General features: G+C 46.5%; 3 protein-coding genes across 10 annotated transcripts; 1 reads left to right on the top strand and 2 right to left on the bottom strand.

Annotated features, from left to right (window-relative positions):
* Positions 1 to 35,123: 35,123 nt before the first annotated feature.
* Positions 35,124 to 62,742, bottom strand: HEMK1 (HemK methyltransferase family member 1). Of its 2 annotated transcripts, none has more exons than XM_066195306.1 (11): positions 62,661 to 62,742; positions 59,841 to 60,259; positions 58,973 to 59,064; positions 57,916 to 58,009; positions 46,334 to 46,483; positions 44,218 to 44,282; positions 41,607 to 41,656; positions 40,317 to 40,422; positions 39,212 to 39,307; positions 37,369 to 37,482; positions 35,124 to 37,097 (listed from the first exon to the last, which is right to left on the bottom strand). In XM_066195306.1, the coding sequence occupies exons 2-11, from the start codon at positions 60,099 to 60,101 to the stop codon at positions 37,061 to 37,063; spliced, it is 1,065 nt and encodes a 354-aa protein (XP_066051403.1). In that variant the 5' UTR covers positions 60,102 to 60,259; positions 62,661 to 62,742; the 3' UTR covers positions 35,124 to 37,060. The 2 variants fall into 2 exon arrangements, with proteins under 2 accessions (XP_066051403.1, XP_066051404.1); XM_066195307.1 differs by having other exon boundaries at positions 59,841 to 60,256; positions 62,661 to 62,739.
* Positions 62,743 to 62,977: 235 nt separating this feature from the next.
* On the top strand, positions 62,978 to 73,534 carry CUNH3orf18 (chromosome unknown C3orf18 homolog). 3 transcript variants are annotated; one of them, XM_066195414.1, is made up of 7 exons: positions 63,013 to 63,045; positions 63,924 to 64,074; positions 65,347 to 65,466; positions 66,231 to 66,716; positions 68,031 to 68,056; positions 69,545 to 69,674; positions 70,974 to 73,534. In XM_066195414.1, the coding sequence occupies exons 4-7, from the start codon at positions 66,483 to 66,485 to the stop codon at positions 71,052 to 71,054; spliced, it is 471 nt and encodes a 156-aa protein (XP_066051511.1). In that variant the 5' UTR covers positions 63,013 to 63,045; positions 63,924 to 64,074; positions 65,347 to 65,466; positions 66,231 to 66,482; the 3' UTR covers positions 71,055 to 73,534. The 3 variants fall into 3 exon arrangements, with proteins under 3 accessions (XP_066051508.1, XP_066051511.1, XP_066051509.1); XM_066195412.1 differs by lacking the exon at positions 63,924 to 64,074 and having other exon boundaries at positions 63,032 to 63,045; positions 66,321 to 66,716; XM_066195411.1 differs by lacking the exons at positions 63,924 to 64,074; positions 65,347 to 65,466 and having other exon boundaries at positions 62,978 to 63,045; positions 66,321 to 66,716.
* An 857-nt stretch (positions 73,535 to 74,391) lies between these two features.
* Positions 74,392 to 139,125, bottom strand: LOC136296449 (high mobility group protein HMG-I/HMG-Y-like). 5 transcript variants are annotated; one of them, XM_066195567.1, is made up of 6 exons: positions 139,047 to 139,125; positions 84,028 to 84,238; positions 83,362 to 83,478; positions 82,875 to 82,922; positions 80,167 to 80,257; positions 74,392 to 77,196 (listed from the first exon to the last, which is right to left on the bottom strand). In XM_066195567.1, the coding sequence occupies exons 2-6, from the start codon at positions 84,115 to 84,117 to the stop codon at positions 77,111 to 77,113; spliced, it is 432 nt and encodes a 143-aa protein (XP_066051664.1). In that variant the 5' UTR covers positions 84,118 to 84,238; positions 139,047 to 139,125; the 3' UTR covers positions 74,392 to 77,110. The 5 variants fall into 5 exon arrangements, with proteins under 5 accessions (XP_066051664.1, XP_066051662.1, XP_066051661.1 ...); XM_066195565.1 differs by lacking the exon at positions 139,047 to 139,125 and adding an exon at positions 128,763 to 128,806; XM_066195564.1 differs by lacking the exon at positions 139,047 to 139,125 and adding an exon at positions 93,446 to 93,688.
* Between the last annotated feature and the right edge of the window lie 4,288 nt (positions 139,126 to 143,413).

Genomic DNA, 143,413 nt, shown 5'->3' with positions numbered 1-143,413 from the left:
GAATAGCTACTCCAGCGTCACAATCCTGTGAATGCTTTAAGGTCTTTTACATGAAGAGTGAGAACAGCTGCCTCCCCCACAAACATGAGCGTACGCTTCTTCCCAAACCCAGGACATACATGAGCTGAAAAGACTTTGTTGGCTCTCATTTTATGGAAGTGTCTCCACAGTGGAAAAATACAGAGGAAATAACAAAGAATGAGGAAAGACTCAAAAGCAGTATCAGAAAGTCTCATCAAAGATTAGAGGCAGAACCACAATAAATTAATGGGGAGAAAGATGTTTGGGGGCTGACTGGTACCTGAGAAAGGCATTAAATGTGAAAGTAAAGAAATAATCGGCACTAAAGTCTAGGGGAAGCTGATGGCATTAAACAAACAGCCCCAGAGAACAATACATCTGCTGGCTGGAGCACAATGTGACAGAGCTGTGGCTGTCAGCCCAAGTCAAAAAAAGAGCAGCAAAATTCAGGGTCAGAGTTGGTACAGAGTTCACAGGTCTTCGAAGAGTAGGACAGGACTGGAAATAGTATGCAAAATTATAACATTCCAATGAAATTCATAGCACTGATGAAATCAAGGCCTAGGGGACTCTTCTGGTCTGGCCAGAAAATGTAAGTCCTTCCCTCCCTTGGAGCAATTCGTGGTAGGTTGGCCCACCTCACCAGGAAGGAGACCCCTCCACATGTGCCCACCCAAAAACTGAGAAGGCAGGCACTGTCTGCAGCATTGCTACAGTAACTGAGAAAAGTGCCTTGGAAGCCAATATCCAATTTACACACTTCCTCAATTCTGTGCTAATTTGAAGTCAACCCAAAGCAACTCAGTAAACTCCATGTAAAACATGCGTTTAAAGCCAAGTGCTGTGAGAAATTCACTCCTCTCAGGCTGCCAGCAGCATGCAAAATAATTTTAACTTCTAAGTGGGCAGTAAGAATAACATTAATTTGTCAGTGTCATGCTGAGTATTTTCCTTAGAAGCTCTGCAGGGCTTGGGAAAAAAGTTCCCATCATGTCCTGCTTTGGAAGGAGGGAACATGCAGCAGAGGCCTGAACCTGGGACAGGCCAAGGACTGATGAGTCGTGGCTGGGAAACACAAAGTGTGGGACAGCAGCACCAGGCAGTGGTACTCAATCTGTCTGGCTTCATTTATTCTTGGTCATGTGGTGCTGGGAGGTTTCAGGGTCCCCAAATCTGTCGGAGCTCCTGGCACCCTCTCAGACTCCTACCATGGAGATGATGACTGATGGCGGGAAATTTTGACCTTTTAACTCCATATCCCTTTTCTAAATTCCTGTGGTCACTACTGCTGTCTCTTACGTAGCAAATTCCTTCTCTCGATCCTTCAAGAAGCCAAACAACATTCTGTAGTAAAGAGCTGAGTAGGGCATTAATCTCCAGCCCCTCCAGTGTCTGGTAATCTTCCCAGTCCCGTGGCCTGACTCCAAACTTTTGCCCCCGGCCACGGGGGAGCCTCAGGTCACTGGAGGAGCTCTTTTGCCATGCTTGGAATGGCAGCGAGAATTCCCTGAAGCGTCCCGCAGGGCAGCGCTTCTCGGAACTGCCGGCTGCTGACTCGGGCCGAGCTGTTCCTAGAACCGCCGGGGCTGCGCTCCCCCCGGCAACGCGGGCCAGGCCACGGCAGCGGGGGAAGGACGGCAGCAAAGAGGCCACCCCGCACACAGCCCTCGGCTCTCCAGACATTCCCTTCTCCTTCTTCACGTCAGTCCCAGAAGGATTGTTCTGACCTTCTTTTCTCGGCGCTGGAGGAGCCCAGGGCTGCCTGTCTGCACCGGCAGCCCGCAGCAGCTCCCAGCTCTGCCGCAGCTCCCCTGCCCGGCGCTGCCATCCCTGCTCCGGCCATAACCCAGCTTTGCTTTCAGTAATTTCAGCCCCTGCAAATGGAAACGGCTCTGCCGAAGGCAGCAGCCACACCTGGGCATCACACCGAACATCCTTTCTAGTGTTAGCACACGTTACGCCAGGAAACATCAGCGATAATAAATATCTCCGAGATGGAAATCCGTCATACAACAGCAGGAGCTTAACTAGGCTGGACCACGGGCAATCCAGGCTGGGCATAATCTCCAGTACCTTTATGGCAGTTGTGCACAGGGACCACACTCCAGGGCAGTCCTGGGCCCCCATCTTCTGTTTTCTACCCCAGGCTTTTTCAGGAGCCACCTTGCCTCTTAACTCTGCTCCAATCAGCTGTGTGCACAGCCAAGCACACACCTAGCTATAAAATTTATTTCTAGATAAATAGATGGCTACTGCATGAGCCAAGACCAAGTTCTTAGCTAATCCCATGCAATTTCTCTGGTTCAAGAAAACTGTGCCAAGCCAATTGAGGAGGAACCTGGCCACAGGCTGGGTTCCCCCAGCACAGCATTTAGCTGCAGACAGATTTAGGGTTTACAGAAGGAAGCTTGCTGAGCACCTGGCTGACAAGTAACAGCCAGAAAAACCCAGACCGTGGTGGATGAAAATCAGGAGTTGAAGGAAGTAAATAAACTAAATGGATTTCCCTGCTGTTGACAGCACATACTTTTCCTTCAATCATCTGCACTGCCATGAAAAGTGATGATATTGCTCCATTTACTGCATTTTTCCTGGCCTGTCCCCAAGGCCACAATACTGTGTGTTTATTTGGTTTTTCATAATGTCAAAGAAGCGTATTTGGGTAAAACAGAAAGTTTACTACGGACTTTCACCTTTGGGATCTTAAACCAAATATGACAATCGCAATGAAAAATATTTTCAGCTGTCTACACATATTGGGGGAGGGCTTTTGGAAGAAAGAGGGCTTTCAATCCCACATCCTTCTCAACAGCTTCCTTAAATATTATTTATTACACACAAGAGGAAAAAGTAGAAAATGTCAAGATTCAGACTGTACAATGATGCCAGAACACACTACTGATCCTTTCAAGCTATGAATCACAGATGAGTGAGGCACTGGTCTGTGTGGAAGAATTCCAGCAGTAAGCACTGCTGTCAGAGAGCAGGTACCTGGGGCCTCTGTGCTCACACGCCGGTTTAAAGGGGCGGGCAGAGACTGCAATAAGCAAGTGATGTGCAATACTGCCTTTTCCATGGCATCCAAAGAAACATTGGCTTGGCTTATCAGCTTTCCTTGGAAACCTCAACAGGCTGGAACCGCCCATACCTGCACACCTCAAGATGTGGTTTGTAAAATCAGGCCAGTGAGCAGGCACAGTGCCCAAAAGGCACTCTGGCCTGCTCTTCACAGCCCCATGGTCTGTCTGGCGGACAGTTCTTTTCCTGGCTGTAATGGCCAAGGAAACAGCCAGAAATCAAGAGGACTATGAGCCTGACACTGGTCCACAGCTTGGTCTCACTTTTCCAGAAGGAACAGCTGCAAAGGAAACCATTCCTTGCTACACAAGTGGAGAACAAACAGCAAAAATCCACATTCCTTGAGAGGTGAGAACATGCCAAATGGGGAAGGCCAGGAGCTCTTGCTGAAAACCCTCCCAGACTCTGCACAAACCTGCACTGGCTTTGACCCAGCAGCACAATGTCTACAGTGACCCCATGAGATTATAGAGCCTGACTTCCCCGAGATCCAAGCCTCTTTCTGACACAGAAACAAAAGACATTATAAAACACACACCTTTCAAGCTGCAGCCCTTAGGACAGGGGGATTTCTATGGATTCCTGCTGCGATCCACAAAGGATAACTAACTAGAGGATGCCTACTGTCAGGAAGACTTTCTGATGGCAAGTCTTGAGTTACTCACATCGAATGTGCTCACAACCAGGCCCCTAGTGATGAGTAGCAAACAGGTTCCCTGAGCCTTTGAATGCCTTGGGTGGGAGCTGACCGGTGATGCTCCTCTTCCTCCACCCATACACTGAGTTATATTCACTCCTTAATTTAGCTCCCTCACTTAAATTCCAAGCAGCTTCCATGAGTAGTCATCTCTAAAACTGAGGCTAAAACACAGCAGGTCCAGGAATGTGAAATAGGTTACAAATTCATCCCAGATATGTGAAAAGGTTACCCATGTTCATAACCAACATCATGGAAAGCAGAACACCCTTTCCGAGTGGCAGAATGGCAGCATCAGATGATGTGGGCAACAGCTTTAAGGAAAATTCTCTGCAGGTGGGAGCTGGGCCTCATCAGCTCTACTATGAGGATCCTAGGAGAAACCTACCTAATAGGTATTAATGTATGGTATGTGGGGATAAACGTGTAATAGACTGTTACATAGAAAATGGCTTCAATCGAAGCTACAGCTGCTGTAACTCAAACTGCTGTTAAGTTACAGACAATGAAGACAATACTCTAACTCAGGCAGAGCGCATGAGGTGATTTTACTGATGTGGCAGGAGAAAGATGCAGGAAGCACTCCAAAAAATAAAACCACCATCCTTTTTTCTTTCTGTTTACAAACCCAGCCATTATTTTTCCTTACTCTTCACTCCAATTCTGCTAGCCAAAACAGTGAAATTTTGAATCCCAGAAAAACAATCCCTTATGCAATTCCACACTTTAGGCAACATAAAACTGCACAAATTGAGTACATAACCCTGCCTTTACATATTAACTTCTCAATACAGTGTGTACCATGACTGCTGCCAATTTGCACACACAGTGTACTCAAGCCTGATAAATCATTGTCCTTAGTTCTTTCTCCACAACTTGGTGGTGCTGCTTTTTCTTGCCTTTGACAGGACCTCAGAGCTTCCACCTTTTCTCAGAAAACAACTGAATCAGCTGAACAAGATATTCCTCCTTCTTCATTCTGGATGTACTCTTTCTGAAGGCATCAAAGCACAACTAGAAATAATAATAATAAAAAAAATAATAAATAATATTTACTCCTCAAATGGTGATTAAAGTTGCTGATCACTGCTATAGCATCAGACATCTGCCTTGTACCCTGTGTTCCATGGGATGGGAGTACAAGAAAGGAAATATCTAGGAGAGAAGAGCTGTTCTCCACATCCCTCTTTAGTCCTTTTGGGTTCTCAGAGTTTAAGCACAACACCAACTCTAAGTCTGTCCAAACAGCCATGCCCATTTCTGAGAGAAATCCTTCGGCCAGCACTCAGATAACTGCTGAATTTTTCCAGCAAACCACTGGTGTGCCAGGCTCGCCTCACAGGATTCTAATTCTACACATCCCCATCAGTTCTTTCTGCCCAGACAGCAAAAAATGTAGAGTCATTCTCCACAGAGCTGGTTTCCAAACAGCCTTTGGATCGCCAGGATTTGACTTTATCGATACTCAGACATTCTCCACTTTTCATGCCCCTGCTACACCTATCACAACTGGGCAGCCATGAGATTTCTCACCCCTCTCCTGTGATGAACTGTAGTTCCCTGCTGGGGTTGCTGGAACTTGGGCAAAAAACCTTGAAAGCCTGATCCAAGCAAATTGCATCAATGCTCAGTGATGGCAGTGGGCCAGTGCTAAATACTTCACTGCCAATTAGTTTATCAGGAGCACCCAGCCAGTGTGCTCATCTTTCCAGCCCTCTCCTCTGTCTCCAAGTGCTCCACCTTTCCTTCTTCCCCTGCTGAAACATCTGGGTGCCACCCAGAGAAACACCTTCTCTTCTCACAGGGCAGTTTATAGAGACAACAAGGGGTCTAAGGAACAGACTCTAATTAAATGCAGTGGAAAACAGAATCTGAAACCATGGCATAAGTGTTAAGATGCTTTAGGTCCAGACTGGAGCATCTTCTCTGTTGCTCATCATAGAAACATGGAGCTAGTGCCTATATGGAAAGGGTAGGAAGCAGCTGGAACAGTGCAGTGTGGGAGAGATGCATTCATTCTCCTCCCTTTCCTAGGAAAGCTGGGGAAATTAAATCAGGTCCAAGAACTCTTTCTTCTCCATGAACACTCATCCATCACCACCTTTTTTGCAGCCCCTCCCATCCTCCTTGCTGCGGTCACTTCAGCCAGCAGCCAGGCTCTTCCAGGAAATCAGGGAAGAGCAGAATCCCTCATCTGCCAACCAACCCAATCAGTGGGGCAAGAGATTGTAAGAGGAAACACTGTTTAAAAAAGAAACTTATTCCTGTTTCTTGGGATCTGGCTTCTGTGTAGAATGACACACAAAGAAACTTACAACACACACAGTGAGGAATTCAGATTAGGGAAGTACAGAGAGAAGCGGAGACAGCTCTGACCCAAGCTTGAAAACTTGCAGATCCTTAACAGGCTTGTGCTAGGAACTAGAAGGAAAAACCAACCTCTGTTAAATGTTCCTACTTGAGGAGCTGCTGAAAACTTTGTTTAAACAGTTGGGGTTTTTTTGACACAGACAATCTCCATGCCTGAATTTGAGGTAGGAGGAGGAAGTAAGCGGCCGCCAACATAGCAAAACAAGTCAGATCTCACCAGGGACAATCCTGATCCTGAACGGAAAAAATGAACTCATGTCTTCTAAAGGGGTGTTTAATTTTAAAAAATCTCAAAACCAGTCAGAGCTCTAAACTCTTACGCCATTCATATCTCATAGGCTTATTTTCAATACTTCTCATCCATATGGTACGTGCACATAAAAAGAGGGGTAATGCACTTGTGTGAACTTAAATCTTGGAAGGATTAAACAAGAGCTGGTGAAAAAGTCTCTAATTCAAAAGTCTGGGTAGCAGTCCTGCCTTGTGCAGCAGAGGAAATGCTTATTTCCAGGTTGCTCCCTGCAGCCAACCTAAAGAACAAGTGATCAGGGATTACAGCTCAGGACTCTGGCAAACTTGATTCGATTTATTGAGCAAAGCTTTCCAAAGCTGGTCATAAAATTGTCTTTCACCTCTCCCTGGATCATATGCAGCCAAATACAGCTACACCTGAGAGTGACTTTGCCATCCTGTGCAGAGGTTAGGATTCAGCTCCTAAACTTCCAAAGGCACAGTGTCCCCAAGGGCACAGGGGGCAAACACACACTGACCTGAGCTGCAGGGGAAGATGAATAAAACAGAAAATATGGAACAGTTTACTATAGGTTTAATTTATGACTCAACAGTTTGTACAGTCTGCCCAGAAAAGGCGGGCAACCTGAAAGGGATGTAAAAATAGAGTGTTTTCAAATCATTCCAGAACCAATCAAACCCCTGTAACAAATCCACTGATCTTCAGGTTGTCACCACGTTATGTTGCGACATTTTGGAACTTCCCAGAACAAAGCTTCTGTCCCCAGGACAGAGCCACTTGCGCAAAGCAGAAACACCCACTGCTGTCACACAGTGAATCCTGCACACACACACACACACACACACGCACACACACACACACACAGAGTCACTGCTGTCACACGGTGAATCCTGCACACACACAGTCACTGCTGTCACACGGTGAATCCTGCACACACACACACAGTCACTGCTGTCACACGGTGAATCCTGCACACACACAGTCACTGCTGTCACACGGTGAATCCTGCACACACACACAGAGTCACTGCTGTCATACGGTGAATCCTGCACACACACACAGAGTCACTGCTGTCACACGGTGAATCCTGCACACACACAGTCACTGCTGTCACACGGTGAATCCTGCACACACACACAGAGTCACTGCTGTCACACGGTGAATCCTGCACACACACACACAGTCACTGCTGTCACACGGTGAATCCTGCATACACACACACAGTCACTGCTGTCACACGGTGAATCCTGCACACACACACACAGTCACTGCTGTCACACGGTGAATCCTGCACACACACACACAGTCACTGCTGTCACACGGTGAATCCTGCACACACACAGTCACTGCTGTCACACGGTGAATCCTGCACACACACACACAGTCACTGCTGTCACACGGTGAATCCTGCACATACACACACAGTCACTGCTGTCACACGGTGAATCCTGCACACACACACAGAGTCACTGCTGTCACACGGTGAATCCTGCACACACACACACACACAGAGTCACTGCTGTCACACGCACACAGACACAGCCACCACTGCTCCTCAGCATGCAGGAAAGGTGCTTGCTCGAGCACCTGCACATGGGTGCAGCCACACACAGCAAATTTCATGTGCAGGTGTTTATTGAATTGTACTAGCAAAAGCTTCAGTAAGATGTATTTGCAGTCATGAACTCAGCAAAGCAAAAAAAAAAAAAAGATAAATATGCACTATTGACATATGCCTCTTCAGGTAGAGGGTTTGGAGAACAGGGAGTCTGCAGATTCAATTTTTCCTGGGCTCTGATGACTTTGTGGTAGAGACAGGTGAAGTGAAACCTGAGTAGGGTAACTCTAACCAGAGAGTGAGATAGAAATAAACAATATTATTCCTGGAAAGAAGGGATAGTAGCTGTCCCTCTGCCAAAGTGCACTCCAGTCCAGAGCCTATTAGCTGCAGATTCTTTTCTGGGCTCCACCTCCCAGTGTCAGGGCAACAGTCCCAGGTCTTGACGTCAAAGCTGCCTTTTGTTTGCTGCACAGATTTTCCCCTTGTGCAGGTTTAGCAGACCGAGGCACCAGGGCAGATGGGCAGAGAGCTCCACTCTGATCAGATCTGCAAACTCAACATAAACCTTCAAGGAAAGTCCTCTCCCCACATTACTAATATCAACCATTCCAGTGGTGAGGGAGGGAAGTTCAGTATGTCTAATTTGTTTTACGTCTGAGCCGCCCTTTTGCTAACCTTTCGTTCGATTTGCGCCCTGGGTTTTATCAGCTGTGGTTTTATCTTGCATTGTTTAGACTGCAAGTGCTGCCAAGCAAGGAGTCTTATCCTAAGTATAAGACAAGGCTGTAAAACTACCTCCTTAGCTATCAGATGTATTAGGAGACAATCCTTACAGACATGAGGGATAAACTCCCAGTGTTCCAGAGAGTGCTCAGGGACGTCAGAGGGGGAATAAAGAATGAGACCAGGTTCTATCCCAAAATCCTTCCACCCCTCCAAACTGAGGACAGCTAGAGCTGAACTGATTGTTTTCCAAAGTTAGAAGAACAGCCTCTCCTCCACTCTCCTGCAGGGTGACCTGGACACATACAAACTATTCCTTGTCCTTTCCATCCATCTGACTCCCTGCCCCCAAACAAAAGCTACCCACTGGGAGCTAAGGGAGGAGTGACCTTGCTGTCAGGTCAGGCTCTCCCTGCTAGAAGCACTTTAGGATGCACCTATAGCAGTCACTGTAGGGTAACATCATTCCTAATATAAATTTGATACTCTGTTAGAACCTATAGCTTTTAAAAAAATTATCAGTAAACAGGAGATTAAAAAAAAAAAGAAAAAAAAGAAAAAAAAAGGAGCAATCACATAAAGCACACAGAAATGAGCATAGTAAACACCTGCTACAGATTTCCAAGAGGACATGTCAGTCACCTCACATGCTCATGGCTAAGATCTGACCATGTCTGTAATCCCTCCTTTCGTCAGCAGTGAACCTGACATTGGCTGGGACATTCCACAACACAACTTTTCTATTCCCCTGCCACTGAGCATCTCCAGACCATCTCTCTCCACCTATAGCAGAGGCCAAAGCTCTTACTCCTGTTCTCCAAACACAGGTGTGCTAGGAGGCTCTCCCTGTTCTCCCTTCTGAAAGCCAGGAAACCTTTGGTATCTCTCAGTCTGTAAGACACTCCAGCTGGTACTTTGCGATTCTTGCAGGAGTGCTGTTGCTGGCTTTGTACACCTGTAATTGAATGAAAAACATGACTATTATCTCTGGCTCAGGCACAGGGCCAGCACTGCTGGGATGCAGCATTCCAGGGCTATTACTAGCTAACAAGATGAGCAGCATTTGCTCCTGCTAATGAACAGAAAAACAAAACAAAACCCAAACAAACCAACAAAAAAAGAACAAAACAATCTTCCTATGATCCTTGCTGTCAGAACAACAGAAAATTCTATGTTCAACCCAGGCCAAAGCGTTTCATCCCTTTTAGAGTGTTCTTTTGGGAGGCAGAATGCAAGTTCCTGGTGTTTCAACAGAGCCTGGTTGTACATGTTCTCCTTCTGAACTGCACAGAAAGCCAAACCTCCTAAAGAACTAAGCCCCATCCAGTTCCCTGGGACAAGCTCTTCACTGACTAGTGTGAGTAACTCTTCATTCAACAAGACACATCCTGGGTAGGAGGAGGGAGTCCTCACACAGTCACACTTCCCTCCCCTGCCAAGCTACAAGCACACAAATAAACACAGGAACTCAGCGTCACATTTATTCTCTTTTCGGCTCCTTGCAGTGTTTTCAGAGAAGGCATCCGACACAGAATGGAAAGGCCTGCTCATTTCCACCTGCCCTCTCCCAGCAGGGAGACACAAGCTGGAGGTCAGGAGGGTGATTTCCTACTACTGACACACAGGTGGTATTGGGGGCAGATGTCAGAAGCAGCAGCTACAGCCTGATCCAGAGCTCCGCAGGGCAGTGCTACACCAAACCAGGCCCTGACTTTGTATCAACGTGTCCTGGAAACCCACACTGCCAGGCAGGCCACACAGTGGAGATAAGCAGGACTTCTTAGAGCTCAGATGGGTCCTTTCTCTTATCACAAAGGCTTGACAAAATTGAGCCCTGGGGATGACTGGCAACCTGAACTTACTCATGTCACAAAGTGCACTCTAGAACTAGGCTGTGATGCAGAGAGAGAATATTTCCAGGTACTGAAGAGGCAGATATTTCAGTAACTCAGCAATCCCCTCCCACTCCACTGAAGTAGGTGAGCAAGTGCACAAGGCTCATTCCAAGTGCTCTCAATGCAGTCAGCTCTCAAGAGCACAATAGAACAAATGCTCACAGTTGGGGTGTCAGGGTGGAACAGCTGCATGGGACTGGTTGTTGGCCTTCAGGCTGCTCCTCCCTCACAGAGTCATATTTTTCAAGCTCTCCCTGTCACTACAAGGGCTGACAATATGCTCAAAAATAATAATAAAAAATGAAATCATATCCTAGACTATCTCATGACAAGAGAGACTTATAAATCCAGAGGCCTGAAGAAAAACAGCAGCTATGCAGAGAGAATCCCCTGATGCTGGAGACTCAGAGCTGGCACCAGCCTAAACTAAGAGCCAGCAGCAAGGCAAGCCTACCATCAGTGCTCAGAATATCTGGTTTTAGTAGTCAGCAGGTTCCTGGGCAGGATGTGTGCCACAGCAGCTCTGCCCACTCCCAGCTCCTACCTCTTCCCTCCATTCCAGACTTAGATGATGCAAGAACAAACTGCCACTCACGGGAGGATGATCAGTGGTGAATTTAATTTCTAGATATATGATGGGGTGTTCCCAAGTAAAATAATAGAAACCAGCCATGTAACTGAAAGTGCTCAGCTACATCCCAGCTGTCTCAGGGAGCTAAACAAAATCCTGAGCAGTGAGTGGCTCTCCATACACTGCCTGCTGAGCAGAACTGCCTTCCCACCCCAATTTAGAACAGACAACGAGCACGGGGCAGGCACTCCCATGGCTCACAGGCCATGGCTGCCTTGATTTCCCTTTCTCTATCACTTTTCATTTTCTTTTTCTTGTGATGTTGGTGAAAAGACCTAGTGAAACAGAAGTCCTGGGAGGAAATGAGTCAGGAAACCTGTACCACGTTTCAGGGGAACAGGGGAAGTGTGACTCAGAGTGCTCAGAGCTCGCTCGCCTCTCCCTGGTGCCCTGGAGGAGGTGATAAGATTGTGTAATCCCCAAGATAACTTGCTGCACATCCTAATTCTGCTGATCCTCCCAGGGGAGGGGTGCTTCTGCCGAGTACTGTACATTAGCTGATTTCTTAGAATAAACTGAGACAGCTCCCTGTGAGCTCATCGCGTGGGAGGGGGTGCTGGGCTCTCTGCCTGCGCTCTCGGAAGAACCAGGAGCAATAGAAACACCAAATTTATCAAGAGCACAGCAAAGACCTGGCAAAGCTTGACTGGTCCCTTTGTTCTTCTTCAACACATGGTGAGGGGACAAGAGTACTTGAGAGCCACAGAGGAACCAGCTCTAAAGTGCAGGGAAGGAAAAGAAAGAGAATTTAAGAAAGGACAGAAGTGGACACAAGAAGGGAGGAGGCAGTCTGTGCTGCTCAGGACTGGGGAGACAGTCAGGAGCACAAGATACTGGAGGACAGAAGCCAAGAGTGCAGGCCAAGCAAAGGAGAAGAGAAGGACAGGGAGGACGGAGATAAGATCGCAGGGGGAGTCCCTCAGGAGTGATGAGAAAAGTGCATCGATAACAAAATACCCCTGGGGTGGAGAGAGCAAAGAAACCTCACACTGAGGGAAAGAGGCCTCTGTCCCTTCCGAGTTCTCAAGTGGACACCAGAGCCAGAGCTCACATTTCTGGGTCTCTGCTCACCTCTAAGTGCCATTCCTGAAATACAACTAAAGCCTTAAAGCCAGGGGATGCAGCAAGATACAAACCATTGCCCTTCTCCAGCCATAGAGGATTCTCTCTTTCCTCCTGGCACCCCCAAGCTGTGCCAGCACCCCTAAGCTGAGCCACTACAGCACCTGGTGCAAAGGTTTAGGACACCAGAAGGCTTCTGGAAATTTCTGGAGTACAAGTAAAGCTCGCAGGCATATTTGGGAGCTTGATGGCAGCTGAACTCTCAAACTCCAACCCTCTGCTTTCTGGAGACCCTATAAAATTGTTTGGCAAACAAGCTACTGAATATGAATGAAGAGAGAAGGAAGAAGGAGCCAACAGTGATCCAACCATCCACTTCAGAGACTTTTACCCTCAGGTGAGGGGCAGCAAAGCTGCTGGCTGAGGCTCACAAGACCTAGAGCTTATTTCCCTTTCTGCCCAGACCTGTCAGCTATCCTGAGACAAACAACTGGTGCACCCTGGGCTTCCAGGCCCCTTTTCCCCTTTTATTTGCCTCACTGGTATCAAATACAAGCTTCCTGGGAGATGTCTTCCTGTAACATTAGATGCATCCCAGACTGCAAACTGCCAAATGGGTCTGTAATGGAAATGATAATGAGCACTTTAGGTTCCAAGCCTCGTATTTCTAGGACAATCGTCACAGCTCATATGACCAAACATCCCAGGGCTACCAAGCCTGGGAAGAACTGTGGATAGGGCCTGTGTGCAGGGAAGCAACTGACCCTGCAACTTCTGGTTGCAAAAGAGGAACATTTTAATCATAAAATGTAAATCAAAGAAAATTCTCATTCTTCACCCATGAAAATTCCAGGCTGCTGGAAAACAAATTTGCTGGAAATTTGTGTTATCATGGGCTCATTCCTTATTTCACTGCGATCAGCCTGTTGCTCAGAAATAGGACGACTGTATTTTATTGTTTTGGGTGTTAGCTGCAAGGCCACAGTGCAAGGTCCAAGCCCATCAAGATGACGCCTTGTAAGTGTGTGTTAGTTATTCTGCACCCTGCAAACACTCACCCACCTTGTGAGCACAGCACAGGGATGGAGCTGTGTCCAGACAAGCAGATACAGACAGATTTCTGTTTAAATTATGTTTTGTGGGCCCGACTCAGCTGCTGACACCTCCTCACCACACAGGATGCCTGCAGTCTTTTGCAGCAGCTCTTGTTTTTCCCCTTGAATCTGTGCTAAAAGGAAAATATCAGGTGGAAGCTATTTTTCTAGTTAATGTTTTTCAAGATGCTGCCTGGCCTAGATCAATTCCAAGAACTGAGGCAGTCAAACAAAGAAACCCTTACAGGCTGATCACCAGCATGAGCATTGCTGCTCTGGCAATTTCCCACACTGTAAGAAGAATGAGCACAAACCAAAATAAGACCACACGCAACAGAAGAGCTGAGCTCTGCACTCAGGGAACTGCCAGTGACAGCACCTCCAGCCCCTCTGCACCCCCACAGCTCCAGCACTGTGCCCCTGCCCCCCTGGAATGCAAACTCCAGGAGAGAGCTCCTGGTCCAGGCAGCTGCCCAAAGCACAGCAGGTATGGGAGCAGGCTGCAGATGGGCACTCGGCTCCTTCCCCTCGCCAGGGATCCCACCCCACAGCCTCTCCCCTGCCTCACAGGACTGTGGGATGCTGGCTCTGAAGCCTGAAATTCAACTGAACAGCAGTGACATCCCTTTAGGGGACAGGAGGGGGCAAAGCAGTCTCTTGTAGGATCCAAGTGCTTCAGCCCTTCTTCCTTTACCCTCCATGACAGAAAAAAACCCCAAACCCAGTCACTTCCATGAACTCTGCACAGGCACAAAAATCACCTCAAGAAGTTGTCTCATTGCATGCAGCTACCAGTGCCAGCTACCGGAGTTTTGCCACCCCAACACCTTCTGTCCTTTGGGTGCCCTGTGCCAGATGCCATGCTGGCACTCATGACCAGTTTGTTTTCTTTCCCAGGTTACTGCAAAGAGGAGCTGAAATCAGGGGCCAGCTTTCATCAGAGCTCCACTGAGAAAGTAAAGTATTAGTGATGATGCGTGTCAGTTGAGAAGTCTAAGCCGATTTTAAGCACAGAGAAAGAAATGGATTTTTTTTTACCCTTGAATAAAGAAAGACAAAAACATTGAAAGAGCAAAACCTTTGGACTACTTCTATTAATTGCATCCATGGAAATATCACCAGACATGCCTACATCTGCCTGTTCTGCTCACTTTAAGCTGTTTCCTGATCTCATCAGACTCAGCTATATTTGGCACTGGGGGTATGGCTGTGACATTCACAGCTAGGGAATAACAAGCTTTGAATCAGTCTAAGTAAGGAAGCAAATGAACCAGTGCATTTCCAGTGGTCTGGTAAGAGATTGTGTTTCTGGAGAATCTCTGCCTGGGGAGCCCACAGGAACTAATAAACTCTCAGGATGCCCAGCTGAACCACAGGATCAGTATATCCTAAACTACTCAGGGAAACTGAGGCACTGGAGAACCCATCATGCAACAAGAAACAGAATCCAAATTACAGGATCATAAACTGTAAACTCCTCCTCTCTAACTGCAACCCTCGTAGAAGCAATTTCATTTAACTGAGTGGAATTTACCCAATGGCACGGTTGTTATATGGTTCTAAAAGCACAAAATCAATCATTCTGTGCATCAGTACACAGCACCAAGCTGGAATTGCCCTCTCAAGGTTTTTCTTAACTAGGGCAGTTCTGGGGAAGTCTGTGGCTGAGCTCTCTGCTCTGCAAAAGGCACTTCCCTCACTGAGCACAGAGGAGGGCACGGCCACTGGTACAGCCTGGCTGTGAACAAATGCTCTGCTTCAACTCTGATGGGCAAAGAAGCCCAATAAAAGGGGTCCCAGCATAAACCTGGACAGTCTAGTTGTATCAGGGATGCATTTGCTGCAGGTGTGACACTGCATTTCAGAGCGGCTTCCAGCCACGCAGCGCCTTTCTGAAAGGGTGTATTTTGTATTGGTGCAGTGGGGGTTAATCCTGGCTAGTGAACAAGCAGGATCAAGATCAGCTCATCTTTTCCACTGAAGCAGAGAGAGGCTTCAGAAAATGCTGTTTTCTCGATGCTCCTTGTCTCAGTGACTTCCAGGAACAGTGAGCTAAACTCAGCTGCTCTTCCCAGCACCGGCTGAGGGGGCGGCAGGGGATGGAACACAGCCTGTTCTTGGAAGGCAGGAAAAAATAAGGCTCTGGCAGAGCCGAGCAAACTCTCCTCTCTCCCCCCTCCTCTCCCCAAAAGATTCTTTTCAGCATCTCTTAATGCCTCACAGTACAGCTGGGTTGGTTTTCCTTTTATCATCAAGCAAACATAAGAGCAATGCAAGAAGGCAATTGTCAAGCAGAGAGAGGTAAAGTCCATCAAATAAATAACCAATAAGCTCATCTCCATGAGCTTCCACATGCCCCATGATCTTGCTCAGTTTAGAGACTGACCTACTGTACTTCTTAACATTTTCCTGTCAGATAAACACAGAAAGTTATAGGGCCATCCAGCTCACAGAAACTATTTTTGTCTGCTTTATCTTCAAGCCTTATGAATTCCAAGGGATGATTGGATATTTGGACTTCTCCCAGCCTAGCTGACTGTGAAGAGAGCAGACAGTAACCTCACTGCTATTCTTCTGTGGAAACAAACCTCTTTTAGAGATGACAAGTATCTGGCTTGTAGGTACAGCACTGAATGACACTCAGGGAAATGGGGCAGTCACCAGCTGTGAGGCATGTGAGAATAGCCTTGAGGCACAGAGAAAAGGAAAACAGGAACCAGTTTGTTTCAGGGATCCCCACAAGCTGCCCTAGAAATAGAAGGCAGCAGCACAGAGTTATGAACAGAGGGAGAAATCCTGCTGCAAAGTTAGAAATCAGTGGTGCAGCTGGGTGAGAATTCACACAGCTTTTAAAAAATTCAAGCCTGGCCTTGCCGGAAAAGACAAGAAACCCTGTGTCAGCCGTGCTGGGAGGTGTGACACCCGTGCGCCTGTGTGTGCGTGCCTCAGCTGGGCACTCAGCAGCCCCATGCCCTGAGCCAGCCCCTCGCAGGTGGCTCCCAGTGGCGCTGCCATCCCGGGACAGGCCTGGCCCGATGCCACCAGGGGCTGCTACCCGAGATACGGGAGCTCTCAGCTCACAGAGAAGGCTCTGCCTGCACTGCAATCAGTCTCTCACCTACAGCAAGAGCTCCATGCTCTGGTTTTGTGTCTGTTGGGTGTTTCCTTCAGCTGCCGGACAGAAGGGAAGTTCCAATCTGCCCGGTTACACGGGATGCTGGAGGTCCCTGCCATGCCAAGGCCACACACCCAGGTCTGGGAGACAAGCAGGCTTCATTGCTATCTTACATGGATCTTAGGGATATTAAAAACCCACCCAGGGAATAGCACAGAAAGCAATGCAGAGTGGGCAGCAAATCACTAGACCAGGTTACAGGCTCTTGAACATTTTCCTCTCTCTGATTTTCAGGTTCTCAAGTACCAGCTTGGAGATTGAAGCACCCTGCTGTCCCTCCAGGACTTCTGAACTCCACAGCATGACACACCATTTATCTCTGCTCCCTTCAATTAGGGGCAGGAAGCAGAGAGTTGGGCACTGGGCTCATTTTTAGCTGTGCCAAACTGATGACCCAACTCCTTGCCCATAAATCAATGTAGATGTGCTCATTTATGCTCTGTGAGAAATTGGTTCATTAGCTAGAATTAAACAGAGGCCCAAACCGTGCCATTTAAACTTGAACAGTGCTCTTGAACACCCTGTTCTGCCCTGGATCTGGGATTTGCTTGGTGCTTTCCTATATTTAGCATACAGTAATGCAATGTAAAGCAATAAAATTAGACCCACAAATAGACTGGTTTCTCAGTACTTAATCAAGGACCTTTTCCTAGAACTGCAGAGGGCTGAAATTAAAAGAAAGGAATGTGTGGTAATCAGCCCCACAGAGGCAGGAGGAAACCACCATGAGTTTAAACTCCAAACACACACTCTGGCCAGCTGAATGTACCCTTGTTTAAATTAAATGTGGCTTTACAGTGACCCAGGCCAGGGTTACAGTGCATGAACCACTTGAGAATGCACAGCCCACGTACAGGGAATTAGTGAGCAGATAGAAATCATGGTCTGCCAGTCACTGAACAATAAGAATGTCCTTGGAGCCCCCATCTATAATGGATGAAGGAAACAACAGCTCTGCAATAACAGGTACCTCTGCAGCAATGCTAACCTGTCAGTCCTGTCAGTTTGTGAACAGCAACAGGTAAGGAAGTGACTGAAAGACAAAGTCAGCGTGCAAACTGCAAAATGTATAAACAAGGCAGCAGTCACACTGCAGCTGGAAAAATGGCAGGAGCCTGCAGCACAGCACTCATTCAGATTCACTAATAACAGGTCTTAGAAAATAAACTGGAAGGCTTAATTTTCTGGCCTTTTCTTCTGAATAATACAGTTTTTACTGGGGGAGTGCTAAATAGGAGAATTACATTTAAAAAGAATTATTTTCTATTACCAGTTTTCATGTGATTATTATGAAAAATATCCTCTTCACATTCTAACCTAACAACTAAAAGAAAAAGACAAAGAAAATATTCTGTAAGCAGAAACACAGTCAGACATTTAAGAAGTGCTGAAATGCTTCAGAAACAGCAAAGCTTGTGGCTGACATCTGGAGCTTCATTTTTATGGATTTCTGCAATATCGGCACCCCAAGCCTCACAGTGCCAGTTAGGACATGATGCAGAGTTAACACCTAAGGAGGTATTTTAAAAGGTAATTTTGAGCTCTATTTTCCAGCTTTGGCAATACCCTTGAAGAGGTCAGTTGTACCTCCCCATCTCTTCGGCTCCCAGCCTGCAACTGCTCTGCAAACAGATGGAACAGCCTGTCAGGCTCCCAGCATGCCCCTAAAAACATCCTCCAGGCAGCTTTTGCCAAAGAAGTTTCAGGACTGAGGTTACTTCCCAGATGTAGAAGATACTGATTCCTGGAAAATGTTTTCTGCATAACATGGGATCTCTGCTAGATCAGACAGATAATGTAGAGAGATTAAGAGTTTCCCTGAACTGGTTTCATTTACTGCATTCCCACCCCCAGAAGATAAGGGCAAGCAGGGCCCCCAAGCTCACTCTCCTCCCTCACTCTGCACAGAAAAAGCAGCACTGGGCTCTAAAACTGCATCTAAAAATCACCTACTGAAAGCTCCAGATACTGAGAATTGATTATGTAAAGCTGCACCAGGAAAAGCATGTGGTGCAGATCTTTCCAATGCAGGTCTACAAAACATTACAGTGTAATTAAGTTTCCATAAATACTAATAATTCCATTTGTAATTCAATTTCTAGTTCCTACTATTCATCCAATAATTAATACTGCTTTTACATCAGCATTACAGATACCAGCCTGATAATAGGAACAAAAGATTAGGCTGAGAAGCTCATTTGCAATGAATAGAGATGAATAATACCAGGTGCAAAGTGCAAGAGTACAGAAACTGAATTCCCCTATCTCAGAGCTAACTGAACACACAAAGGCCTCTCTCTCTGATATTCACAGGTACTGGCATTTCCTAGAAAACTGAGAAGAAATAATTTACCCTTAAATTATGAAACACTCACGGGAGATGCCAGTACATCTGAAAAATACATGCTAGATAACAATTCAGGAAAAAGCTCTCCAGCATTTTAAGAAAAAACAAATTACCTTCCTAGCAAGGCAGCATCAAGGACATAAAGCAGAATTACCACCTCTGCCATTGTGGTGAACCCATCCAAGCAGAGGCACAGGGGAAGCTGCAAGACAAAGCTGATGGGGAGGTGGGGGATTGTGCATGTATTTATATATTAAAAATACAATAAATATCTTTTGTCATACAATTGAAAGCAGAATGAGCATGTGAGCAGTGTAACGTTTCACCCTTAGCCTTGCCTTCTTGGCAAGAGAGAAAAACAGGCAAAGGCTGCTCCCTTTGATGAGGTTTCCCCCTCCTGCTCCACCCTTTTGCAGTGAGGAGCTCAATGGCCTCAAAGCAGCATCCAGACACATCTGTCCTGGATCTTTGAAGCTTCCTTGGGCAGCAGTTCACCCTTTTATGCTCCAGTTTGTTATGCAGGAGCAGTCTGGGCTGCCAGATCTCATCCAGGCCTCCAGCCCATAGCAGGGAAGCCCCTGGCAGTGCCCCAGTGGAGACACAGCCAGCACACAGAACCTTCCTGGAGTTCATCTTGGAAATCCTATCCTGGAGCAGGCACAAAGGTGGGAAAACTCCCTTATTTCACAGGCTGCTCCACAGAGCATCCAAGCCCTGCAGCTGGACAGTCCATGGCAACCCCAAAAGCTCACCTGCAAGCAGAGCTTTCCTTCAGAAAGAGGCTCCAAGCTGTACAGACTCTGTGCCCCCCTTCCTCACCCATCAGATGAGGAATTACTGATTTCAGCATCAGCATCATCATTCAGAACATTTCCACAGGAAATGAATTCCTATGTAAGCAGGAGCTTAACTCACTGGTAGACAGAATATCCAGGAATAAACAGCATGGGACCACCCCCACTACCAGTGAATCCAAAATCCACATTGCTTTGGGGAATGGTGGTCTGCAACCTTAGCCAGCCCACCTCTCTCCCAAGTCAGCAGCACTCTGGGGGTTTTCTTGGTCCAGAGCCTTTTTAAAATTTATTTATTTGATTCCATGACTCCAAGCAACCTGTTCCTAAAGAAGCTGACTTGTCATTCTGCCCTGTAAGAGTCACGACAGGCTGTAAATCCAGCAACTATACAAAGGGATCATCTCCCTGCCACATGCACACCACCTATCCTCTCAACACCTCGGCTAGGGCTCTTCCCTGCACGTTATCTGAACATGTACTTGCTAAAATGCTTATTACCAGTTAGTATTTTAGAATACTTTTCTTTTCCTGGTGCCTAATAATTGAGAAATTAATTCATTGTCCTCCTGTGAGTCTAGTGTATTATTCTGCTGTCATCCAAACACAGATCAGAAATACTTACTAAATGCTTCTACTTATTTTCATCACCATTAATAATTGCAGCATTTCCATTTCAAAGAGACCTTATACAATTCCTTTTTCTGTTTCAAACAGAATGTTTAAATTCTTTAGCACCCTTGAAGATAGCAGTCAAGGATAATTTAACATTTTCATTTCTAGTTTTCTGCACTTTGTTTCTAATTTATATTAACTGTGCTCAGCTCACCCTCCCCTTCCACATTGCTTTCACTTTTTTTTCCCTAATGCTGTCTTCACCACTGAACAATGATCAGCTTCTATGAAGATAATTCTTTCCTGAGGGCAAATCATACTTTTTTGCACTGTTTTTAAGGAATACCTAATTCTAATACTGTTTTCTTACGCAACACTTGCCAAGTTTAACTCAAGAAGTCTTAACTTTGCTTAAGTTACATGTCAAGGTATTAGCCGGGAGAGTCTTCTTTTTACTTAGGTTTACCTTTAACAAGGTCACAGACATGCAGCCACGACCAGCTTCCAATCCAGCTCTGAAATCCTTTGCTCCCAGATGTGCTGGCTCTGTTAAAACACTATTTAATGGTTTCTTGGAAGCCCACACAGCACATCAATCCTTCCACTCTGAGAAGCTGCCCCTGCTGATCTGTGTAACCAGCCACCAGAGGTTTATCTTCCCAGGATGCACATTCCTGGGCTCCCGTTGTCACTGAGCCAATGTGGCACAAGGGACTAGCACACTTCACCCTCAGCACCAGGAGAGGACATTGCTGCTCTCCTTGGCATGCAGAGCATCCTCCCACTGTTCTCACTGCTGCTGGACTTAGACCTTGGAAGTGTGCTCCAAAAACGGGGGTGAAGGAAGGGAATTAAAATATTACGGCTGGAAAACTGCAGAGAGGGGCAAAGTAAGAACCTGAGTTCTGCAGTGCTGATCCTGAAGCAGGCTGACTGCTGGGGATTGAGACCCCACTGTCTCAGGGGGACTGAGGCAAGGACAAAAGGAAAGGCAAGGGAAGAGATCATCAGTGAAAGGAGTAGAAATACCTTCTTGGGTCTCTTTTGGCACAAAACCCTTCTAGGTGGAGGGAAGAGGAAAAAACGAGAATGGAAAAGGACCACGTGAACAACAGCATTTCCAGAAAAGCCTTCAGCTCCTAGGACCACGGGTATCTTATGCCACCCAACAAGAAATTATTGCTGTCAGTCTCTGATGAAGTGTTTGGTCAAACTGTTCCCTCCTGGCACCTTCACTGAATCATCCTGTGCAAAGACAAAGACAAAACCAACTGCACAAGAGTGCATTCAAGGATTAGAAAAGCACACAACGGGAGGAAGCACATGACACTAAAGGCACAGCTTCCTAGAGGTATGAAACAGCCCCTTTGCAGCTGTGCCCTTAACTCCAGGACTGATGACACGTGACACCAATACCTGTGGTGGCTGTTCCTGCTGCCTGTGCACTAGAGCAGCACAAATCTAGGAACTCCTGTCACAGTTTCAACCACCGGCAGAATTCCTCTTTGCTACCACTTAAGGCAGGAGAACTTCTGAGAAACTGCTGCCACATGAGTTGCTCCATGACTCAGTGCTTAACCAGCAGCTCTTACTCAGTGCTGGCTTCATTTTCAGAGTGATTGTGGTGCAGGGCCCCACAACCAATGCCTTGCAGAGGAAAGACCAGAGCTGGGCAACTGTGGCAATACTCATGTCTATGAAGACTTATAAATGTTCTTCTGGCTACAAATGAACAGGAGCAGTGGTACTCAGGGACGCTTCTGTTCTTTGGGTCTCACTTAGCCCTTCTTGTTGGACAAGAGTCTGTCCCAAAGCCTTCAAAAACAGCCCCCCTCATCTCTGAGACTGATAACAGCCTGGCTTTAGCAAGCAGCCACCACCAAGGTCAGTTTGGCTGTCTGACACCTCACCCATGCCGTGTCCTTACAGTGCTGTCACTCTGTCAGGGGTGAAGGGCCACTTTCACCACAAACCCACAGGCACCTTCCCTTCCCCTCACTGGCCATGCCTGGTGGTGGAGGTCACAGAGGTGTCCTGTGCTGATGGCCAGAGTAAAAAGGTGTCTTTGCGGGTAAGTTTTTCCAGATCAGCACCCTGACCCTCCATCCAGGAGAAAGGCACTGAAATTCCATGCCCTGTAAGGCTCCCTTCCATGCAGAGTAAACTTAGAGGAGGAGTGAGAACGCCTGGCATAATGGGAAACACCTTTGAGGAAACCAAGGAGCTTCTGTCCCACTTCCTTGTTCTCTTCTGACCAACCCTTATGTTTCATGCACACAGGAAGGGCTGGATTTGTTTCCTTTCACTACACATGGAACTGAGAGACAAAACAGTAACAACCCTGTTCTGATACAGTTATCTTGTCAAAGCTTTCACCCATGCTTAGGTTATAATGGGGGAAGGAGCACTAGGAGAGGGGATATATTCACTTTTCAGAGAATGCTACAATTAACTCCAACACTGAAAATTAATATTAAGCACAGTTCTCCACTTCTTCTTTCCCTGCTCACACAGAAACAAAGAGCGCTATTGAGGAATAAATATTTGGAATGAATCAACACAAAGTCAAGACAGCACCATTTTGCTGCAAACTGCTGCAGCCTCATCCCCAGTCTGTGCTGAGCAGAGCTGTGTCTCTCTACCACTCTGTTAGGGAGGAAAGGTCAAGCAGATGAAAAATTAATCAGTGCCTGCTTTGAGACATCTTTATCCTACCTGAGAGATATGAAGGAGCACTTTTGCAGACCAGACTTTGTGCCCAAGCTGTGCCAAGCACCCTCTGCAGGAGACCAACTCCTGATTTAGGGCCAGCACCTGAGTGACACCTGCACCACGGGCAAGCATTTAACAGCCCTCACCAGCCAGGAAAAGGCCACTGCTCACAGGTGTCCCCACTCAACACATCAGTCATTAAATACTTCACGCAGAGGTCAACCATCCCCAGCATGGGCCAAGCTCAGCGCAGAACATTGACAGAACCCAAAAACAAACAAACCAAAACCCAAATAATCTGGTCATTGTTTCTGGTGTCACTTAAAAAGAGAATGAAGAAAACCCACCAAACTCTTTGATGCTCCATAACCTATGACACCGTGTGTTACATCATAAATGCAGCTCTTGGATCTCTCTCATTCGGGTAAAGTCACTGAAAAGCCCAGGAGCTTGATGTGAGCTGTCAGCTTCAAGTGAGATGCCTGCCAGCAGAGCCAGGGGTGTGGAGACAACACCCACATGAGCTGCTATGATCAGAGCAAGGGATCCTCCAAACCGTTTGCAGAGATTTTATCAGAGCTGGGCAGGCACCAGGCAGAGCCTGAGTCACTTGGCAGGAGCCACCCACCATGAACCCCTGCCAGCAGTACCGGTGTCAAGGTGGAAAATTACAGGTGTGTTGCAGATCAAGGCTGTGTAACAGGTCATTCTGAGGGGTTGTGCTGCAGCTGCTTCACCAGGTGCCAAAGTGAACTGTGAAGGCATAAAGCCCTCAGAAAATGGGTAAAACAAGAAGCACTACACCTTCCTAGTAACAGGCTAGAAGCATCCCACACAAATATCACTGTCATCTTCCACGACATTTGCAGCTGAACTTAACCTTTACCAGATGATGGCCTGTCTCTGTGTGATATCCCTTACTCTGAGCCAGTGAAATGAAAGGCAAATGCCTGCAGGGACTGCACTGCTTCTCCTGGTCAGCAACAGCACAGAGGAGTCAGAAGAAAAGGCACAACACTGAGGCTGAGGTAATTCCTGATCTGTACAGTTCTTTTCAGGGTATTACATCACATTAGTTCACTTCCTCAAGAGGATTTCCTCTCCAAAGTCTGGCACCACTGCCTTGAATACAGATGGCAGCATCATACAAACATCCCTTCCTTCCTGTCCTTCCTGATTGTTCAGCTACATTAAAATCCCACCTCTGCACCTTGCTGACTGCTGCCCGGACTCCCTTGCAGCCAGGTGTACAAAGGAAGTGTCAGCATCTGTCTTATGCTGCAATGCAAAATGTAACCAGAAGTATGTATTCTATTCCCATCTGTTAAAACCAGGTGAGGCAGTTGTTCTTTATCTCTTCCACAACCCATCCCTCCCTCTGAGGGAGATGTCTTCTGTTAATGGGTCATTAAGGCTCACTGCATGACTGATAAAATTACAACATCCCATTGTGAGATGCTCCACCCAGTGGGAGAAGCCAAGCATTCCTACCTGGATAAAACCTGAGATTCAGAACAGCAGGACAGCCTGTTTGCACTGGATTTGCAAAAAAAATGGATCCATCTACACCACCACTGGACTTACAGAGCAAAACTACACCCTTCTACAGGATCATTGCTTCAACAGAACTGCATCTGTCACTCCAAGAAGACTGCAGCCACCATTTAATTAGACACAAGGTGTCAGGTTGTATTCTGACTCTGTCAGTGTTTGGTTTTTGCTTTGGTTTTTTTGTACTACTGCATTTTTATTTTAATTTTCCCAGTAAAAAACTGTTATTCCTATTCCCATATCTTTGCCTGAGAGCCCCTAAACTTCAAAATTATAATAATTCAGAGGGAGGGGGTTTACATTCTCCATTCCAAGGGAGGCTCCTGCCTTCCCTAGCAGACACCTGTCTTTCCAAACCAAGACAGATTTTGGCGCTGAATGTGGGCCCTAGGGCATCAAGAGAAAAAGGGTGAAAAAGGAGGAACAGTTCTTTAGTGACCTATTTTTTTGTGTGCTGGATATAGAAACCTTGCTAGGTGGCACCATGTGGGCTAGCTTACCCTGGTTCGGGTGGCACGTGGTCATGGGATAGATACTATCCCATTTGCAGGCCCTTATCTCAACATGAGTCATGGAACTAAGGCTACTGTGGCTGTTATCCAGTTTGATTTATGGGCATGAAACCAGTACAACACAAGCACCTTCCCTGGTTTCATTTAAGATGTGAGGGAAAGAAGAGAAAGAATGGAGCGGCAGAGGAGAAAAACATGGAAAGAAATACAGAAATTTGTGTTGACTATCCCCTATACAGACTATTCTCTATGTTAAACTGACAGAAAGTACAAAGAATTTAGGGGAAGTATCAGAAGGAGATAGATTCATCTTAATTATGATTTCTCAAGGCTTTCAACTTCTTAGTGAGGAGCATTTGTTGTATTCCCCTTTTCTATTTGCCAAGAGAGAAGACTGTATGTAGGCAGTTTCTCCAAATGCCTCTGTGTTGCTAAGGCAAACATCCTACAACAGCTTAGAATAAAGATATTCTTGTCATAGCTGAACATGCATTGTTTGGACAACTGAGGAGAAAACTTTTGTCTCTATAGAATAATAAGTCTCTAACTCCATTTTTCAATTACTGTAGAAAAAGAAAAGTGAAAGAAAATCCCTTCTCCCTGCAGACTACAGATGTAGGACTCTTAGAATCCAACCACTAGATACAGTCAAAACTGGATGTCTGCAGAGATCTCTGAAACTCTCCTGCAGCTGATTTGTACCTTGGCTATTGATTCCTAATTACAGCTGCTTCACCTGCTCCTGCAACTCACCCTCCTGTCTGGACTGCTGGGTCAGGCTGTCTAAGACATCTGCAGGCATGAAATGAAATGAGACTGTGTCAGAGAGAAAACTTGTTACTGCAGGCTCCTCAGGCTCCTTTGGTTTCCATTTCTCCCTTTGAGACACTGCTCCAGAATCTCACTATGGTGGTTGAAAATCTAATTTCCAGGCTAAGTTTATTAATAGCAAATTTGTACCACTTTGTCCTTGTGCCAGCACTGATCTTTATTACAAAGGACTTTTCTTCCCCGCTAGTATTTACTTGGCAATGAAGTGTTTACAGAGAAATGTCCCATTCTTTCCCAGGCTTTGTTCTGTAGGCAAAACAAATTCCTCTCTTTTGGTTTTCTCTCATCTGCCAGGCTTTCTGTCCCTCATTCCTCCCCCCAGCCCTGTCCTGCACTGGCCCATTTTTGGGACTGAACCCCACGCAGAGTCCTTGGCACACTCCTGCAGCTCTGTTTGAACTCCCTGTTTGCAGCAGGGCTGTCTCCCCGAAACCATCCTACAGCCATGTGAGCCCCAACTCCTCCAGCACACATTCATTTGAAATCTGGAGCTTCTCTGGCTCAGGCAGTGGTGACAGAAGGACAGAGTGTCCATTAGACCCTCAAATCTCAGACCTGTCCTACTGAGAAGTTCACAGCCTTACCTGGACTCTGCAAGTTCTAAAAGGCAGCTGAACACATATATCCACTGACCCGTCTGTGCTGCCATGAACAATGGGAACATCCTTCTCCTAACAGGGCTGTTTCCCTTAGGCTTCCCTGCTAATGAAACATCTGTTCCCTACTCATGGGCAAACTCCCTGCTGCCTGCATTTCACTGCAGTTTCCCTGCAGATTTTAATATTACAAAGCTGTGCTCTCTCCTAGATCCCAGCCTTTGTCCTGCCTTTCCAGGATCCACTTTCAGTATAAACGCAGGCTGGGAACAGTAGCATATGAAACACCAGTTAAGAACAAGCACAGGCATTCTCATATATGCTTAAAGAATCAATTTGGACATAGCTAGACCCAGATCTTAGCCTAGGAAACAAATTCTTCCATAGCCCAGATCCGCTCCTCCACTGTGGATGCTACTCCCAAACTGAACATATTTGTTTATAACAAACAAGCTGTTTCTGCAGTACCAGTTCATTTTCGTTTACCTATACAGTATAATAACTGCATGAATTGAATTTAAGACTGATACACCCTTCACCTCTGCAGGGATCCACACTGGAATTTGGTTCCCCAAACCATGGGTTCCCAGCAGCGTCTGTAGTGACAAAGGCTGCAAGATAACCACAGGAGCACTTTCCTTCAGAAGAGCAGCCAAGGCCCACCCACCAGACATCCCATTTCAATGTAAAGCTGGACAGGAAAGGAAGCTCTGGCTCCATTAATTTTGTGGCCTCCCACTCATGCAAGCCATCTCCCCTGCTCAGGACATCCTGGGGTTTTTAGGAACTTACCTGTGCTGAATGTTTGGGCAGCACTTTGGAGAAGCAAACAGGCACGGTGCCATTTGGCATTTCCTGCAGGTGGAGGAGGCTCCATGAAGAACTCCAGCAGGGAGAGCAGGCTGTCCAGTGCCCTGTGAGGGGCAGGAGGAGCAGCTGCTGAGCAGCACATTCCTGCCACGGGAGAAGGAGGATTACCTGAATTCCTTCACACCTGACATGATGGGCCACAAGCAGTGCAGAGCCAGGGAAGGGCAGCTGGTGCAGTGAGGGGATTTTCAGGACTTTCACAATGGAGTCTTGTGTTTAAGTGAGAACATCCAAGACTTCCCTACTGACAGCGCTCAGGAGTGCAACGAAGAGGCCTTTGCTGGGACAGGACAGCAGAAAAACCTCAGCAAAACAACTTCTTAGGAAGAACTTACTATAAGAAAAAACTTTTTTTTTCTCTTTTTTTTTCTTTTTTTAAAGAACATTGATAAAAGTTCCTGCCAAAGCCCCTTGGAACAGCCTTGCTTCTGGCAGCTCAGAATCTCCATTCCATAATTTCCAAATTTTATCTTAAGAGGTCTTTATCCCACATGCATCATTATTACCTTGTCCTAACATGATAAAAACAGTGAAGTATTTTATTACTTTTCAGCTCATTAAGATGAATTGCTCTCTACTCCATAATAAAATGTTACCCAGTGTTCTAGATTAAGCCATTGCTGGGTGTCGTAACGGCAGTGCCAGATTCTCATTACATGGCAAACAAGGCAGTTCTTGTTCTAGGAAATGAGATATTTCAATCATATTAAGCAGCTGCTGTTCTTATTGATTTTTTTAAAAAGTAACTAACTACCATTTTTTTTAGTATAATACACGTACTCTGACCTGCTACTAGGCTTTACTGAACAAATCACCAGGAAGCATAAGTAGTACAACAACTTAAAATGGATATAACTCAAAACAAGATTTCAGAAATTCCAGAGCACAACACTCCTAAAACTCAAAATCTGGGACACAGTGTCCTCATAGGAAATTTTAAACATTATTTCATTCAGATTACAAGGAAATGAAAAAAAAAAAAAAAGGCAAACAATCTTTATGGCATCAGAACTTCCCAGGAAACAGCAACTCTGAGACAGACTAATGTGCCTTAATTCCAAGAAGCCTGAGCAGGATATTCTGCTGGGAACAAAGTCCAAGAGGATCTGGATGGAGGGAATTCTGCAGGGATCCACAGCACAAACAGGGAGGTTATGGCAGGGCAGGCACAGCTGGCCCCAAGCAGAGCAGAGCCTTGCTGGAGCAGTGAGGCACTGCCAGACTGGAGAAGGAAGGAGGATGGGGGCTCCCTTCACCCTCTGCCCAGCAGCTAGAGAGAGCAGCAGGTCAGACCTGGACAGGGAGAAGTGTTGTGCTCCGTGCGGGATGTGCAATCCTATCCATGAGGGAATGCTCATGGCTCTACTGGTAAGTGCCCACGACTTCCAGAGGGGCTCAGGAAAAGGCCCAGCATCAGAGAGGGATGGGGCCTCTCCTCCTGCCTTTCCAGACTCTGTAGAGGAAGGTGCCAGCAAGCACCAACCCCAGCAAAGATGGGATTCCAAGCAGTTGTTTTGTGATCAAGACTCCAACAGGCTACAGGACATTCATCTGGATACCTTCATCTTTTAATTTTTGTGCTCATGACTACCCTGACCTCAACCCTGTCACTCCCTAGCAACAAAACTACATAATTACTAAATTAAATACTTAATTTAATCCTTAACTAATGCTATTAAATTATCCAGCTTGCACAAGTTACCAAGACCGCCTCTCTAAAGACAAAATTTTCACTCTCAAAGTACTTATGGCCTTTTTCTTCCCCACATAGGCAACAGCAGATGGAAAAGCCAAAATAAATGAATAAGTAACTACGTCCATACTGTTGGCTTTATTGCTGGTCAATAGGGCACACAATCAAGCCCTGAAGTGGAACAGACAATGTATTTGCTGGGGTTTATTGCACAACTCAGGACCTGCATCACGTGCGTGTGTGTTGCTGAGGTGGAAAAAGTTGTGCTGTTGAACAAAGGGCTACTGTCTGCTAACACAAACAGGACAAAAAAACCATTGACCTGGAAGTTCAAGTACAAAATCTACTTTCAGCCTGACTGCCTGCTCCCATCCACATTAAATGAAGAAGCCTGGTTTGAGTGGAGAATGAGCTTAATCTGCTCTTCTCAAGCAGAGAGCACAAGCCAGCACCAGGACTCCACCCAGCAAACCTCACCAGCTGCCAAATCACTGAAGGGCAGTGCAAGACTCAACTGCATTTTAGAGGGGGATTTTTCTGTCACAAGGCTACTCTAAATTATCCAGCATCAAGAAACTTATCTATGCAAGCCAACAACGTTGGCTGGGGGAGAGTTACACAACAAGATACTGGCGGAGGAGTAGGGAAGGGAAAACTTACAGAGAAATGGAGCAACCTGTGAGCAGTTTCTAAGCACTGTGGCAATACAAACACACCACAAACTGCAAAGGCTCAGAGAAGGATTCCAGAGAGGCAGCAAGCTCAAAGGCAAAAGGTGTGGTGAGAAGGTCACTGCTGGTTAAGTGGCACAGCGATCAATACAGGAGAGGAAAAAAGATCAACAGTTTAACAGCCTCCAGTCCCTGGAAAGACTTAAATCAATGCCTGGATGCTGGTTTCACAGAATACAAATACCACACAGCACCAGGTGTGCCAACTGGAATGACTGGGATGACTCCACTGAGGTCAACACAGTTGTAACAGCTTGCTCTGGGTTTACATCTAGAACATCAAAGTACTACGCTAACCTAAGTAATTAATCATCAGCCAAATACCAGGCCAGGAATTTTATAATTCAAGCCTTTTTCAACAACCCAAGCAACTGTGTTCACATTCCAGACAGTCTCCCATGAGTATTCCAGTAAGAACAGAGATGATGGCTGAAGCCACTCTCCCACCAGCACTGCTGGGTACTGCAGCTCCTGCAGCAGCTCAGGCTGCCAAGGTAAGGACTTCATGGCCACAGGCACTGTGCTCCCAAGCTGATGGACATGTCCCACTGTGCGCGTGCTGCTGGGTGTGTACAAAACACGGGAGACAAGCTGACCACCAAGAAAGGAAGAAGCAGCAGCTGAGGAGCTAGAAATACAGGGAGCAGCTGGCATAAAGTGGGAATCTAAAATCTCCCACTGCAGAGGACATGCCTCGAGAAGCAGAGTTCTGTCTCCTCTATACTCGCACCCAGCCTGGCAACCTCCATGGAAACTGTGTTTGTAGAAACTCAGGCCAGTGGCATCTTTGTGACACACTGAGAGTGCTCTGCTCTTGATGAACAAGAGTGCTGTGCTCTGTCCACTGCTGCTTGCTCCTGTGGTCCACCAGGAATCCGTCCACACTGCAGAAGGGGCCCCACTCACTTGCTGAAGTGCAGGCATTGAGCAGAAACGCTCAGTTTGCCTCCTATATACAACTTGCACCTTACAGAGACTCAGTCCCACACTTCTACTTACGATTTCAGAGTGGCAAAGCAGGAATGTGGTAGCACAGGCCTTCCCTCCTAAAACTTCAGCTTCATTTTAACACACCCTTTCCCAAGAATCTTGTCTTCCCTAGATGAGCTTCATGTCATGGTTTCTTCACCTCTCCCATCCTCCATACAATCTGCAATGTGTGTGCCTCTGGCCATTTAGCAATGGCTGTGCCAGTTACACACTGTGAGAGTTACCTTCCTGTCACATCTCAACACCATGGCCCTCAAAATCCAACATTTCTCTGGAAACAATCACTGCTTTCTGCTCTCAAGGCACCATCATCCTTCCAAGGAACAGCTGGGATGGACACTATTCAAAATACCAGTAAAGGGAGGAACAAGTACAGCTACAGCTGGGTTTGCAGGAACTGCCACTAAAAGCATTTGAGCTCTTGCTGTGATTCTGCCATGGCTCTTCTTTTGCTGTGCCTCAGTTTCTCACCACCCCTGTTGCCACTGGATCTTTGGATGGCAACCCCTTCTTCGCCATGTCACAAATTTCAGCCCAGGACCTGATCCCTGCCATGGACACGATGATCTCAGAACATCCCAGCTGTCACAAAAGAAAGGATGAAGAGTGAAACTACTCATGTAGACCTTTGAAGCAAGCTGAACCCAGGGCAAACATTGAATGGGGCCAAGGCCCCTTCCTCCCCAGGCAGCAGTTTGTTCACATGCAGTGGTTCTAAGGCCTTCCACCCTGGAGTAACCTTGCTGATGGTTATCTCTGTAATGCTGACAGGGCGGCCGCCACGGAAATCACATCAGTGCCCACTCTGCCCAAAATGCTGAGATGAGCACACAAAACACTGAAGGTTGACCATTCAGGTGTGCTGGTGAAGGGAGCAGATGAAGCAGATCTCTAGAGCTATTGGTTCCTGCTTAAACAAAACTACAGTTCTGACATAACCACACTAAGGAGACAAACCAGAGAGACCACAGTATGTGGCAGCACTTCTCTGCACCTGTCAGCAGCACAGCACATTTGACCCCCGTGCCCTGTCAGAGCAGCATTAGCTTCTGAGCACAGGATGCACCTTCCCAGCCCTCTGCAGCAGCCCCTGCCATGCTCTCATCATGCTCAGAGAGCCACTTGCTGCAGAGAGGTGACTGCTGGTGCTCTGCTCACTCCCACATCCTCTGGGTTTGCACTAGAAAACAGCAAAGCCAATCTGGTTCATCACACTGCAGCAGGGTGCTGAATCCTGTCACCAAGCAGCAGATGAGATGAGTTTCATAAAGGTGCCCTCTGTGCTCACCAGAGACTGCATGGACCAACTGAGATTTGCCAGCAGCTGCCAAGGAAAACAACATGTGACATGATCTTCCACAGAACAACATCTGAAACTTCTGACACTGAACTCAAAGCATCTCACAACATTTATGGAAGAGGAAATAGCCTGGAAACTGGATTAAGTCTCTCTTGGTACCTCCTTATCTTCTTGAGTGTGAGAAAGAAGCCTTTTTATTTGTTCCTCAGGATTGTAGCTTATTAAAGCTTAAATACAGTTTCAGGTAAAATACAGTTTCCCAGACAAGAACAAAATAAAACAAAAAACCAAACCCCAAACAAAAACCCCAACAACAACAACAAAAACCACCCACACAAAAAAACCCCAAAACTCACAAACAAAAAACCCCACTCAAACAAAAAAAAACAGTTAACGCAAGTTTTGGCTTGGTCTTCACTTGGGAAATGACTGCTCTATAAGACGGTGAGCTCAAGCAGCTTTACTATCCCACTCACCAGAGGCACAAGGATCACCCCTAACAAGTCTGAAGAACACTGTAAGGTCCTCCGTACAATTCAAAAGCAGGGAGGGAAGGATGTGCAAGCAGCCTACAGAAAGAAGTGCTGGAGTTCTTTGCCCCAGAAATGAAGACTTTGAGGAAATATGGGAACAGACTACCACGTGGAAGGTGCTCCAAGGAGAGAGACAGCCGTTCTCCACCTCAGAACACCTCAGAAGTGCTCAGTTTTAGTCACAGCAGAGCCACGACAAAAGAAAACTTTCTAGCAGATAGAACCACAAAGCACCAGGACAGATTGCATGCTGAAGTCCTTAGCAGCAATGGGAGCCTCTGGGTCAGGCTGGGCAAACATTTGTCAGGAATGATGTAAGGCAAGTTGATGCTTACTTGGATGGAGAAATAGGGCTAGATGACTGTCAAGCTCCCTTCCAAGCCATTTTGATCTATGGCCTTACATTGAGGAACTGAGTGCTGGGCAGTAATCCACGCACCCAGAGTCATGTGGGACCCCAGAGATGCCCTGTGCCACCCTAATGCAGTCCCTCAGTGTCTGTGAGTTCCTCCCATGGAAAGCAGCCTCAGCCCTACAAGAGCACAGGCTCAGCAGAGAATACTGTGGGGATAAATGTTTGTCTCTCTAAGGTCCCTGCACTCCGTATCTCAGGTGGAGACTGAAGGCACGGTCAGCGCTTGCACTTCAGGATGCTCACACGGACATTACACCAGAACAAGAACAGGCTGTATCTCTGACCTCCAGCCCTAGGGGGGCTTTGGGTCTCCCATTCACAACAGGAGCTACCACCCCACTCAGCAGTGTCACAGCTGAGTCCCCTTCCAGCCTCCCCCCACGAGCCCAGCGTGGAATTCCTGTCTCCCCGGCACAGGATCCGAGGTTAAAGCCCCACGGGCAGCTGCAGCTATTGCCCAAGGCGGGAGGGCTGAGGCAGGAGTGTCTCCAGCACGGACGCGGCTAAACTGGGGCCGCAGCTCCACCTGCAGGGCTCTGCCACAGCGGCTGCTCCTCGGGGAAGGGCAGCGCCGCTCCGCAGCAGCGTGGCCATGGATGGCGGCTGCTGCTACCTTTCCCAAAAAGCGTCTCCTCTCAGGAAGCTGCTCGCGCGGGCACGCAGCAGTCACGCAAGTCCACACACACACACACACCCCCACGGCTAGCTCAGTGAAGAAAGATGGGAAGGGTCTCCCGCAGAGAATTCCAGCAAGGTTTATTTTGCAGATTCACGCCAAAGGGTCCAGGGACGGAAAGACCCGCAGCAAAGGAGTGCCCAGGGTTAAGTATGGGGTCAGGAACCAATGGTCTGCAAGCACAGAGGCCAGGGCAAAGGGCAATGACCCAAGGGGACACGGGGGCAGACTATCCATGACACCACAGCCAGGGGGGACACGGGGAAAGGAGAAACCTTCTCAAACTGGGGACATACATGAACGATAGAGGTGGGCAAGGCCCACGGGCCAATGGGAAAAGTGAAACTGAGGTAGATTCACCGAGTGCTGCAGAGCACCCTGGGGGGAACCTTCTTCCTCACCCTAGGCAATGTGGCAGTTCTGAAGCCTATGGCAGATTCTTCCAAGGCACTGCCCTAGAAGTTTCCCTTCGAGGCTCAAGGGCCTCCACATCACCCCATCTGATACCACACAGCCGGTAAACCCCAAAACACAGACGTGAGCACAAATACAACCACGCTCCTCAGGGTCCTGAAAGCAAAACAGCCTTCCTCTCACAGCATCACCTGAGGAATCAAATCACCATTTTGACACAGTTCCCAAGACCCAGTAAATTCAATGGGTCAGATACTGGATTATGCAGAATGCTGAGGGAAGCCTCAGCCTTCGTGGCTCCAGGGAGCAGCTCTGCCTCTGCAGGGCTCGGGTGCCCAAGGCTCTGCCAGTGTCAGCTCGTCCTTCTGCCCTCAGGGAACACAGACACAGCCCAGGGCTCCAGCCAGGCTCCTTAAAACCTCCAAAGAGCTTTGCAGTGCTCCTGTATCACAAGGAGGCCTGTGTAAAGCACTGAGGAACACGCTGTACTACACCAGCACATTCCCTCGGATGTGAGTCTGACAGGAACGACCAGCCTCCTGGGAGGAACAGCAATTTTTCCTTTTATGAAAAGGTCAGCAGCACCATGTGATTTTCCAAGATATAGAACCACTATGCAACACAAATACATAGAAATGCAAGTGTTTTAGTGATAAATATAGGAATTTAACACTTGTCCTACTGGATTAGACCAATAGTCTGTCTCGCAGGGGATCTGTCCTGCTCAGGGCTCAGACAAGGGATTGACTGATGCTTCCAAGAAAAAGCACACTGCCTTCTGCAGTCCAGCCACTGGCACTCCCAGAGGGCCACCTAACACCAGCCTGCTGCAGGGGACCAGCCCAGCCCCTAAAGAATGCAGCATGATGCTGCTTAACATTCCCATCAGCCCATGGACTATCCAGCTTTTGAGGGCTCCTGTAGAAGCAGGCTGTGTATAATGCTCTGTTTCATACACAAACACTGCCAACACCCAGAAGAAATCTGAGAACTAATTTCTTAAAATTTAATTTTTAAACAGAGTCTGACAAACTGAACTTAAAAAATATCCCTAATTGCTATTTAAAAAAAAATATCCACAACCACACAAAATACAACCCCTTTGATTGCACTTTGTACTCATGGCTCTAGGAGACCAGAAATCAGCTGTACTGAGATGGTGTTTCCAAACCTATGCTCAAGTGCATTTTAACTGACCTATTTTTGTTCTCTCCTTCCCTAGATTTCCTCTACTCTGTTTAACCAGGGCAGGTACTGCAGGCCACAGAAGACTCACAAATTCAAGTAAAGAATGTACAGGACATGGTAAACTACTGGGGTGGATAAATGTAGTGTGAGATGTACAATGGGTGAAAGGCAAGTCTGTGAACAAAGCTGTGAGAAGGGAAAGGTTCCAGCTGGAACCCAAGTGCTGGTTCATCAGAGAGACCTCAGGTGTCTGTGGGAAAGCAGGGCCAATGTCCAGCAGTTAAGGGGATGGAGGAAAGACTCAGTCGAGGAGTAAAAGTGTAGGAGAGGCAGAGGGGAAAGGGAGCAGATGTATCAGGGCTCATGTAACAACCTCTGAACCTGCTGCAGCCTTCCAAGAGACTCAGTTTGCTGCTGCATGTCCTGCCTGATGTCTGGCTGTGCAGCCCCAGGGCAGCCTGGGCACAGCAGGGCCCTGGTCTGGACACTCCCACCCCTCCTGAGCGCTCACCTCCACTGGCCCAGCAACCGCTTCCATCTGGACTGGCAGAGCAGACCCTTTCCTTCGCTTTCCTTCGCTTTCCTTCCTTCCTTCCCTGGCTAGCTATGGTCCAGAAGGGAACCTGCACCACTGGAACCAGCAGCAACAGCGAGGAGCAGCAGCTTGGATTTAACCCTGCCATGATTTACACTGACATGATGTTGACTGTCCACTTCAGGGACTCCCCTCAGTGCTGCTTCAGGCAGCCCTAGGCTGAGTCACCCTCCCAAAGAGACAGACCTCAGCTGTTCCCACGCCTGTTAACAGACTGAGTCCTACTCCAAACTCAGCTTGTCAAATTTCATGCAGGTTATTTCACCTCCTGGTTTTCAACTTCTCCCTCTGCAAAACCGGAGTAGTGACTCTGGCCTTCTCTGCAAAGTCTTGCAATTAAATGCCTCATGTGGAATTTAAGCATTTGTATTACCACCAGGGCAATGTGTGGGTGCCAGATGTTTATTGAGGCCTGCCAGCATCTCTGAATAGTTGCAGTGAAATTCTTTTAAGGACCCTGATCTGAAGCACTGTCTTTATTACAATGCTTTGACTGTTTCTGGCAGCATCCACCAAGTGTCAAAGGCTGTAAATTCAGGTGCTGTCACATGTGCACTGATACTTCAGGGACAATCACTCAGCAGGAGTGGGAAACTAAGGCTGATTTGCTATTGGAGCATCAGGATCCTGGAGCAGAACCGCATCTGAAATGTGCACAACAGTTATGTCCTGTTACACCTGCAAATCCATGTGCCAGTATAAGCCAGGGTTTGGGCTTATCATCCTATCTGGTCACATTCTATATAAATGTATCTCAAGGCCAATTTAAAAAAAAAGAATTCAATTCTTTCTAGGCCAAATGGGCGATCTGGCACGTTGAGAAGTTGTATTTTTAATCTGGAGCTGTGAACTCTTCTGTCTTGGGTCCTGAGATGATTGGGTCACTTTAGCAGAGCAGACTAAAATGTTTCATGCAGCTCCCTGAGGAAGGTGAAACACTTCCACGTGCTCAGCTGAATTTCTGCATCTCTGGATGAGGTCTGTGTCAGGAAATGAGGGATCTGTCACTGTATGGAGAGTCCAACACTCTGGGGAATGGAGATCCTTTCACAAGGCAGAAGGAGTTTTCAACAAGCTGTTCAGCTGGGCTCAAGAGCAAAAAGCATCCTGCAAGGAGAGTTATGTCTGACACAGCTGTCAGCTGCTTTGTTTCTGGATGTGCAGAAACCTAGGCCTGTGGGAAAAAGAAAGACCAGAGCTTTAAGTCTCACGAGGGACAACATGCCTCTACTTCCATCCTATAAAACCAGTAATTTTCCAACGGCAATAACCCCACCAGAGCCAGTCATCCCATCAGAAATGCTCACCTGCGTCAGAATTTCTGACCAAACACTTGCCAGGCTGTCTCAGGATATCAGAAGGCTGATACTACCAGGGAGCCCCTATTTTGTCAAAGACAAAAGGACACAAAACCTCCAAAAATGCAAAAGCAAAAAAAGACTTACTTGCCACAAAAGTCCTTGTGAACGGCACGGAGGGTGAGCAGTAAGTCTGGGTGTGCCCGTAGCCAGTGCTCCACCATGTCTGGATGCCTGGGATCGACTTCCAGAAACACGCTCCTGAAAAGACACATTTGGGAGCAGAATTGGAGAGATGCCCATTTAGGTTGCTAAACTGATAAAAATGAAGATATTTCTTTCTGTATGATTCTGACCAGTGCAGGAAGTGAAAAGGTCAGTAAACACAGTGCAAACCAACAACCCTAAACCAGACCATAGCTGTTCATGTAAGATGTAGATCCCAGCTGCCTCCTTCAGGGGAGAAAGTGTTGATCCCGGGGGGAATTCTCATGGTACACTGTGTGAGCAGTTAAAGCCTTGTATCGAGATGTAATTGGCCTTTCTGAAGCCAACCCAGAGATACCACCAGCAATGTGGTTCTGAAACCCCCAAAGATTTAAGGGCAGGAAGCAGTTTTTATGCTGCAAGAACAGTGAGCACTGGCCTGGCAGCCTGAACTCTCTGTGTATAAGCAGCGAGAGACATGAAGTACGAGTCAGAACACACATTTTTCCACAGTAAATGTCTCCACAAATCAGTTATGGAAACAACACCAGCATTCAGGCCTACACAGAACTGATCAAATAACCTCAGTTAGGGCACCAGGACCAGGCCTGGATGCTGCAGTGCTATTTCCAGGCTTTATGACACTGGCTCATTCCCCATGTCTCCTCCTGTGACAAAGCAGAACCACCCCAGTTCACAGGCACGGGGAGTGATGGGGCTGGTTATGGCCTGGGACACAGCAAGAGACACATTTAGCAGGCAAAGGACACAGGCCAAACCCCCTCAAATGCCCTCCTGAGAATTCTTAAAACATACCACACTGAATACTCCCTATAAAATCACCAGGCCAACTACAAGCTGGGTGTGGATCTCATTTCTGACCCAAAAAAACTTCCACTCCTTAATGTGGGCTCCACCTTATTACACGAGCAAAAAGAGAAGGAAAAGAAATAATTTTAACAAACAAGCCCACAGGACCAGTCTCTAAAGCTGGGAAATTTTGAGAAGCATCTTCTGCTCCTGTGGTCATGCAAAGCATGAGGAATTAATTCTGCATGCACTATGCCTCTCAATATTCCCATTCTTCCTCTCAAGACAGCAGATTTTCAACAACCTCTATGGTGGCCAAATGTCAGGAATATTCAACAGGATGTGTGAGTGCCCTGGCACAGGAACAGTACACTCAGACTTCTGGGTATCAGCACGCTGACCTTCCAAATGGATCCCACATGACAGAGAACAGGAACAATCAGTCTTGAAAATTAATCACAGGGAAATTTAACATTTAAGAAACTATCCCTGACTGATCTTCTTTCTCCTGGGATATTCAGCATTGTGTATACTGGTACAACAAAAAAGCTTCCCCTAATTAAAGGGTGGAAGGGAAGTGGAGATCTTCATCCACCCTCAAAGAGTTCTCCATTGCTTCTCCTTCCATCAGTTACTCACCTTAGAAAGCTCCCCTGCTTTCTGCACTCTCTTTCTTGGCTACTCTCTTCCATGTTCTTTTTGTTGCTGCTTTGACCATCAAAGATTCTCACTTTGCTAATGACCAGGAAGCACCACCAACAGCCAAGAAAAGGGCTCATACCACTTTATTACCCAGTTTCAAGATAATTTTGCTTGCACACATGACATTTTAAAAACTGCTATTATTAACTGGGCCAATAAGGAGACCATTTGGCAACTATTTTCCCTCTGATTTGTCATCATATAGGGAAGTACAGAATTTACAGAAGAGGATGGATGAAAGACATCAAATTCAAAAGAGGGTAGTACTTACCCAGAAGCTTTCAGAAGAGAAGGAGCCAAAGCCAGAACTGTTTTGATGACTCTCATGCCATCATCTCCCCCATCCAGGGCATCAAGGTCCTCATAGCTGGAGTGTAGGAAGAAAAAGACATTTCACAGCAATTCCTGAGGCCCTTGAGAATGCATCACCCCTGATACACCTGAAGTCCAGTGCTCCACAGCAGGTGACAGCACTCACCCCTTTTATAGGAAATACAGGGAGGGAGAAGGCAGCTACAACTGGGCTGAGAAACCCCACATTTAGCACAAGCAGAAAACATCCCCTGAAGTATTTCTGAAAATCAGGACCCAGCTGTAGCTGGGATCTCACAGTTCCAACACATAGGTCTGCTCCCTCTAAGCTGGCCAGAGAGCGAGGGTGTTGTACAGCCAGGGCTGGAATGATTCGTGCCAAACACCACTGTGGGCTTGATACTTTCTGAGCTTGAGAAGAGCTAGCTCTTCTCAAGGGAAACTTCAAAAGTTTTCTTCTTTCTAAAACAATTTTGTGTCAACAATATTCCTTTCCCATAACAACAGGTGTTGTTTGCTCTTTCTGTTACTTAGCAAATAAGAGAAGTGCCAGTCCTATGGACCAATAACGTGCCTTTTAGCATGGCATATTATAAAAGGGCTGAATAAATTGTAAATGAAGTTTCTGATTTCTACTGCCTTCTAACTAGAGTCAAGCATCGTTATTTCGTGTCTCATTGCAACACACCACCTCAGGCTGTGGCTAACCCAGCAGAGCCAGCTGGGATGCAGAAAGCTCAGCTGTCAGAACCCGCTCTGGTGCACACTGCACACAGAGGTGGGGCAGGACTTTCTTCTCACATGCATGACAATCAGTTTTGGATTAGGAACTTGCTAATTTCAAACTGTGTGCTTTTTCCATTTTAATAAATCTTTAAAACAGTTCCATGTTGCTTCATGCCTGTAGGCAAGCCTGTAATATTATATCTCAAATAAACACACCTATATTTTGCATGTGTATACTACATTTGCATATTTTGTGTGCAATTGTGTGCGGTACAAGGAAGCAGACAGAAAATCTTGCTTCAAGGAACAGGAGAGGAAAAATCTCTTTGTCTGCTTACCGGAGGATTTCTGCATCCAAGGAAGCCATGTCTTCATGGAAAACATATGGGGGGTTACTGACTATGACATCTATGGGGCCCCAGAGCAGCAGCTGTTTGGCAGAACCTAGGAAAGAAAGAATCACAGCATCTTCCCTATAAGCTCAGTGTCAAGACCCTGCCCAGGAAAGTGTCTCCAGGCACATGTAAATGTGTTTGGCCCTGCTTTGTGATAATAACATTTTATCCTATTTCTTTCTGCAATAGCGTGCCTTGCTCCCTGCTCCAGGAGGGCAAGAGTGACACAAAGGAAAGCACAGGTAAAGTATCATTTTTTCACATCAAGAGCCTACTTAACAAAACAAGTTAAAAAAGCATAGGAGCTTAATGCCCTGGTGCTCTGTGGCCACCTGGAGCTAAAGCAATAACCAGAACTCAGAGAGCCCACAAAGGCCTAAGTGGGAGCTCAGACTGGCTGTCCAGAACATCCTTCCTCTTACAGAGCTGCAGAGCCAGGGCCCCTCAGCAAAAACAACAATGGGCCGCTCTTCTGCAGACCAGGAGCAGCTCCCTACACTCCTGCCCTGAATTAGACCTCGTGGAAGCACGTGAGTGTGGCACTGTCCTCAGGCAGCCTCCTGGCACAGGGCTTTCAGCCCTAAGAGATGGCAGAGTGTCAAAAACAGATGTCAGAAAGGTGTGCTAATGCACCCACAGCACTGCAACTCCTGGCTCCACAGCTGCTAACAAACAGCCAAGCACTACGGGCCTAACTGGATAGGCCCCACCAAATGTTAGTTTGAACTGGTTTTGGCTGGCTCAGGGGGAGAAGAGCATCCTCTCCTGATTGAACTAACCTAATTTCAGGTGAATAAGGTTGGGCATTTAATCTAAGCTAAATATATGGGCTCCCTCTCCCATCAATGGAGAGACAGGCATGTACAAGTTTATCTAAAGCCTCCACGGCAGCATGGAATGATTTACACTCTTTCTATATTTGCCTCTCCCCAGTAACAGTAAAGAGCACTTGGACTCCCAGCTCAGGCACAACCTTGGGACACTTAAACCCAGGAATAATTCACTTTCTGATGTAACCAGGGACTTCTGTCAGCTGACCATCTGCCCTGGAAATCTCTGCAGGGAAAAGTTCCACTGGCTCACTTCTTACTGACCTTTTTCTCCATTAACTTCAACTCTCTTCTGCCCCCTGCACCCCAGAGTGGTCCCTTGGCTGACTTTCATGCCTCCCTCCACCCATCAAAGACACAAAGGGAAAAAGACAAAGTGGATTATAACAGTGAAAAGAGTTACTGTGTGAAACATCTCGGTGGATGATGTGAATCCTTTCTTGGAGTTGCAGCCTGTAAAATTCCACATGCAACAACAGAAAGAAGGAAGATTAGGAGGTGTATTTGTGTTCATGAACAGTACATTCTACAAACAGATCATTAAACATTGCATCTCTCATCTGACACACATATATTCACAACTGCCAAGACCTTTCCAGCATATTCTCTCCTCCCACCACAGTGGCCTTACACCCAAGTTCTACTCCCTTTGCTGAGGGCCTGTGGTCCTGCCCTATCAGGATACACAGGGATCAGGAAAGGGAGGGATTCCTGCACTGTGTGCCATGTGCTCAGATGGATCTGGCACTGGGATTGATCCAGTAAGACTCATACAAGTATGTAGAGAACACAGCTGGGGTAAGGGAGCTCTGAAAAGCAGGCAGGATCTAAGCTGGGTTCAGTCAAGCAGTAACACAGCTTATCCTGCTGGCTTCTCTCCCAAGAGCTACAGGGCACCATGCCAGGGACAAGATCACAAAGACACAATTAAAATATCCATGGGGAAATATGAAGCTCTCTGACATGGCATTTATACTCCCTCATCCACTCTTGAGCCAACAAGCAATGTTAATAAGCAAGACAATTTTCCCCAGAGGCCAAAGTTATAGTTTATCAAGGAGACAAAGATCTGGTCAGCTTTTATTATATCTATGAAAAATTGCAACAGAATTTGGTTTGACACTGACACATTAGGAGGAAACCTCTGCTCCCCATTCCCTGCAACTGGGCTAGGAGGCAAAGGGTAACAGTGAGGTGGCCAGTTTGGGAAGGGCTTGTTCCTACTCAGCCCCTCAGACTCACACACAAGCTGGGACTTGCAAGACGTGAAGAAATGCAGTCCAGTGCAGCCAGCACCAGAAGTACCCCCCCAGTGCTGGCAGCATCTTGGGAAAAGAGGGATATGTGGGCCTGTGGACAGAAATCTCAGTTAATGAGCACCTCTTGAGACTCACAGCTATACTGGACTCCATGAGAAACAGCAACAGGAATTCTCTCTGAGATGGCTCTAATTAATGCCTAGGGCCCAGCAGTTACTGAGGACACGAATGCAATCTGGAGCTCATTTGACAAAGCCTACAGAGACTCAGAAGCATACTGGGATTCCAGCTCTGGGGTTCCCTGTGGTTGTGATGGTCCAGAACAACCTGACAGAAGAACCAGCTGAGGAAGTGGAGCCACTAGGAAGGACAAGGACAACCTGACAGACATCTCTCTGACCTCAGCACAAGGTGTTTGTCTGAGCCAGCAGCTCTGAACATCCAGCCTGCCACAGCACAGGGGTCTGAACTGCACAGGATCCAGCAGCACCAATCCCACCAAACCAAGACTGCAGGGAGGATGCTGAGGCACACAGCGCAGCACCTCAGAGGAAAAGTGCTACTTGACTGTTGTCTTGGGTTTCAGTGCAAGATGTAACCAGCAGTGTGGATTCTGTTGCCATCTGTCAAAAGCGGCCGGGGAGGTGTTTTCTTTGTCTCTTCCAGGGCCCATTCCTCATAACTCTGTGGGGAGGGGGGTGTGTCTTCTGTTAATGGGCAGCTGTTAAACCAGCTGGGGCCGTGTCCTGTGACCCATCCTCCCTCCGGGGGGAATCTGCTTTTCAGGGGCCATCGAGGCTCACTGCAGGGCTGACACAATGGCATCATCCCAGTGGGAGATGCTCCACCCAGGGGGAGGAGCCCAGCATTCCTACCTGGATAAAACCTGAGATTCAGAACACCAGCACAGCCTGTCTGCACTGGATTCCCAGAGGAAGAGCAGACCCGTCTCACCACCACTGACCCCTTCTACAGGATCATCTCTGCTCCAGCAGAACCACATCTGCCACTGCAGGAGGACTGAATTGCACTGCTACCAACACCCTGACCAGCGGGGTGTCAGGCTGTATTCTGACTCTGTCAGTGTTTTCTTTTTTGTTTGCTTTTTTTGTACTGCTACATTTTTATTTTTAATATTCCTAGTAAAGAACTGTTATTCCTATTCCCATATCTTTGCCTGAAAGCCCCTTAATTTCAAAATTATAATAATTTGGAGGGAGGGGGTTTACATTCTCCATTCCAAGAGAGGCTCCAGCTTTCCCTGGCAGACACTTGTCTGTCCAAACCAAGACAACTGTGCAAGCACTTCAGGAGGAGAAAGGACAAAAACAACTGCAACAATAATGATCGAAGGAGCCAGAGAGAGAAAGGCTCAGGATACACTTGTCCTTATCCTCACAAGTGACATAAAAATTCCTACTTCAGTCCTGAGCTTCCTGAGTTCACAAACAGGGGTAAGAGTAGTTACCAAAAAACACTCTGAAACCCCCTGATGAACAGTATGTGAGTACCACTGCTTTATTTAGGCTGCTGTCTTTGCAAAGCTCATTCACAAGCCAAAGAAACACACTCTGGTAAATGTATGCATTTTTTTTTTCTGAATTGTTACTTTAGAACACTTTAGGAGTTCAACAACTAAACATTCTCTGGCCTTCAGTGGTGAAAAACATGAAGCACATGTACAAGTATGGTACAGACTCTTGGTCTGTCTCAAGCAACAATTTACCAAAAAATGAGTAATACGTGGTCTTGTACCTATGTGCGTTCTCCCTGGTGAGATCCACGGCAGCCAACTCTTTATCCATGGCTATGACTCTGCTCTGGAAGAGAAAAAAAAAACAACAAACCCTACCAAGCCGGTGTTATAACATCAAGATTCCTGAGCAGACATGCTCTGCCAAACATGCAAGATCAAAACTGACAAGAGACTGTTCACTCTTGGCTGCTGAAGAGAACAGCTCCTGAGGAATGCACGCAGGGCACAGGGATCACGAGTGATGTGTGTAAGGCACTAAGGTGACTGAAGGCTCTCTGCAGCACAGGCAGCAGCCCACCAGAACTGACAACAACAGAGCCACAGTGACTGACCTCGCCTGATCCCTTGCTGCTCCTGGCAGGGTGAGAGTCAACACTCTGGCTAGTCTGGGCTAGGCACAGACTGCAGGAAGGTCATGTGGTTGGATTTATCCTCCCCAGCACAGACAGGATCCCTCTCCACACTAACACAACCACTTGGACACGGGTTCTGGCATTTTCCATCCATTATGCAGATGACACCTTTTACCCAGTCACTCCACTGCAGTCCTTACACCAGATTCACTGCCTGTATTGACTGCATGTACTCGACTGTGTGTCAAGTATTGGAGAGTTCTCCAGCATTATGGTAAGAGACCGGGCTCCACAAAGAGAGATTTGTTTCCAAATCTCTCTTTTGTCTCCAAATCTTCAATTCCATCTTAGGAAAACCACAGGCCAAGGCCTAACTTGGTTTTGCTTTGCTCAATGTTTATTTAAGCACAGATGTTGGTAAGGATTTACAGAGGACACATGCTTGAAGCAACTGCTTTGCATTTGGAGATGATGGTGTGATTTGCCATCACTCCTAAGGGGATTAATTTCATGGTCCCAGGCCAGCACCCACACACATGAAGCTCACCCTTAAGGTGAAGGACTCAGCTGAGACCATAAATGAGAAGTTGCTGCTGCTTTCTCAGTACCTTAGTGCCAAATTCTGCCTCAAACACTAAGGAGATTACCCAGAGTGTAACTCTACTTAGCTGTCAGTGTGGCTACCACTAATTCTAATCAGTCAAGGCTCCTTATTTCCCTGGGCACAGCAGTTTGGGCTGGGAAAGGACTGTTATGAGTTACAGAGACAGACTGACACAGCTCTTTAAGCTAACAAGCAAGGTAAAGCGCATGAAGCTCTTCTCCTAGCTCAGGAAATCAGCGCAATTACACTCTGAAGTCATGAAGCTCAAATATTAACCTTCTCGGGTCACTGGGAGGAGGAACGTCCCTTCCACTAGAGGCATCAGCCTCTAATTCTTACATGGCAGGGCTTATACTCCTACAAGAGGAGGGGCTGGCCACAGCAACTCTCATTCCGGAGAAGGAACCGGCTGGTCTGCAGCTCTGAGGAGAGGGGAATACTTCTCCCTTGACCACATGCAATGAGATCATTTTCTTGACCAAGAGTATCTCCATAAACATGTTACAGGCCACAAGAATCAGGGGCAAGAAGGGCTTTGATCACTCAGATCTCAGACCCCTTCTTGCTCTTTTGATTCTGCTCAGAAGCTGTGGGTTGTTACTAGGGAACAAAAGACCACAAAATAAAAACATGGTTTGGCAGTCAAGGCAGTGAGATTTGCTTGTCTTATCGATCCCAAGTACTGACACTGCTATGGTAATCCCTTTCCTGTATCATTTAATCTTTAGTTTCCTAGAGACAAGATCTTTTGATTCACAGCAAGGTGGTTTTTAGAGATGACTGCCTCATAAATTCAACTAATAGTGTGTGTCACCATGCCTCAGTCCCTCAGGCCAGGTTAGTATCTTAAACCAACACCCACCAGTGCTACAAGGTAAGGTGATTGTTAGTGAGCTGCAGCAGCTCAAGAATGAGCACATTCACTTTTCTTCCATTCTGATTATGTCTCTGCTATTCCTGCAGAGAGATGGGGAGAGGGACCAATTCCCAAATATCCCTCCTCTACCTACTAGAGGTAGGAACTTACAGAGCCTGTCAGAGACCTGAGCTGCCAAAGTTCCATCAGAGAAGTTTGTGACATCTCAATGAAGATGAGCAGAGTGGGACTGTCCTCTAACACAGGCATCTCTCACATCAGGAGCACTGCAGGGAGCTCACCTGTGACAGTTTACAGAGCAGACTCAGAGCAATTGCTCCAGAGCCACACCCGATTTCCAGGATCACAGGATGAGGAACAGGAACTGGGAAACGGAGCGCTGAATTCTCACATTTCTGAAATTCTTCCTCCACAACTAAAGAGACAAGATCCTAAGAAAACAAACAAACAAAATTACAAAGGGAGCTGTTTTGGCTCACACCTTTGCGATCTGAGGGCTGAAGTTTAAATTTCTTGACTCTGTACCCAATAAAATGTATTTTTGTTGCTAATTTTAAAAACACAGATGGTAGTAATGGAACTGACATGCCAGAAGTCCCTTCAGCTCCATCTGCCCCACAGGATGCTTTGATTAGTAACCAAATCCTCAGGATACAATCTCCCACAGATTCTCTGAAATCTTCTAGCACTGTTGGGAAAAACAGTTAACAAGATAGCTGGAGCACATTATCTTCTGCAACACTATTAACTCCAAAATTTTGGCTTTCAGAATTTTTAAGCTTCAAAACTCAAGATTTCTACACAGTCTCAGTAGGTAGGTGACCAGGAGGCAGCTGCACAGCTCCTAATAGCATCTAAACCAGTAATCCAACCTGGAGATGAAAAGTAAAAGCAATGAGCTACTAAATGATCCAAATGAGCAGTGCCCTGCATGGATTTCAGATTGTGGACTCCTACTACATTTTGTTGCTATAAAGTCACAGGGAAAAGATTTTCATCCATGCTTCTGGATCTGTATGCAATTCTGCCATTTCTGTCTCCTCCCTCATATCACTCTTATTTTTTAAATCCCTTTGCCATGTTATATAAAATCCAACACAGCAGGAGAGGGCTCAAAGATTTAAGGTTTGTGAAAATGAGATTTCAGAGAAAGCACACATGTGCCTCCCTCTGACTGCACCATGAAGTTGTTTTGTTATTCGCCGGAGAAAACTGTAAGATGGAAACCTTATGAACACCTTGAGTGCATCAGCAGCTCAGAAGGTGCTCTCAGCTCCCTCCCATCCTCGTGCTTTCAGGGCACACACAGCCCTTCCTGCCCTAGGTGCTCACAGCATGGCTAGGATTCTCCATTTGGGAGGGCTGCTCTTGGACCTCTCCTGTAAATACAGAAAGTTTAACAAACGTTACAAAAAATAACTGGCATAAGCTGGAATATATAAAAGGAACAAGTCCTGGCAGGCAGGTCAGTTTCTCTTTTACTTTACAATGGCTTTTATCAGGAGCCTGAACTGGACAGGCTTGTGCGTAAGAGCAGAAGCCTTGGATCCCTCACCCAATCTGGAGGGCAGCATAAGAGATGCCTTGTGCAAAGCTGCAGTATTTCTGAAGAGATTCACAGCTGCTGGTCATCCTTCAGGACAGGCCACTCCACATGTGCAGCAAGTGGGAAGGGAGATGCAAACAGGTACAAAAATGAAGCATTCAGGTAGATGAGCTTTGATGAACCATCCCTGGAACAGGCAAGTTTGGGAACTGATATTGAAATATATTCAGCCAGGGATAAGGAGCCACATCACAATGTGCTGCCCTGGTCACCGTGTCATTACTGGCATTGCCCTCATACAGAAGTTTTGCTAACAGCCTCCAAAATCACCAGTTCCTCACTGCTTCTCTGAGATTCCTTTCCTAGACAGTCATGGATGAAAATAGTTTCACAAGCTCCCAGCTTGGAGGAAGCTATCACAGGACTCAGACAGCAAAAGGGAAAAATAAATACCTTATCTACCCACTTTTGTGAGAAGTGGCTTTGGCCATTCAAACAGCTCCAGATGAATCAGCCTGAAAACACTCAGGCACTGCAGACAGACAGAGATTGCAACCACAGCTGCTTTGGCGAAGCAGGTGAGGTGCTGAGGATTCCAAGACCACAGAAGAAAGGGCACACAGAAAATTCTGCTTGGCTATTCAATCACTTCTTTAAATATCAGCTATTTCTGGACACTTACAAACATTTCCTGGAAATCTCCACAGTAACTTAGAACCATCTGTTCCCAGAGCAGCACAAGTTACTGATTACAAACGTCCAAATGTGACTGCCATACACTAGAGCTGTTCTAAACCATTTATTAACTTCCTTAAGGTTTATCATTAGTAATTTCAAGCTTGATGGGTTTTAATGGAATGCCTACTTTACACATTCCACAGTGAAAGCATTTTAGTGTGCTTGCCAAAGCTCCCATTTAAACATGACTGATTTCAGGGTTTACCACATAAAATATAAATACAATGGGATGTTGGTATTACTTAGGCTTTGTATCCTGCTTTCTGACTGCCTCAATTCATTGTCTTGGTCGTTTCATTACAATTCCTACTGAGGCAAAGGCTGGTTTTCTCATAATACACATTTACCACAATAGTACAAAAGACATAAAAAATGATGGGACTACCTAAAGGAATGGCATAATTTGCCAGACATTAGTACTCCACTACCAGAAAAGGCTGAATAATTATTTTCAACCTGATTGACAAGCAAAGAAGAGGATGCATTCTAACTGGCAAACAAGCAGGAAAATCCAGCAACCGTGACACAGAGTCATCCCACTCCCATTGCCACTAGGTTTCAGGGATGATTAAATTATCAAAAATTGTTTTGAAACTGTATTCATCAGATTCGTCTGAGTATTTTTCATCTTCTAGCAAACGATCCAGCCAAAATCTGTGCTTCTCCAATCACACCATCACCTCCAAAATATCACCACTGGAAATTGATAAATTACAGCACTTTGCAGAACACAGCAGCACCCCTTTCAAATCTCTTCTTGGGAGATGAAGTATTTCTGGCTGAGTATAACAGTGTTCATACAAAGACTACAAAATACCCTGCAAGTCAGACATTTCCAGCCCTTGCACAAGAATTCAACTGGAACCACAGCTGGGGAAAAGCAACAAAGAGGCTGATGGTGCTAAAAAGAGGTGCCTGGGACTGGGAGAGTGAAACTGGGACTGACTGGGACAACGGCAACTGGCAGAAGGCTGAGGTCTTTACTGGGTAGGATACCCCGTGTCCTCTCAGACTGAACAAAGTCAGAGTACAAATGCCTGCTATTATAATGCCAAGATTACCAAAAGCCATTTTAACCATCATTTTGATCACCAGCTTTGAAGGCTGAGATATGAAATCACAAAAATTCCACTGGGAAATACAATGAAACACTTTGTGACCCAATTCCATATTTGCCCACAGCATGCCAATCACTGGGCAGAATGAACTCTCAATTGTAGAGTTATTAGCATTCAAATTATTGCTTACAGTATGAGTCATTATTGTCAGTTACAACCCAACCTATAACAACAAAAAAAATCTGCTGGTTCTGCCAGTGCTACAGGTACTGGCAGAATTACTTTCATCCTGGAGCCTGGTGTACAAACATGTGAGTACCAGCGTGATAATTGTCTCAGAAGGGGGAAATGGAACATTTTGAAGAATTTTTCTCCTCTAGTCTGAGCAAGAAGCTCCTTACTGCAGCAGAAGTCAGTTTTGGAAAGAGTGAAGGCACTGAATGGCAAACAGACAGAACCAGAAAGACTCTAAAACCCTCTGCCTCCTTTTGCCAGCAACAGCAGCAAGGTGGAAGGGAAGGAAGGTCCCCTACATGCTTTGGGCAGCCCCATAATGGAGCTGTTGACACCTGCATGCAGGGACAGACCACACATTTCACTCCATACACAGGTGAGCAGAGATGTTCAAACAGCCAGGAGGAAGAGACAGAAGTCACATGGAAAAGTGGATTCAGTAGTCCCTGCTCTTCCTTGAAGCAAATCTTATGTATGACCATAAACTAAAACACAAGAAGTTTCACCTCAACATGAGGAAAAACTTCTTTACATTGATGGTGACAGAGCACTGGAACAGCTGCCCAGGGAAGGCATGAAGTCTCCCCCTTGGACATATTCCAACCTCACCGGGACACATTCCTGTGGTGACCCGGCCTTGCCAGGGGGTTGGACTGGATGATCTGCAGAGGTGCCTTTCAACCCCAACTGTTCTGTTATTCCCTTCTGCTAGCCTGTACAGGGTTCACAAATATTTGCTTCTCATGCTACCTAATTTCCAGCACTCAAGGGGCTCTCAAGGTTTTGTCTCTTGGCCAAACCTCTCACAGGCTGTTCTCACCTTGTGATTCCAGGAAATTTAGCTTCACTGTCAGACTCACCCTAAGTTCACACTGTCATTTATTTGGGTCCCACCCTCACAATCTTCTCTTTGAGCACAACAAATACAAAACTTTGTGACCACCTCCAGCTTGCCCTGAGCCTCTGCCTCACCTTTCCACCCACAAGTGTGGTTCCCCAAGGCCCCCCAGCATCCTCTCTGTTCTCACAGGCCCTTGGTGTCACCTCTGCCCTGTGGCCAGGGCTCTGGTTCACGGCATTTCTGGGAACTGCAGCTGCACAGAGCAGTGTGAGGCCAGGGGCTGCCAGCACCCAAACCACCGAGGCTGCACAGCTGCAGCCCAGGCAGGACCAGCACGGGCTCAGCTGGGTTCCTGCCCCGAGACAGGGAGGAGGCAGCAGAGATTCCTGGGCTCAAGGGTGGCTGCAGAGCTGGGCACAGGGACAGAGCTGAGGGGATCCTCTGTGACAGCACCCACGAATGACCCGTCATTTGTTTCTGTCCTCAAAAAGGACAAACTAAACAAAACAAGAGGAAGTGAGGAACAGGAAAGGCAAGGGTGGAAGTCACAAACTCCTACTGCATTCTCTACAAGCACCCTTTTTTCCACATCCCAGGGGAAAGCGGGGAAGACAAGGTTCCAGGGGTAAGAGCCAGAGTGGCAGGAGTCTCTGAATTCCCAGGTGAGTCAACTGGAGAAGGAAAGCAAAAAACCCCAGGGAAACAGTGGAAATTTTCTCTCTGCTCTCGCACACTTCCTGGGAATGTTTCCCTTATTTGTGTGCTTTCCAGAAACTTCTGTTCTCAGAATCCAGGACTTTCCACAGAACCTGATCTGATATTAACTCAATCACTTCTCCCATCTTGTTTGTCCACTTGGCTGCCAATCAGCACATGACAAACACCAGGAAGCCAAGCTGGAAACCCAACTCCATGGCAACAGCCCTAGAAGATCCCTACCACATATCCCACTTCCAAAACCAAGCCACCAAACCAGCCCACTGCTTCATGGGCAGGCAGGGGTTTTGTCCTGGGCTCTTCTGCCTGGCACCATAGCAGGAAAGAGAAAAATCACAGAATATTCTGAGCTGGAAGGGACACACAGGGATCACTGATTCCAGCTCTTAAGTGAATGGCCCACGTGGGGATCAAACCCATGGAACTCCCACTATAAACTTCTGGGAATAGACGCACCTGAATAGCTCCGGAAGAGCCACTGATCCTGAAAAAAAGGGTGGCTCTAGGTGTTAGCAATGACAGACAAGCATGTCAAAGCACACCTAATGCTGAGGAAGGGGGTTGGCTTGGCCACACAGCAGCAGCTCCTGGTATCAGGGCACATGCCACGTGCTGCTTCATCTGCTGGAGCAGAGGCTGTGACAGCATCCAGAAATGACTTTATCAACAGGCAGCAACCCATATGTGCTCGTGCCCAAGAGGAATTACCACAGCTGCCATGTCTAAATTTAGCCATGCCCGAGGGCAAGAGTGGATCCAAGTCACCGTACACTGGCCATACCTCAGGTGTCCAGCACAGAGCTCTAGCCAGACACACCTCTCCAGAAAAAAGGTATTTTCTTTCTCTGCAGATACAGGTATTGATCACTGCCAGACAGCATCCGGACAGATGCACTAGTCTAGCTTCCTAATCTCCAGCTCTAGTAATTTGGATGTTTGAAAAGAGCTTGGGGGAGGAAATAGATTTTTTTCCTCCCTTATGTGGGAATCTCCTTGAGTCCCATCTGTCACAGCCATTTTAGAGCCTATTTTTCTCCAGTTCTAGTCTTACATCCTGGTTTCACTGCTGATGAGCTACAGGACTCAGCAAAAACGCTTGGAAACAGGAGGCTCTTTCAATCATAACAGGGAGATTAAACCCCCCAAAATACAGGCATTAACAACAGAGAGATCTGTGAGAACACATTGGAAAAGCCTATGTAAGTTAACCCGGGGGACAGGTTTGTAGATGACTTAAAAGAACAGCTGCTGCTTCCCCTGCCTTCAGCACAAATTTTAGCTTTAAATTCCCGTTTTTTAGTCTGTCCTGAAAATCACCAACTTGGATGGAATTCTCTCCACTAGTAGAGTCTTGTTTTCTTGTACAGGAAGCCAGCAGAAACTACCACCACAGTTCATCCTGGCCAGTCAGCCAGAAACAACCCTGTTTCTTCCATCATTTCCCTTTCAACAAGAAGAAATCTGTCTGGGGAAAACGTTCCGTCCTGATTTTCAAGTGGCCAGCAATAGACTCTTGCTACGCCGTTTCAGCATTTAATTACACTCCCTGTTGAGATGTGCACCTTTTCTTCTGGCCTGCATTTATAGTGCCTATTATACACTTGTCTGTGAAACCACAGAGACTTCAGTTTTCAAATTTCTGCTGTCTGTGCTAGATAATTTACCCCTAAAGCTTGTCTTTGATGAGCCAGACAGTCTTCAACAACAAGGCAGACTTTTTCAACCTATTACTCCACACACTGTTTTTTCTCCAAATCTAATTTTCCACTTCTTCCTCAAGCAGTCAGTAACATAACTGGACACAATAGTTCTGCAGCTATTCCACTACAGCAATACTCATTATTTAATGCTGCTTGTGCACGTGGCACTCCCCTGTCCCACATGCAAGGATCCCATCAGCCCACTGGGCAGGAAAAAGTGGGTGTTCCTGGTCAGCCAATATCCCTAAGATACCGGGGACCCCAAATCTTTCTCCAAGCCCTTCCGGCAGCACAAGTGCCTCAGCCACAAGGCACAGGCTGCTCTATTTGTCTCTCTCCATATGATCCTAGTAAACACTTGTGCTTAGCTCAAAGGGCAATTCCAATTGCTCTGCAGCAACAACAGGCTCCCTTTGTGATTTCTATTCACCACCCTCTGTGCCACTGCCCGCCTGCAGAAAACATTGTTCCCCTCCAACACACTGATGAAGTATTGCCTCTCATATGGGCAAAATCTCATCTGTGAGGCCACAACAGCAATGCTCCATCTTTAGCACATTTGCTCACAGCTCTATTTTGACAGAGAGCAGATAATTTTTGATTTATTGCTCTACTGCATTTACGTTTAATATGCCTTATACAAGTCTACACATATTTCAAGACAGGACTTCAATCTATGTCAAGACAGAGCACTATCAGCCTTCTCATTTCCCAAACTGGGAAGCCCATTACACAGAAAGGGGAAGCAGCCTTCCCTTGAAGCGACAACTGCTCAGAGGCAAAACTGAGAAAAAAACCCAATCTCCTGACCCTTGATTAATGGCTGTACTCACTAGACAGTGTGACCTTTAGACCTTTCCAAGAAGTATCCATGTGTGGCAAAGAAATTAGGGAAATGAAAGGACATTTCTGCACCAAAGGCTTCCTTTCAGCACTGACTGGAACAGAAAACTGCTTTGACATAAAAGACTGGAGAGAGAAAAGGCCCACCCTGCAATCTGTTTATTTGCACATACAGGTCAGGAAGGGAAAATTTCCCTTCTCTGTGTTCTGGACCTTCTTAAAAGGTTAATGATTGTGTTTATCTAGAAGTTAAATTTCATGGAAGGTTTCTCTGAGCCAATCTTTGACTTAAGTGCTTTCACAGAACATCCCACACAATGAATGCCATTCCACAGGCAGGTGCAAGTAAACAGCATTGACTTCAGGTTTCAAGCATGTTATCATGGGAAAGAAACAATCTCTTTTGGGAAACAAGCAAAAGAGCTTAAAAATCACAGGTGGAAAAAGAACAGACAGAGACATAAGTAAAAAATTACAAATGCTGTAGTGAATGATTTGTTATACAGTAAAACCCAAAGGTCAGGCAGCACTGGAAGCAAAGAAGACATTTTTCCCACGTACAATACAAGATTTGCTGTCACATGATGCCAGGGAGGTTAGACGCAGATAGACTCCAAAGAGGATTAAACAAATCAGTGGGGGCCAGATCCATTAGCAATTATGAAGCAGGATGGCCCCAAATCCAGCTTTGGCTAAGAACAGTCCTTAACTGCTGACTGTCAAGAGAAGGGACCCTTCCACACCCACCTTTTCTCTTGTCATTTTGCTGTAGGAAGCCGGATCAACAGCAGCGAGGCACAGAAGATGGCTATTTTAGTTTGCACTGAGCAATTAGTGGAATTCTCAGAAGCACCAGATATCCCGGGATAACGGGGAGAGAAGCGAACGGCCAGGAACAGGAGCGCGTGAGCCTGGAGCGCCCTCTGGGGGCGGCAGGCGGGTATCGCACAGCCCGCCCTGGGAGGGGGCCCGGCCTGGACCGAGCCACAACTGCCCCCAAGGAAGGCGCGGGGAGCATCAGAGAGCCTGCAGGCACCGCACAGAAATGGAATGACACCTTCACGGCTGGCTGAATTCTCCTCCTCTTTGTCCTGTTTCTCCCAAAGCAAGACCTTCTAAAATTTTAGAAGTTAAAAAAAAAAAATACTGGCTTCGGGAAGAAGTCTTTCTTTTCCGCTAACAGTGAGGGAGCAGTGTTGAGACAGGGATGCCTTGACATTACCATCATCACCTAACAAAGACAATTCATTGTGCGCACCCCATAACTTTGGTCCAAACAATCCCCAGTGCAGAAGCCTGGCACTGGTGCCACAGGAGGAAAGCTGGGAGGATGCCAGGTTCCAAAGGCCCTCACAAACCCTCTCCACACTCGCAGCAGCCAGTCCAAAGCTTTCCTCCCAGCGGGCCGGAGCTGGAACAGGACCTGCTCTTTCCCTGCTTTTGGCTGCCTGTCCCCTCCCCAGCCAGATTCCCATGGAACAGAAGAATGAAGCCACATGTGCTGCAAAAATATTCCCAGAGGGAGAGAACAGGAGAGGGCTCAGCTACCAGAGAGAACTGAATAGATGACATGGGGGAAAATTTCACACAAGACAGAATTAAGCACACAAGGGAGCTTCTCTCTCTGCATGTGTCTCTGTCCCCAGGCCTGAAACAATGCTCGTGGTTTGGGTCATGCTGTGTTTAATTTCACGCCATTACCAAGGCACTGGGAGCAAGAGTCATAACCCTCCTGTTGCAGCCAGAGAAAATAACGTGTGTGTCATGAACATGGCTCCCCTTCTTCTCACACTCAAATCAACACATAGGAGCACCTGCAGAAGCTACATACAGAAAATTAGCAAGAAAATTTTGAAGCTTCCTGTGTATCTGCACTAATGAGTCAGTTTAGGGAGTCACATTTTCTCAGCGAGGAACAAGACACGTGGCTTGTGTCTGCAGTCACAGATAAACTTGAACCTGGGGTAACAATTAACTACTCCCTAAAGAACAGGGATTATTTACAGAAAATATCTTCTGAAAAGTTTCAGCACTACTGGTTTTAAGAACACTGCAGGCAAATTCTAAACAAAAGGAAATCAACAGATGCAATGAACTTTAACATTTTTGAAAGTAGGTATTTCCATTGCAGTTTTCAAGTCCAGTGAAGGCTGAAAAAAATTACTTTGATGAAACAAAACATAGACAAACCCAAACACATCACACAAAGTCAGAGATTATCAACCTTTCCTTCCCGCGGAAAGAAAAGATCTGGACACCACTTTGTGCACAGCTTACACAGGACACAGCTCCTGGAAGCAGCAGCAGTCTACAGCCACGTCCTGCCAGGTGCTGCTGAACGGCTGGATTCTGCCCCTGTGGCTCTCCTGTCACAGGAACCTCCCCAGCACATCACAAGCAAACTCTCCACTGCCCACAGAGCTCCATTCCTCAATCATTATTATAAACTTCTGGTCTTCTGTAAGAAATGTGCTAAAAATGTGCCTTTGTAGTAAGTTAAGTAACACAACAAATGAATTTTTGCCAGAGACAAGGTTTGGGTTAAGTTGTTTACACTCCATCTTTGCACCAGGGTATGTTAAGTGGTTTCAAAGCACTCCAGTTTGGACCAGCAGAGATGCTTTTACCAAAATCAGGCATGTGGGCTCAATTAACAACATTCTCAAGCACTGGCCAGCCCAGCTTGTACTCCACATAACAGGCCTTTGTTCTGAGCCCGGCACTGCATGGGGACAACTAGAGCGCAGCCCCTCAGGAAGCCTCACCAGCAGATATTTTGACTTGCAGAACATACAAGTTCTCCCTGATTTTAATGCTCCCATTGCATCCATGAGCTAATTGGGATGTGAAGGTTGGAAATACCCTCTTGAATCATCCAGAGCAGAAACACTGTTGACAATAACAAAACCAACCATTGCTCGCTCTAACTGGCAAAATTATTCCTTGGAGCTCCATCTCCAAACTCAACCAGCACAGACTGACCAACCCAGACCAGGCAGAGAGCTCCCAAGTTCTCTGGACACAAGTGTCAGCACTATGACTTAGGGCCCAGCAGATTCTCCACGAGGTGCTGCTGACGCCCCACAGCAAACCAAGACTCTGGTTCTAAATATTCATCCACTCTGACTCGAGAGGATAACTGTGTTGTAGCTAAATGCTCTGGAACCCCCTCATGGATTTCAGTAGCACCCTCTTCCTCAAAGGGCACAACAGAAGCACAGGTTGTCTTTGTCCTTAAATTTTGGTTTAACTTTTGCACCTTACAACAGGCAAACAGTTGAAGAAATGACTACCAGGCTGAAACAGGTTTAAGCTTCTGGGACTTAGAAATGGATAAGAAGGTAAGAAGACCAATTCACCTCCAAAAGTTAACACAGGCTCTAAAAGAAAAATTCTCAGAAGGTTAAAAAAACCCAAACCAATCCAAAATAAAAGCAAACAAAAAAAACCACCTTGCAAATCCTAAACCCTCCTGAGGACTAGAAAAAAAAAAAAAAAAAGCTTCCTTGCTAGGATGGCCCATGTGCTGAAAGGGAAAGCTAGACTACTGTCAGGGCAAGTGTCACCATGTGTATCTTAAGCTCTTCCATAGCAGTAGGAATGCTGGGGAACATGGAGTTTTAACTTGGTCATGCGTGGCTGTCCTTTGGATTCTGATGACTGACAGTGACATTTAATTCCAGCCCAGCCAGACCTTACCTTTCAGTTTCCTGTGTTTGTCCAGAAAGCACCATGGAGCCATGAGACAGATGGTAGGTGCTACTTCCTACCAGCCAGCACATGGACACTCAGGCTCTCTGGATTCCACTGTTGTTTTCCTACTACTGCAGGGTTCTGCTGGCAGTCTCTGGACAATGTTTAGATTCCTGTATGCTGTAAGCCACTGAAATACAGCTGTAGATGTTTTGAACTTCTTAGGAGTCCTTACTATAGCAGAAATAAGGAAAGCAAGGCCACATCCTTCCATCAATGGCAATCGATTTCTGTGTAGTTAAGGGATACATCAGCTTGCAACATCCCTCCCTCCAAGGCAGGAGGCAAAGGTTACCAGCATCAGTTCCAGATCACAAGCTTCTAAAAGAAGTGATCTGATTTCCTCATCACTGCAGCCTCACCAAGATGCCTTCACAGCAATGCCCTAATTGTATTGTGGAACTCACACCCCAGGCCGGCCCCACGTTCACACCTCTGTTTCAGGCCGTGGAATAAACACCGGGGGTCTCATCTTCAGGGTCAGCTCCTGGAAGTCCCACTCTCCAAGCACGTACTGCACTGGCATCCTGCAGGCAAAGGGAGTGTGAGCTCTTTGGGACTGCCCTGGGAGAGCAGAGGGGCTGCCATGCCATGCTCACCTCACTGCTGACCACAACCCCTGCCCAGGGCCAGCAACGCATCAGCAATGTGCATGTGCGCGCTGAGGGAGCAGGGGGAGCTCCTTCCCACAGCCCAGTTTGTGAACAAGCACTGGAATTGGGAACTACGGGTCAGTCAGCCTCACCTCGATACCAGGGAAAGAGATGGAACAAAGAGTCCAAACATGCCAACTGCAGGAAGGTGATTGGGAGTAGTCAGCATAGATTTACAAAGGGGAAACCATTCCTGAGTGAGTTGATAGTCACCCAGGACACACTGACTAGTTTGGTGCATCAAAACAACGTCTTGACTTTCCCCAGGGTTCTGACACTGTCTCCCATATCCTCATACAGAAGCTGATGCAGTACAGACTGGATAAATGAGGTGGGCTGGAAACTGACTGAACTTACAGGCTCGGAAGGTTTATTTCAGCAGCACAAGGCTCAGCTGAAGGCTGATTCCTAGTGGAGTACCCTGGTATCAACATCCCATGACACCTTAATGGCCTGGGTGAAGGGACAGCGCATGGCTGCAATGACAGAGAATTAACTGGGAGGAGTAGTTAACAGACCAGATGGGTGTGCAACTTTTCAGAGGGACCTCTGGAGAAATGGGCTGACAAGAATCTCATAAAATTCAGCAAAGAACAACACAAAATCATATAAACTGGGGAGGAATAACCCCATGCACCAGTACAGGCTGGGGCCTGACCAACTGGACAGTGGTCACACAGGTGGACAAGTTGTGCCTCTCACTTGAATCACCGTAAGAGACCACCACAGCACAGTTACTCGACATCTGAGCTGTCTTCCCTCTGCTGCCATTCTCCTGGCTGCTTGTAGGCTGAAGGAAAGCCCTCCAAAGGAACAGGTACAAGAGGATGCTCCTACCTTTGCAGCCGCTTGTGGCTCAGCTGCTGGATTTGCTCCTGCTGCAGTGCTGTAAGTGGAGTGTAGAGGCTTTTGGAATCCAGGCTCTGAAACTGAAGACAAAGTCACTTTAAGATCTGCTCACCCGTGCCAGGTGTTATGTGGGGTCGTTGGTTGGAGACAGATAAACTGTGTTTTATTGGTCAGAGCTTCTTTTACAGGGGGTTTGAATTTCCTGGGCTTGGATAGCCAATTGGTTGGGATCTCTGCACTGCCCAGATCTCTGGCCAGTGATGTGTGTGCATCCAGGGTTGAATGGGGCTGGCTGAGGTCTCTCTTTCTATCCTATCATCACCTTATCTGGGGACTTGTGTACTCCTGAACTAGGCGAGCCACACTGAATTTATGTTATGGCCAGATTTATCTTGTACAGATACAGCCTGGCTGTACTGTGACAGGAGGGTCCTCTGCCACCCTGCCAAGGGCATCCTGCAGGGTGATACAGGATGCTGACAAACACAATTGCCTGGGACTGCTGGAAACCAGCTGGAAAGCAATCAGAAGAACCTATCTGCATGTTTAGAAACACATCCTTACAACTGTTCTTCTGCTACTTCTTGGGGTGCACAGGAATAATTAAAATTAAGAATCACTTTACCAGGCAAGTCAGGGTGGATGTTTATGTTACACTTCAGTGTCTGCAAAAGAGAGCATTTAAGAGACCCCCAAGTGTTCTGCTGGCAATAATAAACTACCCCTCACCTTCTCTGCCATCTAAGGGAGGATAAGTTGTTCTACTCCCTCTAAATGAGATAAAAAGGTAAGAGATTCAATCAAAATGAAAAACTAAGAAGCACACACAGACCTTATTCTTTTCCTATTACTTAACTGTTTTTGCTCCCAGGACAAATGAGACAATATATTGACTGGATTCTCGTGCTTCGGGGATCCCATTTGTCTCGAAGACCTTCTGCCAATATTTGACCATATCAGCGGCAGTCACGAGCCCAGGTCCTGCACTGCAGCTCTTCCTCAGAAACAATTGCTTTGGACTGAGGACAGCACCTTTACTTGGAGTCCTTTGCCCTGGCACACGCTGAGGAGGGAGGCTCAACAACCTCCTGAGCAGTGGATGGATGAGGCACCTCATTGTGGTGAAGTTTCTGGCTTCCACACGTGCTCCTCGTTGCCACTGAAGGATCAGTATCCCTCAGTGCTGAGATTCACCTGGTGCTACCACAAGTTACTGGCGCAGCACCAGCTGACCACAGACAGTGGGTTCTCCACGGGGCAGCATCTGCAGCTCTTCTAGACCAGAAAACAAGGCAAGAGAAAAGTGTGAAGTCCTCGGGCCACTGAACAATGGGTTCCCCTGCGACAGAATGCAACTGCTCGCTCTAATCCCAGCCCAAAGCACAAAAGCAATTACTGACACTGTACCAGTAACAAAGGACTCCCCCAAAAAAGATTCACGTGACAGCCAACCTGCAACCCACTTCTTCCCAGAGCAGCCCGGCTGCAGAGGTCAGAGGCCAGACCGCGTCCACGGCAGGGCAGAAGTGAGCTGCCCACACACAGGCACAGCTCTTCTGCCTGTCCCTGGTCCCAGAAAGCCAGTGACACACCAACCTTCGCTCCAGACCCTGGATCTCCACCCCACAGGTGGGTCACCCTGGTTTCCCTGTAGGAAGACCTTCAGTCTCTCCTAGGTTATTTCTTTTATTCCTCTCTCTGTTCATAAACCACAAGTTGGAGGTTGGCAGGGACGCTCACAGAAGACCTAGACCTCATGGATCAAGGGTTTTTTACACTTTCACACTGTCACCATCCCCAGAGGGCAAACAAGGGGGCACAGAGCCAGAGCTGAACTGCTAAGAGCAGAGGAAAGAGAAAACCTCTCAACGTACTAGAGGGAAGAGAAACGCCCGAAAGATGGAAAGGCCAGAAAGGGCAAACCCTGCTAGAGGGAAGTCGGTCTCCTAAGGGAGAGAAAAGGCAGAGCCAGACAGAGATGGAATAAAAACAAAGAAGATGACTGCAGGAGACAAAGGAAATGAAACCTTACAAAACAGCTGCAGCATATCACACTTGGAACTGTGTGAGACAAACAGAACAACCACCACATTTTCCTGCTGTGATCCACGAGAAATGAGGGCCCCTCTCCTTTCTGACTCACAGTCCCTGGAGCAACTATGGGTTTCCCTGAGCACTCATTGCCATTCCTCTATTGATGGCTGCTTTTCAACACCGTCTCAGAGAGGCAACCTCCTCTACTCCAATTTCTCCAGAAAACCACCACACAAACAACTAAATACCTCTCCTGAGAGGCTGGTTGCTGCCCCCTAGGAATGCTGCTGCTGGAAGAGCTGGGGAGACCAACTCGGCTCCAGCCTGGCAGATGCTGGCACCACAGCCCTGCTCCTGCTGCACAGGGAAACCCTGGAACAGTCAGGCCTCCACTGCCCTCCTTTGTAAAATGCAACACAGCCCAGGGAAGCAGCAGAAGGTCTGCTGCAAAGAGCTCCAGATTGTCCTACCTGCTACCTCCTAGCAAAGGGGTGGAAGCTCTAAGAGCCCAAGGATCCCCTTTTTACCACCTCCATTACTCTCAGCAGAGAGACAAACAGCCCCCGTGAAAACTTCCCTTTATGTAGAGTCTGTCAGCTACCTTATTTATTTGGGAAGCTTCCCACATCAATCTTGTTTACTGCGGCAAGAGAAACACTAGAAGAGTAAAACATTACCCTTCTAAGGGAGGCAGAGAAGACCTTAATTGGCCGTGGTTGAAACAATTTGCACAGAATAACAGAACTGCTGGGATTAGAAGGGACCTTTGGAGATCATCCAGTCCAACTTCCCAGCCAAGGAAGGTGACACAGGAACATGGCCAGGTGGGTTCAGCATATCTCCAAAGAGCGAGACTCCGTGAGCCCCCTGAGCAGCCTATTCCACTGCCCTGCCACCCTCAGTGTAAAGAAGTTCTTCCTAATGTTGGGGTGAAACTTCTTGTGTTTTACTTTATGGCCATTACTCCTCATCCTGTTGTTGAGCATCACCCTCTTGACAAACTCCTTTGATACATTAATATGCATTACCGAGATCCCCTCTCACTTTTCTCTGGATTCACACAGGCCCAACTCCTGCAGTCTCTCGTAAGACACATACACCAGACCCTTCATCGTGTTTGTTGCCCTCTGCTAGACCCTCTCCAGTGGCTCCTTGTCTTGTCTCTCTCCTGACGTGAACTCCCTGCACTCTACTCCTTGGTACAAATACCTGTCTGCACACAGGTAGGAAGCAGATCTCCTTTCCCCTCTGCGGTTCCGTGGTTTGGTCCTTTCAGCCCCAGCTCGCCCTCCCCGCAGCCTCACCCGTGCCCGGGTGCCTGCGGGAAGGCCCAGCCACTCGCACCCACAGGCCTCGGCAAGGGCCGGAGCCCGCCCTGCCCAGGTCCCGTTCCGGCCGCAGCCAGCGTCCGCCTGAGCCGGCACAGCCCCGCGGGCACACGGGAAGGCAGCGGGGAACTGCCGACCCGCGGCGGTGAACGGGCCACACGAGCAGCGCCGGCAGCGGAGGCGGCTCCTCTTCCAGCCTCTCGGCTTTCCCTGCCCGCGCAACACCGTGAGCACGGCCGGGGCTCCCTTCGCCGGCGGGCCGGGGGCGGGCCCGGGGCCGCGCTGAGGCGAGCGCGCGCACAGCGACGCCTCACCTCACGGCTCACGGCGCGGCCGGGGCCACAGCCGGCTCCCTCGGAGAACGGGAGCCCAGCCGGCTGCCGCGGGGCCCGGGGCCGAGGAGCCCGGCCGGCAGACCCGCGCCAGGGCCGCGAGGAAGCGGTCGCGCACGGAGCCGCTCCCCAGCGCGCCACCGGCCCGCCGCCGCCGCGCGCGCGAGTGACAGCCGCGCCGACCAATGGCGAGCCGGGCCCCGCGGGCGCCGGCCAATGGCCCGGGGCGGCGTGCGGCGGGGCGGGGCCAGCGGCGGCGCGCGCGGAGCCGAGCGGCGCGGCCCGGCCCCCGCGGCCCCGGGCCCGGCCCCCGGCGGCCGCTCCGCCCGCGCCCCGGGGGAACCGCACGCCTCGGCGGGAGCGCGCAGTAAGTGCCGGCCCCGGCCCCGGCCGCCCCGGCGCGGGGCCGAGTCCGGGAGGGGCACGGTGGGCCGGGCCGGGCCGCGGGGGTGCCCGGCTGCGCCGTCCCGGGCCGCCCGCGGGCACCGCGGGGCCGCCGCGGCCTCTCGGGGGCCGTGTCCCGGGCCGGGAGCCGGCCGGGAGCCTGCGGCTGAGCCGGCGGCGCCCGGGCGGCGGGAAGGACCCCGTACCCCGTTATCCGCCTGGAAACTTCGCCTCGGGATGGGGAAGGAGGGATTCCCGCGGGGACGGAGCCCCGGGCGGCGGGGCGGGGGCGCTGCCCGACGGGCACGGCGCGGTCGGTGCTGTCCCGGTGTGTGTCGGAGCGCGGTCAGAGCGGCGGTGGCATTGCCGGGGAGGGTGGGATGGGGCCGTGCTCCGCTCGGCCGGCGCAGGGGGACGGCCGGGGAGCTCCGGGGCAGCGGGCACACGCGGTCGGGGCGTCCCCGCTGCCCTGGAGCCTGGTCAGCCCTGGAGAAGAGGGGGGGAAGCCAAAAGTTCGCCCACCGGGAAGCCACATCCCGCTGCCAGCAGCGACACGGTGTCGTTTGCAGTGCTGAATTACTAGAGATACTTCATCTTGGTGAAGTAGTGCGGAAACTATACTCGTTATTATTCTTCATCCGGAGACTCTCTGGCCCATCTTCATCCCTGTGACACAAGTCTCTGCGGCTGTCACACCTAAAATGAAACAGCAGCACAGAGAGATAAAAACCAGGACTTCAAAAAAGGCTCAAGGTGGGCCCTAAAACAATTCTCTGCATCTCAGAAGTGAGCAGCACCCATCAGAGATCAGTTTGGAATGCTGGCTCGGGAGAGAAACAAGCGTGTTCTCCTTATTTGCAGACCCAGCAGAGCCCAGCACAGAGCAGTCCTGGCTGTGTGAGGAGCTCTCTTGGTGCAGGCAGTGGAACAATGCCAGCTGGCAGCAGCTGAGGATCTGGTTCCTCTTCTGTTCTATTTGTGCATGGACTACACTGGAACCTGCCCGTGAAAGGTAGTAGCTGTCCCCAGCCCTAGAGCTGCCATCAGAGGCTTGGAGTGTGCCCAGCCTGCAGATCAAACTTCCAGCACCAGGGGAAGGAAGGTGGGAGGGGAAAATGATCCATCCCAGCTCTGCCATGAAAGCTGTGGGCCCTGGGCCGTCCTTGCACTCAGCCTCCCTATCTGTCTGCAGCCTGGACCAGGGGGAGCTGGGGAGCAGAAACAGCCCCGTCTGGAACTGGAAGGGGTTGTCTGAGGCAGGTCAGAAAGCTTTGACACAGGAGTGCTTTCAGAGCCAGGTCTGGGCACGGGGATCCTTCAGCATGAACAGGATGCCAAGAGCAAGAAAAAGAGCCCCCATTCTCCCTCGGCCAGATTTTCAGCTGGCTCCTTTTAACCCAGCCTTTTTGCTTTTCCAGAACTCACACCACAGTCAGCTGAAGGCCTAATCCATTTTGTTTCCAAAATTTAGGAGCTGTTCAAGATCTGGAGCCATACTCTGCAGAGCCCTTGGGCCTGCTTCACTCCTTTCACTTAGGCTCTTTTTCCACTTTTCATTTCCTTGGCAGTGGCTTTTTAAAAAAATGTGTATTATCATTATGGAAAGTTTCCCTGAATAGCACCAATGGATTCTGCCTGAGCAGCTGCTCGATCTACTCAATAATTCCTTCCCTTTCTCTGCCGGGCTGTCACTGCTGCTGCCGTTATTGTGACACTGATTTCCAATTTGCCGTCTTTGTGCCCAAGTGTCCACTGCCCCTGAGCTCTGCTGTGGTCAGTAGTGGCTGGAGAAGTCCAGGTGCCCCGTGGTCTAAGCAGAGTGCAGGACTCAGTGGTGAGTGAAGGGCACAGTGCCCTTCAGCTGCCATGAACTCGTGACCCAGCACAGTGTTAGGAGAGACCGGAGCAGAACTGTTATTATTCCCTTTCTTCTGAAAACTCCAGGGAGTTTCACAGCTCCCACAGTCTCCCAGGGACTGCAGAATCCCCTTTGGACTCACAGAGTTGTTTCCAGGGGGCCGAGGCAGAGCCTGCATGGCCTCTACCTGCTCAGGGAGCTGCAGGACAAGTCGAGGTGACCGCTGCAGCTGCTGAGTGAGCACAGCACAGCCTGGTGCTGCTTGCCTGGGGTGCTTTCTCTGCTCCAGTTGTTAGTGGCAGATGTTGATCACGCTGCTTCCTGCAGTTGTGGACAGCAGCAAGGCACCACAGCATGGAACTGCACAGTAACCTTGCCTGGAATGGAACAGAGCGGAGCAGAACAATGGCTTGTTTCTCTTTGCAGGCACATCTTTTTCTGTTCAGAGCTCACTAACCCCTCTGTCCCAGCTGCATTCCAGCCCAGGGATGTAATGTCTGCTCAACTGCAGGGAAGTCACCAGAGAACTGCTACAGAAGTTCTCAGGTCAGCTCAGTTCCAGAGGTAGCTGCGTTTTCAGGGAAGCAGCTGATGATCTCAAGTCACATACAGTGCTCTTATAAACAAAGTGTGCAGATACTTCTCACAGGCTCATCCCATGGTGTTTTGCAACTCCTGATCATTTGCACAATGGAAGCATGAAGCAATTAAAGCCTTTCATGTTCTCAGCATGAACAGATCTATCAAATTTCACAACTCCAATCCAAAATTGGGCTAATTTTAAAATTAATATTGATAATTGCCAGTGCATGACTAAGCTTGAGTGGGTGCTTTGAGGGATTGAGAAATACTCGGTGTCTTTAGGTGGAGGACTGATGCAACCCACCCTTTCCAGAGCACATGGGATGAGCAGCAGTGGGGCAATGGGTAGTGCAGGGGCTCACCACAGCAGGGAACTCCTACTTTGGATTAAGTAAAAAGCATCCTGAGATACGGATCCCTCACAGCTGTATGTCATTTTATTGGGTATGTTCCCACTGATAAGGGGATCAATGCAACTTTCCAAAAATTAAAAGGAAGAGACAGAAGCAGGAAAATGCTCTATCCTGGGACAGATAGAGACCACCCGGTGCAGCCTGGGGCACACCAGGGACAAGGGTTCTGAGGTTGTCCCCCACAGATCTCCCAAGCTCCTGCAAGGAGGCAGAGCTGCAGCAGTGAGGGGAGAGTCATCACCAACTCCAAGTGAATCAGGCGTGATTTTGGGGGCTTTCTGTACACTCAAAAGATGTTTTTCTTCTTTTGAGCAGGCATTCAAAATCTCTGCTGGGGAACTGTGGGAAAGGTTGTGCCTGTATCCAAGAGCTCCGCACTGTTCGTTTGCTCTCATTCTCTCCTAGGCCGAGTCCAGTGTGGTCCCTGCCCTGAGGGAAACCCACCAGTGGTGATGCTGCAGGAGAGGTCTCACGTGAGGGCCCTGGACTGGAAGGGCAGCTCTGCACTTGTGTAGCTGATGGGAGAAGACAACAGCTCAGTAACAGGAGCCACCAAGAGCTGGCAGGATGAGTTACAGCTCACCCTCTGCGCGTGACTTGGATCACAGCACCCCCAGCACGGCCAAGCCAGGCCCAGGGACAGCTCTGGATGTGACTGTACCACAAACACCCACCGTAAGCCCTGAGACCACCAGTTTCAACAGCACCAAAATCCCAGATGTGGCCAGCACTGGACCTGGCATGAGCACAATGCTGCTTTCCTTTGGGATCATTACTGTGATTGGGTTGGCTGTAGCAATGGTAAGAGAGCCCAGCTAAACGTTCCTCTCTCTTGAGGGTAGAGGGTGGCTAGAGGTTCTGGGACTGATTTGCACTGAATAATTTATTTGCATTCTATTAAAGTCTCACCCAAAACTGCTGGGAACTGATAGTTCCTGAGATTCCTTTTTTTTTAAGGCCTTTATCAAGTACACCAGTATTTCTGCAGTCTCCCTGAGGTCTGGTCTAAATGGGAGGCTCAGCAGGCCTAGGAACAACCATAGGTAGTATCAGGATTTGTTTTTAATAGCAATAGGAAGTTCAATTAAAAGGAAAAAAAGCAGATTCTGTTCTGACTTGTTACCTGGAACAGCTGCATTGATTTAAACCTTCTCTTAGGCCCCACAAGAAAGTTTATCCATATTAACTTTTCAGGCACACTGTTGAAACCATGTCTGTGGACATGGAGTAGTTCTTTTCGAATTAAAGTAGCCTGAATCCATCTCAGCAAGACTCACCCTGGACTGCTTTTCCAAGGTCCTGCATGCTGGGTATCAGTTCCTTGAGGGTTTGGCGTGTCACTGACCTTGCCATTAGTGCTGTGGGCAGAAGCTTCCACAAGCCCTAGCTCTGGACCCACCATGGGCAGTGCAAGGGCTGCAGCTCTCCTCTTATGTAACCAGATGGTTTCCCTGCCCACAGAGAAGGTAGCAGCAAGCTCCCATTCCTCATACAGGAAGGGCTTCACTAATACAGCCACCAGAGGAGCCCACTGCAAAATTTCATTGCAGGCCCCAGGAGGAGTTTTTCCAAAAGCCCCTAAGAAAACCTGGAAACGGTCAAAAGTTCCCAGGAGCAGCATCCAGCGTTGGTAGTTCTCAGAACAAGGCTGTGGAGGCCCAAAGCCTCCCTTTCTTCCCAGCACAGGCTGGCAGAGGCAAGTCCCCGAGCATGCCCTCCCTCTTTGCTTCTTCCCTTTGTACTGGGGAGGGGGTAGCAGCACTTCTGCGCTGTAGGGAATCTACACGTGAAAACCACAAAGGGAAGCTTTTCCATCCACTCTGAAATTGCAGCCTATGTCCTGCAGCCACAGAAGTGTGCTGACCCACACCTGATAATACACCTAATACTCCTACTCCTACTAACACACCTAATAACAGGCCACTGAGCACTTAGTGTCAGACATGATGTGCTGCCAAGTTCACAGTGGTGCACACGAAGTGTCATTTTCATTGTCACTTCTCCCTTCCCCCCACTTTGGTGCACAGTGACACCTCTTTCCCGTGTGCCCAAAATTTCTCAGCTATTCCCCGTCCTACTGGGACTGCTGTAATGATGCTTCTTTTTCTCCTTCAGGTTCTGTATATCAGGAAGAGGAAGAGGTAAGTAGGATCTGTTATTGGCTGAAGGGAGCTCGGTGCTTCACAATGCAGAGCGAGTTCAGGGGGAGATGGGGAGAGTGTAAGCCATGGCTGTGTGAGAACGCGGTGAGGCTGGGACACGGCACTCCTGGCTCTGGGCATCCCTCTGACACCAGAGTGCCAAAGACCCCACAGCTTTGGGAGGAGGATAAGGCCGAGCAGGAGGAGGTCAGGGATCCTGCAAACTCAGCACACTTCACCTGTGAGATGCATCAAAACAGAGGAGCGGGCTACGGGTGTATGAAGGAGCTGGGAACTCCATTGTGAAAGGTGTGGATCTCAGGTTTCAGCCATTCCCAGATTTCTGTTTTCTAGCAGCCCAGGCAGTGACGGCAACTGGCAGCAGCACAGTGCAGAGATGCAGCTTCACCCTAGGAGTTAATGTCTTAATTTCCTTGCTAAGCTCCTGGCTGAAAATAGAGAGGAGAGCAGCACACAGGGAGAACCATGTCTTGATTCTTCCGTCTCACAGCAGGGCCTCCAGTGAAGATCCACAAGGTTACCTCCTCCCTCCCTGACTCCTTGAGGCAGACCTGGCCAGGCCACAGACTTCCAGAAAGTGCTTCTGCCCACTGTAAAATTTCCAATCTCAGCCCCAAAGCCCAGGACTGGGTGCTGCTGCAGGAGCAGTCAGTGCTTGGCCTGTGAAAGTAGGCTGGAGATAATGGTTGTGCTGGAAAGCCCATAGAGAAGCAGGGGGAGAATGTGTCATCCTAACACTTGCCAAAATAGATATTTGTGGTGACACTGCCAGTAACTGCTTGTGTGTTTCCTTCTACTCCAAAACTCAGCTATAGCCAAAGGCAGGACTCAGTGTTTTCCCAGGAGCCACCCTATCCATCTCTGAGGAGACCCTTTGAGTAATAATTCAAAGCTCTGTCTCTTGGAGCAATGATACAAGAGCAGAAACAGTGTCCACAGGCATCAGCCCCCTGTGAGAATCTCTTCCCTATTTTGTGTTTGGGTTTATTATTTTCTGTTTAATTTTGTGTACTTCAGCCCCGGAGTTCAAGTACTCTTGGGCCACTGGAGCTTGAAGTGAACTGCTGCTGGCAGAGTGTGACATGGCAGGATCGGCTGGTGTGGGCAGAGGGACAGGGGGAGAAGTCACAAAATGCCAAGTCAGTATGTTCCACTGTTTCTTTTGTCCCTCCACATAAAGCCTAATCTTCTAAGGTCTGCAAGAACTTAAATCCTGATTCCTCTGTGTGTAAATGCCTGCCAACATAGATTAGCGATAGCAATTAATCCTTGTAACTGCATTCTGGGTGTCTTCCACTCCTGCCAGCTGTGTGTAGTCGGTTCTTAGCCTCATTCAGCAAGAGCCACAGGAGCAGAATCGCTGTGCAGCAGGAGAAGCAGCGTGCAGAAAGCCTCAGCAGTGGGGTGGGGAAGCAGCCTGAGCCCTGTCCTTCTCAACCAAGCCTTTCCCTCCCCTCCCACGGGCAGGTTGGAGAAGCTACGGCACCAGCTCATGCCCATGTACAACTTTGATCCCACTGAGGAGCAGGATGAGCTGGAGCAGGAGCTGCTGGAGCATGGGCGAGATGCAGCATCTTCCCAGGCATCACAGAGCAAGGTAGGCAGCAACCACCACGAGTGTCACTGCAGCCACTGCTGCCTGCACCGCTTGCTTACAGGGCCAAGGAGGTTTTGTAGAGCTGCAGTAGGGTAGGGAAGCCATGTACGACCTCAGGAGGACTTCTCCATCTCTGCCAGCCCTGGAGATAGGGACTTGAGCATTTTGGAGTGCTTAGGGCGGACTGAGGAGTCAGGCAGGTCTTTGACAGGAGGCTCTCTCCTGCCCAGTGCAACAAGAGGCAGCAGAAGTTGGAAAGGGCTTCTCACCACCGTTTGTTTGGGTCCAGCTTCACCGTGTTGTCTGTTCCCTTTGTCACCACCACCACACAAAAAGCCTTTTCAAAAGAGCCAGCAGGGATGGCTGGAACAGATGTCTCTTACCCAGTGACACAGCCTGTCCTTGGAGCATTCATACCTTTCCTTCCATGCATTCTTCTCCAACTGCTCTGTGTTGCCCATGTCATCCCCTGCTTTTCCCATCCAGGAGCAGGAGTTCTCCCAAACAGTTCTCAGTTCTCACTCAGAAAATCTGTTCTCAGTTTACCTTCAGAAAATCTGTAGCAAGCTTGGTGTGGGCAGAAAAGGAAAGTGGAAATAATGAATACAACTGTAATTATAAAATACCTACCTTGAAACATTCTCAACCTGCTAAAGAGCACAAAGGAGATGTGTTGGAAAATGGAAGATAACCAACAGATGGAATAGGCTAGTTTGGAAAAGCAGGAAATGTAGTGTATTAAGAGCAAAGGATCTTGTCCTCCAAGCAGCACATACTGGGACAACATCAGGCGCCTCTGTTAGTCCACACGGGGCTTACCTGGAGGTGGCAAAGGGGGAGAATGCTAAGGCCAGAGTTAACCTCAGCACAGTAAAACCAGAATCATCCTCTCCAGGGACTGGCCAGCAGGACACCTCAGATCCCTCTTGCTAATGCTTGGGAAGCACAAGAGTTGAGAGATTTAATGTAAAGAGAGAGGGAGAGTCTAAAACAACAGCTCAAGTTCAGGCAATGGCACATTTCCAGGCCTTCTTGATATCTCCAGCCTTTTCATGCTGCTTTGTGTATATAAATAGCGAGACCCAGTAATCCAATGATGTGGGGATTTTAAACTGGCATGCATGTGCTGACTTACTCTCCAGCCTGTTGTATTTTCCTGTCACAGCCTTGTTAATGCCTTGTTAGCCAGGCAGCCTCCCCTGGAAGGGGCGAATTGAGTTGCAAGCATGCAGCCTGTGCCCGAGCAGAGCCCTGAGCCAAGGCAGCCGTGCTGGCTCTCAGTCCCCTGCTCCCCTGCAGGTGCTGCTGACGAGTCAGGGAGCCCTGCAGAGACCCAGCCGCCTTGTGTTCACGGACGTGGCCAACGCCATCAATGCATGACCAGGACCTGCCCTGCTCCCGGAGCCTGCTGAGAACCAGGAGGATGAAGCCAACAAAGCAGTGACTTCCCTCAAGCATGGCTGATCCACTGAGCCCAGCTGGTCACCTGTTGGTTTGTGTTACAAGTGGGCACAGGCAGTGCCGTCACTCTGGGAAGCAAGCCCTTTGTAAGGGCAGTGGTGATTTTCTGGTGTGTGTGTGTTACCACTAAAAGGTCCCGAGCTCCAGTTTCTGGGCTGGCACTGCCTGACCACCTACCAAAGCTTTGTGCTTAGGAACAGTGCTGCTTTGTGTAGATTGATGTGTCAGAGCACAGAGCTGTGCTCTCTGGGTCAGGGAAGGAGAGAGGTGCATGTTCCAGAGACCTTCCCTGGCTCGGTGTGCCCAGGCCCCATGGAAAGCGATGGATGAGTCTGTGCAGCGGGCACAGCTCTGGCCGGTCCTGGGCGGGGACTGCTGGCAGCACCTCTTGGAGCCAGGAGAGCTGCCTGCCCCAGCTGAGGCTGACCTGGGGCACAGCAGGGAGGACACAGCCACGGGATTATCCCCTCCCAGGCCTGTGGCTGCTGATAAACGTGCACCAGGGTGATGTTGAAGCACAGGGAATTCAGTGGCTTTAAAAAGTGAAACAGTGAATATTTGGCTGATAACATGTTAACTGAGGAAGTGGCTGAATATCCCAAATTAGAGCTACTGTACAGACAGAGGGTATTCCACACAGCTAGAGGCTGGGACTGTCACTGTCAGGCCATGTGAGCCCTGCTGCTGGGCTAGGAATAACAGTGCTTGGGCCGCAAAGAGGAGTTGAGTAGAACTAGGGTTCCAACACCATTTATCCCCTCCTGCTTTGGCTCAGGGAAGTTTAGAGTGTTATCCAGGAAAAAAAGATGAAGCTTTGAAATACTTTAAGAAGGAAAAACAGGTATTGGCTCAACAACAGCCCAATGTCTGCCCCCAGAGATGACTAACAGCTGGTTTGTACTTCCTTACCTGCCAGGACCTGCAGTCAGAGCCTTCTCTTCTTCCTGCTGAAGGGAACACAGAGCTTTGCATTAGCCTCTTCTCGAGTTACCTGCTAGGAACAGGTAGGTGGGACTAGACAGGTAAGCCAGGGGTTTCCCTGTAGCCCTGAAGCATCTTGGTGCCTGTGCATCCTTCAGGGCTGCTGGAGGAAGAGTGCCAAGGGGTCCCTGGCCACCTTGGCACGTGCAGTGCAGTGTGGGGCCCTGCTGGCTGCCAGCCTTTTGGTGGGCACTGGCCCTGAGTGCTGCAGACCAGCACAGCAGCCAGGGACCAGCATCAGTGCCCAGCCATGCCCCGATCACCTCCTGATCTTTGTGTGGGTACAGGCATTTGTCCATCAGATTTTGTTCCATCCACAGCACCAGGTAAAAGGGAATCAGGGCAAGCCAAAATCTGAATGCAGATCTAAAGCTTTATGCAAGGAGTTGTTTCAGAGTGGCAATTCAGGTATCACATGCTTTGTTTCAAGTTTGGACTTGCCAGTTAGTTTTTGTTCTCCCAAATACTTTCTTTTCTCCCCGTGTGATTGTTTTTTCCCATATTAATTAAATGCAGACTATTTCCTGGGCCCTTTTCTTGCCCCCGACCCCTGCAGGGCACAGCTCCTTACCAGCATTCCCCCTTCCACTGACACGGCTTCCCACAGGGCGAAATTGGTTTAGTTTTTCAGTATCCAGCTGTCCTTTTAGAAGTAGGGATTTCTGGGAGTGTAGTAGGGGTTGGACCATGGAAAACAGCCCAGTCCTCACTGCCAGGAGATCTGGCAGGAGGCACTCCCAGGCTGCTACTGTTTGCCCCCAGAGATGCTGCTGGAAGGAAGGGGCATGGATACAAAGTGCTCAGTGTAATGCAGATTAGGTCCTTAGAATTTGGAGTCTGTCTGTAGGTGTTCCCAGTGATCAGCTGAGAGACAAATACCTCCCAACACACACTCCCAGCTTCTGCAAGTGTTTACTGAGAGCAGCCACACATCTGATTTCTCCCTTCACTGCCCGTCCCCCTTCCACTGCTCTGCATCAGCACAGGGATGCAGATGGCAGTAGGAGTGTCCAGCTCCCTTCAACTGCAGCATTTTCCCCAGAACTCTTAGGACTGGGAATTCAATGCTTGTTTTAAACTCAACAAATGGCAAGTGTGAGCTGAGCCGTCTCCTCAATGCCTCAGCCCAGTGTGCTGCTGCACAACAAACACACCTCCAGAGGAATGCTCTTGAACCATTCTCCCTGTGATGGTAGGCTTTGTCCTGTCATGACTGCCCTTAAAGAAGTACAGATAATGAGACTAAAAGAATATTATGGGTAATTGCTGGGCTCATACTGGAGTATTCTTTTAGTTGCATAGCGCCTCCTCCTCTCACAGTTCTTAGACGTAGAGTAGCAGAAGCATTATGATGTAATTTAATTCAAGTGTTTCTGTGTTTTAAAGCATTGAAATATAATTAAACTATTTACACGAAAGTCTGGTATGATTGTCTTTTTCCCGTCATTTGCATTTTCCCACAGAAACTGCTGGGAGCATATCCCCAGTATCAGATGGTAATTTGCGTGCAGTGAATTCCCCTTTTAAAAACTGAACTAAATGTGAAAAACTTGGAAGGGGAAGCTCTGTGGGGGTCCGAGTTTAGTGTTCTGCAGCACAGAAACTCAGATTTCTTCAGAAGGGCTTGCTGGAGAAGCCAGGAGGGCAGGAGCTTCCACCTGCCAGTCCTGGGCGTCCAGAGTACAAAAAGAAATCCCAACTTCTCCGTGAACTGAATTCCTGTACACGGGGGGGGGTCATCAGCTCACCTACAGCTCTGCCTGCACCAAGGGGAACAGAACATGATGACAGTGTTGATACATTCCAGATTTGCTGCTGCCTCATCTGGCCCACAGCCCCAAAACTTGGGACTAGTTAGGAAAGCTGTCAGATGAGCTGAGGAGGCAATGCACAGGCAGTGCAATGAAAAGCTGAACAGCTGTATAGCCCACAGAACAATGCAGGGGAGAAACAGACTCGACTGTGGAGACTTCTGGGTGTGCACATGCAGCAGAACTGGCTTGTGTTCCAGTCAAGCCTCCAAGACACACAAAAGGATGGAATGAAGCACCCACACTTGGGCTTAGGAGCCTGTCTGGTTTTCTCCGTGTGTGATTCCTTCTGCTCATTGTTTCTTGTTTTCACATCAATCTGGGGCTGCTCCTGAATGACCAAAGTTTTGTTTATAATCCCCAAAACTCCAGGCCAAGAGCCACTCACTCACCTTGTCCAGTGATGTGTGTATGTGTGCTGAGGGTGTTGCACAAGGAGGAGGCAAAGCAGGAGCCTGAGGGGCTTTTGTTTAAAACCTTTATTTAAAACAAACTTCAAGGCTAATTTGCAAGTTGCCAACACTCTCTATGCCTTCACCAAAACTATTTCTGGGAAACTTCCAAACTTTGCTAGACAACAAACCCTGCTCACCTCCTGTGGTTTAACCAACTGCTATGACCTCTTATTTTTGGCCAAGTCAGACCAAAACTGCCTGAGCTTAAAAACACTTGACATGCACTTGCTTAGAGGTAGGTTTGTTTACACAGAAAAGGTGATTAACTATATATGGGAAATAAAAACATTTATAATTTCAAAAAAAGACAATCCAAGTGATCCAGTGTGAGATCCTAGCTCCCTGAAGATGTCTGGAATTCTGCCCACCTTTCACAGCCATTGACTTTCTTTCTGATTCTCTGCGTACACATGGAAGCTGAAGTTATGGACTCGGGTTTCAACCACACACAGAAGAGCTGGGATCCTGTTTGTTCCCTTCCTGCACTTGCATTTTTATGGAAACAAGTTCTTTGCTGTGGTTTTTCAGCAGTGGTAAGAGGTAGCAAAGACTAGATTTTTTTTTTTTTAATTTTAAGAGAAGTACATTGCATGCATTTCCCAGAGGAATACTGCTAACCTAAAGCAGATGGATTTACTATCTAGCCAATGCAGTTTGCACCCCTATTCCATGCCACCACCTGAGAAAGGACTGACTGATGTCACAGGAAAAGCTTGAGACTCTTACAGATGTAATTCCTAATCCATTTAGAAGCTGAAGTTCCAGTTCCCCACTGCAACAGCTCTTGCTCTCAGGTAGCAGGGGTAAATTAAATTGGCAGTAAAGCCGTGCAAACAGAGTACTGAACCTGCCAATTCTATTGGGAATCAGGCACGGAAGTTGGTAAAATATTTTGGTCTGCTACTGGAGTGGCCTTTGAACACAGACATGAACTGCAGCTGAACTCGTGTGTGCACTGAAGAGCAGCACAATTCAGGGGAGCACCAGCTGCACCTTCTCATGTAACCATCAACAGTACAGATTCACTTGTGCCACGTCCCACCTGGAGTTACCCCGCGCAGCAGGAGCTGGGGGTCAAACTCCTCCTTGTATCTGACAGCACAGCTCATCCTACAGCACAGAATTTAGGTCAGTCCCTGTGATCTAATCCATTTAGTCCTCGATTTCTCTGCTGTCTGGTGGTGGAGGCACAAAGATTATCTCTGGTGCAGTTTTCTGCTGTGACCACCAAGCTCCATACACAAGAGAGTACCTTTAGGGCAAACCAGACACCACAGAGAATCAGGACTGGGACTCCCATCACTACTAAGCAGAATTAATGGAATCATCAGCACTAATCTGGGTGGATTGGACAAAATGATCCGAAAGGAAAGAAACCCCACTCTCCCCCCATTATCTCTCCAATCGGCCCTTCTTCTTAATTCTGCATACATTTTCTTGTGTTAAATAAATACTTGCCAAGGGAACAGAACTCTGATGAAAAGATAATAAATGAGTTCAATATATACAGCCATTTCATGGGTTTCTGCTATGCACCACCATAAATTTAAAGCCAATTATGTTCTCTTTAAATATTTAACACTGTAAAGCTAGCCAATTTTACATCCTGTCAGAGATAATTGAAATACTCACTTTGTCCCTTTAACAGGCAGGCAGAACATCCAGGAGATGGAAAGTAGCACTGGGATTTCACTATTTGAAGTTGGATATTGGAAATACCCTCAATTCCTCAGAATTTAACAAGTTCAGCTCTGACACCAAAAGCACAAAACTACAGTGTGAAACTGAGAGCAGCCAGCAACAATCTCAAACCAACTGGCTGCTGCTTGTCTCCCAAAACTAAACTATCAGCAGCTTTTATTTGCATAGCTGTGACACTAGAGGACCCCACACACACACGTTAGGGACTGAATTTAAACTAATTTAAACTGAATCCTGAGGCTCTGCAAGGAAGCACCTTCTGTATAACTGGTTCTTTACAGACACTCCTTGGAAGGGATGAAATCCAGTGGCTGTGACTAAGCTTGTAAGCACTGTGCACTTGGAGCTGCCATCAAACTCAGGGGGAGAGCCTCCAGGCCAGGAGGAGTTATAGGAGAAGGTCCAGAGCTGATCACGTTAAGATAAAAATTTCAGAATCAATCCCTAAGACATCAGGGTGCAAACTTTCCCCTAAAGCACGCAAGTTACTGGCCACTGGAACAGCAGCACAGTGCAAGCTGGAAATGCCATGGAGGTTTCTTCTTTCTGAAACAGTCAAGAAAGGACTCAAAGGCTGTCTTTCAGATGCAGTCCCTATGGGCAACACAGCAAAACTTAACTCATGGCACTGTTCCATCGGTCCTCCAGAGGGGATACGGCAGACGAGCTCAGCCATTAGCTGTGTATGTAGATCTCCCTTCCTGTATCTATTGCTAAGTCAACTTCTGTGGAAATACTGCTCTCTGGGGCAGGGCAGGGCAAGGCACCAGGTTATCCAACTATTTTGAAGAGAAATTATTATACTCACAAAAGATATACTGCGAACTGTAAAAGGCATCTCTCCAACAAGGCATTTGCCATTTCTTCCCCTAAATCCTTGTTTGGATGTTTTGTGGCAAGCAAGTCCACAGGCAACAGGAGAGAGCTTGGCTAACATTATCACAAATTAAGAATCTGAAACACAACATTAAAAGTCCTGTTTGATTTCCAGTCCTCTGGCTTCAGCAAGACACAAACAGGTGGGACATTACTGATATGCAGTAGGGATGTTACTCAGGCATCTCCTAAGACCAATGGTTTTGCCAGCCCTGGAACCGTCCTTTCCAGTGGTGCCTAAAGGAAAGATCACAGGAGAGAGAGGGTTAGAGCTTTGGGTCCCGGAGCCCTGCTGCCCAGTACCCCTTACAGAGCCGGTACAAGGCTGAGAGGTAACAAGGATCCACTCCCCAACAACCGAAGGTCTTCACAACAACATTCCCACTGCTCTTGTACCAGCTCCAGGCTAAATGGAGCTCCTGACACAAATGGCTTCCCTGGCAGCAGGGCTCAGCATGAGGCTACTGTCACCCAGAAGTGACAGTCAGTGTCAAATTGTCTGGTTTCTGCTCTGCAAACACTCATCAACCACCTCTGCTGACAGCAATTACGTATGTCCTCAAATCCTCATGAGACATGAAGTACCCAAAGTGCCCTACCCAATATTAAACACCAGGGAGTGGATGTGCAGAATGTCTGGAAATGGTGTGAGTGGGGAATGTTTCTGGCTACACAGGGTTGCTGTGATCTGTGCCTCACCCCTGGCTTTCAGGAGAGCCGAGGTGACCATTGGGGCAGCAGAGGAAACAAAGTGAGACGAAGTTTGTATTAAGAAGAATGCAGGGATGGCAAGACAGACAAAAAGAAGCAAGATCCCAAGGCTGCTTCTGGGCTTTGCACTGGCTCTTGGAAATTTTACCATAAAGCAACCTCTTTCCCCCTCACACCTACACTCCATTAGCCAGGAACAGTTATTCAGACAAACCACATCTGCCACTGTGGCTTAGGAGCCTATGAAATGAGATTCATCAATCCTTCAGAAATGGTACTCAGAAAAAAACACAAATGCTTCTTGACCCAGAAAAACAGAAATGTTAATGCTGGAGTTGTGACTGGCAGCATCTACAGGTAGCAACACAACAGAGCCTGATCCATTAACAAACTCCTGCCTGCACTTGAATAACCTGGAGTCCCCCATAGCCAGGGCCTTGCGAAAACTAGAGCTAGATCCCCAGGCAAAGACCATAGGTTTAAAAAAACCCAGCTGGCTTTAAATGCCCCACTGAAGGCTTGCAAATCTTGCATATTTCTAATTCAACTCTGCATATATCTTGATTTTCTAACAGACTGAGAGACAGAGTGTCAGTGTTTATTTCAGCAATTCATCTGAATGCTGCAGACACGAAGCTCAGGGCAGATCTCTTTCCCACTCGGAGCTGTGCAGTGTACAACTTGCAGGATGGGCAGGCACTTGTACCCTCCCATCCCCTCCCTGGTGCAGCATCTCAAAAATCCTCACCTGGAAGGAAAAAACAAACCACCAAGACCCTCAACGGACCAAAGCTCCAGCTAAGTCTACAGCAGAAGATCATTATGAATGAGATCACAGACTCCTGCTAACAAGTTTCAGAGCAATAGCCTCCTGCATGAATAGCACACAAATTGGCAGACAAATGATACCCCAGTTAAACCCAGACCCATAGAATGGGTTAATCCAGAAACTACCTGTGCAAGCTGCTACAGCTGTACTGTGCCTGCGAACAAGCCTGAGGATCCCCAGTAAGCCAGAACAGCATGCTTCCCCCTTCCAGTCAGAAGTTTTGAGGCAGGATTACCACTCCATCTCAAGCTCCTGAGCAAGTAACAACTTAAGAACTTTTCCAGAGGGTTGCCTGGTTTCATACAGTTATCCCCACTGATATCCTGGCCGTGTTTTGTGCTCACAGAAGCGCAGACGCTCCCCAAGAGCAGAAGTCCCCTCTCCACGGGGCACGCACAGCAGTTGAGGCTGCACTATCATGTTCTGCACGGCCGTCTCCCAGCGACCGCAGCATCCGCTGATCCTGTCACATCTGCTGCTGCCTCACTGCAGCAGCAGGGACATGGATCCCTCCTGTCACTGCCCCGGGCCCCACTCAAACTGAAAGGAAGAAGAAAGTCCCGGCATTGGCTGTGGTTTGGGGCGATGTTTAACTGTACCAAAGCCGGCCGGAGGTGAGCTCATCCCCTGTGAGCCTGCGGCTCCGCTGATGTCAGCGCACGACGCCGTGGCAGGAAGTGATACGGGAGCAGGAGCCCCAGAGGAAACCGAATTGAGCAACTGAGGTTAACTCCTCTGGCATTTAATCGTGTGGCATTTCCAGGGACTTTCTAAGAATCCAGGGCTGGGCTGGGCTGGGCTGCCCAGTGGCACTTTGCACACCAATGGAAGGAGGGAGCAGCTGTGCTGCCTCATGGCAAACCAGGCAACATCTGCCTCCCCTGGGCTCCTGCCCCCTTCTCCCTCCAGGGAAAACATTTCATGAGGAGCTTCCTACAAGGCCCACTGAAGGCAGGACACAGATGCACACAAGTTTTCCTGGAATCTAGCTCAGAAACAGAGTTGAATGGTATAGACTCAGACTTGTATTTTTGCAGGGTTCAGGCGAGGTTGGGATGGTGCATCTGTACATTCCTACAACAGTGGCAACAGTTATCTGGCATCTCATCTCAGAGCAGCTTAGATAAATTGAAGCCTTCTACAGAAACTGGCCAGTGCCATCGCTGTCTGTGCTGCTGAGGCACGTCTGCCAGTGCCAGCCACTGTCAGAGAGTTCTGCCTTAGAGTACAAGCCAGGAAGGAGAGAGGAAGACCAGCCTGGAGTTAACCCAAAGCACTAAAATGTCCCAAATACCAAGGGATCTTCTATTCATAGTGTTTTTCAAATAAGGCAAGACATTAACAGAAGACTATTTTCTCTTTTTACCCACCAGCCAGCCAATTTCACTGAGCTGTACCTGTACCAGTGACCAGATGCTCAGACGTGTGACTTCTTGGAAAGACAGACAGATTTTCTTCCCTTCCTGTTTTTCTATTGCCACTTCTGCTGAAGCAGTCACAACTGAATTAGATAGAAGGAATGTCTGGAAGCCTTCCAAATGCTCTTGTTTATAGGATTTACCAGAAAGACTGCAGCCAGTGCTAGAGCTTTGTGGGTTCGCGCATGGTTTGCAAGAGCGTGGCTCCACTGTTTAGTCTCGTATAATTATGATTATCTAATTTCAAACCTTGTGTGGCTGGTGCCGAGTTCCAATTCAAGTCACTGCTTTCCAGAGGATTTCCTCCCTGAGACTCTCCTTCTTGGACCACTGCTTGAGGCTACAAAGAAAAACAGCAAAAATAAATAAGCCCCCCCATGCAAAATCACGTATCGAAAGACAAAATTGCAAATATGCAAAGTAGATGGATTATTATTTAAACAACACTGTGCAGCCCTGACAGCACATCCGTTTGCTACCAACACCTACATCCAACCATAGGCAAGAGCGCACACCAGGGCATGTAGTGTCCACACACTTTCACAAATCTCTGAATAGTTGCCAGAATCCACAATAAACCATCCCATTACCAGCCCTGTGAGACACAGCCCAACACTTGGAAAAAATCTGCCCATTATGCAGCCGTGGAGACTTTTTCCATCAAGAATATTTTCTATATTTCAGGTTATTTCCCTGTCTTCACCAGCTAAACATTTTGTCTATTGACAGTTAAAACAAAAATGATTCTTCTTTTTCTTCTGATTTGGTTTTGCCCCCCTGTAGTGGTTTTGGTTCGAATTTCCTAGCCAATGCACCATTTATGTGGTGGTTTCACGTTTGCCAAATTTTGTTTTCTGACTGGGAGATAGGATTTTGGGAGAAAAAGGCAAAACAGGCTCAATTTAAAAGTAAAACAGATTTTATTAAAACACACTAAGAAAAGAAAGAAAAAAAATGAGACAGTCAAATACTTTCTCCCTCCTACTACAAACTGTTCACTTTCCCACTCAACACAGAGAGAAAAGTATGATTTTCAGTCAGTTGCAACTGTTTAAACACAATTTTGTATTATTTTGGGAGAGGAGTCTCTTTAGAGTTTATGGAGATAACACACCAGAAGAAAAGGTCTGGTGGCTCTTAATGTCACAAACCTTCAACTGCCTGGAATTTTGCAGATTCTGTGCAGTTTCACCCATTTAACAGCTTTTTAAGCTGCTTATGGGCCTCTGCATGTTTGGGGTACTGTTTCAAGAATGCTTTTTTAGCACAAAGCAAGGATTCTCTTTTTCTATCTCTAAAATCTTCTCTATGGTGTAACATTAAGAACCACCAGACCTTTTCTTGTAGCGTGTATCTCCATAAACTCTAAAAAATCTCCTCTCCCAAAATAATACAAAATTGTGTTTAAATAATTACAACTGACTAAAAATCATTGTTTTCTCTGTGTTAAATAAAGAAGTAAACAGTTTGTAGTAAAAAGAAAGAAGTATTTGAATGTCTCTTTTTTTCTTTTCTTTCTCAGTATGTGTTAATAAAATCGGTTTTACTTTTAAATTGAGCCTATTTTGCCTTTTTCTCCCAAAATCCTACCTCCCAGTTAATAAACAAAATTTAGCAAACATAAAACCACCACACCCCCAAAAATTCTTCAGCTGTTTAGTTCTGAACTGAAACATCAGAATACTTCACTAACCAAAGTTAAAACGACACATTTTGAAATGCTAAACACTCTAGGTCCTCCTGCTTGTCTTTGAGATTTGTCAGTCCACATGTGACACCAGCAGAATCCACTGGGTAAAGTTTTGTTCTGTAAGACACTGCCACTTCTGCCTCTGATGATTTTCCACAGAGTTTGAGGACCCCAGTTTGCACAGCTGGTTGCTTTAAGCACTGGTAACACAGGCTTCCCTAATCAGTGTATTCAAGTAACACAATATAAACGGGCTTAGGAAAAGCCATGGGCTTTGAGCAAGAGCAGCGTGCTGAACTAGACTGTAGAGAACAAACAGATTTATGGAACAGTTCCCTTGTCTGGCAAGTTCTGCACAGGGTTTGCAAAGTTTTCCACTATCCAGGAAATACCTGCAATGGCAAGGTCACTGTCACATTAGAACAGACTTGTGATCTCTCCCGTATCCTGGCACTTCCTTGCTGGCGAACACTTGTTCCACGCCTTCTGCGTGGTCCTCACAGGGTGCTCTGTCCCTCTGGCTCTGCTGAACCAGAAGTGTTCCCTTCCCTCCTGAGCACTCGGTGCCACCACAGCTGTACAACAAACCTGTGGATTCCAGCAGCAAGTGCACAGCTTGGGTTTGCATCTAGCAATTTTTGTGAGGCACACTAAACAACGGTTTGTGGTTCCTGTAGAGATTTTTTAATCACTCCTAATGACAGGTAACATACCATTAACAGTTCACAGGACTGAGTACCCTTACTGATTAAAGACTTTTGTCTTGTTTTCACACCTGAAATGTTTTATTCTTAGCTCCTGATTCTTACTAATCCTTTGTTTGCTGCATGAAAGAGTCTCCTGATGGCAGGACTTAAAGTTTCTGCATTCATCCAATTTCTCTTTTAGCTTTAAGTTTCTTCTTTTGAGACAAATGGACATGCTAAGCAATTGCTTCAGTCTTTCAAGTCTCCTGGGAAGACAATCCCTCTCTGTAAGAAAGGATGGAATCTCTGGTCTGACATTCCAAGCCTGAGAAAGTGCTATACTGTGGAAGTCCAGTATGTCTTGAATTAAGCACAGCACCTCCCCTGGGCTCTCCAAATTCTTCAGTAGCTGAATCCTGGAGGCCATCAGGAAGGCAGTCAGAGCTTCTCTAATTATTTCCAGGCTACCAAGGCTGAAAGAATGTTGTGGCAGACACAGAGTCTGAGAAGGACAAACACAGCTCAAAGTTCCCCAGGATCTGTGACTGGAGAAGAGGGAAAGGACTAAATACCGTACTCACCCACTTGCGGGGCCTCCCTCTTGGCCTTTTCCCAGCAGGAGGTTCTGCCTTTATTGAAAGCAAAGGAGGAAAAATATTGTCAGCTCTCAGATTTGCTGGGCATTGTGACTAAACCACTGAACACGGCCAAGGTGACCTTTGTATAAAGGTCTCGTCTCACAAGTAGCAGAAAAAGCAAAAGCTGGGGAGAGAAGACAGTTGAGGAGGAAACACCTGCCTGACTGTACTGGTTGTGATTATTTGGCAGTGGTGGAGGAGAAACACTGGGAGGAAACTGCTGAACAGACAGGGGAAACACAGGAAGGCTGGGAGGTGAGTAAGGACTAAAACCACAATAACTGATTCGTCCAACAGTGGCAATTAAACCTGAGCTGAATCAGGGGCAACTTTCACTATCTTTAAGCTAAGGGAAGCATCCCTGCTTGTCTCTCTGGCAGTGCTTCTCTCCCCCATTAAATACATATGAAAATAAGCCATTTCCTCTCACCGTTCCCCCAGTTAGAACAGTCACTTTCTTGCTTCCTTTTGGCCTTCCTCGTGGTTTCTTCACTGGCTGAGATTCCACAGCATCCTGTGGGACACTACCTGTGTTTCCACCATCCTCCTGGGATAAAAGGAGAACATCATTTAAGCAGGACGATCCCTGAAACAATTAACGTTCTCTCATTCTGGTTGGTCTTGGACTGCCTTACCCCACTAAGAGTCCCCAGATCCCTAAGGTTGTCTCTGCTTTTGTGAAGCGCATTAGAAGACGATCAGCAATACTCCTACCTCTTTGTCTTTAGGGTTGGGGAAATGAGTAAGTTCCAAGAACTCTGGCAAAGGGGCCTTGCCTGCTCTACCCAATTACTGGTGCAGAAACAGAGGGTGATGAATGTGAAAGTCTCCAGGGTAGAACAGAGACCTGGTCAGCCCCTTTCACATGTCCTGGCTGAACTGTCACTGCCTGTCACAGCAGAGGTGCCTCCGAGGCCAGGAGCTGAGATTTCTCAGGGTACAGATCCTGCTGCTGTCCTGGGTAGCCCCGGCATCTACCACAGAACACCTCTCCTTCCCCTGTCCTTGTTAGCAAGCAGTTTTCCAGGGCTGCCTGCAAATCCCATCAGGCTCCTGCCATGGCATCCTCAGGCATCCTCTTGGGATGATGATGTACCTGTGTCTGCTTCTTTGGTCTCCCCCTCTTTCTCTTCAGGCCCTCAGTGAGTGTAGATGACATGGGATTCTCTGGCCTCACGTTGCTCATGCTGGCACTCTCCACTGTTTGCAGATTATAATCCAACAGGTTGTTTTTCCTGGACTGGGAAAGAAAACTTGACTCTTCTATTTTGCTTTATCTTGCTATGGATTCTCCTCTACCTGCAAGGCTGAAATGATGAGAAAGAATCAGGCACGGCAGCTTGCTATTGTTTCCATCAGCTGCCAGAGTTCAGGACCCAGCAGGTATTTGGGAGCATAATGGCTCTATAAATATTCTAGAACCATTCTTTTACCTGGCCTATTCCTCAGCTTTCTGAGGCTTTTGGCCAAAGGAGCTGAATTGCTCCAGACATGGACTACGCTGGTATCTGCATTTACCTTCCCCTATTTTATCTGAACTAAAAAAGAGAATGTCTGCAGCTCTCTGGGCTCCACTCTCTGCACAAAAAGGAAGGAGGTGGGAGATAAAGTGGTGGTGCTGAGTTATAAATGCACCAGTCAAGAGTAAAGCTTCCTTTGGAGCTCCTCTACTGTCAAATACCAGTGCTAATCCTGAGATCAAAATCTACAGCTAAGAGAGCCTTGCATGAAGATGCTTGAGAGATCAAGTCCCAGGGTACAAACTCTAAGAAGTCTGGCTATGGAGCTGCCCCTCCAGAGTTTGTTCTTAGTCACTGATTGAACAGGCACTGTTTGGAGAGATGGCCTGACCCCGCTCAGCGCACTCAGCCCTCGGTCCTGCATGAGGCTCACTGTTTTCTACAGGACAACACAAGCCCCTAGACCTCGATTTTGCTTGAAACTTGAGCACTGGGCTTGTCTGCTGGAAGTCTGAATCAGCAGGTTTGTCAGCCTCCTCCCTGGCGCCAGGCTCTGCTTAGTGCCTGCTGTGGCTGGAATGAGCCCTCAGCCAAATTGTTTGCTCTGAGACATAACCCAGATCACGAGGATGTAGGAAACCTTCCCCGCTTCTGCCTGAGGTTTCCTCTCTGGCTTGCCTGCCAGAGAAGGTGGAGGTCTGACTGCCAGCCTGGACACCCTCACATCCCAAAGCAGGAAGAGGAAGGGAGACCTTGACCAGAACCTCAGCAGAAACCTGAATCCCAGGCACATTAGGAGATGTGGGGGTCACTGAAGTTTTGCTTGCGTGTGAGTCAAAAAACCTAGCCAAGGATCTGAGCTCAGTCCACTTACAGCACCTCCAGACCCTGGCTTTCCTTTCCTTCTGGCACACAAGGGAGGGCTCAAGAAGATGGGAGGGGATGAGGAGGCTGAGCTCAGCTGGACACAGGTCAGCAGTGCCGGCTGAATTCTCTTTTGTCAGTAGTTCTTATCGCCAAATACACAGCTGAGAATAGCGCAGTTAGGAAAGTAGCATCATTTATTGCTTAGGAAAGCAGGAGTATCTAGATGAACCATGCATTTCTACCATCCCTGCAAAACCATCACCTGAGAATTTTTTTTTGGTTTTTTGCAACTCTTCACTTTACCTGTTCTGTGTCTTCTTTTCCACCTGTTAAATGAAAGATAACAACAGCAAGCTTAAAGAGCTCTTTTCCCCAGCCCTGAGCACTGCTGAGTCCCCAGGCCCCTCCAGCAGGCTCTACCTGAGGCAATAAAGGCAGTACTAAGGGCACAGCTGCACCACGTAGAAGAGTGTGACTTTTTTGTTCAAAATAATGCTGGAGGGCAGCAGCTGGGCTCAGTTCCAGTTCATGCACGAGCAGCCCCACAGAGAGAACTCCCTGGATGCCTGTTTGTGCACACTGTCAGGCCCCAGCTCACAGGTGCTGCTGCACACTCAGCTTTCCTATCAAACCCTCTGATCAGAGGGTGATGGAAAGACTACAGCTCAGGTCTCTGAGTTCAGGCTGCATCTGGAGGAATGGCAGTTACAGGAAAAAAACGATTTCTTTCTACTTGCAAGCCATGCACAGTTGCCACCAAGTCCCTGAGAGATAAGCATGAAACACTTGCAGTCTCTTTCAGAGAAGAGTTACGCTTTTACAGGCACAGTTTTGTAGTCTGATTAGATGTTCAAGTTCCAAAGATGAGAGGACCTCAGCTGAGGACGACAAATATTCTACCCTCTGGCCAGCTACAGTTCCTTGAGCCTGCGTTTTCTGGTCAGAATGGGGGCTCAAATGGGCTGGTGTAAGCATCTGGAGCTGCCTGAGGCAGGAGGCGTCACTGAGGCTCCGGACTGCCCGAGGGGGAGTGTCTCTTCCCAAAGGCAGGTCTAAGCCAGGCCCAGCTCATATCACACAGTCCGCTCCTGGATCAGCCCAATGTGCTGCAAAGGTAGCTTGAAGCCTCCAGAGCCTGAGCCTTCCCTCAGCTGCCAGTGGAAAGGGAACAGATATCACCATGGGAATGGACAAGTGTGAAAGTGCTGTCCAAGCCAGACCCCTGAGCAGAGATTACAGCTGCTTATCTAGGGGAGGCTGTACTTATGGGAGGGTGAAGTTAAGCATTTTTATTCTATTTTTCAGTCTCAGCTTGCATTCTTTGCTTGGTCACCACAGGCTGGACATGCAGAATCTGACAGTGTCACTGACAGATGCAGCAAGGAAACTTCCAACCTTCACTCCATATCCTAACACAATGTGTGCAGTCGTGACAGACACTGAAGCAATTGCTCTTACTGCCACAACCTCTCTCAAGAGTTCACTGTAACTGACACTTGCATGGAATCCAAATTTTGCACGTCATTATTCAAGTGGGAGCAACCACAGTGCATGGAATTAAACTCTGCCCAGATGCAAAGAAAGTCAGCTTTTGCACAATGTTTTTTTTTTTTTACTAAACTAATACACCCTACAATGCCTTTAACATATCTGGCCAGCTTTCAACAGGCAGGACTGCAGATAAATGCCAGAGACTGCCAGGAGATAGCAGTTGCTTTGTACATCTCTCTTCCACCTTCCCATCACCCACCAAAGGCACATCCTTCTCGAAGCCTGGTGTGAAAAAAAAAACAAAACACACAAGCAAAACTATACAAGCATCAGCCCTTAGGGCTTTTGTCAGCTTTACATGACTCAAGCAAGATGCAGACAAAGCAAAAGCACCCACTGCAATTTTACTCTGTCTCAACAACTTACCGTGTATACGTATAAACTCCCAAACCCACGCTGAGTTGCACTGTATACCGAAAACCAAGTACACCTTCCAGGGTCACTGCATTCCCTGCTGGGATTGGAGCCAGCAGGGCTGAAGCCTAGCCCGACACTGTGTCCACAAGGACACAAGATCTAGAAAACCTATCCAAATGTTTGTGGGCCTTAGACTACCTTGATGTCAGCCACAGACACAGCTTTGCAAATGGCACAGGGATGTGAATGCGTGGTTTTGGCAGTACTGAGACCTCTGCGTTGCTGAGATGTCACCTAAAAGAAAGCCTCATGTCCCAAATGCACTCTCAGGCACCTGGCAGAGGGCAGGGAACCCTCACAGCCATGGTACTTCACACCTGATTTAAGTCCTAAGTTGTACAAAGCCAGTTTTCCCCACATCACAAATTCTCAGGAATGAAAAGCTCCTCCTGGGGGCAATGCAGTTGTAGCCTAACACAGAGTATTGAACAGTGTTCTTGAGGGACTTTTCCCTTTCCACAGACTACAGAGGAAGCCTTGGGGATGAGGCTGCTGACTTGGGCAGGTGAATTAAAGGGCAGAACCCCTCCCTTGTTTGTTTCCTCAGGGAGGTCAGATTTTAGGCTATGTCCTTGGGACAGACACGGTATGACACAGGGATCCTTGAGACATTGCACTAAACCCCTGAGCCATGTGCAATTCACTGCCAGAAACGCTTCTCTGGCTGCAGTGCTCACTCATGAAATAAAAGCTGCAAAGCCTTTTACAAAGCATAATAGGAGTGTGATCTGCATTATAGCCTTAACTCCATCGCTGTCTCTATAATAACATGAAAAAATATCTCCCAAGCACAACTCCCACTTAGCAGCACAGCGCCATTGTGCTGCTGTCATGTGTGACAGCAAACCCAGGGGAGCCTCACTGCCATCAACGTGTTCACTCTGTTCCCTCTGGTAAAAGACTGAAGGAAAAATTTGGCCCAAGCCCTGCCTCAAGCAGAGGAGGATAAAAGGTTTTGTTAGTCAAGACATCCAAAGAAGAGGACTAAGAAGGCCAGGCAGGGAGAAAACTCTCACTCCAATAACTGTGGCAATAACGATTTGTGCTTGTATTACGAGAAATTACTTTCACCTTCCGAGAAATCAAATGTGCACATCTTTTCAGATCTCGCAGTAGATCAAGATGTAACACAGCTCGTTGTGGTTCCCCATGGACACTTCTACCAGAAAAGCAGGCTAGCCAAGCACTGGAACAGCTCCTTTGGGAAAGTACAGTGGCAGTAACACTCTGGCAAATGTGCCCTTTCTGCCAGACTTTTCTGTTAAAAGAGGAACTTATGGGCTACTAAATCAAGTTTGTGGCAACAGAAGGTAACTGCCACCGTCTCATAAATCATTTCTCAAAATCATAACTAACCTCTCTAGGTGATTTCCCTGACTCCTTTAAGTGACTAAGTCTAAACCTTCTTTTATCTCATGCTTAAAAGTCTTCTAGTTCCTTACCTGTTTCTGCTTGGGTTTTTTTTTAATGAGCAATTTATTGTCACTTGTTACTGCATCACCAAGTCCTTCAGCAGCAACATTTCTCTCTCCTCCATTTTTAAACTCTACCAGATCACACATCTCCCTCACCTTGCCTAGCTGAATAAACCAACACATTTGTTTCTTAGATGTGACCATATCTCCTGATCATTTTGGTTATCATTTATACGCTTTCCAATATGATCTCAGCACTCTGAGTATGATAGATTCTTACTCTCAAAACTATTTTCAATGAAGACAGCTTGACTAACTTAAGTTCACATGCATCTGAGAAGCATGGGCTAAGCAACACTTCAGTGGGGAAAATTCAGTTCTTGCCTAACGTTAATAGCATTGGCTTCCAAAATTACTCAACCAGCAACCTATTCCACCACCTCCAGCCTATCCTGACTGATAAAATACCCAGGTCAGAAGATGGAAACTATTTAAATCTACAGAGGACAAAAGATACAGGAACCGTACAGGCTTCCATCACATCAGTTCTAGAGACTTGCTCAATGTTGGATCTGTAGCTCAACAGAGTTACATTTCCAACTTTGTCACAGACTCCTCTGTGCCACCCTAATCCAAGTGCCCTGTGTGTCTCAGTTCTCCATCCACAAACTGGTGCGTAGCTCCCTGACTGCTGAGCTTCACTGGGGATGGGGCTGAGGGCAAAGTGCCTGAGCAAGGCAGGCAAAGGCCATCCTGCCTGGGCCTGTTCTGACACAGCCAGCAAAGGAGGCACAGGAGTTTATGGACTAAAGATCTATCTACCAGAAAACAGGGCCAGGAGCGCTTTTTTTTTAATATTAGAGACATGCACAGCTACATGGGAAAAGGGCCGATGACTACGGAGTTTCCAGCAATGACTGGGGACATGAACAGGCTCTGTTTCCTCCCTCCCAGCTCCTCAGTGCCCGGCATCAGCACAACATCAAGGCACTGCAAGAGCTCTCTCGAATGAGCCTGGCTTGATGCACTGCCTGTCAGCTTCTTTGTCCAGACAGCTAAGGCAATTACTGCTCTGAGAGGCACCGTGTTCACCTTAATCCATACCACAACTAGTCACAGAAATACCACCATGGTTCGGCTGTAGTTAGCCTAAAGGATTCTCAGTTCTTCCTCAGAAAAGTGAGGCTCTGCATTTGCCTGTGCAGCAGCCAAGCCACACACGCAGTCCTGGCTGTGCTGAGGTCCTCTTTGTGTCCACATGCACACGACTTTTTGTGAAGGTTGCCACAGAATTCCACAACGGAGGGTTCAACCTCAATCCTACCTCAGCATCACCAGCTTCCAAGCCCTATCAAAGTCCCAGGCTTCCTATGGTCAGAGCAGGCAAACCAAGGAGGCAGTTAATGATCCAAGGAAGCCATGGGAAAGCACTGTGGAATCTCTTCCTGACTCTGAACTTGGCAAGTCATGTAATCTTTCTACACTTTACATTTTCTCTCTATAAGATTATGGAATAGCAATGAAGTATTAACACTCCCTTCAACCTGAGGTGGAGGGATTGAGGATTAAGTAATTCCTTTTTGCAGAGTGACACTAAGAACCCCTTTTTGCAGAGTGACACTAAGAGCAGTAGAGAACAGAGCAAGGCATCATTAGAGGAATGCACCGGCAGCCGCCCCCACGTCGTGTTCGGGAGCACAAAGGAGAGGTGGTGGCAGCTGAAGAAATACAGCTCAGGATTAGCTACATCCTGCGGAGCAGAAGGACACATCCTCACCCTCTTTCCCCGGGAAGCTGAAGGCTCGTGGGACCAGTTTGGCCCAAAGCTGTCAGGTGGCGTTCCCTGCCCTGGGGACCTGGCACAGAGCATTTGGGGAGCTGTGCTCCCCAGAGCCACACAGCGCTTCCCACCCACTCCCAAACCCCAGCAGGCAGGGGGCACGGCTCAGCTCACTGTCTCTAGCCAAGGAAACCCTTGTACCAGACCCAGGATCCCAAGTCTTGAGGCCTGAGGTCTGAAACACTTTTCATTCATACTCAGGACATTTCCAGCACTTCTCCCAAATCAAGCCAGATCAGTGAGACTCCTGTGTGGATTGTAGACTCCCTAGCATTACACATTACAAGCCTCCCTCAGGGAATTTGGCCAAGGACCCAAATGTTTTCTAAAGGACTCTTATCTTAAAGTCTCTGTCCAGACACTTTCATCAAAAAGCAAGCACCCCAAGCACTGCAGAGCTAAATCTGGAGAAAAACCCAACACTATTTACAGAACAGTAACAGGAAAAGTAAAAATCTGTGTTTACTAAGAATTTAAAAATCACAGTTACTTGATTTGAGATAGCATCAAGCCTTTTTCCTCTACAGAGTATCTTGTACAGCTCAGCTACTGACATCTGCAAAGCACTGTCCACTTGTGCAAAGCCAGGAAACGGCCCTCTGCACTTCCTGCCAAGGACGGGCATTGCGGCACAGGGACACACGAAGCAGCAAGTTCTGTACCTTAGACTGCTTGAAAGTAGGTTCTCAATTACCAACCCGCAATTCATTAATCCCCACACCTTAATGAACCCCAGCGCCTTGCAGATGGGCTCTGCGTACGCGTTTCAGATGACGCAGTAGGAAAGGAACAAGATTTACCTGTTGAGAAGTTGGGCAGCACCACTTGACTCAGCCCCAGCGGAGCTAGCAGTGAAGGCAGGAGAGGAGAGGTCTCCAGCAGCTGGGAGCCCCTGCACTGGTGAGAGGCAGCTAACCCAGGTCTCGGCACACACTCATCTCAGGAGCCCCACACCGAGCCCAGCGCCGTGGTTGCGCTCCCGGTGTGTGATATGGAAAGAGCGCGAGCGCTGCCGGAGATCTCCTTCTGATGGCAGCTCTGAGCAGTGACTGCAAGCGAAACCCCGCTCCCCTAGACCCGCCTGGAATCACACACTGAACACAGCAACCAAAACCAAGAAAAATCCCCAACCAGACCACTTACACCAGCCAGCTTCTATGGACTGGCCTGATTACTGAAAATAAGGCCAGTTTCCAAACGTGAAATGAATGATCTGAATAAAGGGCACAGATCATTCACGCACTTCCCTCTTTACAAATGCTAGAGAGAACCATGCTGACCCTGTTTTATGAAAGAAACAAAACCAAACCAAAACAAAAACCCCAAATGGGCAGCCCCAGGAAGGCTTGTGATGATAAAGTGGTTATTAATCTGAGTGCAAAATGTGCTCAGGGCATTTACTTTAAGCCACAAATAAAAATGGGAAGCTGAGCTCAGTTGAGCATAAACGTATTTAGAAAGGAGATGTTGCATGGCTCTAAGTCAGGTATTTTGTCTTAATTCTGTGAACAACCATTAGATCTCACAAAAGTCCCCAAAAGTATTTTGCAAAGGAAAATGCAGACTTTTCATGACTGCCTTGACATATTTGAGACACCTGTACTGGGGTTTTTTGGGCACATCACCATTAGCAAAACCATAGACTTAAAATATCTCAATCTGTACCTGCACAAAACCCATTGCGGTATCTTAGAGACAAAATCTGAAGCTTTTCTTTATGTCACGTAGTAAATTGCTTACGGTGACAGTACCACTGGATAAACTGAAGATCATTTTTTATCCCTCAGAGTCATCCATACAAAAGGTTTGCATCACTTGAGCTCCTCAGTAACTTCTCTAAATCTAAGTACAGCACCTAAATAATTTACTGCAGTCTGGAACAACACCAATCTCGACCTTATAGACAGGGAATGATCTTGTGGTTAAAGCTGTTCACAGTGGCTCTGGAAGTGTGTCCAGTCCTTGGGGCTGCCATGTGCTTCTCTGTGACCTCAGGAACAGCACCTTTTCTCTCTACTCCCGTTTCCCACACATACAGTGTGGGTAACAAACTAGGTTATTAACAAACCAGGTGACATCGGGCTTATCCAGACAGCATTTTCTTTGGGAAGAGATTAATTTTCCACCACATAATTTAATGTCTTAGGCAAAGTGGCTCAAGATTTTGTTTGGAGCTCCAAAGCACTAATCAAGCAAAATCAACATGAAACGCCAAGAGAGCTCTTTGATCACCCCTGAAACAACGTCTAATCCAAAAATCACTAAATAGTGTATGAAATCAAGTACCTGAAAATTATTGCCTGTTGATTTAAATGCATATATGTAATTTATCAAATATCCTCCAGCATATGCACTACTGTTCCATATGAAAATATGCTAACTTTTGTCATTTTTTAATGACTTTTAGAAAGTTTTTTTTTTAATATCACTAGAGACAAAGCTGTAAACATGCTGTATGAACACAGTGTAATCATAATGACCAAGTCAGAATTTGAATTGCTACGCTTTGTATGAAATGAAGAAATCTGCATTTCATACAAATACCTCCCAGCAAGTCAATATTAAACTTGATTCTGCAACACCAAACCAGAGATGGCTGACAGTCCTCAAGTGCCAAAGAACATTATTAATATTCTAGAAATTAAACTCCCAGTTAGGAAATGTCAGATACAAAATTGGAACATGGAGTCCTATTTAATCTCTATTGGGCACATATTGAAGAACAGTGTCTTTAATTTAATATCCACACTTCATAGTTTCTTAAGTATTTAAGGCTAAGAGAAATGATTTCATCATTCTGTATATAAATGACTGACATTTCATCATTATTCTTGGACTGTGCCCAAAAATCTCACACTTGACAGAACCATCAGTCCCAGAAAATGTGCTCCTGAAGACAATCACAGAATCATTAAGATTCGAAAATACCTCTAAGATTGTAAAATCCAACATTTGAACAAATACCTCCATGTCAACCGAACCATGGCACCAAGCGCCGCGTCCAGCTGTTTCTTCAACACCCCCAGGCAGGGTGACTGCACCACCTCCCTGAGCAGCCCCTTCCACTGACTGAGAACCTTTTCTGTGAAGAAATTCTTGCTGATGTCCAACCTCAACCTCCTCCAGCACAGCTTGAGGCCACTTCATCTCATCCTACCACTGGTTATCTGGGAGAAGAGGCCGATCCCAAGGCGGCTACCACCTCCTTTCAGGGAGCTGCCAATAACGAGGTCTCAGGGGATGGAGAATGTGCCATGCCCTTGCACAGCTGTTCCAGTGGCTAATCTCTCTAAACAGGGTGCCTAATTTACAGTTTGGTTTGTGCTTTCAGATTGCAGGTGCTGGCTCCTATCATACTTTTCTCAGAAAAGCACCCAGCTTCCCCTGCTCAGTTATCAAGTCCACTCAAACTGTTTTTCTGAAAAATTAAGCAGACAGAGATCCTTAAGTCTCACACTCTAAAGCCTTAAAAAAAAAAACCCCAACCAAAAAACCCAAAACATTGTTGTACCCCTCTCCTCATCTCCAAATATTAGTACCTTTAGGAAGTGGGGGACCAAAGCAGTGTGCCCACTTCAGGAGCAGCCTTGAGCCCTGTTAAACCTCTGCTGTGGTTGAACAGCCACAGATCACAGGAGTCCTTTGGGAACACGACATGATGTTTTAATTTCACAAGCTGTCCCTTCCATCCAGTAAACACTGCTGTTTCTTTTCACTCTTTGGCCAGTTCTTCATTGCTCTGTGCAGCCCTGTACCTGTCCCAGAGCACCCTGGAGAAGGGCAGTTCTCCTGCTATGGAGATGAGCAGCTCCTGGCCAAGGGCTGAAGCTGAACTGCACCTTCTGATGAAATATCCCTTTTGGAGGTTCCATGAAGGAGGAACAAGCATGACCTAGATCAATCAGCAGAAAAGCAGCAGCAGCCAAATCTACAGAGTACAAGGATTCCTTAGATGAATTGGGGGCAAATTAGTACAATTTGAGTGACCTGCCAAGACGTTCATATTCCCAGAGAATTTCATGTACTTGCAGGAAGACTTGCCCCGCACAAGGGCTAGGTTGTGCCTGCAAGACACTTACCAGCTTGCTTTAGGAAGCATCCAGATTTCACCACAACGCAGTGCAAGTCTCTGCCTGTATTCCTATTCCTTATCTTCACTCTTCCAGAAACCAGAGCGGTCACTGTGGCACAGTGTGAGATATATAGGCTAACACCAACTGAAGATTCATTTGTGTATAATCCCTTTCTGTTAGACAGGTGCGTATAAAAAGCTTCATTCACTGCCATCCTGATCTTGTCAGAACCTCTCATGTGCACAAACCCATATCTGCTAAGTATAAGGAAAGCTGGATTCATAGTAATTGTTCTATATGTGCTTATTATTCAGTCTGTATTAATGAATATTTTAACTGGAGATTAGGCTGAGGTGTGATTTCCCCAAGATAAGAAATAGATTTGCCATGCTCTATTTTTATCATTGTAATGGAAGTGTGCCCCACAATACCGTACTTCTTAATTCTTTCATTCAAACTCTCTGGATGACACAGGGTTACAAAATCTCACTTTGAGAAAGTTGTGGACTAGCTGGAAGGCCTCAAAAAAAAAAAAAAAAAAAAAAGGGCTTTGAAAACACGGCCTATGAGGAAAGACTGAGAAACTGGGTTGTTAAACCTTGAGATAGGAGAGCAGAAAGGACGTGACAATGACTTTCCAGTACACAGCGTAGTGCAGTATCAAGAGAAGTAATAACACGTGAATAGGATAAAGAGTTAGTGTAAATGCAGAAGTTAAGTTGAACACTGAGGAAAGTCTAATGACTTAATGGTCAGGACAGCAAAGCACTGGAGTAAGTTATGAATTTGTGGAGCCTCTTCCCATGGAGAAACTACAAATGGGTCACACACGCACTAGGATAGGTACAGATGGTAACAATAATTCCCTGAGAAATGAAGTGTCTGGTAACTCCTCTTTTCTGTGACATGAAGTTTATAACTAAGTTGAGATTAAGCATGTTTATGCAGAATTATCTAGGAAAGGGCCAGAACAGGTGATTCCTGGGGACCAGAATGAATTTTTACTTGTCCTCCATGGCTGCAAAATCTCCTGAACTGGTTGGGTGTTACTTGAAGCTTCAAAATCCAGCTGGTTCTACAGCTACAAAGCTTGTGATTGATACTAGGAAAGTTAAAGAATATTTTACAATTTCAGACCCCAAATTCTGCCAATTAATTACAGGCAGTGATAGAATTTGATTCTTGCAATGGACAGAATAAATCTTGCCAAAGCAATGCCATAAGCACTGTCAGCTGGTAAAGAAGGGTGACCTTTTTCTACCTTTATAGCAAGAGACAGTTACTGTTCCTGACAATGTGCAGACAAGGAAGGTGGGACAACTGAGAATGTGAAGAGGGAACAGCTTTGCTGCAGGCAAGAAAGGTGCAGCTAGAATTAGAAAGAGCTCTCACTTTGGTCGATAAAGCCATGTGGAGACATTGTGAAAAATGGCCTGGGGATGGCCTGGAAGGACCTTTGTAACACAACATGAACCTTCCACCAGCAGATAGCTGGGTATGAAGGAGGACTGTGAGGGAAACTAGAAGACTAGGGGTTGGTGTACATAGGGAGGAGGATGTGTATTTCTGAGGGAAACAGTTCAGGCCCATGACTATCCTTTAGGCTGAGGGGAAGAGCAGCACACACCCAAAGGGGGTGTGTGGGTATTTAAAGGTGCCACGTAGTGCATACCATGCTCCCTTCCCTGATTTCACAACATGTACCCCATGCGTAGCTTTGAGACACCAGTACTTGAATCCTCCTTGCAAGAGTGAATGGGACAGTGAAAAGGGGAAGCTCGCATAAACTCATCTAAATTCTACCAAATTTCTTATGATCAGGCTGAAGAGCTCACGAAGCCTGCTTTGGTTTGATGTCTGCAAAGAGCCACTGAGCATATGGATGGCCCAGCTGCAGAGACAGTGCCTGGCTTATAGCACAGGGAAAGCCTGCAGGCTATGCCCCTGGCAAGGTGGCTGCTGCTTACTGTTGTTCTCTTTCCCATTCAATCTACAACAAACAACTTCAGAAGGAAGCCTTCCCTTCCCTGGAGCACAACGACAGACAGCATATAAGCTAAAAAGCACTGCAAAGCAAGAATTAAAGTATAAGACCTATTAGTAATGCCAAATGACCAAGTTATGAGGATGCCAGGATGAGTGACTAAGACAACTTTAGTCTCAGTACAAGCACTGTAGGAGAATGCACACTCTATTAGAGGTATGATCACAGTACAGCTCTGGCATTGGCACAGGTACAAGAAAGCACGGCCCTGAGTCCCTGAATTTGTGTTGTCTATAGCTGAAACAATTTGCAACATACTGTTTGGACAAAATTTCAGAACACAGCACATTACCTATACACGTCCTGTTCTTACCTCTTTAGTTCCCTGTCCCTTGAGGAAAGACATGACATTAACACAACTGGAAGATAACACGTTGTACCAAAAACTTTGTGAAAAGGCTATTGGGGAGAAGAGGGAAGGCAAAATATCATACAACCAAAACAGAAGTGTCTGGAGTGTCGCTCCTGCTCCTTTACCAGGCGCAACCCAAACCCCGTGAAGAAATCGGGCATCCGTCCACGACGAAGAGATGCTCGCTCTTTCAGCCCCCACCCCGTGCCAAGGACGCCGTGCTCTGTGTCACCACACAGCGGCACTCTGCCCACACAGTTCCCAGAGGGAAACCTGCAGGTTTTTCCCCCATTACCAAGATACCCACGAGCATTTATGCTCACTGCTGAGCAGGCAGGGCTTTCAGAAACCACCAGTCACTGAAACACAACGTGGAACCCGCAGAGATGGTCAAGCACCTGCTTTGACAGCACAAACATTAGCTGATTACGAGCTGTTAGAAACCAAACACTAGGAAAATCTGACTATAAAACTACTGGGAAGTCTATTTTTAGGATCTTTTTTTCCTTCCACATTCTTTTCTGCACACTTCAATTGCACTTCAACATTCTGGGAATGCCATTTAGAGATCTCTTTTGACTTCTCTCTTCTGTAACTCCAGCAGCACCACTCTGGCAGACCATTTAATCTCCATAGCTTCCTCAGAGGAAAAGCCTCAAGGACTCCCAAGCAGATACATAGCCACCAAAACACCACTCTGCTAGACACACAAGGATTTATTAAAGGTGACAATAACAGTGTGCTGATATGACTGTGCCAGAGAAACAGGACTGAGTAAGGGGGAGTGACAGAAAAGTGGAAATGAATTGGAAAAGAGCTGTTTGTACAGGCTTTCCTGGTAAGGGCTGATTTTTCTCCTCAAGTCCAGGGGCAAATGCAAGACTCAATCTTTATGACCTAAACATCACATACACCTTGCACAGAGACAAGGTGCAGAGCTCATGTCTGTAATGATGCCCATAAAAGAAAGGAAGCCTACATGATAGGAAAAAGCCCTGCTCAGCCCTCCCAAGTGACCTTTGGATGGGGCCATGTGCTAATGTAGGTGGGAGCTGGCCCGCTAGTGACCAAACACTGTCCACCCTAACACCTTCCCCAGGCACGTTAAGCCACAGATTGATGGGGATTTGCAGAGAGCAAATTCAGTATATTTAGCATCCAATAAGACTATGCAGGTGCTCTGAAGCCCACATTGAGCCCTGCCCCTTCTAACTCCCCATTCTCACTCTCCCCCCTTACCCAGCTCTTACGGAAGGCCCTGGGCTATGAGAACAGAGATGACACAGGGCAGCCTGTAAGCAATGGTGCAAACATGGCAATCAAGCGTGCAACACCTTCAAAGCAAAAGAGAGGTCTCCAGAAAGGGTCTTATCCATTTCCAGATTATTCTAGCCAGTCTCCACCTTTGCAGCTGCCAGTTGTGATGAGCCAGGCTGGCTGCCAGTCACCCAAGCAGAAGAACCCAGATGCCTACAGAGATCAAAAAGATTATCATGCGTGTATGGCATAAATACCAGTGAGTGATTCATCTGGGTGAGGAAACCCCCTCCACAGCCAGTTGGAGGCTGGGCTAGCATGATGAATGCATAAATTGTCACACAAAACTTTACCTAGGGGGATTTTGTCTTCCCTTCTCAGCAAAGAAATTCAGCTGGGAAAAGCAGAGATGATTCTGCTGTACATGAGAAAAATCACCCTACAACAGAAGAGGAAAGAACATTCTTGATGGTTCAAGCCAAGGCTTTCTTTGGAAGCCCCTTGTTCTTGTGTAGAGGAAGGCAGTCAACAGCTCTTCCACCTTTGCTATACTTCTCGGACACGTCTCCTCCGAGCTGAGGACAACTTCTCGTTCAACCCTATACAGAAGCTGTTATTGGACTTCTCCCAAGTCTAGTATACTGCTTGAGTATAAAGAAAGCAGAACCAAGTGTTGTATCCAAGGTGGAAGCACATCAGCCTTTTTTAAATTAAAACAAACAAGCCAACCAAAACCAGACTAAAACCAATCACTATCTCTCTCTCCAGAACCACGCAGTGTTTTCCTGGGTTTTGTTGTTTTATTTTGGTTTTTTTTCTTAGCTTCTTTTATTTGGTTTGTCTTTCTCTTAAGCTCAACCTGATGCTTTCATGAGGTTATATGACATAACCCCAAGATCTTGGTCAACTCCAAGCCCATGATTTTAGACACATAACAATCCCTATTTCTCTGCATACCTCATTGCACATTTATTTACTTGAAATTTCATCCACCATTTCACTGGCCAGCTGTTCAGTCTCAGGATTTTTCAACAATACTTCACTGTTAACCGTCATCTTTGTTGTCTTGAAAATTTTAATTTTAACAGACTAGTTTGAAGTCTCACTCCCCCTGTTTTCAATGGTCATTCCTGAATGGATTCAACATTAGAAATCCCAGCACTGAGATGTGAAACTCTCTGACACCATTCTCCCACCTTGTTTCCTATCTCTCTGCCAATTATTTGTACATCTCAGGACCATCTCTTCTTTGCAGTGTCTGCATGTGTTCCCAATAAGGTATTCTGAACTTTGTCAGAAGTCTTACAGAAATCTAGTGCCAGCTCTTTCACTCTCATCTACTTTCTTTTCAAAGAACTCCAAGAGGTTTGCAAGACAAACATCCTGCCTTCACATAAACCACACTGACTTTTCCCAAACTGATTGTGTTTATCTCATTGTTAAAACATATTTTTTGTCTATTACAGCTTTTACTAGTTTATGTACTACAGATGCCAGGCTTACAAGCTCTTGGTTTCCTGGATTCTCCCAAACCTTTTTTTTTTAAAGATTAATGTTATATTTAGCCACTCTCCATGCTTCAGGTGCCAAGAAATTTTTAAAAGCAACGTTACCCACTGCCTTTGGCAATACAGCTATTTCATACTTGAGTTCCTCAGACCTCAGGTGAAGCCTTCCAGTCCTGGCAATCTGTTAGCATTCCCGGCTGCTCAAATGTCGGATTCCGGATCCAAATCAGAAACCTGTTTTGCCAGCATTTTACGTTCTGTGACAAAGTGGGGGAGCAAGAAGATGCTATCAACACCCTCGGCAAGCAGCCAGTGGGAGCTCAGAATGAAAGGAAGCTAGAGAGAGCTGGGCTATAAAGCCCCACACACATCCTCCTACACTAAACCCTCACACATGCCCTGTGTGGGAGGGTGGGACTCATTGCAAATGTAAGAGGAACAGTGATCACTGCACTCAAGACCCAAGAGCAGAACTACACGGCATGAGCCCAGTACTGAGCTACAACAGGCCTCTGCTCCTCCATCACACAGCAGCAGCAGCCGCAAAAGGGGTGTTTCCAAGTAATTTAATTGTCCAGCCATTTAGCCAAATGAAGTATGTTAGTAAGTGGGTGGTTATCTCTGAATAGACACATCGTCACTCACATCAACAGCCCGACTGAGATCACATCAGCCGGCAAGGCCCTGGTCCCACCCTTGCCAGCCACCACACCAAGGTGCTAAAACACGGGACAAAGGTAATGTGTTTAATGAAAGAAAAGGGAGAAGTCAAAAGTTGTGTTTATTAAGTCTTCATATTATTAAGAGCTGAAAGAGGAGGTCTCACTCCTCTGAAAAAGGGCAGATGGGAAGATGACTTCAACTTGTGTGCCGAGACAGCTGGGGCAGAAGTTGTGATCAAGACAGAGCTTTACCTGCCTTTCCCACCCCTCAATCACCCCGATACAGCCATGATCAGGACACACAGCAGCACAAAACAATGGTACAAACACAGCCAGATACCTTCAAGCAGACATTTCATAAATGGGATACAATGAGGTTAAAAAATAACAAGTCCCGTTGTGCTGCACGCCTCTGCCGTAAGTGGCACCCTCAGCCTTGCAGACCTCCCAGGAGCACACGGCTGCTTGGGGTCCAAGTCCTCACTTCACACCCCAAGACTTCCAAAGTGACTCTCCTGGGCTGCACAGAACAAGCAGGAGAAGGGCACAGACCAAGTGCAAGGCACCTGCAGAAGGATGGTTTTAACTCACACCTCAAAACAGATGCTGCTCTTTGGTTGTAACTCATGAGTGTTGCAAATCTGGGTGCCAAAGGATGGCTGCAGTTAAGAGTATTGTATTTCAGCTTGACTGAAAACCCAGTAAAACCTCCAGGTTGTACGAAGACAATTTCAGCAACACACCTCGAGCTTGAAAAGGAACAGACTTGAGGAGCTGCAGTGTCAAATGAGGTTGAGCCCAGGTCCCTGCACTATGATTTACTTTGCCATCTGCCCAGGACATTCCCACAGGCTGCTGCCTTTGCCCAAGGGCAGGTTTCCAGTGCCGGTGCCGTGTCACCCCGAGAGAAAGAAGGAACCTCTCATGCTGCAGGAGGCCCCTGCATCCAGCTACTCTAATTCCAGGCCTCTGTAGGAGGGCCCTGTCTCCCATCCCTGTCCTCATTCCTAGTATATTTTATGAATCCTCCACCAGCCTTTCCTTTTTCACACCAGAGGCTCTGAGAATTCATCATTCTTCCAAAGGAGTCTATTTGCCCCATCTCTCCAACACATGCACTTCACGTGTATCCCCACATTCCTTTGTCTAACCCCACTTTGTTATCCCTGTTTCTTCACCAGGGCTTTGATTTTCTCTCTTTCCAAAGACTTCGCATGCCATGCATTGTTTCTAATCTCACTGACAGGATCACAACTGCTGGGAAAGTCATACCTCTTTTCCCTCTTCTGATCTTAAACAAAATCAGTGGCTTTCTATCCAGAAATCAGTCCTGAGTATTACAGCTGATCAGATGCAGCAGCCTGCATCTGCTGCGCTGGCACCTTGTCACTGGCAGATAATGCACAGACAGGCAAGTTCTTACTCTTTCACCTTGCTTCTCTAATGGGCAGATCAAAAACACTAACTGTGTGACAGAAATGAAAATAAAGTATCTGGGCTCCTCAAGATGTACTCATTAACCAGGTGCTAGGTTTGCCAGGGATTTCAGTGGCTTGGGGTTTGAGATACAGGCTTTGAATTTTGATAACGGTGGTGCCATTTCAATCGAGGTAGAATTCTGATTCCACAGATATGAAAAGTGTTCATTAAGAAGAAAAGGGAAGGGAACTGAAAGAACAATCCTGCAGAAAAATCAATCTGTTTTGAAGCATTGGCTCAGCCACAGCAGGAAATGAAGTCCTCAGGCTGTTATCCGGCTTTGGACTCTACTATCCCAGGAAGAAAGGAGAGGCCAAGGCATGGAGCACCAGAACCTCTGTATGCTTTAAGTACCCATGGATTAGTTTGAAATGAAGTAGTTCTGGTTTTAGAAAATCTTGTGCTAGCAACAAGATTGAATAAAAGAAACTAATTTTGCGGACTGCTTGAAAGTTGAGGAAAACAGGCAAACATGTTTGACAAACCAACCTGTTTTCCTTACAATCATCTCGAGCTCCTGGAGAGTTTCTGCTGAGTTTATTAGAAAGCTAGCAGCATCTGGCTCCTTGCAATCATCTCTTAATTCTGCAGCATTCACTTGGCTAACCTGGGCAGCTTTTAAAGCCTGATGTCTGCTATCCTACAGGCCACCAGGAGACAGGAAAGATTCATTCAAAGGAGAGGTGATCAAAGAGGGAAGGGCACAGGGGAGCTGACAAGCACCAGGCATGCTGGGAGCCCATCTAAAATTTCAATCCCTCTTCTAAAGGAAATCAGATGGAGCTCAAGCTTAGGATTCATTTGCAGGGAACAATTTGCTTTTCTAATCTGGCCCTCCATTCCTATAGCACACCTGTGACGTGATATCCTCCTCCTCATCTGTCTCTCATTCCTGATCCAAGCCTTCCTTCTGCCCACACAATGCTGCACCATCCCACCTTCTCTCCTGGCTCCTACCTGTGCCCAGCGAGCCCAGGCACAGGCACTTGCTGTGACTTCTCATTACTGCTCAGAATTTTCCATTGCCCTCTGCAGCCCTCATGGTTATTATACTCTCATTGCCCGGGCAAGTGAGCTCAGTCTTCGCTTTTCTGGTTTTCTATTGTCTGTTTATGAGATGGGCCCTTTGTGAACTCAGCAGTTCACACTCTCCTGTCGTGCCAAGTGTAAAATTAATATTGACTAAAAAATCTGGGCTCTTCTCCCTGGCCAGAAAGGAGACATTTCAAATTAATGGGAATGCTAGAGTGTTTCACACCCACTGCCATCCTTCTGAACCCTCCACCTCTTGCTGCTCATTTCTAAATGGGCCCTGCGTGTTCTGAGTAGGTGGATGCCTCCCCTCAGCCAGCCCAGCGCCCACACTCAGGGCCCACTGATCTCCTCACAGGCAGCCAGCAAAAGAGGTGGTGCGTCAGACAGCTGCCTAGTCCCGCTCACTTGTTTAGAGGCAGGCAAAGCCACTGCCTCTTCCTTTCTGGAACATCCCAACAGCCTAACTGGGTCTGGCTGAGGGCTCTGCTGGCACCCAGGGACACAGCCCAAGCCCTGCTGTTCACCTTGCTGCTGCTGAGCTCCCAGAAATGTCTTGGAGCATGGAGATGGTTCCGTCTCCATGGCATCATTTCAGCTCTCTGGCTGAGAGGTGAGTGCCAGTGACTGAGGGGCAATTACTGACAAATCTGGTAAGCTTTTCAGCCCCAGCTGTAGATCAGCAGTAGCTACCTGGTCTACAGCTGAGACCACAAGCTTTTCTGCTAAGTATCATCAAATAGTCCCTAAAGAGATGATAATAACTTCTGCTAGCTCAGAAATTTCCAAGAGGAGAAATCCCCTATGAGCCAAGCACGGGCTGGGACTCACGGTGGGGACACCCATGCCAGAAGCCCAGTTCCTGTATCTCTCTCCAGACATTGCCCTGTTTCCATGGGGAAGTGCCAGGATTTTCTAACTGGTGTATCCTCCACAGGCAGTTATGGCCAAGTAGTAGATTTGGGGTTTCTACTTGTGGCTCAAAATCCCCCAAGGAGGTCAAGAAACACAGTCCAGGGAGGAGAAGAGGATTAGAGAGATGCTGAACATGCAGCTACGACTTCAGGCAAAAGGAATCTTGCTCCTGCATTCCCTGAACATCCTAACCCTTTACTGCAAAGAGTTCTTTGCCAGCCTCCTAAAACAACTATATATGTCATACCAATGTAACACCATCACCATTATCACCTCTGTGCACCTGCATGGCAAGCATAAGAACAGAGAGTTTGGACTTTATTAATTTCATCTCTTCAGGTTGTGTTGCCAACATGAATCATTTGAGAAACACTGAACAACAAACAAACAAACAATTTGTTCCCATTTTCCTCACTTTCATTAACTGTTCCTACCCAGACCATGCCTGCTACAGAAGACTCCAGTATCACTGCTCTTACTTTCAAAATGAAGAAAACACTGAATTAACTTTTGTTCTCCAGTGGAACCAAACTAATGACAGAGGTCTGATGTGAATCTCTCCTGGTCACCCTGGACACATTGCAGGCTTCTGGCCCTGTTATAAATGAAGGAATGGTAGAATATTATTGCCCATAGGAGAGAACCAAGGCACAGAGAAGTGCCTGTCACATCACATGCCACTGGATGACCAGGAACTGAGCTCCCACCTCCAGCCATGACAGATAAAGAATTTCCTTTTTTAAACAGAAAGAACACATGGTCTCTAATGCTTCACCTGTGGACACTTAAAATAATTGGATGTGGACAGATTAAAGACAAATGGCAGTTGCTCAGATGAATATAGTGTACTACATGGAGAGATGAAAACTGCCAAAAGTACTTGATTTTCAGATTATACCAGCCGTAAAAAATATGGATCACAGAACACTGTTGGGAGAGGACAGCAAATGCTTTCCAAATGAAGTATCAGATCAGGCACTAACAAAACTGTGCACCTGCTAAGCAGGGCCATGTGCAGTGAACCCCCTGCCCAGCACAGCCAAGCTGCAGGTGTACAACCACAGCTCACACACAGCCAGCACAAGGCTTTGCAGCAACACAGATCCACATGGGATTCTGTCCTTCCCTTCCTACAAAGGTGGAAAATTTCCAAGTGTGCAATTGAGTCAGCTTTCCGCACACCACAAATAACGGGCAAGACCAACAGTGACAGGTTTTGAAATCCTCATCCTCTGGCTCACAGGAGAATCTATTTTAGTGAAGGCACAGAGGGATAAAAGCCTTCATGTCCAATGAAGAATTTCACTCTACTAAACCAAAAATTAAAAACCTTGTCCTCAGAAAAAGACAGCCGGTTCTTCTTTGTCTTGCAAGATCTTTACAAAAAAGGAAAAACCATGCACTCCAAGCTCTCCATCTCGTTAAGATAAATCAACTTAAGAGGTGTACTCTCCTCCTGTGTAGTTCTGTACAACCTACAAATCATGTTGTCAAATTGGTGGCGGATCAGATGAGGACAGGCTGGCAACAGCTACCCAGGGTGCAGCCCCTTGTGGGACGAGCAAATCAGCCCTGCTGCACACCTGACAAAAATCCTTCCCAGGTCCTTCATGTCTGTGCTTAAAATAAAAGCAAAGTGCAGCTTTGAGAGGACAGGCCCAGCCCTCCAGCTAGAAAAAACATGTATATCAGACTGCACATTACACGTGTGAGTAGGAGCATCAACCAGAGCAGGAGTGGGAGCTCCTGAAACATGGCCGAAACATGGAGTTTGTATTGAAATATACCTTACAATATAACAATTTTCCTTCTTCAGATGAAGCCAAAAAGGTAAGGAACATAGTACCTGCACTTGGTATGACTATCTCCACTTAATATCAACAGTTGAGACTTCACATTATTTCATTTGCTAACTGACACTTGTCTCAGTTTTTCACAAAATGGTCACAATGGCCATTATTATTGTGCTATTTGTCTAATAAAAACGTAAAAGGCACATTTTACTTAGCAGATGTTTAAGACTGTGATGAAGATAAACTTCAATAACCACTCAGTAATGATTAAGGCATGTTAGAGTTTAAACCTCTAGATTACAATAACCTTTAAAACCAGATTGTTTTCCTTTGCATTGCTCTAGGGCAGAGTAAAGGAGGTTAAGATACCTTAATTGCATTTCCACTCCTAGCATGTTTTTAAATCATGCTTGGACTACTGTTCTGAGTTTCTAAGGCTTCAGTTGAAAGGATGTCATCTGAACTGCAAAAACAGGGAAAAAAAAAAACAAACAAGCAAACTAACCAAGAAAACATAAGCATTTCCTGAAATTAAATCTCAGGCAATTGGGATACGTCTGACACTCAGCAACGATGCAGTGCAGAGACAACAGGATTAAACATCCACACAGCAAAGGACAGACTATCTCAGCTGATCCAGAAAGGTATGCCAGGTCATTCCACATCCAAATAGTCCAGGCCCCAAAAGACTTCACCTTGGCAATCCTGCTTCCAGTTGTGAATGATTCTTCAGTAGCTCAGACATTTCTGCACAGCAACACAGTGTTGACACCACGCACTGCACATCCACTCACACCTTCTCCCTTTGGATTCACCAACCAGCCAAATTTTACAGGCAATTAAAAGCCGTATTTTACAATGGGGGCAGGGATAAGGAGTGGCAGAGCAAAGAGCTCTTTGCAGAGCAGAGCAAAAGGGCTCCTCTGATTCCCTGTAGAGTTCTTGACACAGCAAACTTATGACAGATACACTCAGCTCCAAGTGACTCCTTAAAAAGTTTCCTGTGTTAATTCAGAGGGCAGAAGTTAATCTGGATGCCAGTGGCTGGAGGGAGATGACAGCATTTTTTGTTCTCTAAATGGGAGCGGTCGCTTCAAGCACAGGGGCACTGTATTGGCAAGTCTGTTTCTCAGCACAGCTTTAATAAAATGTATGGGAGTCTAGCACTCAATTTGTGGGAAATGGTTTGAAAGCTATTCTCTACCTCCCAGGCTCACACGTGATGTGGCTGGGATTTACAACCTCAGTTAACTTAACGCAGGTTTTCCAATTTGCATCTATTTCCTGAAAGACTCAAGTCTAAGGAAAGTGGATGCTAATGTAGGAGCCTGTATTTGGATTGGTGAAGCAGATAATCCAAGATTAATTTTCATCTGACAAAAGAAATCTATTATTACAGTGTCAAACTCCAGTGTGCAGCTAGCAGCTCTCAGCAAAGCTGGAAATGCAGCTCAGCACCTGCATTCTTGCACACAGGTGCTACTGGAAAATGCCACGGGCAGTTGGAGTTATTCTGACAGGGGCAAAGTCCCTGGCCAGAACATCCTGTCTTATCACCCGGCTTCTGCATAGATGGAGCACTGAGCTGGTGTGGACACTGCAGCAATAAGATGAAGCTGACCACTGACGGGCACAACAGTCCTTTAGAAAACCACAGAGCAGATCCAGCTCCTCACCACACACAGAGCTCCGTCCAACAAGTCACCCACTGCAGATGGTTCAGGTCCATTGCACCTCTGCTGCCCAACATTCATCTCCCACTACATCTTCAGAAAAGATGCTACAGTAATTTTATGTCCTAGGGTGACCTTGTGACACTCGTATCCCCAGTTGTCTGTTCTGTTTATGCTGGATACTGTGCTCTGTACCTTTAGGACTGGTTCTGAGAGCGAAGGGGGGAAGAAGAAGCGCCGAGTTTGTTTTCAGACACTACACTCACTGCTCCACCTTCTGCTCCTGGACTGGGTTGTCTGCAGCATGGACAGACAGCAGGACAGACATCTCCTGTGCTTCTATATTAGCTAGCTGAGGCAGAGAAGTTCCCCGGACTGTTTTTTTTCCCTTCCTTTTTCTTGGAGCTGTTTGAACCTGCTCTGGACTGAAAACCCAGCAGAGCACTGGGAGCTCAAACCTGTGGCCCACTGGGGCTCAGGACAGTGTTTTCCAGCGCCGGAGGGACGGATAAGAGAATGAGCCAGCCAAGCTATAACCCACGGCAAGGACTTGCTGAATTTGCCATCTCTTCCAACAGCAAGAGGTTTTATTGTTTCATAGAATTCATTTTTTTTTTAATGCCTGTGGATACTTTGTTAAATAAATAGTTTTTTCCACTTTTCTCCGAGGAAATCTTTTCCCAAACCGGTTGGGGGAGGGGCTGCTTGAATTTGCTATTCTGGAGGGACCCTGTTTGAAGGTTTTCTCCTAAATTTGCCCTAACCCAGGACATTTTAGCAATTGTAATATTAGCTGCTGCTCTGACATTCAGAAGTGGTTGCTAGTGCGATCGCTGTTGTAGTGAAGATGTTTTCTTTCATGCAAAGCCTAGAGCTATAGTGTCATGGCCCTCAGTCCCCCACTCCTGCATTAGACATCAACATTAACCCCAAAGCTTCTGCAGATGTGAAAAATATGTCTGTCTGTGCTTCTCCAGCTGGGGAGGAACAGGAAGAGTCAAAAGAGCACCTGCACATGGACAAAGGCAAAACCCAGCTGACAGTTACCCATGACAGTAACACATTATAAAGCTTATTAATATTTTTTTTCCTGCATATTATGGGACTTCATCTACCTGACAGAACCAGGCTGTTGACACCACTTTGGGCAAGGCAGGAAGACAAGTGTTGCATTTCCTGGCTCTGCCCTGCCCAGCTGAGGTCAGTGGGAGCTCTGCAGCCACTTGCAGGAAAAGCAGAAAGAGCCTCAGCATTATGAAGGTCCAACTCTTCTACAGGCTACTAATAAACCTCAGTGTCGCTCCCAGCTCACAATCCCAGAGTGTTTTACCAACACTTACCACTTAAACCAATATTGTGTTTAAGGACCAGCAGTTTGAAAAGAGATGCGACAGATGGAGGCACTTTCCTAGCTCAGCTCACTGCAATCTGGCCAGGATGGCCTGGCAAGGAACAAGCCCTCTTTGGCTCCTGCAGTCCCGGAGAAGGGTTCCCAGTCCTGACAGAAGAGCCATTTGTGACCTGGCCATTGGGAACTGGACTGTCATCCAAACTCCACGGCATCAGGGAAGACTGATTTTCAGTTATGGCAGTTGGTGACTGGTGAAAGCTGAACAAGTACTGAGGGAGGAAGGGTAGCATACACCCACAAGTGAGCAGTTTTCAAGGCACCTTTGCCTACTGATAACACCAGAGTGGTCCTTTCCTGTTGATATCAGCTCCTATGGCTCACTGCTACAAGTCCATTACCTAGAGCAAAGAACCTAGCAGAAAATACCCAGAGACAAAAAATTAATAAATATCCAGCAGCGGGATTTACTCAATAAATCAAAACTACAGAACAGAAACTTTATAATTGGCTTTGCAATCCTGGTTACTGGGTGCAGACCATCTAGAGCTCCTGGCATCCTGCTGGGGATGTACCTGAACACATGCACCCCACCTTGAGCAAGGGAACCTGGGCAAGCCCAGAGAAACCTCAGCATGTAGCCATAGGATCCCCCAGCCCAGGTGATCCATGGAAAAGCATTTATGATATTTGTCACTGACTGTCAGAGTCCATTCACCTTCAGCACCCTGATTCTTTTAAGCTCAAATATTTCCACCTTCAGGGCAATGCAAAGTCTTCATGCAATACTGCGGGAGAGAACACCACCTTTCCAACCTCTGCTGTGCAAACAGTTTACACACTGGAGCACAGATTTATTCATACCCATCCCAGCATGAATAATGCCAGACCTCAAGCAATCCATCCTTCAAACTGTGGCAGAATGAGCTGGTTCAATGACCTACTGGGGTGGCAATTGCCCCTTGATGGTTACAGAAACAGAAAGTCCTGATCCATGCCCCAGAGATGATCTGAAATCCTCATGCTTGCCTGAGAGAAGACACAAAAGGATTACAGGCTTAAGCCATCTGTGTTGGGGTCCTCACTCCTCAGATATGCCCCACGGTGTAGAGAAACATGTCATGAGACATGACACTGTCTTCCTCCTGTCGAGCTGAATCTGTCTCCTCGGAAGCAACAACTCACAGTGAACATGTCACAACCACATGAAGATGCAAAACTACCAATATTGTAATGATCCATGAGCCTCAAAATAAATCGTCACTCTTTTTGCTGGAAGCAACAAAGATCAGTGGAAAAAACCCCAAAACACAAGGAGTCTCTCAGACTGTGGAGAAGACAGCAGCTCAGAAAATAGACCCTGGGAAGGTAGGAGTACTGGGGAGAGGCTTTTAGAATGACCCACAACAGGAAAAAAAAATCAAACAAAAAAACCCCAGGGTCTGACAGAGATCCTCATCTTTCCTGAGTTTAGCTTTTGTGTCATGTTGACTCAACTCCTTGTCAAAACAAGCTCTGTTTTGCTGCTGTCAGCACAGTGGGCTTAACGTAGATTAAGAAAAACATCTCACATTATTCTTCATACTTCATATATCATCTCCAACAAGCCAGAGAGCAGAAAACAAGCTGCTACCGTGCAGCTGATTATTGGTGATCATGTACACGGGCAGGCCCTGCAATGGAAGAACACTGCCAGACTTTGCTGAGCTCTGGTTTTAGCTCTGCACAGAGTAACAACACAGGGGGAGCCTTTGACTCAGGGAAACACCCAGACTGTCAACTACAGAAACACAATGCAACATTTTCAGTACTAACAACTGCGCCAGAGAGCACCAGTCTGACAAGTCCCTTTTACATGGTACTCATTGTTAAAGAGCAACAGGGTTGTTGACCATACAAGACGTTTTCACATGTAAAGACTATTGGCAACAATTTGAAAGAAAAGTCAGAAGAGTTGAGATGGAACAAACACTGAGAAAAAGTACTGCTGTTAAAAATGTCAAAGCAAAACCTGCCATTTGGTCTTTTCCTTCCTCAAACAGTCAGGTTGCCAATCTGTTGGAAGCAGCAAGTCACTCCATTCTTCAGAGTTCTCATATTTTGGCCAAATTCATTTCCCTGGATGGTATCTGTCTCTGCACATACAGTAATTTAATACAGCTTCTGGCTTCAGACACAGAATGTTAAATAGTTACTGATTTTTGCTTAATTGCAGAAAATCAGAACATTCTCCTAACAGCATGTTAATAAAAACTTGTGCGCTGCATCCCTGAAATAATGCAGGTCAACTTTCTAAAGCATCATCTATGTAACCTAGGAGAATCCCAGAAGACATGAAGATGATTCCTGACACCAAAGAATTCCTGCCACTGTTTCACTGTGCACTGTTTTCTTTTGCATATCCACCCTGTGAAAATATCTCATCATCATTCTCCCCTGGTACTCAAGAGGGATCTTGTACTGCTCTCAGCAGCCAGCATTATAGTCTTCATACTCTCTGCTGAGATTTGATGGTTCATTTCCTCTGCCCAGACTAACTTCAATTGTCAATACTGCCCTGCAGTTCTGTAAAAAAAGTACATGCAAAATATACTTATTTGTACTTAGAGCAGATAGTTAATCTTGAAATTTCCTTACACAGCAAGCCAGTGGTGATGAAACAGGTTTAAACTACAGATTATCATTATTAAACATTTCTTCATTTTCAAAGCGTCTATGCTAAATTCTTGGCCTTTGTTCATGCTAAATTCTTGGACTTTGTTGACAACATGCTCAAAGTGGTCTCGTTCTGCTCCTTTGTGAAGTTCCTGAGTGTAGCAGGAATGCTTATTTCTCCCACTTTCAACCTCACTCTGATGGTTGGAATAGTTTTTCTCATTTGCAGCCTCCATTTGTTGAGGACTAGATTGCACATTCTTATGCTCACATTTCCCTTCAGCTTAGTCGAGGCAGCCCTTCCCCAGTACCTCTTCCTAGGATGCACTAGTAGCTTTCACAGACCTGTCAGACTTTTTTTATTGCTAGCTACACTGAGTCAATTTTTTAGCATTCTCTCACCAGACTGGGTGTCTGTTAGCCCATCATCTCAGCTGCCCTCATTTCCCAAGCCAAATTCAGAACGTGAGATGGGGTAGTGGAACAAGGCTCAAGCATGAACCTTAATCCTGTTGGATCCACCCTCTGGCTCCTCATTCCCATCTCCATGCAGAAATTCAGGACCACCTCAGGTTCAAGACAAAAACCCCTTTTTCCAGATGTGACAGACACCATCAAGAATAACATTTCTCTTTCCCCACAGAAGAAAAAATTCACTTCAAGCTGTACCATACCGGTGCTCCAGTTACTGTGTGGTGACAAATAGCCAACTGCAGACAGCGGGGTGGGTCTCATTAAGACATACAGACTCCGAGCAGCCACCTAGGACAGCACTGATCTGCCCGTGCAGGCAGCACAGCACAGTCTGTTGTCAGGGTATCCTCATTAAACCCCTTGTCACTTCACCAGACAGAGGTGATGGGAGCTCCCTGTCTTTCACACATGCTTGCTCCAGTTCTTCTTTCACCCAGGCATTCATTAGGCCACAGAGCAGAGAAGCTGCTCCTTGCAGGTTTCAGCACATACACCTCACCTTCCCGATGCAGATTTTTTCACCTTATGTCACATCACTGAGAAAATTTGGCAATGAAATTGTTAAATGCATCATGCTTAAACACTGCCAACCTGTAAAACCCCACTGGGCAGCTGCTGTACACACTTATCTCTATGCAGCCAGGCTCTGCCATCTTGCTGGCTTAGAAGAAATGTTAATTTTCCCATGTAGAATACGGAGCTGGACTCAATTTCTATTCCTGCCCCTTTCTTCTCACTCATTCTGTCACTGCTTTTCTCCCCCCTTTCCTCTGTAGCCGCATGCCTACAGCAAGAGCAGCATGCTGGCAGACCCCTGAGGCCAACCAGTCCAAAGCTTTCCCAAAGTCAGAAAAAGTTTCACCAGGGCATGGAGTCAGGACTCTTGCTGCTGATTGTGTTACCTCCCTTTCCCTTAAAAGAAGCTGCCTCAGTGCTAAAACCTGACTCACGGGGAGCTGACCCAGCCTCACTGCTGCACTCCAGATTAGAAACAGAGAGGGATCCTGAGCAGCCAGCAGAGACAGACGTGAGTGGGCACCTCACTCTGGCAGCCCTGTGCTCCAAGACACCTTGTTGGCAGTAATACTAAGGAGTTGGTGCTCCATTTCCTGCCTACCAGCAAAGCTGGTACCAGACAGCAACAGAGCAATGCTTGTGTCATCTTGCTGTAGCACAACATCCTGGCAATTCAGAATGCCACATCAAATAGCTAAGACATTTTGCAATTAAGAGCTGGATGACAGGAAGCAGAAAGTTTGCACCTGCCACTGAGCCTTTCAGGCCAAACTGAAATAACCCACTTGGATTTAATCTCTTCTTCCTAAAGACAAAGGCACAACTCATATGTTTCCATTCTGTTGATGACAGACAGATGATCTTGTCAGAAAGCCAAAGTCTTAAGTACTAAATTCCCAATTCCTGTTCCTAATTTTGTCACGCATTGTCTTAGACAAGTCATCCCATCGCTGTTTCTCAGCTCTTCCCCCAAGAACAGGGGAGCTGGCTCTACTGAGCCCCATTCATGCACTCTGGAATCCACCACTCCTACCACAGAGTAACTTGGTGTTGTTTCTTAACACTGGAAGGAAAGTATTGTTATTTATACACATGCACACAGAGGGTAACACTACCTGAGTAGCTGATCATACTGAAGGAGGCAGGAAAGAGCACAGGTACAGCATGAAAAGAAAACAGCAATGTTCTGGATGTCTTCCTCCAGATCAGAAATACAGCAACACTTCTCCCAGGCTTCAACTCCCTTCTCTTTCCCTGTCTAGAGACCCAAAATTGCACTGGTCTACATTGAGGGTCTTTCATTTCCACCCCAGTCTTTTCCTCCTCTCCTGGATGTCCCCACAGAGCTGTTCCAAGCGCATGTACTACACACACGTTTTGCCTCTATTCAGGCTAAACTGAAAATTGATATCAAACTGGTCAGGACAGAAAACCAACGATGTGGCCATTTCTTCTAAATGCACCCTAAAAGGACAAGTCCTAGAAAGGCCTGTGCTGCTAAACAGAGAGACTTGAGTTTTCAAGCTAACTAGGGATGTATGGGTGCACCAATTAATAACCATTCTGAGATAAAGAAGGAAAGCGAGTGATGATAATAAGTCATCAGATGGAATAAACTGCCTTGCACTGAGCATCACCAACTCTTCAGGGAAGTCAGGATAAAATTCTGAATTTCAGTTTAGTAAGGTGAAAGTGAGATTGTGCAATTTGCAAAAAGAATTGTGTGTATGTATCCCACAAGTATTAAAGGGACGCTGTTTCTGCAAGGAGTGGGAAAGAGGAGGGAAGTGGTATTTTTAAAAGCCTTAATGCACAGAAAAGCAGGATGGATAATGTCGAGTTCCTTGCATCTCAAAGCCCTAAGAGTACCCATGTTCTTGCTCATCTCAGGCACTGTAAAATCCTCATATGCAGGGGAGTAATTTTGTCCCTACTTTATTTTTTTAATTGCGCTGGTACCATCTACTGCCCACCTGCAAATAGCCCCCTCCCCTCGACAGGGAACAGAGGAGACTGTCCCCTGCCACACTCTCTGCTACCAGTGAAATCCAAGAGCTTTCAGTGCTGAGAATTTCAGCAACATCCTCCATGGCCTAAGAAACAGAAACCCTGTGCAAGCCCAACCCAGTGCCTTGCTACAGCAGGTTTTTTTGACAGATGTGTGTGGAATAGCTCACTGCCTGAGCTGGAGAAGGAATATTGTTTATTTTATTTTCTTGCAAGCAAAACTGAAAGCTGCTAAACAAGCAAAAATAAGAACCACTTGTATTACAGACAATGCTGGTGTCCAGGAACTGGACAGTGTCCAGTGTTTCCTGATGAGTTCTTACCTGATCCAGCAGGACAATGATGGCAAACTCCTCATTTTGCAATGTCAAACATATTTTTTAAAGCATAGCTTTCATGTTTCTGCCAGCTGAAATCTGTGTTTCTGTCAGTGCTGGCAGCAGTGCCAATTGCACAGTATCACTACTCTTGAGGGCTTTTCAGAGCCTAACTGCTCTCAAATTACGCTAGATATAAAATAATGCCCACCTGCACACTAAACATTCTTTGCCAAAACTGTACCTCCCAGTGAACAGAGCTCTAACAGGCAGTGGCCAGCAAGGCTGTTCTCCTCTTAGCTCTGCCACTGCCCCTTGTGCCATCCTTCCCCCTCCCAGCTTCACCCAACACATCTATTTGAAGAGAGCTTGCATGTTGGTTGGACACACTCTATGCTTCCACACTGCAAGGACAAATGGTTTTACTTCTGTCAACTGCTCTACAACGACTTGCTGCCACGCTACAGAAATTCCAACAATCCTGAAGTCATTTTACTGCCTCTCACAGACTTCAGTTCATTGCCTTAATGGGAAGGCAACACTGTTTGGGGTATCCACAACAGCAAATGATAGTGGGATACATCAGAGTTCTGTAACACGCTTGTTAGACCTTATTTTCTCTTTCCAGGAGCAGGATAATCAAATGAGTTGTATTTCTACTCCAGATTTGGATTCTAGCTACATTACTAGCTCTAGAGACATGGGACTTTCACCACCAGCTGACCCTTTGTCCACCCAGGAACACCCGCAGGACAAAGTCTCAGGAGAGTTTACTGATATAAGGCATTTCTGATATCAAAGCAAACAGCCAGCAAGGACTCGCTTCTGGTAGCTCCAGCCAAACACAGGGGGAACTTCAGAACTTTCACTGCAGGCTACAAGGCTGCCTCAGCTCTCCATCAGCTTTAGAACAGTGAAAGCAAGGATGTCTGTGCCAGTTGTGAAGGGAGACATAGAACAAAGTGGAAGTCAAATCACAGCTGTAACGCAGAAAGCCTAGCAGAACTAATTCCACATGATGGTCTCTGGCTTTTGAGTGATCTCTACACTTGACCCAGAAGGCACTGGGTGACAGGACAAAACAAGAAGATACATAAATTTCTTACAGGAAAAAAGCTCCCATTGTCACCACCATAACACTTTACCAATCAGCAATATCAGACAGGAATGAATGCCAGGAATTCCTGGCCTACATTTCTACTCCTGCTGCAGACACCCACTGATAAAGAACACAAATCCAAGGCACCCCCTCCTACAGAGATGGCACTGGAATGGGCATGGGTTGTTTCGTGGATGGGAAGCCAACATGTCTGCATATCCACTTCCTGCACTTGAGTGTTGAGGTCTGGTATGTGCAGACAAATAACTGCACAGGCATTTTTAAAGTCTTTTTAAAACTCAAGTGTTTGTGTAGCTGTGATCAAGTTACTTTAATTCAGCCAGAGAAGAAGCATGGCTTGGCCACGTGATTGCAAACAGTGAAGTTTCCGTGGCTTGGCAAATTACTGTGTGTCCACTGAGCTGTGGCAGCACTCCCTTTTAATTCAACTCCAATGCAGAACAGGGCTGTTTGGTTTAAACCACTGGGAAGGGGTTACGTAGGTTGGAGACAGAAATCATGACTCGAGTGCTCTTGATCATAAGACAAACTGCCTGTTCTATTGTTCAGAACCTGCTCATATAGGGAGTTCAAAACCCCCAGGTCCAGACACTGACTGGTCTGGGCCTTAACACCACCCGGCTCCCTGGCCAGTGATACATCTGCATTTAGGGTTGGAAGGGATTGGTTCAGCTCTCTGAGTTTAAATCTCTTATGACTGTCCACCTAGGGACTTGTTTATCAAACTAAGAGAGCCAAATTTGGTTTATTATAGCCAGATTTATCTGTCCAGCTACAGACTATCTGTACTGTGACAATTCACCCTTTTGGTTATATTAAAAAATGTAAAAGTGCTCTTTGTTATCTTCTGCAGGCGCCTTGCAGATAGGACAGCAAAGACAGCACGAGTCTAATTTGAATGAGGCATTCTACTCAATTTTAGCTCTCTAAGTCAGCAATGTGTCCCACGGATCACTGGAGCTGCAGCACTCAGCCCTACCAGCTGCTAGGCAAAACCCACCAATATCACAATCCTTTAGCCTGGCAGTCACAGGTTAACTGCTTAGAAGTTACAAAGTTACAAATTAACACCAAAACTAGTAATCAATTCAAACTCGTTTAATTAAACACACACACCCTTCTGCCACTGATGTCTCCTAAATATTTGAGTCTTGGAGTTTGAGTAGGGGGACAGGCAGATTGTCAATGGTAAGACAGTCTGTTTCTGACAAGCTGTTGGCTAGGTTATGTTGTGAATTGATACAAAAGCATGAGAACATGAGAGCACTCGAGACTTTTGAGCGGGGTGTACATCCACCCCACACTTCTCCCCTTTCTTTGTTTTAGCAACTATAGTGGGAACAAACTATGGAGTTTTGAATGAAATTACCAACGTGAAACCTAAAATGCCTCTATGCTTTACCATCACCCAGGGTCTGCCATTGCTGAGGAGCCTCCTTTCCACAATGAGGACTGAAAATGCCTCTGCTGGACGAGGCCCCTCATGTTTATCTCAAAGGAAAAGGGTTCAGCTTCTGCAAAGCCTAATCAGCTAATTGAAGTCACTTGCTTTCATGTTCAGCCCAGAAACACCTGGGCTTGATGGTATATTTTCTCTTCCCAGTTAAGGACACAGTTGGGCCAGAACTAAGACCTAATCTGGGAAGGCTTCCCTATCATATCTTTAAAAGAAATCTTTCAGTAATAACTCATAAAACAGTTGGCTTTGTTATCTATATTTAGTTAATAATCAATGACATTATAAAAAGCTTATAGGTAACTATAACTGTATACATATATATACATCTCCTTTGAAAGTATTATTTACCTTGTTGTTACAAACAAACTAATTCAAAACTATTAAAGAAAACATCTCTTTGTCTTAGGTTTTACAGGTCATATCATTTCAATCAGGTATATGATTAAAAGTGACACATCTCTGTATTAATAATGTCTTTATAACATTTGATTATCATGGTCCTTGAGTAAAGTCATAAGTAAATTGTTATTCCAAGGGTCTAAATATGAGTAATATGGTTGGAATTGAGGTATCACCTTTATTTCTTAGAAAGAAAATCTCCTTCAACACTGTAAGGTGATGAAATCTACGTAAATATTACCATGAATATTATATAAATATATTGCATGGATTAGTATGTGTCATCAGTATGTTAATACCTTTTCATGTATAGTTTTTAACCTTTCTATAATTTCAAATTACTTTAGTTCTGTGATTAACATCTGCATACTTAATTGCAAAAACTCAACATTAGAAGTTACAGTTATATTTTGGTTTATAAGTAAGAAAATGTGTGATCAGTATTTTAAATATGAAAGTTAGTTAGGGTTAGGTTTCTCATTTTAGTGGTAATCTTTCCACATTAGGGAAAATGTAAGGTGGAAGCTGTTTTTTAGAAAGGGCACCTTGAAAAAGAAACATCAGTTAATTTCTACTTGAAAGGATATCTTATTAATTAGACTTATTACAGGAACTTCTGTTCATAAAAGGTAATTTTAAAAGAGGGGTTTGGGACAGTGGTAATGTAGGCATAACTACAGTACTGACTCCCCAAATGGTGTAGCTATTTCTATCTGAATAATAAAAACAGAAAACACCACCGATGAAAGAGGTGTGGAGTGGCTTTGCAGGTCATGAAAGCAGCAGCTGACCAGGAGAGCTGAGTGACAGGATGGCTGTGGGCCCTCTGTTTTGCCCTACAGAACCCAAATGGCTGCTGCCAGAGCAGGGACAGAATATATAGGCCAGTGACTTCTGCTGGGAATAAGCATGTAGAGGGAAGGCCTTTCCCAGAAGCTCTTGTAATTACTATCTCGATTTTTTTATTTTTGTACTTCTTGCAGCTGATCTGTCATTTGGCTGAGTCTCACCAGCTGCCTCACTGCCCTTAGCTCAGCCTTTTTCTTACACCACCCGTTGCAGGAATTACCCTGCATCACTCTTCCTGGGACTGCAAAATGCAGTTTTATCTGCACTGCCAAGTAATCTTGAACCAAACTGCCAAAAAAGCCATGTGTGCTGCCCAGACTCCTCAGTTCCAGGGAAGAAAGACAATTTGATTTAACTCTGTTCTCTCCCACCTCAAGCTAGTGCCCAATGAGAGTACCAGAGCACTAATTACACGATGGCTGAGCAAGTTAAATAACACCAGCACGGCTGCAGCTGCGGCAGTCCCTGCTTCCTCATCTTGCTTATTAAAGCAAGTGCTAGGTGCTAACATGACTGCAGCCTTTCCAGTGGCTCCAGATAGCTGAATCACTGCAGTTGGGACATGACTGAGCCAAAAGGGATGGGGCCAGAATGCTTTTATTCCCACATCCTACTAGTGTTATGTAGCTGGGAGCGAGCTACCTACTCCCAGCTGTGCAGATATGGATCTACAGGCTCTTCAGCACCCTGGTAAACCCATTGAAAAGTTACACAAAAGTTACAATTACAGTTCAAAATTAGCAGTAATACACCAAGCACAGCAGTTGGCAGTTTTTTCTTCTACTAGAACTGTTTTCAGAGCAGGCTGAAATGAACAACATGCATGTAGGTCAATGCTTGCCTAACAATGCCAAGATCTCACCTGGGAACTTCAAGAGCTAAAGCAAAACCACCAACCCATTACCTTGGCTCTAGCCTTGCTGTTGACCCTGTACCTTCCCTGACACCACTTCACAACTTAAAAAAAAAAGTAATAAGGGGATTAAAAATCTACCTCTGAACCTCTAAATCCCACAGGCCCAGTCCTTCCTTCTAGTCCTCCCAGCAAAGCAAGCCACTTGCTCGGGAACGTATCGCCAACAATGGGCACGGTGAGGAAGCAAAAGGCCCTGACCATGATGTCAGTCTCACTTTATAACCCGGCGCTCTCCCCGCAGGAACCAATTGCTGCAGCAGGGAGGCTGGAGGCAGCAGATAAGCCTGAGCTGGGTGATAGGGATCAGCCGCCCAGTTATCAAGGGAGTACAAAAAAATCAAATAGATTTTGATTTAGTAGTTACAGCTTTTCATATATCCTGGGAAAAGAAAAGAGAAGGACCAGGGAGGGGGAAGGGGAGTTAGAAGCCTTTTTCCAGGGTGTTATGATGTCAGATCTTTTTAGCAATGAATTTCTAGGTTAAGCAGTTACTGAGACATGTGGCTGCAGAGAACTGCAGTCAGCGCAGGCGTTTGTAGGAGGAAACTGAAAGCGGTGGAAGAAAAGCAAAGGATTGCACATCTGAGGGCTGCAAACCCTGCCTGAAGCAAGCAAGACAGTATAGCAGAGTCATTCCCAAGAGGCACAGAAACAAAGAACAGCAGCACTGTACCCTCAGAGAGTCACTTCTCAGTGTGACGATTCATCTGTCCCATCTGGGGTAGGAAGTTAACTTAGTCCTTTTCTCAGATGTGACCCAAACTTTGGGCTGCAATGGCAACTACGACATCCACAGCTCCATGCCAGGGGTCCAGCTCTGTGACGGGGGCAGATCATCACCAGGGGATTAGACCAACAAACACCAGCTGTGCTGCTGTTTAAGTCCGAAGGAAAGCAGATGAAGGTAACACACTGGATTTCAGTGCCAGCAATAGAACAGGCAATGAGTGACAACAGCCAGGCAGAGCTCAGTAGACAAAGCAGCAGAAGCAAAGATGAACCTTTGATTACAGGAAATTTGACCCAATAAAGCCTGGCATTCAGGTACAGTTCTTCTGCCACAGACATGGCTATGACAAGGGCTACATTTCTAAACGTCCAAATATTAGCACTTCTGGCATAAGCTTCTCGTCAGAAGTTTTGGAAGCTGCAGCCATTTCAGAGAAATCTTTCACACAGCGTATAAAAAGTATTCTTTAACATATAATGTCTTGCAATTAGGCTTACAACCAAAAACTACAGGAATTTAATTCAGAATGTTCCCTGACATCATAGGATCAAGTGCCTTAAGAAAGCCAGAGCACTGGATCCATTCCTGTGGCCAGCAGGGCACCATGACTTCTATTCTCAGCCCCCAGAGCCTGCTCAGCACCTGGGAACAGCATCCAGCCCCTGTGGAGAGTGCCAAGCACCAATGGCACAAGGACCTGACTGAAGCCAGATAGGCCCAAACAGGGAGACAGTGTTTCCAGCACCACACCGCAAGTGTGACTCATGGAGTGAGCCACTCTTCATCCCCAGGGAGCTACACACTGTATTTGTGCTGCTATAATCCTCTTCCCAGCTCCATCTCCATCCCTGTTCGTTACTGTAACAGCAGGACAGTTTCTGGGATTTCAAAGAGTGGCCCTTCTTATTAAGCAGGAAAACAGGCAGAAATAGCAGGCAGCACTACACACATGGAAACAGTAAGAGATGCTCTCTCCTTCCTGCATGGCACAGTTCATTTGTTTTCCTTGGTTAAAGCAGGAGGAAAGGTGGAAAAGCTGCTCTTAACTGGTAGGGAGCTCCTAGCCCCCAGGTCTCCAGCCAGTCTCCTGGGATAGGCGAATGGGGCTGGGATGTACAGGCAGTAGTAAATCCCAGCCTCACAGTGTCAGGCATCTTAGCTTTCACATTCCTGGCAGGGAACTGCGCAGGACCACCAACTGCAAGTAGTTTGGATTGAGCCTTGCCCACCTTCTTCCAAGAGGGCCTGCCACAGGGCAGAGTGGCTGGGTCTGGCAAGAGCTCCACATGACTGTAGTTATTCTGCATCTAGTTGCTTCTGTGGGCATCTCTAGCTCAATTTCAGATATATCTGCTATTGAAGCAAACCTTAACTCTGGTGCTGGCTGGGATCTTACATACATTTGGCTTTTGGAATAATTGGTCCTCCCTCAATCAGCTGAATGAGACCATCACACTCTTCTGCAGATAAATCTGCTCTTTTCAATTAGGACCTGCTTCCTGGCAACCTTGCTGGACTCAGATTTTAAGCACTTCCTACCGAACAAAAAGGTTATTTAAATGGGGGAAAAGATGTAAAAAGCCCAGCTCGCTCTCTCCAGCTGATTGTCTTTGGAAACAGGACTGGAGGCTGCTGTCCCAGAAGACTGAGCTGCCCTTATCTCAGGCACTCTGTTAAAAGACTTGGAATCACTTATTAATTTAGTGAAAGCCTCTTAATTTTGATCTTTTGTCTGCATTAATTGATTTGCTATCAATAACTTGCATTGATTAGACCTCCAGACCTGGCAGCCGCTGAAGATGAAGAGACAGAGACTCTCTTTCAGAGCAGGAGTTCAAAGCCTGAAATGATTAAAAAAGACAGCACCTAAACGGCTGATAACAAAAAAGGTGTCATTCTTTTTCCATTCAAGTATGAAACTCTGTGCAGTTAACCCTTCTGTACCTAAAAACGCTCTCAGGTCTAAGGTATTTGTATAACCTAGAGCAAGCTATTAGATTTACTCCATTTTGCCATTTTAATTAAAATATTATGGATGCTCTTAAACACCTGACAGAATGAGAACCAAGGGAAAATTTTATCTCCTTCAGCCACAAAGAGAGCTCAGGGAAGGCAACCTGACCCAGAGATTGGCTCAGGTGGTGCTCTCGGATCCCTGCCAGCAGACAGCATTGTAAAGAGCGCTTCACCAAGTCTGATTTAATTTGCGGCAGATCCAAACCAAATGCAACAGTGAAATTTAACAGTCATCAGTTAAAATTCTGACAAAAAGGGTTTGAAAGCTGAGAATGGCTTGCTAGTCCAAGATGCCAGGAAACCATTAATAAACCAGCTCCCTGTCAGCAACTGTGCTGGAACACAGCCCTGGGCTGCTCCCAACTCAGTATCCCCTGCATGAGCTACAGCAGGGGCAGAAGGTCTGAATGCTCACATACATTGCTCCTCTACCAAGAAAACCAAAGGTACTGCTAGGGAGAGCTCTCAGGCCACCTAAGAGAGGCTATCTGGGGACAGACATAGGCACCAGCTGGGAACACCTGAGCTACCCTGCATGCATCTAGGGGAAAAAAAAATCACAGCCAGTACACCCATCCAAGGATCCACAGTCTCAGGTGGCTTTGTCTGCTTCAGGCTCCGAATCTCCAGTAACAGCTTGCTGAACAGCACTGGACTGGCTATTCACTTTAGCCCAGCATCTGAATTAATCCAGGTGGCCACTGCCCACCAAAGACACTTCACTGTTGTTTGAGACATCCAACAAGAGCAAGACAGCACAGCAAGTTTTTTTCATTCAAGCTGGGTCAAGAGCTCTGGCCACCCCCCAGCTGTGACAGCACAAGCCTTAAGAGCACACCTTCCTACACCTGCAGACTTCCCTGTCAGCACACACTTCACTGGAAAACAAATAATGTAATTCCTCTTACAATTTCTTTGGTGGCAGCACAGAGCACGGATCGGGTACAGCACCGAGTAAGTGACAATTCCTGCCCTGCAGAACAAGCTTATCAGCTGCTGGTTCCAAAGAACCTGGTTGGACCACTCCTCCAGCACCCTAGCCCAGTGTAACGGAATTCTAACACAGCACTTCTGCACTGGGAAACTGACACAAATTGTACTGAGTTCCTGCATTTCTACTCTGACAACAGCACACAGCTACCAGGACTTGAAATCCCTCCCTGTGCCATCTCTGCCAACTCCTCCTTTTGCGAACGTTTTTAATACCCCTCTTCTTTAATATCCCTCCTCTCTTTTTCTCCCTCCCCTCCCTGCATGCATTACACGTGGGTGCTAAATACCTCTGCAGCTGTAGTCACTCCTCACAAGCTGTTGTCCTGCCCTACTCAGGGGTCTCATGTTTACCACATTTGTTCTGCACATGTCCAGAAATCCCAGAAAAATGGACCACACTCCTAAGTTCTAGCTACACAAAGTTTCTGGGAGAACAAGGAATGTGTTGGCACCCACGCTCTGGTCTCACACTATAAGGAGGGGTGAGTTCCTGAGCCCTCAGGCTCATAAACAGCTCTGGATACACCCAAATACTGCCACACACGTGTCTGCTGGGAAGGAACCATTTCATACAACACATGAGAAATACAGCCCACTGAAATTAAAGATCCCGCATTTTCCAAGTCCTTTCCTTTTGTATGGAAAGGCTGTGTCAGCCTTTGTCCTCCACAGATTAAAAGTGAATAATGATTGGGACACTGGAATAGATTGCCTTGGGAAGTTGTAGAGTCTCCATCATCTGAATTTTTTTGAACGGGCTAAACAGTCATCTGTCAAAAATGGTCTAAGTGTTAAAAACCCTGCCTTGAGGAACAGAGGGAAAGGAATAAAGGAACTCATATGCTTTATTTTCTGTTTCTGTAATTTAAATGTAACTTCTGGGGACTATGGAAATTCCACTTGATCCCTCAGTTGGGCACAGCCTACCTTCTCCTAAGGCCTTGTGTTTGATGCTGATGTGTAACAAAATCTCTGCTCTGCAGTAAGGGTGGCCTGCTACCTGCAATGGTCCAAGTGGTCCCTCCACATTAGTTTCCTACATTTGTAAAATGTAGAGGGATGAAAAGCACAATACTGCAAATATCTCAAAAATCTCTGTATTTTAGAAAGGAACTTTTATTCCTGCTTTTAACACATGATTAGTAGATCAAAATAACTGAAAGCTTTATCTGGTATCTCCCAGATACTAACACTGGGTGTACAGACATCACGCTGATGTGCACAGGATGAGAACTGAGGGAGCCAAGTTTTTTCCCACCCACAAAGAACAAAAATAGGCTTTTATTCTGAATTACTTATTTTAAACTAAAAACTAGAAAGAACAAAAGCAAAGGCTCCAGGAAGTGGAGTCTGCACCCGCATCTTATTTTAAGATGCAGCTTTGATTCTTTAGAAATTTAAAGCTGCATTGCACAGAAAGCAGAATCAGATCACTGATGTTATATAGCTCACTATTTCCAAATATCAATCTAGGATCTTAGAAGCAATAAAGATTCGATAACACTCCACAGTCTCCAGCTCTGAAAATGCAAAGATAAAAACTGTAACAATTAAGGACAGATACAGATATGCAATATACATTGCACAGATGTTTTATTTCCCTGCAATTATATATATGTCCTCCAAAATAAAACCCAACCTTCATTTACTCAACATTACAGTGTTGTTGTATATTCCTCATGAAAAAGAATCAGTAAAAATGAAGGAAAGTGCTCATCAAGATAGCATCAGCATCCAGACTAATCACATACACATTCCACCAAATTAATTTCTGACATGTTCAGATGCTGGCCCTCCATGAGTAATTATTACACAAATATTTCCATTTTTCCTCTTCAGTCTCAGAAGATGTATCTAAAGTAAATATTTTTGAGCAAAATTGGCAGCATAGTTTTACACACCTACTGAAAACCAGCACACATACATCCTTTGGGGATACACACAATCATTTATGGAGACTCCACACAACCACGTGCAAACTTACTGGGAAACAGAAGTTCAGCATCAGTTACTGAGCAAAATCCCTGCTGAGAGCACAGGCTCTGATGCAGATTGTTAATTCTGACCTCAGCACCTCAGGACTGCTGGCTGAGGCCCACAGGCAGAGCAGGGCCACAACAGCTGTACACAAGCAGTGTGCACAGAGTGACTGGGATACATGGAGAGGGATATTCCCCCCTCAAACACAGGGACACATCCAGCTCTGCCAGCCGGCTGCCAGACACAACGACTGTGTCCACAGCAGGCAAATGGAGCCACATAGCATTCCCATTTTCTGATGTACAAAAAGTGTTCAATTTCATCTTCAATCTCTTTACTTATTGATTGGTTCTCTCAACTGATATCCCAGAAATTCTCTTGGCTACCGAGGCAAAAAAATGCCAAATTGCCTTGTTCCTTGAAGTTTTTCCTAATCCAAGGGAGAAATTCAAGGGAAATAATTTCATTTGGTAACAGCTGGTTCCCCCTTTCCTGGTATCCCACCCAGTGCTTGGAGAATTTCTCACTCCAGAAACCCTTCACAGCATTCAGCTTTAACAGTGGTTTAGCTGCAGACTCACAGTCAGAGCAGTAACATACACTGTTTATTCTTCCTCTCCAATGGGTGTTTAAGACAGTCCACAAAGATATTTAGGTACCCCAGTTTACCCTGAGCTCCATAAAGAAGGTAGTCAGCTAAATGCTGTACAGCTCTGAGCTTGCACTTAAAAAAAAAGCTTTTTCCAATTTTGGCAAGTGATTGGAAAACAAGTCTTCCAGTTCTGATGAATAACAGTCTGCTTTGAGTTCAAACCCACCGCTGAACTGCAGCTTCCCTTGCTTTAATACGAAGGCATAGACCAGCAGAGACCACATTTCAGCACACAAATTAGGAGGGGCAAGCTGTAGGTGGCAGGTGATGTATGGCTATTGCACCACCTTTTGTTTGATTAGTGATTAGGAAGTAATTGCCTCTCTGCCCAAGAGATGAAATCTGGCAGAGTCCTTCTGAAACAAACATGGCATTTATATATTCCTCTAAAAGCTGTAAAATACTTCAGCCTCCAAGTACTGTAGTCCTAATAATCTCTGAATGTAGTTTGATACAATCCCTGTGTACAGCTCATTAGGCACTGAATTCTTTGAAATAAAAAACCCTTTCCTGTCATCCCTGCACAGATCTAGCACAGATGCCCCCACTAAGCAGATGCAAAATGCCACTGCAGTAAGAGGCGATAATAAAGGAACTTAATTGGGTTAATGCAGTCACATATGGTGATGGTGTGGTCCTTGAGAACATTCCCCCTCAGCTTCAGCTTCCTCTCATATCAATCCTCTCCAGGGACTGAAGGAACAGAAGCATGGACAGGGAAAAATTCAGATTTATTGGCAGAGGTGACATTTTTGGATGAAAATACTATTAATCACAGTCACTGAGGCAAGATCAATAAAAAATTCATAAAGAACACATCTTGTAATGTGTCCATGTTCTAAGAAACACTGACAACCATCCCAGCACCACGACACTAAAATAAACCAAATGCTTTTCCTCCCCGGAGTTTTTACTTTTGTCTCTTCATCCCATGTAGCAGAGCTCACAGTGAGGATGCTGCTGTGAGCACTGACACCCTTCACCAGCTCCAGTGGGTGCTGTGCTATACACACGGGGTTTGGGACATGGGAGGTTTGACAGGCTCAGCTAAGAGGGAAAAAAAAAAAAAAATGGGACTTTGCTGTGATCAGTGCTTAGACTTGAGGGAAGGGGGTGGATGAAGTGAGAAGACTACAGATTGTACAGTACTATACATTCCCATATTTGCTTCACTTCTTGACCGCTCTGCAATTAACTCATGTTCCCGAGAGCCACAGGTCTTGCATGCGGAATGAAAAACTATCTTTTCACTTGGATGCTCATGCCTTTTCTTGCTGTAGGTCCTTTATACGTAGGCCCGTCTGTAATGGGGCAAGAATATTTTCCTTTGCTTGTCAAGAATGGCAGTGTTTCTTATGTAAAATCCTGTCCCACTGGAGCGTGAGAGAGGATATTGCCTACGACAGTGGCCTCCAGACTTTTAACTACAGAGCCTGAGCAAAAACCAACCCCATTAAAACACAGCTCATCAGCTGTCCCCAAAAGTCTGCTCTCTCCCCCACCCCCCATCAAACCCCCTGCCGGTCAGTGCTTATTTTTAGGGTACAGCTAAACCCTGACAGCAAACCAACAGTGCAGTCACAGAACTAGTTCTTAATTACAAGAAATTCACTGGGGAGGAAAGGCAAAAACAACCCAGGTGAATTCCTAAAATGGCTTTGTCAAATCTCACCTATTTCATAAGGGACACAACCACTCCTGACCGCTTCATTAAAGCTCCAGTGTCTGGACTACATATTTAAGTAGTCATTTAATTTTAAATAAAATGGCTAGAATAACTGTATTGAAAAGGAAGCCATGGAAAAGCCCGAGAATGCTGCATGTCAATTACACCCTTTGTAAGAAACTAAACATACGAAATGCGATGTCTCTAAGTGTGTATGTTAGTAAGTATCACAGATTTTAAGTCAGCACCTTGATTTTAGGAGGCCTGGCTTACGATGTTTTGAAGCAGACACCTGCTCCAGATTAATATTGCTATGAAACTCTGAATAAATTGTCTTCTGTTCTCAGAGCTCATTGCTGCCTGAAGTGCAGCTTAACCTCTCTTGAGAGAATAGCCCAAAGTGGAGCAATGGAAACTTGTTTACAGATAAATTAAATTTCCAGGGCCAGAAACACCCAACAGTTACCCCCAGAGAGTGAAGGTTCAAGATATTGCTGGATTAAATGGCTTTCCTGTGCCTCTAGAAAGCTAACAATGGACATGCTTATTATTTATATCCAAACGGGCTGGCATGCCTAATATTTCAGGAAACATATTTTGCAGCTGTAATACAACTTGAGGAACACCCTATATTTCACTGATACGAGGTAGCGTAATAGCTGAGCAATATACCTTTTTCTATACATCACATTCAAAGCTGGGAAATATTTTTTTTCTTGTTTGCTGCAAACATGCTTTTTCTTATCTATAAAAATAGACATAATAATGATGCTTTACACAGCTCTGGAATCTCACAGCCCTTTCAGGGAGCTCAGCGTTTGTGCCGTGGAGCTGAAACAGTACCAGCACCTCCACAAATCAACCAGCGAGTAGAAGATAAAACATTTGTGGGGGAGCCAAGACTACAACTTAGAGCTTTTTCCTGCTGAGGTGCCCAACACTGAGAAGCGGTTATTTTCTATAATTACAGAAGTGCTAGTTATCACAGCTTTAGAAGCTTGGTGCTATGAGGCAAATAGGATACAACTGCAGAGAACATTCTGAACTGATAACATTATAAATGCAGCAAGCGCTGGGGTTTTATGGATAGTTTTTTCACTCTAACCAGGTTATGGGGCAGATATTTTGCCAGAATAACACTTCTAACATTAACTAGAACCCTCAGTTCCAGGGAGACGCATTAGGTTAAAGCACTCCTTTCTTAGCAAGCCATACATCACCTCAGGACGGGAAACTACAGACCGGGGGACCCTTCGAACTTCCCTTTCTACATCCATTGCTTTGCTTCATATTAGTTCTGACGCGCGTCAAAACCACACAAAAACCAGGGAAACAAACCACCGAACTCTTCCAGGGCAAGCAGAGGACGGGCATTAGAGCAGCTGAAGCGTCTTACCGGCGCAGGAGAAGCGCAGAGGCGGCGGCCGAGGCGCGGGCGGGCGGGAGGCGCGCGGTTATCAGGCCCGGCACGGGGCAGGTGGGGCGGGCCGGGGGCGCGTCCTGCCCGGGGCGAGCCCCCGGGGGCTGCCAGCCCCTGTGCCCCAGCCGCGCCGCCCCTGCTGCGGCACAGCCCGCGGCTCGGAGCTTGCCCTCGGCACAGGACCTTCCCTGGGTGGCGATCAGCCATTCCCGGGATGCGCGGTCACTCTGATGGACGGGCTGCTGCAGCGGCATGGCTCCACGACGAGATGGCTTCTTCTAAGAATTCAATGATAACGCAAAGAAGTGCACTAGAGGTGGGTGCTATTGACAGCTGAATCACGTACACCTCCTTTAGATAGTACACAAGAGTTCCAGGCTGCCTAGGCCCGAAGGGGAATCACCTGTAGGCAGTATTATTAGCAGGGTCCTTTCTGACACGCGGTGTCAACGCCTCTCCCTTACGCCTGGATTGCGTTTCCATGCAATCATTGGCTCTGTCTAAGGGCACCAAGTTTTAAAACCAGTTAGCAATGAAATCTACCAGGAAGACAAAAGTGAAAAACCATTGCTTGCTCAGAAATCTGGCCCAGACTCAGCCAGCAGCTGGCAAGCCAGAAGTGTATTGCTCATCCCATGAGCAATACACTGGTCTGTGGGTTATGCTGCCTTAACCAACACCGTCTGCTCCCTAAAAGGCAAATCCCTACATCCAAGGCATTCTCATTTTGCTCATCTGCAGAGATTGGTGCTTACAGTAACAACAATGGGACGTTGAGTTTGTGTTCTAAGCTGTAAATAGAGTACCTAGCTGCAGTAGTTCTTTATCCATTACAGAAAAATTGCCTCCGTTCGTGAGGTGCTCTTGCTGTTTCACATTCCTAGGCAAGGAAACTGATGAGTAACTCGAAAGCAGATGGGCAGCTGGAATGGTTAGATGATAGAACAGCAAGTGGGAAAGCAAGCAAGCACGACAAATGCCTGTGCCTTTGGAAGGGGCAGTGAAAGTGAAATCCAACAGGAGCTTCTCCTGACACTACACAAGCAGCATCTCCCTGACATGTTCCACAGCAAGCATGTGCAAACAGGGATTTTCTAGTTAGTGACAAGCTTTGTGACGCCTGTTGTCACCTCAGGATATGGAGTTGCCTTCACTAGCATGGTAGCCTTCTGCCACTGGCCTGCATTCCACCTCGGCAGTCTCACACCAGCTGGCACTGACACCAGAGCTGATGTGGGTCTTGGAGAAATTCATAAAGACCATACAGCACTCATACACTTCCTTCAGCTGGGGATCATTTGTGTGTGTGTGAGAGGGAGAGTTGTCTGCAGCATCCCTGCAGCTGTGTTTCACTGTTCACCTCCACACCTCATTTCCCCACCGTGGTGACACTGTCGTGTGTGCAGGGCTTCTCTGTAAGTGTGGAAAGGTCATTTCACTGGCTGATCCTCAGCAGAGTGCCCCGGGCAAACGTGAACCTCTGACAGTTCTCGATCCTCATTAGACATTCCTTTGCCTTAGCAGATGAACCCTTTGTGATACCTGATGTGTTTCTCCTTATCACACCTCTCGGAGATGGGCAGCTCTAACCTTCTCCTTAGGAATTGGAGGTTAGGACACAGAGACTAAAGGCATTTTTTAAAGATCCTTAAGAAATTTATGGATGCAGAGTTGGCTGATACACTTTTCAAATGTATAACCGCAATTCAAATTGCTGAATTGAGAAGCCCCGGGGAGTCTATTTCCTTTTGATTGATATCAATGGGAATTAGACATGTTTGTTTCTGAAAATCAACATTTTTAAGAATCTAAAAGCCTGATTTTCAGCACCTTTCATACCACATAGCAGGAAATGCAGTCAGAGTTTTCCAAGCATGAGGCTACTGCACTAGACACAGGTCCTCTTCTTTCTTTCTTTTTTTTTTTAAATTAAAGTCACCAGCCAGCCTGCAAAGGAGGAGTGTGTTATTAGACAAATTCAAGAACACATCTACAAGTGGCTACTGAAAACAGGGCAGGGATGAATCCATTAGCATCACTGATCCAACGTTTCTGAACATGGAGGGAAAAAGCAGAAAGTGCCACAGCTCCCAAGCTCCCCCTGAAGAGCATGTGCTTTTGCTGTGGGGGAGACAGAACACTTGACCAGATGGCCCAGTGCTCTGCTCCAGGAAGCAATTCCTCATAGTCCCATGTTCTTATGTCTCAAATAGTCTCTGCTGTGGCAGTACAAATGCACCAATAGCCTGCCCTAAACACCAGCTTCTACCACCCTGCAGTCACTCTTTCTGCTGTAACTCCTCCAGCTGGACAGGAACACATGGACCTTGAACGATCTACTTGCCATTTGCTATGTAGACTGGTTTTTGTCCTGATCCCATACATTTTTAAATTAGAGTCTGAGCTGGTTATCTTCTTTGGAGCTATTTCATTGGCACAGTTCCAAACCTGTGAATACGCTCTGCTTTTCCCTTTCTTCTTCAGACTCTTTTACATTCCATTTTTTTTCTTTCACAGCACTGTTATTGTGGCAGTGGCTGGCATGATTATTGCTACTTACTCCCAATCCCCCAATGGCAGAGTAATACCTCTTTAATTGGGTATTTCTCCCTCCGACACTAATCTCCTAACAAATGCTGATGCCGTGTTAGATGCTGTGTGGGGATCTCTCATCGCTATCTCTTCAAGCAGGCAGTTGTATGTGGAATGAATGCATAGTCACTCAGCATGGATGGATTTGTCTGAGTCCCTGTCAGCTCCCTGGTTTTGTCACTGAAATCTTGCACTGCGGATCCGGATTTCTATTGCTTTAACTTTTTGAGGCAGATTTATCTCAACCCCTGTCAGATCAATGGGTTTTGTCACAGAAATCTATGTGACTTTGCTCCCTGTGGAGATCTGGCTAGTCAAGTTTGTGGAGGCTGATTTGGGAAGCTGAACCTGAGGCCTTGTTTGGCCATGTGGAGGGGAGGGGGAGGTAACAGTAAGAACTGAAAAGAGCAGAGGCCTAACAGCCAGAAAAACTTAAATAGAAACTGCAGTAGCAACCTACATCCAAAGCCCAAGACAATATACATCCCAAGAGAGCACATTCGGTCTCACGTCCATGCACACATGGGCTCTCTATCTGCTGGCATCATCAGGAGCTGCCCGTGGACTGCAGCCCTGTGACAGTGGCTGAGATCTGACAGGGCTGTAGGTCTGATGCAGATCAGCCTTTCAAGCCAGTCCTCTCTGCTTGCTCAAAACCCCCTGGAGCTGTGGAGGCAGGAAGTCCGTAGGAGGCACTCCTCCTTTAATGTCTCCAGAGTATATTAGGAAACACTGTGCTATCGGAGATGATCCTTCTCGAGGGATACAAGCCCAATTTTCTTTTTGCCTGTAGCCATCAGACTGCGTGATTGTCTGACACTGCAACAACACAGTCTTCCAGATAAAGCTTAGCTTTACTGAACTGCTACATGACCACTTTGTCTCCTTAGCTGATTCAAAAATTTCCAGGAACAGCTTCAGTAAATGGAAGTTTCCTGATGAAAAGTACATTGTTCAAATAATCTTTTTGTTGAACTGAGGGATAACATTATTTTCTTTGCTTATTACTACTTGAATGGTTTTTTAAATAATGATTATCACAGTTGAGTTTGACCATGATCAAGGTCTGAGTGAACTTTTGGAACAAAGTTGTAGTGGTAATAATAATAACAATAATAGGAAAGCAGGTAACATACATTAAAGGAAGAGCCTGGTGTTGACTGATAAAGATTCAGACTTGTCTGGAACAGCCAACTCAACCTGAAAGCTCAACACAGCAGGGATGGATTCCCTGTTGGTGAGACTGCCTCAATTTTGTGTTTGAAGCAGAACATTTCAAAAAGAAAGGGTACCCCAGGAAAAAGGAGATCTGGGGAAGGTAGCCATTAGCATCTCAGTATTAATGAGAAACAGTGCAAATTTTTGGCCATGGGTCACCTCATTGTTCTCTTTGCAATATTGCAGTCATAGGCTTTCTTTAGAGCAGATGCACATTTCTGTGCCTGCTTTGTAATATTTCCTTTCTTTTTAATGGCGCTCTCCTTTTGTTGTATGCTTTTCTAGTTCAACTTTACCTCTGGAAATTCTCCATTACCATTTTTTACCTTCTAATCCTTCTTCATCCATCCTTCTTTCCATGCCTCATGTAAACATTCATGCTTCTGTTTTATTTCTTCCTCTAGGTGGTTATCTATTATCTTTTAACTGGTGTCCCTCCTTAGTTTTTTCCCTTTCCCATCATTTCATGTCCTTCTGTTCCCTCTGCTGCTAAGGAAGCTCTAGTCCTTAGATATTGAAATGGCATGTGTAGTTCCTGCCTGTGATTCTGTGCTAGACACCTCTGTGTGCCTGTGCAGCCTCAGACCCAGTGTAAGCCTGGCAAATACAGGAAACTAAGCGGGAAGCAAAGCTGAGTGAAAGGTTGCTTACTTGTGCCTGTGATTTGTGGTTGTTTAATAATGGCCTCCTGATTAACACAGACCTCAATTCCAGAAATGCCACAGTGATAGATACTCAATATTTATCTTAATAGAGACACATGATTCCCTTACCATTTAAAGCCAGTGCTAGCAGTACAACTATTATCCTGGAAGTTGTTCACACCACTGCCTGTGTGCGTATCGCCTGGTGAAACACAACTTTAATTCTGCATGGGTCCCCAAGGACTAACAAGGTGTTAAATGATCACTATTACATGCAGCTGTCACCATGCCTGCAGTTCTGTCAAACCACAAGAATGATGTTGTAGCTTTCATGTTTCGCTTCAGAGCAATGCAAAAAAGTATGTCTTCAGTAACGTTGCTGGAACTGTCCCTTCAGAAGTCATCTTGACTGCCACAGCAACTGCTTTTCACAGAGGTCGTCGTATTTTATCTGGTTATAGTTAGTTAACAAAAAAGAATTACAAGGCTTGACTAGACAAAAAGTGATGAGGTACCTGTAGACATCTGACTGTTTTAGTCCATCTCTCTTGGTACATCCTAATGTGCAACAAGGTCACTTCAGTTAAGGAGCTTTAAAGTACTTGCTATTGCTGCCTTTAGACTGGCTCCAGAAGCACAGAAAATTACTTTAGTCAGATCACCTCTCTGTGGTCTTCTTCTATAGAAAATATGTCCCAAGCAGGTAGAAAGGAAGAGCTAAAGGACAATAGCAGATCAGTCATTAGTAAGACAAGAACAAAGGCTGCCTGTTCTGTCCTGAGCTAATTTTCTGTCCTGCCTTCACCATAGTTATAAACCAGGCTGATTAGCTCAGTCAGCCACCCTGGCTCAATAAACCAAGTAGAGGGTTATAACTACCGTTTAGCAAAGATCCAGGCCTAGGAATGAGGGGGTGCATAAGTGCATTCACAAAGATGAATACATAACTGGATTACTGCAGCATTAACTGGGAGTGCCTGTGAGAACACACCTCAGGTGCTCTCAGATGTCAGAGCTGAGAAGGCAACATTTGAAAACTGGTTTGGAAGGGACTTTAGCACAAAGTGTGGGAGGCCACATTTGGAAAAAAAAAATAACTAGACTAAGTTACACCAGCACTGCTGTGGGAGGAAGACTTGCACAATGCCTTGACTGCAGCCATGGCTGTTTTTCCTCACATTCGTGGGCTCTAATTCTACATCAAATAAGAAGAGGGGGAGTGAGAGACAACACTGCATCATCTTGACATTCCTTTCTAAGTATATAAAAGATGAGCTGTAAGTTCCTCAGCATCTTGCTACCATATAAGCCAGCAACAGCAAATTGCCATGTCTAGAGCCATACAGGACAGTGACAGACTGGGGAAAGCCAGCCTAGTTCTGCCAACAGCAGTGTCCAGCCATGTTTTCCAATAGTTGGCTAATTAGTAGAAATAGAGATTTCCAAAACAGCGAAGATAACTAGGAAGCTCTGTAAAAGCCTCAAGGCTGCCTGTGAGACAAATCTCAGAGGACTGTGATACAAAGTCTTTGCACGTGTGCCCCTGATTTAAAGCTGACAGAAATCCGTGTTGGACTGGAGGCCTGATGGACATTTATTTCCTGAAAGTAGCTGATGTTCTCTGCCCATCTTTCACTGGATAGCCACCTACACCACTAAAGAAACAGGCTGTCAGCTCATACTTCCAAACTTCTGGGTATTCAGCCTGGAGCTATAAACTGACCATGGGGGCTGAGGTATCTTAGCTGCCTCTGTAGAGATCCGTTGGTTCAGGACTGCGGTAAACTGGCAATGTGTGGGGAGAAGGAACTTAGAGCTTTTGTGGTAACTGCAAATCAAATAATTTCTGTGTCTATCATATAAATTTATTAGTTTGTTTCTATACTTGCCACACACTAAAATTCCATAAAACTTAGAACTCTGAAACATTCTTGTTAAATATCCAGGGACACTGGTTAGTAAAAAGTCACTGGGGGTGCAGAAGCATCAGGATACAGCCTAAATAACAACTTCAGAAACCATGGAAAGTCAGGTGGATTTACTGCTTGGGCCACCCCAAAATTAGCTTTTCAAGGGTTGTAACTTGGGACAATATTGTACAGCAGTAACTCCAACTTAAGCACTTGTGTAGGGCCCCATCTTTAGAATCATTAAGGTTGGAAAAGACTTCTAAGATTTTCCCCTTGAAATGAGCGATAGAAGTCACTAAATGGTTATACTCAAAGTAGACCTCGAAAAAAAGAAGTTAATATTTGAAGAGAACTGCAAGATAGGAAGCTTCCAGTGCTACCAGGGAGGTTAAGTCCTCTCCAGTTTGGAACCAAACATGCAGTTGTAATTAGTATCGTGGTAACTACTTGTGTGAATACCCAAAAAAAGATCTGGTTGTTTGTCCAGAATCTCTTAGATCTGGCAGTTGGGTCAGAAATCAGAATGTCTGGTCAAATCATCAAAATTCTAGTAACAGTGAAAATGTAAGGATTGTTTTGGAGGTTATAAACCATGTATATTACAATAATCAGCTTCTTTCTAACCCAAACCTCCATGAGGCAATCCCACTGTACTTTATGTCATTCAGACTCCTCAAAGACAGAGCCTACAGCTGAGTAAATATTGCATTGTTTAAAGATCAGAATTTTATGGTCCAAGTGAGGAGCAGAATCGTGAGGGCTCCAGTAAGATGTTTTGGTAACAGCCTGCTGTCACTTCTGAGTAGCAGGGAAATGTGATGTGTGAGAGACAGACTGACAAAACCTGGGCTCACATCAGGTGCTGCTGCAGACTCCAAATCTGTTGTTTTGAACTGCACTTTATAGGAAACCAGCAGCTGATACTGTCTACAGAGAATTGCGGTTTCTGAAACTATTGAGTGGTCTTTTAAGGCAGTCCCATACAGAGCCTCCATTACAACAGGTAATCAGAGTAAGAGCTTCTTCAGAGAGAACAGGGTTGAGTTCCTTGGAAAGTACTTGGAAAAGATAATTTCAAACTGTTTTTGCAGGAAAAGATGAAAAAGAAATAGTAGATATTTATCCCTGATAATAAGTAATTCACTGATGGAAACAATGCTGAATGTTCCAGCTACTTCTCAAAGAAACTGACCCCAGTCTAAAGTCTTCTGAAACAGCCAGGCTGACCCTCAGAGAAAGTGTAAATTAAACAGCAGAATCATTACAGGGCATGGAAAATTATGCAGTCCAACTAAGAAGGACTACTATTGCTTTTTAGATTGGAAGACTTATTTAAATTCAATTAATCAGACCACCATCATGTACAATTACAACTGTATCTCTCAGTGATTCTTCTGCATTGAGAACCACATGACCTTCAGGAAAACTGAGCTTAGCAAATTACTGCTTCTAAATTTTATGTATTGAAAATTTGGTGGGTCACCTGCAGACGTGACTTTTGGGTGTGTTGAAACGGTGACACAGGCAGGCCAAAGGAAATATCCTTCCCCTTCTCCCTGCAGTGTTAAGCACAGATTTGCAGTTGTTTGGGAACAGCTCTTGGTTTTGGTAAAACATCCCTCCCCCACTGTAAAAGCAGATTTTTCACATCAGCTTCCCTGCAGGTTAAACAGAATGGGTCAGGGCCAGCTGCTTGTACAGCCTCCTTTTAGTCTCCTCTAACATTTGTGAGATCACCTGTAAGTTGGCATAAATAGTTAGGGAAAGCAGCAATGTTGGAAGCAACTCAAGCTGAAAGTCAGACTAAACGAACTCCACTGCAGTCTCAGTCTCAGGTGGGAACTCTGATAAAATGACAGCGTAGAATGACAGCTTAAGAGGAACCTGTGGGTGGGTAGGCATTAAACCTGTCCCAGACACACAGACTCATCACCTAAGTCACACAAGAAGAGGTTGGTGAAACAGCGCAAAATTATCTAATTGTATTAGGAACAAGAACAACTTATCTAATTCATGTGTTGTTCTGCCAGAAATCCAAATCCGAGCTCACAACACTGGAATTTTGGATATCTTAAGATGCAGAGCAAAGTGTCAGATAAACTCTCATCTTTATTCAGGATCAAAATCAACTGGATTTTTTTGTGGGCATCACAGATTCAGTCCAAATGAAGAATGCAAAATTTGATGCTGCCTTTCTCCTAAAACCTTCTGCACCATAAACACCAGAGCAGCAATATTTGGTGCTGAAACAGTCCCCCAGTCAGCCTCAGAGCTAGATGAAGCAAAATCAACACCACTACTAAAGCAAAGTGAAGAGGAGCTTGCAGTGAGCCACTAGTTTTATCTTACAGTCAAGAAATTACCAGTGTGTTTGATTCTCTACACCTTAGCAATGCTCAGTATAGAAAAAATATAGAGTAAGAGTACCTAGTGCCGCTGCTTATTGAAATAGCTAATGGTCCCTTCACAAGGTAGCTCTTGCCCTAGACTTGATTTCTTTTAGCATCTAAACAGTGCTGAGAAAACCACTAATTAATTCTTGAGCCCTTGCAAACAGCCACCTTCCTATGGTGAACCTTCTTTGTATGAGACAATGAACACAAAACTGTCAGGCTCTGTCTCCACAGGGGACAGGCTTGGTGAGAGCGTGATAAAACACTTGAAGCGTCTCTGGCCCTTCCTCTCACACGGTGCCCAGAGCAGCTGTTCTGTAACAGCTCCTGAGCATCCAGAGGGGCGGATTTTGCCTAAGCCACAGTGTGAATGGCAGGCTTTGCCTTCTCGGGAGCCACGGGAAGGTTGATCCTCCGCTGCCCTGGGCCACGCCTCTATCCTCTTTGCTGGTTAGAATCAGGGAGACACCTGCCTCGGAAGAGGCTCGCTTGGCATGCAGTGCAGCAAGGGATTTGCAGTTGGATGCACAGCTCTGTGGCTGCTTTTAAATAGCTCGCAGGAGAAAGGGCAGGCACTGCAATGGGGCTGGCAGAGTGCCCCAGCTCACATGCACCAGGCTCTGAATGCACTTGGACATGGGAAGGAGTGAGGAATACTGTCCTTTCACAGTGATGTACTAACCCAGACCCCAAGAAAAGCACCGGGATGTGCTCCTCTGGCAAATTTGTTTATGTTGCTCAGTTCTTATGACCTCTCAGTAAACCTGTTTTGAAGGCTTTTGAATGTCCCACTACCCTTTGTCCAGTAGCAGAACTTCTCTGCACCCACTGTACAGATATCTTTCTCTCTCAGTTCAGTGAAGGGTTCTCTGGTAGCCAGTAATCCCCTGGCCTTGCAGACCTTGGTCTAATGTGAAGAACACACATTTTAGTAGCTCCCTGGATATGTACCCCAGTGCACAACTGAGCACACAGAAGTCCAACTTCTGAGACAACTGACAGACTCTGGGCAGTGGGTGGTGAGCTGCACACAGATACACAGAAGGATCACTGCTCCCCAGGGAGCCAGCATGAAAAACAGCTGCCAAAGGAAACCCTCCTAACTTCCTGCCAGGGCATGAAAGGGAATGACACCATGACCGACAGAGTGACAAGTGTGGAGTGACAAGTGTGGAAGGACAAGTGTGGAATGCCTCACAACAGGGACTGATTTGTTGGTAAGGCTCCGAAAACCCCACAAGGAAGAGGAAGAACAGACAGCCTCCACCAAAGCTGTCACCTCCATGGCGTCCAATACCCTTTCCATACATTCATCAATCACAAAGCCACATCCCAGACAGGCAGGCCAGTAGCTCTGGGGTAACATACACATGGACATCATTTGGGTTCCCTCGGGGATATCTGTTCTACAGCTGGGGCTCCCATTCAGTGATAAACCAATTCCCTTAATCATGAGACTGTACCCTTTCTTCTCCAGAGAGATACAAAGAACAGTCTACTTACCAGCAGTAAGGGCCCTGAACCTTCCTGACAGGTTTACGTGGAATCTGTCCTTGGGACTTCAGTGGAACTGATTCCCATCTTTCACATGTATGTGACTATAATTTCCTGTTGGAAATTTCTCATTCTCTGTTTCTTTTTGTAGGATGGCCATCAGTGCTGCAGCTCAATGCCGACACTGAGTTCATGCCACCACCTGCGGTCAATAAATGCCTGAGGAGACAGAATAAATAGTTATTAGACGTAGTCTAGATTTGCTGTCATATTGTAACTAAGCACTGGAAATCAAATAAATATAAGACAAGCAGTTAAAATGTCTACAGAAAAAAACAGACTCAGGCAAAAAGGCTTAATCTGCAGCATTAATGAGTACCAGATTGTTCCATCAATAGTATATGAGGAGCAGCATGCAAGAAGGCAAAACTCCTACAAGTTCCCTGGGACTTGTATCCTTGTAAAAGGCCCAGTTCTGGAGAATACTCAAGGACATGATTACGGTTAAGCACGTGTTTAAATCCCATTGATCCAGTGAGACAGAGATACAAGCCCACAAGTTGGGTTTTTTAAATCAAGGCATTTTACTAAATTGAAGAATATTCTGTGCAAAAAGCTCCAAGTCAGAAGCAGGAGCACCTGGCAGGATGGAGCTGTCCAGCTCTGGTCTGATGGATATATGCAGACATCCTGCTGTCCCAGCTCTTGGGAGCCATAGCTCTGTGTTTCTCTGACAGCTCAAGAACTTTCCCTAAGATGCACCTCCTAAGCCAGCCTTTGTCTGTGCCACACATTATCGTTTTTCCCTAATGCAATCCTCAGTATAAGGCTCTAACGTGGCCTGGAACCAGGTGTATGTCCTGACTCCCTGCCTGCGTGGGGACAGCTCACAGAAATGCACCAGCACGGTCACCATGTGCTCCCTGCTGCACATGCACAGTGGCAGATGAGCTGTAGCAGTTCCAGGATCCAAACAGGACCAGGGCCACGCTTCATACATGGAATGAAAAACTAGATTCTTTCTCGAGCTTGCTGACTTAATGAGGGCTGAGAGAAAGAGAACAGAGGAATAAACACAGGAAAGCTCAAGGGCTTGAAGGACAGAAAGAGAGTCTGAGAAAGGAGGATAGTAAAAACAGATGGATAATATTTTATCTGGTGAATACATGCACCTAAATCCCAGCAGAAGCAATACAAGGATATGGATTTGTGTGTGCAGCCCTGCCCACCAGAAAGGCCCATACCATATTAATTATGTCTGCCATGTCATTAGCTAGCTGCTGCAGAGCAAATAATAAAATTGCATCACAAAAGCAGTAAAGACAACTGGCCAGCTCTTGCTGTGCTTAATTCAGATTGGCTCTGTGTTTCTCATCTATTATTATTCAGTTTCAACTTACTCCTTTATTTCTAGTGTCTGATCAGGCAAAGCAGAAGTAATGTTCTCCTCCATGCACATGCTATAATCTGTTCCTATTCCCTTAATAATGAGGGTTACTGTGGACAGTGTTTAGGAAAGCAGCAAAAATCAGTGTGATGGGTACTGAATACTGAATGCCCTGCTCTTCCATGAATGCTTTGCTGCCTAAAGCTTAAGAAGCCACATGGGCTGTTTAAAGAGAGGAGAAAATGTCATCAATTGGCAAAGCCTTTGGAGCCTAGGGCTTTCATCCCACTGTTACACTGAGGTGAAGCCTCTGTGGTGTTTGTAGGTACATGGAGCTCATGTTTTTCCTTTGTAACAAACAAGTTAGGTAAATGTGCACAAATACAAGGGAAGGATATCTCCACCATGCTAAGTGCAAAAATCCTTAGTTTTGCCTCCGTGGAAAGACCAATTGTCTTGATGTTTAATCTTTATGTGACCTTTAATCAACTCAGTGGTGTTAAATCCAAGCTAGCTCAATTCATAGGTGGGATTTCTGCAAAGACAGTGGGGCTGCTTAAATGGGTTTGCTTCTATTCATACCATAGTCCCTCTTTAAATTCCTTGGGAAAAAAAAGACTGAGTCTGCAGTCTAGAAGTAGAAGACATTGTTGAGAGAGAAACTGAACTAGAAACAAGTTTTAAATTATAACCTTGCAAATAGACCTGATATTTCGGAGAAACAGCATTATGAAAGATGTATTGTAGCAAGACCCAGGTGGGGTATTTTAATAGATGACTGGCTTAGAAGCATTAGCAGCATTGTGTGGCACAAGCTGATAGGCCAAAAAATGCTTATAATGTATTGTAATTAGGAAATAGTTTGGCTTCTGATTTTGATGGTGTGAATGGTAACATCCGTACCGTCTCACCTTTCTCATGAGACTAAAAATGGAATAAAAGTCTTTAAAATGCCTCTCAGGAGCCCTGTCTCTGGGTCAGAAAAAGGGTTTTTCCAGCAACCCACCCCACAGGGAGGGGCAATGACAAGGTCCATTGGAGCTGGAGCTGCTGACAGGAGGACTCCCAGTTTTTCCTGTACCCATAGCTACAGAGGTGTGTGACTCTTGGCTTGCATCTCTCCACCTGAACATGGAGGGCTTAGTATAAGTGCTAGTTAGAAGCTTTCACACATGCCAGGAAGCCACCTTGGTTTGATGCCATGGAATAGACACGTTCATTCTCCCAGAGTTGGGACCTGCCCAAGGATGGCAGCAGACATTTACGAGCACAGGTGTTCCTGGCAGGTGTTTTGTTTCTAAGGAAGCTGCCTTCTGGCTGAGCTGCTGCCAGCCCATCTCTCTGCCTCCCCCATTGCCACGCAACCTTGCCTCCCCCAGGGACTTTCAGGCAGGCCTATTTCAAACAGCAGGCACAGGCAATGAACACATCAGGCAATTAAATGGCAAATCAATTCGACTTAGCTTCTCTTGGGAAAGCAGCCCTTGGGAGACAGAAGAATGAGGCAGCAGGAGACAAAGGTAAAGAGAAAAATTGAGAGGTACAGGAGAGAAGGAGGAGAGCAGAAGAGCCAAGATGGAAACACAGCAGGCAGAAAGGGCCATGCACAATGCGGTGTGAAACCACAGCTGCAGGGGAGGAGGCGTTCAGGGGAAAAGGGATATGGCTGGCATAGGCAGCATGAGAAAGACAGCTGGGGAGAAGACATGGGAAAGAAAGAATACGTCTAAGGGAAAGTAAGAACAAGACAGAGAAAAATGAGACTGGAAGGGGTGGGATGATGAATATAGCAACAGCAGGGAATGGCCTCAACTGCCTACCTGGATCTGCAAAAATGTAAGCTTTATGAATTTGGAACCATCAGCAAAAAAATGTGTATTTGTAATATCCCATTCACTTTATTTAAACTGATGGAGAATCACTGGATATTGACAGAGAACTTCTCTCCCTGAAATATGCCATAAAGTCAGAAGCTTCCTGATCCCAATATGAAAAACAGACAGTGGCACTGACAAGCAGAAGGAAAGGAAATTAAATGGGCTGATATCACGCCAGCCGACTGAGTGGAACATTAGAGGAAAAAACAACATGAACTCCTAACTAGTTTTCAGTTCCTATCTTTAGTAATCTAAGATACTGGTAGGACTAACCCACTTAGTAATGCTGGTCACAGGCCTTCAAGAGTCAGGAGTAAAGTATCAAAAATCTGAGAGTCTTTTCTTTTAAAAGTCACATGGTTCTTGTTTTTTCTTCATTAAAAAATGAAACAAAACCACCCAACCCAAATAAACAAACAAAAAACTGCCTGTGATTTACATGTTCAAAGGTGAAATTCTTGGGGAGAGGGAGAACACTGTAATTAGGGGACCCGGAGAAGGTTTGAGAGTTTGCAACACACAAGGACTTCCCATTGTATGACCTTCATCCTGTCAGACTCCCCTTCAAGAGAAGTGGCCTCGTGCAGGATGTCTCTGTTTGCTCTTCCTCCTCAGCTGGGAATAGTGCAAATCCCTCTCTCCCTGCTGCCAAACCCAGTGCTGCTGCTCTGCAGGACTCTGCCCCATCCTAGGGGTGCACTTCTCACACCCCCTTTACAGCACAGCAAGGAGCCAGTCACAGGAGGGAAATCTAAATGTCAGGCCTTGAAGCTGCTGTGCCAAAAGACAAATGAAAATATCTCACAGTGACTCCAGGGAAGCTACCTCTTTCCAGTTTTTCTGCTAATGCTCTGTAGTACCATTCTATCCTCTTATAAATTTTCTTCTTGCATGGCTTCTCTCCAAGCCCATCGAGGCTATTTACATACACCCACCATATTTACAAGAGTGCTGTGAAGACGCAAAAGACAAAACCAAACCAAACCACGCAATGAGTCAGTGCCAGAAACGGTGATAAACCCAGACTCCTTGCTGTCTTTTTCCTTCTTATTAGGTAGACAATGCTGCCCTTTGCCCCTTTCAACTGTCCTGTGACAGATTTTGAAAAATAC

Source organism: Chamaea fasciata, unplaced genomic scaffold (assembly GCF_029207755.1).
Source record: "Chamaea fasciata isolate MVZ Bird 193981 ecotype frontalis unplaced genomic scaffold, bChaFas1.0.hap1 SCAF_13, whole genome shotgun sequence".
NCBI classification, from domain to species: Eukaryota; Metazoa; Chordata; class Aves; order Passeriformes; family Sylviidae; genus Chamaea; species Chamaea fasciata.
Note: the sequence above shows the minus strand (reverse complement) of the source record. Positions and strands in the feature narration are given on the sequence as shown.

Coding starts and splice junctions, on each gene's coding strand:
- HEMK1 (XM_066195306.1), bottom strand. CDS start 60,101: ATGAGGTGCCTCATCCATCCACTGCTCAGGAGGTTGTTGAGCCTCCCT. Junction 46,484..57,915: donor TTCCACGGCCTGAAACAGAG/GTGTGAACGTGG, acceptor TTGTTTTCTTAG/GATCTTGTCTCTTTAGTTGT. Junction 41,657..44,217: donor ACCAGGGAGAACGCACATAG/GTACAAGACCAC, acceptor GGAATTTTACAG/GCTGCAACTCCAAGAAAGGA.
- CUNH3orf18 (XM_066195411.1), top strand. CDS start 66,483: ATGAGTTACAGCTCACCCTCTGCGCGTGACTTGGATCACAGCACCCCC. Junction 66,717..68,030: donor TTGGGTTGGCTGTAGCAATG/GTAAGAGAGCCC, acceptor TTTCTCCTTCAG/GTTCTGTATATCAGGAAGAG. Junction 69,675..70,973: donor CCCAGGCATCACAGAGCAAG/GTAGGCAGCAAC, acceptor GCTCCCCTGCAG/GTGCTGCTGACGAGTCAGGG.
- LOC136296449 (XM_066195567.1), bottom strand. CDS start 84,117: ATGAGCAACGTGAGGCCAGAGAATCCCATGTCATCTACACTCACTGAG. Junction 82,923..83,361: donor CTGTTCTAACTGGGGGAACG/GTGAGAGGAAAT, acceptor CTTTCAATAAAG/GCAGAACCTCCTGCTGGGAA. Junction 77,197..80,166: donor CTCGGCACCAGCCACACAAG/GTTTGAAATTAG, acceptor TCTTTCCTTTAG/GCACCACTGGAAAGGACGGT.